The 144,179-nt window shown below is 37.4% G+C and overlaps 2 protein-coding genes and 1 non-coding gene across 5 annotated transcripts; 2 read left to right on the top strand and 1 right to left on the bottom strand.

Annotated features, from left to right (window-relative positions):
• Positions 1–1,618: 1,618 nt before the first annotated feature.
• On the top strand, positions 1,619–14,576 carry NDUFA5 (NADH:ubiquinone oxidoreductase subunit A5). Its single transcript, XM_059074335.2, has 5 exons — positions 1,619–1,742; positions 2,057–2,101; positions 5,969–6,085; positions 11,232–11,297; positions 14,409–14,576. Exons 1-5 carry the CDS (start codon positions 1,722–1,724, stop codon positions 14,508–14,510), a joined length of 351 nt encoding a protein of 116 aa, XP_058930318.1. The 5' UTR covers positions 1,619–1,721; the 3' UTR covers positions 14,511–14,576.
• A 6,264-nt stretch (positions 14,577–20,840) lies between these two features.
• IQUB (IQ motif and ubiquitin domain containing) lies at positions 20,841–84,050 on the top strand. Of its 3 annotated transcripts, none has more exons than XM_067041662.1 (13): positions 20,841–20,868; positions 27,214–27,638; positions 29,934–30,068; positions 32,869–33,030; positions 33,120–33,292; positions 33,727–33,882; positions 49,610–49,820; positions 58,192–58,376; positions 66,832–67,002; positions 69,375–69,551; positions 77,394–77,642; positions 78,345–78,530; positions 83,523–83,705. In XM_067041662.1, exons 2-13 carry the CDS (start codon positions 27,218–27,220, stop codon positions 83,703–83,705), a joined length of 2,409 nt encoding a protein of 802 aa, XP_066897763.1. In that variant the 5' UTR covers positions 20,841–20,868; positions 27,214–27,217. The 3 variants fall into 3 exon arrangements, with proteins under 3 accessions (XP_066897763.1, XP_066897762.1, XP_066897764.1); XM_067041661.1 differs by lacking the exon at positions 20,841–20,868 and adding an exon at positions 22,632–22,712; XM_067041663.1 differs by lacking the exons at positions 20,841–20,868; positions 66,832–67,002 and adding an exon at positions 22,632–22,712 and having other exon boundaries at positions 58,192–58,367; positions 83,523–84,050.
• LOC131763153 (U7 small nuclear RNA) lies at positions 48,417–48,476 on the bottom strand. The gene has a single exon (XR_009337545.1). It is a non-coding gene; the product is annotated as a U7 small nuclear RNA (small nuclear RNA).
• Positions 84,051–144,179: the final 60,129 nt, after the last annotated feature.

A 144,179-nucleotide genomic window follows, 5' to 3' on the forward strand; every position in this document is an offset into this window, starting at 1 on the left:
GGAGCAGAGGGGACAGTCATGTGACACATTGTAGGCAGACGCAAGAACTGTGGTTTTTACACCTTGAGTGAAAAATCATGGAAGAATTTTGAGCGAAGTATTTTCTAAAAGGATTATTCTAGCTACTGGGTTGAGAATGATAACAGCAAAATTAAAAAATAACAAAATCGGGCTTCCCTGGTGGCGCAGTAGTTGAGAGTCCGCCTGCCGATGCAAGGGACACGGGTTCGTGCCCCGGTCCGGGAGGATCCCACATGCCGCGGAGCGCCTGGGCCCGTGAGCCGTGGCCAATGAGCCCGCGCGCCCGGAGCCTGTGCTCCGCAACGGGAGAGGCCACGACAGTGAGAGGCCCGCGTACCGCAAAAAAAAAAAAAAAAATCACTTGTGTGGTTCTGTGTTCCATACACTGAGTCAGGCACTTTACATATATTAACTCCTTTAATATATTCCAGAGAGGTAGGCAAGAATGGAAGCAGGAAGACCTGTTCTGGTTATTAGTTCTTTTTTTTAAAATTAATTTTTATTGGAGTATAGTTGCTTTACAAAGTTGTGTTAGTTTCTGCTCTTCAGCAAAGTGAATCAGTATACACATACGTATATCCCTCTTTTTTAGATTTCCTTCCCATTTAGGTCACCACAGAGTACTGAATGGAGTTCCCTGTGCTATACATTAGGTTCTCATTAGTTATCTATTTTATACGTAGTAGTGTATATATGTCAATCCCAATCTCCCAATTCATAGCTCTTTTCTTACTGATTTATGTTAAGTTCCTTATATGTTCTAGGCACCACTTATCTTTTGGTGATTATGTGGTTGCAAATACCTTCTCCTATTGGGTGGGTTGTTTTACCATTTAAGTTATATATATTCTCAATTTGTTGTGCTCTTCTCCCATTGACTTTTTAAGCAAATGCCCTTTTTAACTCCAGTCATCCCACAATTTTCAATTATTTCTTCTTCCCCGCTACCATTGCACTTGGCACGAACCTCTTTTGGAACACTTAACAAATTACTTATTAAGGCATGTCTTCGTCATTGGTCTGTGAATCTCGCGATGTGAGATGCTGTTTTACAAACTATGTCCCAGCAACTAACACATAACGGGTGTTCAATACATGTTTGTAGAGGTAAGTGAAAAAAAAGGGGTATGGTCCTGTATCACTTCACCGGGGAAAATGAGAAAATGGATGCTGTACTTCAGTGAGTGAAACAAAGGCTTGCGATGGGAAATGTCCTCTGGCTCTGCTTTGCGTCGTAAGACTGAGAATACTGAACTAACCTTTGCACCTAAGAGATCACTTAGACGATAGCTCCATGACCACCCTCATTCTACTGCACACTACGCTGTGGGAGAGAGGAATTCACCAAAGGTTAAGACGAATGCAGGTTCCTAGAGCGACTATGACCTCAATCTCCTAGTGTGTTTTTGTAGCTTGGAGGGTTTCCCTCAACCTTTGGGCAGGACGGACACGAACGGAGACGTAAGACATCTAACTTAACCTTTGCCCCACCCTCCTATTTTAGAGGCTTTGTGCACTCATTGCGCATGCGTCACTTTTTCTTTTAGGAATGGGCTGTGCCGAGCCTTTGCTCTGGTAAAGAGCCTCAGGGGGCGGGGCCAAGCTGTTTCCAAGGTGACGGAGTGGCGGCCTCTGTGGTGGATTGAGCGGGTCTGGGCAAGTTCCCAGAGTGCTGCGCGTCCCGGTTGCTCGGCGCTGTCATGGCGGGCTTGCTGAAGAAGGTGAGGCGGTTGGAGGTCACTGACGGAATTTAGACTGTGGGGATGGTGTCAGCCCGCGGGTGGTGGCCGGAACTGTCACGGGCTTGGCGGTGCTTCTGGGGGACTCATTTTGCTCTGCCCTTAGGGGTGACCAGTTTAGCGGCTCCTACCGGAGAGAGAGAAGAAAACTCCGAACCCCAGGGGCTTTGAGAGACCGTTAGCTGGTTTTAGGCCAGTTTTAGCCAGGACAGTAGTGGTTTTGCTTGTCGTAGCGTGGGTACACGAGGAATTGTAGTAAACAGCATGAATCGTGTTTTTTTTTTTTTTTTGAACAGACCACTGGCCTTGTAGGATTGGCTGTATGTGAGGGTCCACACGAGGTATGTACCTCTTTTCTTCCTTTCTGAATTTCCAAGGAAGCCTAGAACCCTGCGACCTTGTTTCTTCAATGGTTAACGGGATACGGATATTGCAAGCCCCAAATTACAACTCAGCGTGAGCTCTTGAGTCAACAGCGGTATTTAGTACTTGGTTTATCTGGTACCACGTTTTTGTTTGGTTGTTTTGCCATGATCTTTTTCTCAAACCATTTTCTTGTTGAGTTTTTCCGTGGCATTCTAGTGACTCACTTGTACTTTTGCGAGTGTCTTCCCAGATCAGTATCGCCATTTTCTACCTTTTCCCCCGCCTCACCTTTTCTTAGGTGCCTTACAGATTCTGTACACTTTCGATTACCAAAGATAGCGGTCTAGCAGTTGCCGCCTTTTGTCATCAGTTTTCCCTTCTAGTAGGTCTTTCCCGTCAGTATTCAGACATTCTTCCATCAAAAAAAAAAGACCTTCCTTGATCGTTCTCCTCCCTCCTATAATCACGCCATTTCTCTCCTTCCTTCCCCTTTACAGGTAACTCAAAAGTTAGCTGTACCTAACGGTCTCCTATTTCTCTTATTCCATTTTGAAGGCACTCCAGTCAGGCTTGGCCAGAACTGTTCTTTTGAAGGTCACCATGCTGCTAAATCCGATGGTCAGCTCACGTTTCTCATCTTTATTAACCCAATAGCAGCATTTGACTTATTTGGCACTGTCCATCAAACACTTTACTGTGCTTCAAGACACCTCAATCTCCTGGTGTGTTTTTTTTTTTCCCGACTTCTTTTGGCCTCCTTTTCTGCTTATCCCTCATATCCCTACTTCTAAATGGTGGAGTTCTAAGACTTTGTTCTTGGGTCTTTTCTCTATTTGTATTTGCTCTCTGTTGGTGTCTGGACCCATTCCGATGGTTGTAAATACCACCTACACACTGATAACTCTTGGGTTTCCGTGGCAAGCACACTGATCTCTTCCTTTATGGAAGTCTTGTATATTTCATTACTTAGTGGACATCTCCACTTGGATGTCAGGCAGGCAACCTAAACTTAACATGCCCAAAATTGGGTTCCTGATCTTCTCCCTAAAACCTGCTCTTCTCTCAGGTTTGCTCATCTCAGTGAACAGCAGTTCCATTTTTCTGTTCACTCAGTCAAAAGCCTTGAAATCATCTTTCATTCTTTTCTTTCTCTCACACCCCACATTTGGTACTTCAGTAAATCCTCTGGGTTCTACCTTCAAATTATATCCAAATTTTGCTTACTTCTCACTACCTCCTCTACTACCCTATTCTCATCTGCCATCATCATGGCTGTGGATAATTGCATTTGCTGCCTAACTGCCTCTCCCTGCTTTTCACTGCCTCAGTTTGACCTTTTTTTCAGCAAAAGTCTGCATGCTAAAATGTGAGTCAAGTCATGTGGCTCCTTTCCTCAGAATTCACCAGTGCTTTTCCATTTCACTCTAAATACAGAGGTTCTTACAGTGGTTCTCCAGATCACTATTCAACGGACTGTATTCTACTGATTTATCTTGTATGTTGTCTCTCTCTCTACTGGACTGTAGGTTTTCATCAAGACAGGGATTTTTTATTCTTTTGTTCACTGCTAGAACTATGCTAGCACATGGTATGTGCTCAGTAACTAATATTCGTTGAGTTAATGTCTTGTACTCATTACGAGTTCATAATGCCTTTAGACTCATTGTCTAAAACTGAACTCATGGTTTTCCCTTTCTAAATCTGTTTCTTCCACTGTGGAGTATTTTTCTTGATGGTATCAAAGTCTTTCTACTCTGCAGGCTGGGAATTGGACATCATAGTTGATACTTCTCTTACACTCTTTTATGTTCATGTTCACTCCAGCGATGAATTTTGTTGATCCTTTTCTATAACAGCTCTCCATTATGACCTCTCTTTTTTGTCCTACTATTATTACCACAGTTTAGTCCCTTGTTCTTGTGTAGAGAATTGTAGCAACCTTGTTACTGGCCTTCTCTGTTGCTCCTTTATCCTATTCTTTTAACTCACTACTGCCAGATTAATTTTTCTGAAGCACACATCTAATCACAATTTCCCTAAATCTTTTAATTGCCCACATAATCAAGCCCAAATGCTTTAACTTGCCATGCAGAACCACATACAGTCTGATTTGCTTTTTCTCCAACCTTATCTCCAAAGCATGTTCTCTGTGTCCTATATTCTAGCCATGTGCCGTCCAATAAAAATATAATGCAAGTCATAAATATAAACCATGCTTGTAGTAAAAAATTTTCTATGAGTCACTTTTTTTTAATAAGGAAAAAGTTAATATATTTTATTTTACCTAACATATCCAAAATATTACCATTTCAATGTATAATCAACATAAAAAATTAATGATATTTTATAGTCTTTTTTTCATACTAAATGTTCAAAATCCAGTGTGTAGTTACACTTAACAGCACATCTTAGTTCAGATTTGTCACATTTCAAGTGCTCAATGGCCAAATTTGGCTAGTGGCTACTATATTAGACAACACAGTTCAAGGGAAATGGAACTATATAATAATTACTTTACATTCCCTGTATTTTCTGCCATTCAGTCTTCTGTATGTATTCTATGTGTAAGATTGCCTTTTCTCACATCTTCAATGTCTAAGTCCTACCATCCTTCCAGGTCTATCTCAGATGCTGCCTTTTCTATGAAACCTTCTCTGATATCTGCTGATGTGACTCTTCTTTCCCCAATAGGATAATAATGCTCACATTTATTGAAACTTAATGTGTGCCAGGTACTAAGTTATAAAAAATCCTATGAAGCTGATATTATTAACATCCCCAGTTTAGAATCCATGTCTCTTACCGGACCTTCTATTGTCATGCCCTTTGCTAAAATTGAGAAGAAATGAGGCTAAGCCACACCCCCACGCACACACAACTTAGATTACATGTTATCTAACAAGCTCTACATTAGCATAGTAAAATACCCTCTATTACAGAACATCATATTCAAATATAGAAGTAATGTCTAAATATGCAGAGTACTTTTTAAGAAAAATGATTCTTAGAGGCCCTTAAGGTTGGTTTTGTTTATTCATATATATGGTGAATATATATGAATGAAATTAAGTATTAGCATCTACGGTTTCATACAATTAAACTAAAACAAATTTCAAATTAAATTTCAAAGAAATAATGAAAAATCCTCATCACATATGTATATTTATGATTATACTTAATATTTATGAACTGTGAATTAGGGTCTACTATAACAACTTTTTATCATATGACTTTATTGCTGGCTGCTGTATTGAACTTTAAGTTCAGTGTGCTTTAATACGTGCTGCTTTAATATGTGCAGTGACTCAGTTTTCTTGCTGCTTTTTTCTGTTGAGCCTGTGGTGAAATCTTCACATGATACCAACTTGATCATAGTCACTAAGCATAAGCACTGAAGTATCATCACTACATTCCGTTAAATTTGATCATACTGATAATATATTTTTCTGTTTCTATAGAAATCCAAATAAAACATTTTTTAAAAATCAGAATTTGCAGTGCTTAGGATCTCAATTTGAGACATATTGATTTAGTAAGTGATTTAATTTACCAAAATGATTGTTAGCAATAAGTTAGAATGCAGTTTTATTTTTGCTATCATACCTTTAACTTCTGTACAACTTTTGTCATACATACAAATATGAAAAGTTTCCATCTTTATATTCACATTTTTCCTAAGTTGTAAAGGGATCGATAGGCATAGACATGAAGAAGTTGCAGCAAGGAAAAGTTAAATGCTTTTTAAAAAAATAGGTGTGGATTTTTTTTTTTAATAATTGGTGAAACTTTTAAAATCTTTGGTGACATTTTAAACTGGAAATTTGTATTTTTTGTCTTTTCAGAGGCTAAAAATATTGTATACAAAGATTCTTGATGTTCTTGGACAAATCCCTAAAAATGCAGCGTATAGAAAGTATACAGAACAGATTACAAATGAGAAGCTGAGTATGGTTAAAGCGGTAAGTAGCTAACTTGATTTTGTTTTCTTGGATGTATGGTATCCAATGCAACATTTAACAAAAAAATTAAAAATTCAGTTGATTACTTTTTGCATATTCTGCACACTCTCCTTTCTATTCTCCTTCCTTCCGTGCGTTTCTTCCATCCTTTCTCCCTTTCATCATCAAACTCCTGTTTATTGAGTACTTTTTATATGACAGGCACTATAAATACAGGAGTCAAAGAATAAGATCGTCCCTTCCTTAAGTTAACATTATAGCTGTCATTTATCTCTCTTACGTGTCTAGTCCTTTATTGATCTTTTACTTCTTATCTATAGATATATCAATCTTTATTTCATTTTTCTAGTTTTAGAGTAGAGAAGAATGAAAACAAAACCGAAAAAAATATGTATATTGTGTTTAACAATTGTCAGGAATAACTGTTTTAAAAAGTGCTTTGTTATGAACAGAAGACCAAGTTAGTCTCTTAACTACCAAAAATTATATTGAGCTTTATTATGGACAGAATGTTTGTGTCCTCCCAAATTCATATGTTGAAGCCCTAACCCCACAGTGTGGAGTAATTAAGGTTAATGAGATCATAAGAGTGGTACACTGATCCAGTAGGATTAGTGTCCTTCTAAGAAGAAATACCGGAGAGTTCGCGTTCTCTGCCATGTAAGGACACAGCAAGAAGGTTGCTGTCTGCAAGCCAGGAAGAGAGCTCCCACCAGAAACGGACTCTGTCGTACCTTGATCTTGGACTTCCAGTATCCAGAATTGTGAGAAAATAAATTTTTCTTGTTTGAGCCATCCAGTCTACGTATGGTATTTTGTTATGGCAGCCCAGGCAGACTAATACAAGCATTTTACAGCTTCTGAATCAAAGGCCCTAGACAGGCAGGCACACAATAGACTGCTGCTACTCCTTTTATACTAAACTATATTGCACTGTTGTTAAATTTCCACACTAGCAGTTATTTCGTGGACTTTTGTAATTATCCAAAATAGTGTTCATAAACTCCAAAAGTTTAAGACCACTTATACATGTAATAAGTGGCCCTAATATAGTTTTCTTATTATTAGATCACCAAACTCTGTAGTCCAGAGAGAATTCTTACATTTTCTGCAGGTATATGGCAAAACAGTACAATTCGATTTGGAACTTTTATTCTCATCTTGGCAGTTCTGGAAGTAATTCACAGATTACAAGTCTCTAAAGGGGAAATTAACATTTCTTTTGAGTTCATCTTTCTTTAAGGAAAATGGGCTTATGCATTTTTTCCCATCTCATAGTAAGAAATTTCTCTTTTTTCTTTTCATGAGGTCTCTTCAGCTGTCTTTTTGCGGTATGCGGGCCTCTCACTGTTGTGGCCTCTCCCGTTGCGGAGCACAGGCTCCGGACGCGCAGGCCTAGCAGCCATGGCTCACGGCCTAGTTGCTCCGCGGCATGTGGGATCTTCCCAGACCGGGGCACGAACCCGTGTCTCCTGCATCAGCAGGCGGATTCTCAACCACTGCGCCACCAGGGAAGCCCTCTGCAGCTGTCTTATTCTCTGCTTTCCTTCTCTACAGCCGTGTTCCCCTTTAATCATTTCTTCTCTGTTTCTCTTTTAGCCTTCCATTTTATTATCATCTTTCAGTTAGCCTCAAAATGTATTTAGCGTTTTCCTACCTTAAAAGAAAAAGAAAACTTATCCTTATATTTTCCTTTCCTTTTGCCAATGTCACCCAAAGAAGAGTTCACTGTCATTGCTTTCACTTAATAGTTCTAAAATTCTTTTCTCTGACCTAGGCTGTTTCAGTTGCCTTATAACTAAATTGGTCTGTTCAGTTCTATCATATTTCATTATATGCCGTGCACTGCCAATAGAGTTTTTTTTTCAGTATGTAAATATGATCATGAGATCTTCCTGCTTAAAACCTTACTATGGTTTCCTGTTCAGCGTTTCTCAAAGGCTGAGTTTAAGAATTTATGCTGGTCTGGTTATGTGAAACTCATCTAGCTACCTTTATCTGCATGATTTTGACGTATAGCCAGGTTTGGGAGCCACTGGCTTATAGGATGAAGTCTTTAGCATGGTATGGAAGCCCCCTCAAGATCTGGCTCTAAGTTATCTTCTCAATCTTATCTTGTTGTTTCCTGTTTTGTACACTATACTTCAGTAATACCAGACTGCTGACAGTTATGTGAGTTCCATGCAATTTTATTTTTGGTTTCTTTGTATTTTCTCTTCCCTCTTCCTGGAATACCCTTACCTTGTCTGCCAGGCAGTTCTTACTCAGTCCTCAAGATCCATTACTTCCTCTGTGAAGCCTTTTATGTCTTCTCTACTAGTTCATAAGCTACTTGTGAATTGCATTCATCTTTTTATCCCAAGAATCTAGCTTAGTGCCTGACACTTAATAAGGTCCTTAGAAATATTTGTTTATCCAAAAGGCTGTATACAAATAAGTTTTAAAAACACCAAGCGCTATGTAATAGCTATATTGCTGAATCCTGTTTGATAAAATTAACATAGATTTTTAACCCCCACCCATAGAGCCATGGAATCTTCAGGGAATATTGTCATGATTATAAAGTGTCTAAGCCTAAAATGGAAATAAAAGTAAATATTTTTTTCAGATTATAGTAGGGAGATAGTAATAAGAGCATAGTGATAAAAAGCACTGGTTTGTGGTCTTTCCAAAATTTTCATCTCAGCTCTAATAATTATTTGGTGAGTTGGCATATTGCCCATTTTCTCTGTCTCAATTCCCTCATCTATAACTTGGAAATAATAATACCTGCCTTGAACACTTGTTGTTAGGACTGAATGGGTAATATATGTACAGTGCTTAACACAGTTGCAAGCATATAGTGAGCATTCAGTACATGGTACCTTATTAAGCTTGGTGGCATTATGCCATTAGTAAATAAAACTCACATTATTGACCCAACTTAAGTAAGACAAATTTTGAATTGTTTTCCCAACACAGGCTTTTCCTGAGTTGAAAATAATGTTGAATATTCCTTGCCTTCTCTACATTCTCCCTCCTGGGTATCATGACAGTGACCAGCTTCCCTGTTTTGTTATTAATTTTTGGCTTCATAGCTCAGTCATTTTGAGTTAAACAAACATTTCTCAAACATGTTCATCTGCTTTTTTTCCCTCTCTTTTCTAACTACTCTGTATTTATTCAAGAAACACTTAATGCATGTCTATCGTATGCCACATATGGTTCTGGGCATGGAAGCTAGTGCCTACATGGCAATGAACAAAACATAAAAATCCGTGCCTTGGAGATTATACATTAATGATGGGAGGCAAAGAAATAAATAAGAAAAATAAGTGAATGAACAAGTACATTACGTAGTGTGTTAGAACATAGTAAGTGCAGTGAAGGAAATTAAAGAAGGAAGAATGGTGTGTATGAGGCTAATGAGGGGTGTTACAATATGTATTAGTTTTCTATGGTTGCTTTAACAAATTACAACAACCTTGGTGAGTTAAAATAATAGAAATTTATTGTCTTATATTTATGGAAGCTAAAATTAGTATCAGGGGCCAAAATCAAGGTGTCAGCAGGCCTGCACTCCCTTTGGCGGCTTTAGGATAGAATTCATTCCTTGCCTTTTCCAGCTGTGGTGGCTTTTGTTATTCCTTGGCTTGTGGCTGAGTCACTCCAGTCTTTACTTTTTCTTCTTCCATGTGTAATTTCCCTCTGCCTCTCTCTTGTAAGGACACCTATAATTGTATTTAGGGCTCACTCAGATAATCTAGGATAATCTTCCCATTCCAAGATCCTTAATCACATCTGTGAAATATTTGCCATATAAAGTAACATTCATAGATTCCAGGGATTAGTTCATGTATAGTTTGTGGGGCATTATTCCAGCCTACCACAGTATAAATTATCAGAGTGGTTCTCACTAAGAAGAAGATGTATGAGCAAAGACTTTGATGGAAGTGGAGGAACAAGCCATACAGATATCTTGGGTCAGCCAGCAGATGCCCTGAGACAGATGCCAATTCCTGTAGAAAATAACTTTTTTTTTTCTCCCTCATTTCACTCCATTTATAGGCCAAGAAGCTACCCTATTTACACCTTATTTACATATGCATGTGTATATATAGATCATGGTTTCTGGCTCTCAAAAAGCTTGGTCTACTAGAAAATAAATATATGTCATTGAATGTTCTAGTTACTATATTAACTTTTTTTTTTTTTTGGAGTCAAAGTGGGGAAGCACAGTGGCTATTTTATTTTTAATTATTTTTTTTAACTTCTTATTTTATATTGGAGTATAACCAATTAACAATGTTGTGATAGTTTCAGGTAACCGTTTATTGAAGAATAATGTACATAAAGAAACGTGCAGACATTTTAGAACTTGATGTATTTTCACAAAGTAATCACACACATCAACACTAAATCAAAAAAGAGGACATTTCCAGAATGCCAAAACCCTTTCTTGTTCTTCTCAAGGTTACTACCCTACTGAAGATAACTACTCTTCTGACCTCCAACACCACAGATTCATTTTGCCTGGTTTTGAACTTTTTATAAGTGGAATCATCAATATGTATTTGTCTGGTTTCTTTTGCTTAATAATATGTTTGAGAGGATCATCTATGTTTTTGCATATAGTTGTAGTTTGTTCATTCTCATTGCTCTATAATATTCTATTATATTTAAATACTACAGTTTATTCATTAATTCTATTATATATGGTCATTTGGATTGTTTCTGATTTGGGGATGTAATTTATGCTGCTGTGAACATTCTTGAACATGTCATTTGGTTAAGGTATTATGCATTTCTGTTTGGCAGATACCTAGGAGTAGAGTTCTGGGTCATAGGGTAGCATTTATTTTTAATGCTGATGCTTAAGAGGAAATTTAGGAAGTACTAAGAAAATAAAGTATTTTAAAATCCATATTTTATAAAAACTGAATTAAACATCATATTCTTACCCTTGATAAGCACATCAGTAAACGTTTAACACTTTTAATATTAAGACAGAAAAGCAATAAAATAGTAGAGAGATGAAATGGCTCTTAACCAGATATTAGGTAAAAATTAGCAAGGGTACAATGAAAGAAAAATTAATTACATTTGTCATATTAAGTGCTTTTTGTGCTTCTTTAACTATTTTTTTCTTTTTTCCCTTAAATTATAGGAACCAGATGTTAAAAAATTAGAGGAGCATCTTCAGGGAGGCCAAATAGAAGAGGTGATTCTTCAGGTAAAGAAAAGTTGAATATTCAAATGTTTAGCTTCAAATGTTCAAAGGCACAATGTTATAGAGGTACAAAACTGACATTCCAGAAAGAAAGGAAAACTAAACTTTTAAATTTATATCAATTCATCCAATAGAAGACTAACCACATAAGAAAATGCATACTCTGACATGTGTATGTCAGTTAACTATTTATCATTGATTATAATTTGAATTTATGAGGCTTTTGTTGGAAGTTTGGAATTTAATTAGCATGTTCTTGTTAGCCTTTCCTTAGTTCAAATTAGTAACACAATTAGTATTATTGCTATTTGAATAATTTATCTTTTTAGATACATATACTTTTACATTTTAAAGGGTTACTATATTTTTAATATGGAAAAATACCGATCTTTTGAGTCATAAAATGTAGTTTCATTTTTATTTTTGACTCTTGAAGGTTAAATTCTTAAAATATGTTTTTGTATTTCATGTTTTGTAATTTATATTGTTAAAGTTTTTACTCTGTCATTTGTTTTTAGTGTTTTTCTTATATATTTTTTTGAGTTTTTTTTCAAATAAAAGATATTAACCTTAAATTTTTGCTATATTGGTTTTTTTTTCTTTTTTTAGTCTGTTCTTTACCTTTTGACTTTAAGGATTTTCTCCCATATGTAGAGGTTCTTAAATTTTGTACTTGGTCAGAGCACTTGCCCTCTGCCCACTCCCCGTTTAATCTCCCCTCCTTCCCAATATTCTACATAGGGTTAGAATGTCTTCCCCTATAAGGGTCTGATAAGTGTGTAATTCTATTTCATGTAATTTTTACATTTTTCATATTTTTAAAAAATGTAAACATTTTTTCTTAAGTTTTCTTGCCTTTTATCAAAATCTCTTACCAATAGACATAATATATAAATTTGAAAGAATTGTTAGATGGCTCTGTTAAAAGAGAAATGGAGTATTCAGACAGCTTTCTATAAATGTAGACTGTTTCAGTCATTCAGAGGCCTATTTTCTTGGCCTTCCTATTCATTTGCCAGGTTGAATATGGTACTAGATAAAGTGTTATGGGAATTTAATGCAAACTTATTATTGTCTTCCTTCTGTTCCTCTTTCTTTGCTACCTGATTTCACTTTGATCATAACTTTAGTTTAGCTGGTACATTAGTTTATCATGCAGTTATAGTCGTGGGGTACATTAAGTATTTTTACGTTATCTGTGCAGTTCTCAAATTTTCATGGGCTATGCTAAGGTTAAATTTTAATAATGCTTTATTTAACCCAGTAGATCTAAAACAATATCATTGAAACATATCATCAATGTAAAAAATTAAGACGTTTTACTTTTTTTTTATACTAAGTCTTTAAAATCTGGTGTGTATTTTATACTCTCAGCACATCTGAATTTGAACTAGCTACATGTCAAGTGCTCACTCAGTAGTCACAGGTAGGTAGTGGCTACCATACTGGACAGCCCATTTCTAGAGGGACATATGAGAGGAATGAGGAAAGGTTAGTGTGCCAGAGAAGAGGGAGGAAGTGGATATGGGCACCACATGCCAGCTGAGTCCAGCTCCCTGAAGTAGGGCTAACTTCAGTGGTGTTCAGGGGTAGGAACCCTCCTCAGCGTGCAGTGACTTTTTGGGGGCATAGAGAAGGCATGAATGTTCAAGAGACAAAAGTCAAAGGGCATTCAGAGAGAGAGTCATCTTTAGGGATAGTTTTAATCAGTATTTTCTCATTTCAGCATTAGGAAATACCTTACCCCCAGATTTCTGTTTACCTACTCTTTTTAACTCATTGTTTATATACATTTTAGACTGTTGCTGCTAAACATAGATTGGCTGTTTTGCACCACTGGCATAAATGAGGCATTGCCTTTTTTTTTTTCCTTTGTCATGGCTCACGGGCTCCTTAGTTGTGGCTTGCTGGCTCCTTAGTTGTGGCATGCAAACTCTTATTTGCAGCATGCACGTGCGATCTAGTTCCTGGACCAGGGATCGAACCCAGGCCCCCTGCATTAGCAGCTCAGAGTCTTAATCACTGCACCACCAGGGAAGTCCCAAGGCATTGTCTTTTAACTGGATGATTATAGCCTCTGATAGAAACTAAGCATTCATTCTGTGTTTGAATTCTTTCTCTGATGTCCTGACAGGTGTTCAACAGTGTTCTTCTAAGTTGACCAGAGTTGTCATAGGTCTTTTTGCTGTGGAAAAAATGTGAAATAAGAAGATAGCTAAATAGGGAGATCAGTTTGGTGCTTTGTGTCCACCTAGAGGGGTGGGATAGGGAGGGTGGAAGGGAGGCGCAAGAGGGAAGAGATATGGGGATGTATGTATATGTATAGCTGATTCACTTTGTTATACAGCAGAAACTAACACACCATTGTAAAGCAATTATACTCCAATAAAGATGTTAAAAAAAAAAGACCTAAAATATATTTGTTAAATATGTTGTAAATTGTGTTTGAAAGGAAAAATTAAATGTAACATAATCTGATTAAGGAAACTGATTTGATTGATCAATAAAAATACAACTATTGTATTCTCTTACACTTCACAATTTTACAGATTGTGGGTCTGAAGGATCATGGGTCATGAAATCAGTTTAGGTGGATTGTGACTAGTTTTTTTTTTTTTTACATTCAATAGAAAATAGAGTGTATGACAGCTAGTAACGGTGATGATATTTTTAATTTTGTTTTAGTTGTATGTGCATCTTGTGGATCCCTTAGTAAAAAAAAAAAAAATTTTTTTTAAAGGTGGGCCATGGTAAAATAAAGTTTGAAAGCCATTAACATAAATTGAGAGACATACTTCTTCAGAGAATTTGTAGTCTAAATGGTGAAACAGACAATTAAGATAAAAAACTCACCAACTAAACTTTTGAATACTAAAAGCAAATTTTAATCAAATAGAAGAAATCAAAAACCATCCTTTCTTACTCATGATGATTGTGTAGCTGTGAGAATTAAGGTAATTTAATTAATGATGTTCAACTTGTGATGGTGGAACAGCTTATTATGTATTAATATGAAAGAAGTAGCTCTACTAGTTTATATTTCAGTTATTAGCTGTGATAAATATATATTAGACAATATAATCAAATGATCTTTTAAACATTTCTTATTAACAGGCTGAAAATGAACTAAGTCTGGCAAGAAAAATGGTGCAGTGGAAACCATGGGAGCCTTTAGTGGAAGAGCCTCTTGCCAACCAATGGAAATGGCCAATATAAACATCATTAAATGACTTGTGTGTTTATGGGAAACTGATGTAATTAAATACTCTGTTATATTAAAAATATTTCCATATTATTGACATCTTATAATCAAGAAAACTGATACAGAACATACATAGGAGACTTGATAAAATCACTGATTATGTAATAGGGACTTGTGAATCGGTTTTTGATTTGTAGAGCATTCATTCAAATTATTTCAAAAATATTTTTTAAAACAAATGTGGGAAGATTTGAAAGTTAATTGGAAAAATTCCTATAGATCTCCAATGCAGGGGCCATATTCAAAAGGTGAAGTATTTTTAGTAGTATCTTCAACACATCATTTAATTTATTTTATTCTGAAAAAACATAAAAGGTACTTAGTTATTATTATTGTTTAAACAAATTTATAGGTCACTGTTTGAAGTAGTAAGAAAAAACCTATCAAATTAGAATTCATTGTACACTTGAGAAAATTGATTTGGTATTTGAAAGAAAAATTTTTATTTATAATGGTAGTTGGAAAAACTTTTCCTTTTGTCTCATTTTTAAGGAAGTTAGCTTTCTGGCCCTTTGCCTTTAGTTTTCTTGATCAACTGAAGTACAGGAGGATAGAGAGAGAATTTCTGTGAAAGAAGAGACACTAAGAGTTCTTAAAGTTTATCTGACTTACAGATAGGCTTATATTCAAAACATCTTAGTTGTATGGTTATAACTTCAAAGTGGAATCATTAAGTAGTTTTCACTAATTTCCAGTATGAGTGCAGCTGGGTATCAAACAAGATAAATGCTGTTCAAAGAAAGAAGCAGTTTGGTAAGTTTAAGGTTAAACAAAAATAAAATTACTTTTCATATGTCCTCACCTTTTCTACCTAGCCTCCTATCATTTCTAAGTAAATTTGGTAGTTCTTACCTTCAAAGATAAGAACAAAGTACTTTTGTTTTTTTGTGTGTGTATGTGTACATGGACATGTGTTTTGCTATCTCTTGTGGCCAAACAGAACCTTTCAGAATTTTTGGAATGAGGGAAAAAAAATGTATTTTTATTTTTTTCCAATATTTCTCCCCTTATATAGATGTAAATTGAATGCTAAAGGAATATTTAAAGTGGATTGAGTTAATTTTTAGCAATCAGACTGCGAGAGGACGCTTCTGTGTGGGAAGTTGGAAAAGCATTTGGGAGCGAGTCCAGGGGCTCTCATTCCCAGGCTCTAGCACTACCGTGAACTCAGTGACTAAGTCGAGGCACGTGGACAGTTTCTCAAAAGAACCTATTTATTTCCTTCTCTGTAAAAGAAGTAGAATTTATGATTTATATCTTCCTTTTCAGTTCTAACCATTTGCTTTAATATATAATTTTACTGAGGTCAAAATATATGATCTTAAAGCATGTTTGCATAGGTGCTTTCAAGCTATTTTTCTGGCCAACAATTTTTTCAGGTCCTTTGGGTACACGAAAACAGAAAGATGACTTGATACATACTTCCAGCTCCATTTCTCCCATGATCCTTGGCATCTTATATATTTCACCAGCAGAACTCCTGTGGCTGTTAATAAAAGAGGACCTTATATGATGTTTACATTAGAAATTAGAATGCTAGTTGTAGAATAGCAGTAGTAGTCATAGTAATAATAATAATGACTAATGTTTGTTAATGTTTGCCAGGCAATTTTCTAAGTACTTGACTAATGTCACTCATTAAATCTGCTTTACAACTCTTAAGAGTGAGATCCTGCAGATTTTTCCAGATAAAGAAACCAGAATTCAGTTGCAAGTAGTGCTCCCCTGCAATTAGGCAACATGGGGACCCTGGAGAAACTGAGGCAAAGAGACAGTGTAATAACATACCCAACGTTACATAGTAAGATGTGGAGCTAACTTTTGAAACTAGACAGTCTTGCTCCAGAACTCATGCTCCTAAACGTTACATTTTTTTTGTATGAATATGCTTGGGATGCTGTCCCTCCTGCCAGTACTGTTTGGACTGCACCCAAAGAATGTAGATCTAAAAAAAAAAAGAACGTAGATCTGCTTTCTTAACTTTTCTGTCAAAATACCTATAAAAAACAAATATAAAGTAATAAACTGGATTTCATTTTGTACAGAAATCTTCATATGGATCATAGGCAGATAACGTTAACGGGGTAGGTATTTTAAAGACATCACTGTGTGGTCCACTCTTTTACACTTCCTAGCTGCCATTCCAACTGCCCCTGTAATCTTACACCTGATTGTTTTTATGTCTGCAGATGTTTTCCAGGTGCTTTTTATAAACTTCCAGATGAACCTTTCCTGATCTTTTGCAGCTGATTCTTCTATTTAAAGATCTTCAGTTGTTGCTGAGTGGCTTCTAGACTAATTTGAGTAGTTTTCCGAGTGGCCCATTTCAGTCTCCCTGGGCTCCTCACAGGTCTCATTCAAGTAAATCACCGTAATCCAGGCACCTCAAGAAAAAGAAGCTAATCAGTTTGAGCTTTGCAGACAAAGAAGAAAGTAGCAGCAAAGTGATGCCCCCTTTTTCCAGTCTGTGGACTCAGTGCAGAATATTCAAATTTCTGGCATTCTTTCCTTTGGGATGAAAATGGCTTATATCTAGGATAAGCATATAATTTTTCATTCATTGTGTAATGATTGTGAGCGTGAAAGGAAGTATGATAAGAATGATAGGTATAAGCCATGGCTATCCTGGGCACACAGGATATGGCTGAGCCTTGAGGGTTGCCATCCTTTCTGATCAGGAGAAGCTGGGGAAGTTGTCTGCCTTTCTGAATAGAAAGGATATGATGCCAGCAGTGGCAGCCAATCATGTGCCGCCAGACCTCAGGTGTCATTTTGCCTCTTCCCCATTCCACTCCCTGACTGCTCTCCCTCCGAACTGGGGATGGAAGTAAGGAAGCTTATCTCTGTTTTAAGTTCCTTTTCTAATCCTAAAGTATAGTTAGAGAAGTGAAGCTAATTGAGCTTTTTTGTGGTTACAAGGCAAAGCAGATTTATTTTTGAGCACAGCAGTGAAGATTAGGATACTAGATAAAAAGGAAAGCAATCTTCTGTCAAATCGAGAAGCTCAGGATTCTTTTTTTTTTTTTCACTGTAAAAAGGCAGCTTACATTATTCTTGTGATGCTGGTGGGTGCAAGCAACCTGTCGGCCTCCATTTCTGAGCTGGAGGGGCCCCAGAGGCCCTGAGGTCAGCTCTCTAAGTGCAAGGGTCCCTGAGGGCTGCCTGGTCCACATTTGCAAAGTGGAGTTCAGGACAACTTCTCCCCCGGTCAACCCAGCCGGTTTGCCTGCCTCTCACTTCGGTCCAGGTGAGAGCTTCCTCAAATCCACATGACTCTTGTCACCAGATTCTTAAGTAGCTGAATTTAGGACCTACTATGATGGGAAGACTTGTTGTGTTGCCTTCAGAAGTTAAGTCTCTTTACCTGATGCTTCATCAGGCTTTTCAAATTGGCCTTCTCACTGGGCCAGCTCTTCTAATTCCTTCTAACAGCCAAAACAGTTTTCCAGAGTCTGTGTTCTTCTGTTTACCCAGGAACTCTCCCATGAAATTGAAGATCACTTTCATTTTTCTCAAAAAGCCAAGATCTTCAGGTCTTGCAGGACCTTGCCTACCGTGTTCTCCAATTGAAGAGAGGACTGTAGAGCTTGAACCCTTGCCACGTCCCCAGTTATCTACATTAGGCTTCTTAATCACTGGAAGGCAGTTTGCTACCCTCACATTTTTTCTTCAAAGGGAGAAAATCAGTGCTCCATCGAAGAAAATTCCCACATATAGGTTAGTATCAGCCTTTTCTTTTTCCTCCCACTCTCAAGGGCTTTATAGACAAATGGAAGTTAAAGAAACTGCCTGTGCAAGTGTGTTCTGGGGTCTAGGGTAAAGCAGCAAGTCACTGAACATACCGTGAGGGGTATTTTGCATCTTAGGTCAGAATTTCCTTTGAAACTCAGTACTTAGTGGGATGGCAGCCTATACTACAATTACAATGGAGAAAAATAAATGAGAAGATAGGAGTTTGGTTTAGGGGAGAATGAAGAGGTTTATTTTCAATAGAATTCACAAGAAATTGTACGGGAGCAAAACTTGCCACCCCTATATGTCTGTGGCATGCAGATTATTTTGAGCTGAAAACAATCAAGGCCTAAAAGACTCAGGAAGAAATTTTGAAGGAAGCTATCACCATACATAACTATAGTATGAACTAGGTTTATAGACAGGGAGGAACCTAGCAAAGTCTGTTAAAACTTCCGTGTCCCATTGTCTCTTCGTGGCCCAGCAAACATTTATTTACCAAACATTCGCTCTTTTATATCCTTGTGAAATGCCTTCCTCCCCTCTGAAGTCCCAAACCACTACCCACAACATCCTCTTGTCTTTAGCTAAAGATGGTATTTAATGTGAGGGTTTCAGCCATTTTGGTGAGTTACTCAGATTTCCTGGGTCTCTCCCATGTATGTGTTATTAAAATTTGTGTGATTTTCTCTTGTTAATCTGTCTCATGTCAACTTAATTTTCTGACCAGGCAGAAGACCCTAGAAGGGTAGAGGAAAATTTCTTCCTCCCCAACAAAATCAAAGTGGGAATGTGATACAGAAATTGAATTATTTATGGGTAACTGAAGAAATTTATTCGAATGTTTTCATTTAGAGGTAATAAGCCAAAACTCTCCTTAGTGAAGGAAAATATGAGAAAAATAGTGAATTAGAATAGGCTACCCCTAAATCCCAATGTCTTAATACAACAAAAGTTTGTTTCTTATTCATATTACATGTCTAATGAGGGTCGACAGTGCTCAAAAGAGTCACACAATGGATCTGGGCTGAGAATGATGACATTTCAACATGTGGTTTCATAAACACAGAGGCAAGGGAAAGGGAACATGGCAAATCATATATAGAAACAAGAAATAGAAAACCAAAGTTAAAAAAAATTTTGGGGGGAATGTACTATAGAACTCTTAACTTGCCACACATTGCTAATATTGAGTTTTCAAAGTGGTCTTTTGGTCTATATTAGTTGCTAAGTTTTTGTTGTGTGCGTACATGATATGTATGGTCAATTAGCTTCTTTCTATACATGACTGTAAATGAAAAGCATTGCAGAGATTCTTTTTTGGGATTTCTCATGATCTTCAAATATTTTGGTTTCTTTTTCAGGTGAGCATTTTAGGCATTTCTAAAGGTAAACATTACTATTTTATGATAATATTTCATTTAAGTCTCTTTTTCTATGACTGGAGGGTTGGTTCTTTTTCTTAGGGTAAAATAGGTCCACAATTCCATATCTAAATTCTAAACTCCAAAAATGTTTGAAACCGGAAAGTGTTTTAATAACTCATTTGGAAGCAAAACCTGACCTGAATTGAGAAATGGCTGTTTATGGTCTTTATCCCTCTTTAATGTGATTATGAATATATTTTGTTATAGAAGTATTAATGTATTTGCTTCTGGAGTACTTCCCCAGACCCACTGAAGGTGTTACAGAATATACAGTATATGTCCATATTACCTTTCAAAAATCTGAAAAAACCCTGAATTTCAAACACATCTGTCCCTGAAGTTTTCAGAAAAGGGACTGTGGATCTGTAGTTCCAGTCTCTTAACAAGCTCATAAAGGTATTATGATCCAAATTCAGTTCTTACAGATAATTTCTAAAGAATAATTTTCAGGTCCTTGGTCTAAATTATTCTTCTGATTTTTTCTGATTCATTCATTTGCATTTTAGCATGAAGTAACAATGGGAAATACTTTGAAATGCTTGATTTCATAAAGCCACTAGATGGCATCTTTGTAAAAATAAAAATACTTTAAAAGAAATGTTTATAAGTAAAGGCTGAGATAAATAAAGGTGAAGTCTTATTTCATGAGAAATAAAGATAAGTCATTTTGGGCAATAAATCCTGAGAAAAATGCATAGGTTTATGGTGAAAAGTAAAATGGTATTTTAAATTACTTTTCCACCTTCATAATTGAGGGTCTTTTTCTGATTGGTTGTTTTCAGTTTGCATTTACATTTATTTTATATAACCAAACAACCGTATATCTGTGTGTGTGTTTGTGTATATACACATATATATGTATGTGATTTTGATGTGCTTTCCAACTTGTATAGACTACCTGGGAAGCCTACCAATTAAGTTAGGCTTATATTGTAAAACTGAGTTGTATAAAATCGCCTCCACAGCAAACTATAAATAAAATATGAACATATAGTGGGTATCAGGTCACATTTAAGATGGTGAAGTACTTAAGTTATCTACCACCAGGTTTTCATCCCTCCATCTCCTGCCTCTATGACTAAATCTAGCTTTTCATACTGTCCCTAACAGGGAGGGCAGTGAATGAGACATTTTAAACAGGAGACCCAGAAAGGTGAGTGTTTAAAACCAATTAAATTCTCATTACTAGTAAAATTTAAGATACATTATGATTTTGGAGATGGGAGTAGGGGAGCACTGGGAAGAATTTGTCTGCATATCTCCAGCAACATCTGGTTTATTCATGAGAGACTAACCCTAGTGGTTATCAAAATGCCCTTTGCTCTGCTCTTCATGAATATGTGGATTCATGAAATGATTTAAATGCATATGCTCTGGGACTTTTCTGGTGGTCCGGTGGTTAAGACTCCAAGCTCCTAATGAAGACGGCCCGGGGTTCCCTCCCTGGTCAGGGAACTAAATCTGGCATGCCGCAACTAAAAAAAAGATCCCTCATGCTGCAACTAAAGATCCTGCTGAAACTAAGACCGGGCCCAGCCAAAAAAAAAAAAAAAAAAGGAATTTATCTAAAACCATTAGCAAAACCAATTTCATCTGAGAATATAATACATTTTTTTTTTTTTTTTTTTTTTTTTTTGCGGTATGCGGGCCTCTCACTGTCGTGGCCTCTCCCGTTGCGGAGCACAGGCTCCGGACGCGCAGGCCCAGCGGCCATGGCTCACGGGCTTAGTTGCTCCGCGGCATGTGGGATCTTCCCGGACCAGGGCACGAACCCGTGTCTCCTGCATCGGCAGGCGGATTCTCAACCACTGCGCCACCAGGGAAGCCCTATAATACATATTTTATATTCTAGTAAGAAATATCTTTTAAAATGAGATAAAGATGGAAGAAAATTACATTGGACATTAGGAAGGTATTGGGGAGAGGAGTGCAATTTCAACAGAATGGCATAAAGGAATGAAGACATTGAACATTATGAAGGAAGAATAGACCTGTCTATATATAACACAAATTTTAATTTTATTAATCTTACATCCTTTTTAAATATCAAAGGGTTTTAGGTCAAAGGCAGCATAGACTAGTGGTTTAAAATGGAGGTTCTGGAGTCACACTGCTTGGGTTTACCTCTCTGAGCCTTAGTTTCCTCATTAGTAAGAGGAAGCTGATCACAGTTCTTCCTTTAAAAAATCATTGTAAAATTTAAATTAGAAGTATATGTAAGTGCTTAGTAACAAATAATAATAAATGTTAGCTATTATGAAGCCACATGAAGTTTATTACTACATATACAATAGGAACACAATTGACCCTTTCCCGCAATAATACGTGCTTCTTTTAAAACCTCAATTTAAATAATTTATAGTCATAGGAAAAAAAATGTTTATAATTCAGTGATTAACAATAGCTTTGCTTCTCCTGACTTAAAAGGGGAATTATTTAATAGCTCCTATCTCCCTTTTCTGGTTGGCTGCAAGGGCGCTAAGAGTCAAGTTCCAGATTTAAGAAAAGCAAGTAGGCACCTGCTGTTGTACACCTGTGTTCTCCTTTGCTTAGGTCCTCACTCTCACTTCATATTTACATTTTCTCTAACCCTGATTTTTTATATCCATAGCGCAAATTGCTGTCAGTATTTGGTTCGGAGAACTGTGCCATTTCACAAGTGTAAAAGGCAGCTTAGAGAGTGGTTACCATCAGAACCACTTTCGGACCTAGGTAGCGAGTAGGTAACAAATCCCCTCGCTCCCTCACCCCGCCCCAACCTCTGCTTCATTCCTTCTCTCCGCCCCCTCCCCTGGCTCCTCCCCCTCCCCTGGCTCCATCCCTCGCCCCTTTTTTTCTAAGCGCGGGCACCGCCTCTTCTCGCGGGAGTGGTGTCCTGGTGGGAGGGAGTGGTGGGGCCGTTGCTAGGATACAACCGGAAACAGAATTCGGCGAGTGTGGACTCTGCTTTCTAGGAGCCCGGGAAACCGCTACTACCCGACTAACTGCATTTCTTAGGTAGGAGGACAGGTTCTGGCTGCCTTCGACTGGCCCGATCCCTAGGCCGACCTTGAACAGGTGGCTAAGGCGTTGGACTCCGAGGGCTCAGTGTGGGGAGTTGATGCAACCTGGGCTCTGGGGACTGTATGGCCACTCGGGAATGTTTCACCTTTGCCTAAAAAACTGTGCAAAGCATCCCAGCTTTCTTGGTTCCTTTTCTGGCTCCGGATCTCTAATTTGGGATTCGGAAGTAGCGGCATCAAGCTAGGAGGTGTACCTCACCTCCCACCCCGAGTGCTTATCACGGTTAATAATATAGAAGCAAGACGTGTGTGCGACCCAGTCTGGCATTAGAAAATGTTTAGCCATCCATGGTGACCATTTTTAGTCTTTAGTAAATAGAGCGCTTTCAGACATTCCTCTTTCACTCCTCTCCACCCACGGTCTTTGCTGTGCCCTCTTAAAAGCTCAACAAGGCTATTTGGTAGAAGGGAAAACTGGATCCCTGCCTTACTACTTACACTAATATTCTAGATATACCAACGAAATTATGCATTGTAGGTGAAAGGGGGACGTTTTTGTATGCAATCATAGTAGAGTGGTTTTTTTTCTTTTTAAACAACTTTTTAAAGATTATAACATTTACCCTTGAATACATAATACATAATAATACATAAAGATGATTAAAAGTTCAAACAGTGAAAAGAATGAACAGTGAAAATCTGTCTTGCACCCATGTTCCGCAACTCCCTGTCCTCCAGTTCACCTTCCAGAGGTATTCTACACATATACAAAAGTAGTCGTATCTGTAACATTGTACATGCTGGTATGTGCTTTTGTTGGAGGAGAGGTCATTGAAAGGACATGACCTCCGGTTTACCCACTACCCAGGGGTAAACCTCCTCCCCCTCCCCTGTCCTTGGAATGTACCTTCTGCCCATTGTTCCTGAACTAGGAGATGTGCTATTGAGACCATCGGAACTGTATACCTGACTGAACCCAGTTAAGATCTCATAAACTCAGGATTTTGGCAGGTGGATGTTGAGATTTACTGTCTTTAGGCTGCCTAAGACAACCCTCCTTTGTAAGTTTTCTTGCTTATTAAACCTGCCACCTGCAATCTGGAGCGGTCTGCCTCTTTCTTCGATTCTCCTTGCCCTCTGTGTACCCGGCTCAATTTCTGTTTTACCCAGGGAATTCTAGAGGTTGTGAACCAAGAGCTTTGCTTTTTCACTTAATTGAACAATACAGTATGTAGCCTTTAGAATTGGCTTCTTTCATTTATCATAATTTATTTGAGATTCACACGTTTTGTGTATCAATAGTTTATTCCTTTTTATTTATGCGTGGTATTCCATTTTATGAATGCATCATAGTATGTGTATCCATTCCTCAGAAAAGGAACGTTTGTGTTGTTTCCTGTCTTTGGTGATTAAAAATAAAGCCTTTATTAACTTTTGTGTGAAGGTTTTGAGTGAATGTAGTTTTTCATTCCACTTGGGTAAAGGTACAGATTGCTGGGTTATATGATAAATGTGTTAATTTTACAAGAAACCTGACAGTTATCTCAAATGCTATATCAGTTTTCAGTTTTGCATCAAGGTATAAGAGCTCCACTTGTATTCATACTCACTGGCTATTGGGCTAAAATTTGTTTTAAACTATTCTAATAGATGTGTAGTGAAATCTCATTGTGATTTGAAGTTTCATTTCTCTAATGACTAATGATATTGTGCATTTTTCATGTGCTTGTACTCAGGGCCAGGATTAGAGTGAGGTAACTGAGGCAACTAGGTCTAAAATTTTAGGAGGCATTTATTCTCAGGTGCAAGTGCATGTATAGGGCAGTGCAGGTGCCACACTTGCCTCAGTCTTGTCCTGGCTCTGCTTATTTGCTTTCTTGTGTATATTCTTTGGTGATGGATCTGTTTAAATCTTTTACTCATTTTTTTCACTTTAAAAAAAAATTATTATTGAGTTTTGCAAGTTCTCTATATATTCTGGGTACAAGTTCTTTATCAGATAAGAGTTTTGCAAAAAAACTACATCCCAGTGTATGGCATGCCTTTTGATTCTTCTAGTTGTCTTTTTTGAAGAGCAGAAGTTTTTGATTTTGTTGCTGTTGCTGTTTTAGAAGATGCTATCTTGGCCATTTTGGGGGGAGGATGACCGACCAGATAGAAACAAAAGCATTATCTCAGATTCTCTAAAAAGGGTAGATAATTATGTTGCTAGGAGTTAAGGCTTCTTTATGGTGCTCTCTTTCTAATCAGGCCACTAAACTTTGTTATAGGAGAAAATAACCAAAAGGAAGATTTTTGTGTGTGTGGGGGTGAGAGCCTAAAGAAGTTTCTCTAACTTCTTAGAAGTTGAAGTTTTGTTCAGTTTTGTCTCATTTTTTTTCTTTGTTGTTCCGGAATTTTAAAACTTTATTTCAGTTCTTTTATTGGTTGTTCTTGAAGTTTAACCATGCATATTTAATTTAACAATGTCTAGAGTTAAGAATATCATAGCTCTCAATTTTGTAAACAGTATAAGGAATTGATAATAGTTTATTCTCATCTTTCCCTTCCCAGTTACATATTCTTATTGTCTCATATTTTAATTTTCTGCTATTATTTTGTGTTGACAATATTTATTTGGGTTTACCCATATGTTTATGATTTATTTGTTTGCCTTTCCTTCTTGCACTTCAGACTTACATTGGGCCCATTTTACTCCTCTTCAGGTGTATCCTTTAGAAGTTCCTTTAGAGCAGATATCTTGGTGATAACTTGTTTGTAAATGTTTCTGTTTTTCTTCTTGAAAGATATTTTTGCTGGGTGTACAATTCTGGGTTGATAGTTACCTTCTTTTAATTAGTCTATTATTGCCTTGGCTTCTATTTTTCTGATGAGAAATTGCAGTGATTTTACTTTTCTTTCCTTTGCATTAATGCCAGCAAATATGATTCAAAACAGTGAATGATATGTCCTTGATCACTGTTTGCTTTTCGGATTTTCTGTTTGTTATTCTGTAATTTAGTTACAATATAAATGGCTATGAATTATTTCTATTTATCCTGTTAAGTATATTTTTATATTGTGCTTCCTGGACCTGTAGATTCATATTTTTAATCAGTTTTGAAAAACTTTCAGCCATTACCTTTTATGATATTTTCTTCCTTCCATCTTTGTTTTCTTCTAGGACTCCAATTTGACACATGCCAGATCAGGGGCTGGCAGACTTTTTTTGAAAAGGGCTTCACAGGCTACGTGCAGTCTCTGTTGCATACTCTTTGTTGTTTTTTTTAATATATTTTAAAAATATTTTGTTTATTTATTTATGGCTGTGTTGGGCCTTTGTTGCTGCGCACATGTGGGATATTCCCGGACCAGGGCTCAAACCCATGTCCCCTGAGTTGGCAGGGAGATTCTTTTCTCCATGGCCTTAATCTCTCATATTTTTCATATCCTTATCTCTTTGCAACAGTCTATATAAAATCTTTTGATTTATCTTCCAGTTCACTAATTCTCTCTTCAGCTGTAATGCTGTATTCATTGAATTCAACAAGTATACATTTTTATTCAGGATATTATTATTATTAATTATTTTTAATTTGTCATCTGGTAGCCAGAGAACTTCACTAAGGTTAATTTTTTTCTCCATAAGGATCTATGCTTAAGTGAAAGTTCCAAACACAGCTTTTCCATCTCACTACTATTTCAAGTTTTAATCTTCCCTGTGCTTTTGCCTCAGAAATCAGCCTCAGGGTCACTTCCCCTATCCCCTTTTCCTGGCTGCCAACCTCTATAGGTAGGCTCTCCTGGCTATACTGGCTTCTCACTGCTCTGATCCAGCTCCTGCCTCTGATGCCTGGCTCTGGGCTGCTCTGGCCCACCCTGGCCCAAGCTCCTGTTGCTATTGTACTATTTCCCAAGCCAAAACTCTTGGTTGCTGTAGCTTAGGCCCTAGTTAGCTCCAAGATCAACCCACATTTGTTTGTTGATATGTTTGTTTTGGGGGACAGAGGTCATTGGACACCTCTGCTACAATTTGTGAGAGCAAAGCTACTACTGTGTACTTTCCAGCATATAGTTGCTGTGGAGATGTCAGGTTCCTTGGAGCTAATATTCAATTGCAATGTCAGAAGCATAAATAGCCTTTTTTAGAAAAAAGGCTATTGAAAAGAATTCTTCTTTCACAAGGCATTGCTCATTGAGTAAGAGATGACAATATATTTTAGAATTTTAAAAATATATTCTTCATAGAATATTTCTCTCAAATTTATTGTGTTTTGAGGTTCTTTATTTGGTACACATTTTTACTTTCTGTGGTGTTTTTATTAAAAATTCACCAATGTTTTTTATCTAATGCCATTACTAAGAAAATATTAAAAAAATAATGAGCCACAGTGTAGTATACTATGAATACTGCTGTATGCCAGCAATGAATTTGATATTTGGTGTAGATGTTTTAAGTGTAGTAAATATATATATATATATATATATATATATTTTTTTTTTTTTTTTAAATTCAGGACAATGTCTGACCAGGAGGAAGGATCTGATGCTCAGAATGTTGATTCATCAAAAGAAAGAGAGGAAGCTTTGGTGACTATCAATATTCCAGTTCCCTCAGAAGAGGTTCCAGAGTCAGAGCAAACTGAAGACTGTGACTCTGAACTAGAACCATCTAGTGGGGGCCGTGAAAAACGTGTTGAGGAGCCAAGTGACCAGAGCATTTTAAGCCTGGAACTAAATGATGTCGAGCAACTCATGGAAGATGTTACGGCAGATGAACAAGTTTCATACTCTCCAAGAGACGGTGGAGAGTCTGTAGCTAAATCTAATAATGCAGTGCCGTCAGCCGAACAATATTCAAAAGATTCTCTGGCATATCTGGAAAAAATAAAGGCTGTAAAGGAATCTCTGAAAACATCAATGAACGATTCGTCAGCAACAGGTATTACCTAGGGAAGATAGGGTATTTTTCCACCTCATTTTGAAGAATGGTTGTTTTTTCTTGTTTGTTTTTGCTTGAAGATTTATTTTATATTTGATATTACTTTCCCACTCCCTTATCCACCAAACCTTTGTGGCTATGCCACTTGAATCTCTTAATTATGTGTGAAGCCTCTCCTCTATTCTGCAGTACCTACTTCCCTAAATGAAGGAGCATCAATAAATTTGGAAGTGTTGTTTCTCTGTTTTTCCAAAATAAAATAGGTTCTTAAAATGTTTAGGGAGAAATTTTTGAGTATAATTGTAATTCTTTTGCATGCCATTTTGGAATTAATTGTACACAGCTAGCAAGAGGTGGGATGAGAACTTGACACCATATTTTTCTAGTTACATATACAGTACTCATTCCACATATCTCATTGCTTTTACATATTTCCATATTTCTGCTTAGTGTTAACTTTATATTAAGATTCAGAAAAATCATTGTTGTCTTTCATTATGGGTTAATTTTAAAGACATAATGTTGATCACATGGCATGTGGAAGTTATTACTACATTGTTGGTAACAGAGCAGAAGGGGAGCAGCAAGAAGATGGTTACATGGAGAGTTCTACTTGGGTGGTTAACTGACTACTCCTTCTCCCCCTTCTCCATAACTTTTGAGAGAGTTTCCTTCCATAGAGTGGAGAACATGGGTCATCATTTAACAATAACAGCAGCTTAATCTGGCTGGTAAAATGTAGCTTTTGAATCTAGTGGAGTAGTTAGCTCTTGTGTGGTGTGTCTACACAAGTAAGAATAAAAAGGAGAAGGAGCAGTAATCAAGCCCATTTATGCCTAATTGAAGTTGTTATCCCTCAATTACATTATTCATTGTGAATTTGGGCTCCATTTTTTGATAATTCTGTGATTCCCTGTGATTATAGCTTTTACCAAATATATGATGATTAAAAAAAGTAGTCTTGGTCCTGTACTTCCTGAGGCTCACAGATTCCTGAACAAACTTTCCCTTCCCAAAGCTTAGGAAGTGACTGCTATGAAAAATTTTAAATACATTAATCATAGAATTTTGAATACAGGAAACAATTAAAATAGTAACATCTGTGAGAGTGTTCTCTTATTAAGAGAGAACTGTGAAAATAATATTTAACAAGCTTAAAGAACCTTAGCATCAATAATGCCTTGTTACATTTCATGCTGCGATTAGTGATGAATGTCTCATAGAGCTTTATGAAAACTGTCATGTCAGGCATCTAGAAATAAATGAAACTTTTTTGGTCTACATGTGTACTCTCCACTCCATCTTACTTATATTATATCTTCTCCATTAAAATTTAAAGTCTGTAGATACAAAAGTAAAAAGTTTACCCCATCATAATTAGTTTTTAAGTACTATATACCCTCCCTATAATTTCTGAACAGATAATCATTTTATAATAACAGTTTTTCTCTATTTTTAACATGTGTCTTGATTTTTATTTTATAGAGTTGGGAGTGAGCTACATAATGCCCATTTTTTGTGAAAAGTAGATTTGTGCATAGTTATTCCAGATATTTGTAAAAAAATGATGATTTTCTGTTTTGCATTTTGCCAGCTATAGACATAAATCAATTATGGGAAGAAGAACGGACTTAGATAATCTTTTGTCATCGCAAGGTCAAGGAAAATTTTCTTTGAAAATTTCCCTATTGGTTTTTCTTAACTTCATGAATACACAGTGATTTCCTGATGCATGGTATAAATATGTAATCAAAGCATGTATGTTTCTAAGTTCAGGTCTCAGGGTCTCCCTTTGTAATACTACACAAAAACACTTGATGTTCTGAGATGTTTCCTATGTTTATATCTGAACTATATATACCAGATACTGGGAATCTTTAAAAATTTTAAATGATTTTAAAAGAAACTTTAAAAGCACTTTAGTTTCATTTCCTCTTTCTCATGGTATTCTGGGTGAAGAGGTAATCTCGAACATGCACTGATCCTCATAGAAGGCAATGCAAGAGAGATCTGAACTTTGAGTTGGAGTTGGGGGAGCAGGCATTGACCATTGATGCTAATTCTTGAGATTATGCATTGATTTTCAAAGCAAAATGTTGCAACTGAATGTTTGTCACTTCTCTTCTTAGAAAATGAACACTAGCTCTTATTACGGAGGTGTGGTGAGAGAACATGGCAGAGACAACCTGCATTCTATGTGATTACAAATTGTCCCATATTTCTCTGCCTGTGGATTCTATGATGCTGACCCTTGCTTTTAACTATGACTCTTTTTTTCTCTTATTTTTTCTACAGTAAAAGTTGTACTTCTTCCTGTGGGCCAGGAAATTATAATACCCTTTAAAGTTGACACTGTTCTAAAATGCCTCAAGGATCATTTTTCATCTCTATTAGGTGTCCCACCTTATGTCCTGCAGATAAGATGTGCAGGTAAGCTTGGAGGCTAATAAAACTTATCGAGACTTCTCTTTGATTTGTTAAACGAAATATCTTCATGTTTACTGTTTGAACATTATATTATGGTTATATATTCATTCATTCAACACATTATTATTGAGGACATACTTTGTTCCAAATACTTTGCTAAGAGCCAAAGATGTAAAGAAACATGAAACAAAATCCCTGTTTTCAAGTTGTTTACAGACTAGGAAGGAAGATGTATGCAATGGTTACCACACAGTGTGTAAATGTTTTGATGGAGATATGTTCAAAAAACTGTGAGAACAGCGAGGAAGGAAACTGGGAGATTCTAGAAAGCTTCATATGATAAAGGTGATAATACTTTTGCTAAGTCCCAAAGAGATGAGAAACCTGGGACTTTCGGGAAGTGGTAAGGAATTTAGAGGGAATAGAAGTAAATTATATGGGAAGTAGGAGGAAATGAGGTTAAAAAAATAGATGAATGAGCATGTATAGAAAAAGAAGAGGACTGAAAATGGTTTATCAGTCTTGTACATTAAGGTCAGTTCACATTCTGATGATGTTCAACTTTATTTATATTTTGTGGGCAATATTGAGTAGCCCACCTTATATTAGCCTTGTGTCATGAGAGGCTGAGGTCTTAGTAACTGTGATAGAATTAAGCAGACTAGAATAGCTCAGGAAATATTTCTGTAGAATACGCCTGCACAGATCATAATATTTTATTTTTAAAAGTTTGATATTAACTTATAAAGATGCCACAAGTTTCTAGGGCAATAAGAGCATTTTTTTTGTGGGAATATCCGAAGTGCTAAAAAGGAGTAAGCCATACCTATGAAGTTCTTTCCCCTTGCCAAATCAGAGAAAAACAATCAGTTCAATTTCAAAATTATTTTTAGAAAACTATTGTAATGAATGTGCTCCAATAGTAAGATGTTCATGTATTCAAACAACAGGTTACTAAAGCTTGATTGAGGCAACAAAGCTAAAATTTAAATAGTTATTATAACAATAATGATACTGATGATGATAATGATCATGTTGATGATGATGGCTAATTTAATGAGCACTTACTATGTGCTAGTCCTTCTACAGAATATTCTGCCTACATTATCACATTATCATTCAATCTACACAACAATCCTTTGAGGTAGGTATTACTATTAATTTATTTTGAGAGATGGAAGCTAAAGCTTGAGGAACTTCTGCAAATTCCCAAAGCTTATGAGTGTCAGAGTCTGAACTTAAATATAGGTATGACTCCTAAAAGGGAATTTGGAACTGCTTGGCATTAACTATAAGGTGAAGTTCAAAACTGGAGAAGAGAGAGCACTTTGAGACTGAGCACCTGGCCAGTGGTACCTAAGAATCTGGGCTCTGTGTTAGTTGGCAGATGAATCTCTGTTAGTTTCCTATGACTGTTGTAACAATTAACAAATTTAGTGGCTTATTTTGCTTATGGTTCTGGAGGCGAAAAATCCTAAATCAATTTCACTTGGATAACATCAAGGTGTCAGCAGGGCTGTTCTCCCTCCGGAGGTTCTGGGGAGAGTCTGCTTCCTTGCCTTTTCCAGCTTCTAGAGTTGCATTTCTTGCATTCTTGGGCTTCCTCATCTTCAAAGTCGGCAGCATAGCATCTTTAAATCTCTCTCTGCTTCTGTCATATCATCTTCTCTGTAGTCAAATCTCCCTCGTCCTTCCTCTTAAAGGGCACTTATGATTATATTTAAGGCTCATGTGAATAATCCAGGATAATCTACCCATCTCAAAATCCTTAACTTAATAAAATCTGCAGTCACTTTTTCCATATAGGGTAGCATCCATAGACTCTAGGAATGTACATGGATATATTTTAGGGCCATTATTCAACCTATTGCAAAATCCATATAACGTTAATTTTTTTAAATTAAGAATTTAAGGTGAAATTGAAACTCAAAGATTTTTGAATGTGCTTTCTTGAACATAGCTAAAATAGACTAGTGGTATCTGACATATTTCTAAGAATGAGTAAAACAAACCTTTGCTATGTTAAATTCCTAATTGTAATATAGGAAGAACATACATTGGAAAACCGATATAGTTTCTATCATTATACAAAGCAGCAGCCAGTAACATTGTAAGTATTTATGAATGCCTTAAAATATAGAAAGAAATTTATAGTCAGTTTATGAAATAAACCAGTGGGGATGGGGGTATAAGTTGAAGCAATAAAACATAAAAATAAGGTGATGATGTACACTTTTTTCGCAAAAAACTGAGTCTTAGCTCTACCTTGGCATGAATTAATTTATATGAATTTCTGATTATAGAAACAGAAAGGAAGGGATTCTTTAGAACTCTGAGTGTATACATTAGGAGTGTGTATTAAAATAATCAGGCTTTCCCTGATATGGATATGTCCTATGCTTATTTATAAAACATTGTGATATTTTAGAGAATCGATGTTTAGAATATGATTTTGCTCATATTATAGAATGTGTTTTTTATTTTTAGATGTTTATAGTTGCATGGTTATTGTATATTTGTATTTCTTTTTTTTTTGTATATTTATATTTCTGATGAGTTGAGAGTTGTATTTTTACTTTACTTATAATGCTGAATTCTTGCTCAGGAGTACCACCTTAATTTTTTCCATTGTGGAGTTTTTGATACTATTAATACAGCAAGAGGTGGACATCATCAATACCCCATTTGGTAATTAAACAATATGTGTTCATATAAGCACCATTGATGTTTTCCATCCCTTAAAATGAGTACATATAATCATTTCTTTGCCATAACACTTTTTATAATTTTATTTCATTTTTAGGAATGATTATTAAAAATCATGAGACGCTACTACAACATGGAGTTAAGCCCCAGGATATTGTCCAAGTGGAAATCTTTTCTTTACATCCAGATCTATATCCAATCAAAAGAATAGATAGATCAAGTGATGCCTCTCAAGTCATAACTGTCAGAGTACAAACTGGTTAGTTACTTGATATCTTTTAGGTAAAGTATATTTTTAGAGTCCCTTTGTAGTTGAACTTTCATTTAATCTTGGTTTTATCTCCTCAGGCATTGATCAGTACCAGGAAGTAGCTGTTGAGATTATAAAATCTGATTTTCACAAACCATTTCTTGGTGGATTCAGACATAAAGTAACAGGAATGGAATATCACAATGCTGGAACACAAACTGTACCTAAAAAGACTCCTGAAAAACTGAATGCATTTTGTAGGGATACACAGGTAATATTTTTATTTTTCCATGTAGGATTTTTTTTTTTTTTTTTTTGCAGTACGTGGGCCCCTCACTGTTGTGGCCTCTCCCGTTGTGGAGCACAGGCTCTGGACGCGCAGGCTCAGCGGCCATGGCTCACGGGCTTAGCCGCTCTGCGGCATGTGGGATCTTCCCAGACCTGGGCACGAACCCATGTCCCCTGTATTGGCAGGCAGACTCTCAACCACTGCACCACCAGGGAAGCCCTCCATGTAGGATTTTGAAGCTACAGAATTCAACAAATGTTTTACTGTGTAGCTCTCTAAAATTAAAATCTTCCAGGGAATTATATGGTAATTAAAATAATAAAAGATATTAACTTAAATGTGTAGGAAAATATGCTTTTTACTCACTTTATGTGTATATAGTGGATATTTAAATTTTTTAAATGTTTTTATTTTAGACAGTTTTACAGAAAAGAAAGCTCCAGCAAACTACAAATACAACATCCACACAGATGACTAAAATTGGTGTGTATGTATCAAATATGACTGATAAACTGGTAGCACCAGGAAAATATTTTTCAGCAGCAGAATACCATGCTAAAAGATTAAAGGCGGTAAGATAACTTTTATTATAGGTGAACACTAAATGACTTTTTACTATGTAACCAGAGTTATGCAACCATTACCACAGTCAATTTTAGAACATTCTCATCATCCCAGAAAGAAATCCCACATCCAATAGCAGCCAGCCCCTATTTCCTTCCAGTCCTTTCTGCTTTAGGCAACCACTAATCTACTTTCTGCCTCTATTGATTTGCTTATTCTGGGTATTTCACATACATGTAATCATACAATGTGTAGTCTTTTGTGACTGGTTTCTTTTACTTAGCATAATATTTTCAAGGTTCATCCATGTTGCAACATATATCAATATATTGCAATCTATATTGCAAAATAATATTCCATTGTATGTATCCAATTGTATATACCTACTGTAGGTAGGTCAATCTATATACCACAATTTGTTTGCCCATTTATCAGTTGATAGACATTTGATTTGTTTCTACTTGTTGGCTATTAGGAACAAGGCTGCTATAAACATTCACATATAAGTTTTTATGTGGATATGTATTTTCATTTCTCTTGGTATCTGCCTAGGAATGTAATTGCTAGATCATATGGTAATTTATTTATTTATTTACTTATTTATTTATTTATTTTTGGCTGAGTTGGGTCTTTGTTGCTGCACGTGGGCTTCCTCTAGTTGTGGCGAGCAGGGACTACTCTTTGTTACAGTGCGTGGGCTTCTCATCACGGTGGCTTCTCTTGTTGCGGAGCATGGACTCTCGGCGTGTGGGCTTCAGTAATTTTGGCTCGCGGGCTCCAGAGCGCAGGCTCAGCAGTTGTGGCGCATGGGCCCAATTGCTCCGCGGCATGTGGGATCTTCCCAGACCAGGGCTTGAACCCTTGCCCCTGCATTGGCAAGCGGATTCTTAACCCCTGTGTCGCCAGGGAAGCCCTCATATGGTAATTCTGTTTAACCCTTTTGAGGAGCTGTCAGACTGTTTTCCAAAGCAGCTGCACCATTTTATGTCCCACCAGCAGTGTGTGAGGATTCTAATTTCTCCATATCCTTATCAGCACTTTTGGATTATTGCCATCCTAGTGAGTGTGAAGTGGTATCTCATTGTGGTTTTGATTTGCATACCCTGATGGCTAATGATACTGAATATTTCTCATGTGCTTATTAACAATTTATATATATTCTTAGGAGAAATGTACGTTCAGATACTTTGTACAATTTTATGAGGTCATCTTTTTTTTGAGGTCATCTTTTTTATTATTGCTTTATTGTTTAAAAAATATTTTTTAGTTATTTGCTAAGTGGTTGCTCCAAGTGTAATTTAGGAATTAGAATATACATCTCAATTTATAGCAACATACTTTGTATTAATGCTAACTGAAATTTAATAAAGTATTGAAACCTTGCTCCAACAGAACTCCAAGTTTATCCCTTCTTCTTTGTGCTATTATCATACAAACATGTATATTCTGTTTATGTTCTAAGCCCTGTAATTCCTTTTATAATTATTGTTTTTATGCAATTGACTTTTAAATAAGAGTAGAAAAGAGGAAAATATATTTATATAGTCTTATATATTTTACCTACATAATTACTTTTTCTGGTGCTATTTATTTCTTCATTTGAGTTAAAATTAACATCTAATATAATTTTCTTTCAGTTTGGAGAATTCCCTTTAGTACTTGTGTATGCTTGTATACTTGATGGTGTCCTAAAGATCTCTGAGTCTCTGTTCCTTTACCTTTTTTCTCCCTCTTCTTCAGAGTGGATAGTTTCTAATGATCTATCATCAAATTCATTATTCTTCCTTTTGCCGGTTAAGATCTGCTCTTGAGCCTGTTTTTTGTGTTTTCATTTCAGTTATTTTACTATTAAACTCCTAAATTTCCACTTGGTTCTTTTTTTAAAAATTTCTGTCTTTTTGTTGATATTCTGTCACCATACATTTTAAACAAAAATTTATTCAGTATCTACCCCTAAACATAGTCAATATAGTATTTCCTTTTTTTTTTCCAAATGGCATTAATCATAAAAAAAATTTGCAGAAAATTCCTCACTCAGATTTTTCTTTTTCTTACTTTCCATTGGGAGCTAATTATACATGGAACTTTAAAGAAGTTTCTTGTACACCTAACATTATATCACAATCATTTCTCTACCTTTTAGTATTTACTATAAACAATTTAACGGCATTATATTATTCCACAATGTTAACACTATAATTTAATTACTTTCTTTTTCAGGACATATAGACATGTTTTCATCAAAATCTTAATGCTATATAAATTGTAGTGTGCATTTAAAAAATACGTAGAGAAGATGTTAGAAGTTGAATTACTAGGGGAAATATGATGACTTTTTTAAAGTTTTAGATATTACCAAGTGTTTTTCAGAAATATTATACCTAATGATGTACACATAAACCATTTATAAAAGCCCATTCCATGCTGACTTCACCAGTAGCACATATTATTTTAGAAAATTGTTGTCTCCTTATAGATGTTAAATATATTTTCTCTCAACCTATCACTCATACTTAGTTTATGATGTCTTTCATTATAGTCAAACTTATTAATATTCCCTTTTATGGTTTTTGCATTTTATGTATTGTTATAAAAGGCTATATCATCCCACAGTCATAAGTATAACTTTCTTTTATAGTTGGTGTGTGTGTACAACTTTATCTGGATTTTTAAAAATGATATGAAGAACAGTTAAATTTTATTTTTTCCAAATGTAATGCCAACTGCTCAGTACCATGAATATTCAAGTTTATTCTCTCCACAGTAATGTATACTAAATTTTCATATATATATGCATCTGTTTCTGATTTCTGCATTCTTTCATTAATGTATATGTTTTTTTCTATGTCAGTAATGTATTGCTTTAATTACTACTGATTTGTAATATATTTTGAGGCCTGGTCCATTAGGTTCTACCTCATTGTTCTTCCTTTTCAAGACTTGACTATTAATGCAAGTTTTTCTTCCATATGAATTTTAGAGTAAGTTTGCAATTTTCATAAAAAATTGCAGATCTTGCTGAGAAGTACATTGATCAGTTGGGGAAAAATGGACACCTTTACCCTGTTAAACATTTGGGATATCAGTTAAACATGACATACAAAACATATGCATTTTATCTCTGCTACTTCCTAGCATCATTTTGCTTGAATAAAAAGAATTGAAAGCAGTGATTTTGTTTTTTGTGTGATAAGAAACCTGGAACTAGACTGCTGTTCTAGCCCAATTAGCTTAGGACATCTAGAGAGGAGCCTGTAGTCTCAGTCTGTTGACTCATTGCACTGAAGGAGACTGCTCAGCAGGGGAACCATGCGGCTAACTTTGTAGTTGACTTTATCAATGCCTGCAATTATTCCAGCCTGAAAATATTTACGTTTTCAGTCCAAACTAATTTTCACAAAAGGAAAAGGTGGAGTTATTATAGACTTTTGGGGAGGAGTGAAGTTTTGGTGAAATTTAAGTGTTACAGTGTTTTGATTGTCTCTGTAAAACAAGGTTGCGTGTAGATGGGTCAGCATCAAGTCTGGACTGAGACATGGACCAGAGAGAGAGTCCTGTTCCTTTGGTAACAAAGTTAGGAGAGAGATGTGGATGTGTTTCTTCTCTGAAGTTCAGCGCATTGGTTGTAAATCAAGACTGCTTCTCTCTGTCAAAATAACACAGATCTTCCAGGCAAGAGTGGGGTGTTTCATTCCTAGTTATCTAATTTCAGACAGCAAAGTTTTTGATAGATTATGATTTTAGAGAACAAAGTTTCTCAGAGAGAAAGAAAATAGTAGTCACTCAAAGAAGGGGTTGTTATTACATTTTATAGCTGCAGAGTATCCTTGGGAAAAATATTCCTTCCTATTAATTTTGTAGCTGACTTTATTCGTGCCTGGTATTCAAGCCTGATGGATTCTTATTTTCTCAGTCCAAATGAATTTTTAATTTCTTACTGTACAGGGCCTGGCTGGTGGCTCTGTTTTGTCATCAGGAACCTGAATTCCTTTTACCCTTCCACTCTAATAATTAATCTTACTATCATGAGCTTGTTACTATATGATGATAAAATGCTTAATCAACCTTCAGCATAATGTCTGCATTCTGCAAGAAGGGAGAAGTCAAGGGAGCATGTCCCATGGATGCCATTCAAGAATTTTCCCTGAAAGCCCCTGCCAGTGATTCAACTTGCATCTCATTGATCTGAACTGGGTCATGTGACTTCACTGTCCCTGCTGGGACTATGTGATAATTACATTTTTAAAGTTTCATATTGTTGCTCCTCAGTAAGACTGAGATTTTGTTAGTAAGGAAGTTGGACAGAAAGGCTATTAGGTGGGGAAATGAACAACACTACTCTACACTACAACACTTTCCAAGCTCGGATAAAATGATATTAAGGGAATAAGAAAAGCATAAACGTACAGGAACAAAGAATATATGGGAAGAGAGAAGAGTAAATGTCAGTTGATTTTTTAAAGTTGTAAAGCAGATGGGGAAATGTTAACTTGACTTAATTGAGCAGAGGAAGTGAAAATCTAAATGCCTGCCAAGGGGGATGGCATCAAGAACCAAATCATTTTGCCCCACAGAATCTTGGAAAGTGAATTGGAGGTTCTGTGGAAGATGGAAGTGAGATGTGAGCTGTAAACAGAGGGATTGGTTAAAAGCCAGTAAAAGGAGTAAATTTCAGTTTAATACACTCTTCTATCTTGATTGATACCTTTTTATTTGTATCATGTTTATTTTATTCTTGAACTTCTTGAGTTCAATGCTTAGTATTTATATCTTTCTTGTTGTAAGCAAGATTATATTATGTGTGACTACTGATATGTTTGTACTCACTCCTGCCATCTTATTTTGGTTTTGATTTATTATTTATTCTTGCTTGTTTTTGTTTACTAACCTTTCTTTTTTTTGGTTTGACTAAAGTTTTCTTTTCCATTTTTTTGTTCTTTCATAGGTCAGAAGTAGGTACTTTGTTTCTATTTTTCTAGTGGTTACTCATAAAAAAATTTTAATGGACTTAATTTTTTAATAACAAATGCATATTTAATCAGGCTCTATATCTTTTCCATGAACAAGTCAAGGACCCTAGCAGGCTTTTCTTCATTTCTTCCTCCTCCTCACTCACTCCTCCCATTCAGTGATGACTTGATCTGGAATTACAGTTGTATGTATATTACATTATTATAATTTACTATATAATTATAGCTTCAGATTGTTATTATATATTTACATCAATATAATATATATGAATTTTTTCAAATATGTTATATTTAGCTTAAAACCTTTTGTGGAAGTTTTTGCTTACTTCTTTAATTTTTCCTCTTTATTGTTCTTTCGTTATTATTGTTCTTTTTATTATTTTATTTTATTTTTTTGATTTTTTTTTTTTTTTTTGCACGGGCCTCTCACCGTTGTGGCCTCTCCCTTTGCGGAGCACAGGCTCCGGACGTGCAGGCTCAGCGGCTATGGCTCAAGGGCCCAGCCTCTCCGCGGCATGTGGGATCCTCCCAGACCAGGGCACAAACCCGTGTCCTCTGCATCGGCAGGCGGACTCTCAACCACTGCACCACCAGGGAAGCCCCTGTTTTTTTGATTTTTTTTGAACATCTTTATTGGAGTATAATTGCTTTACAATGTTGTGTTAGTTTCTGCTGTATAACAAAGTGCATCAGCTATATGTATACATATATCCCCTTATCCCCTCACTCTTGTGTCTCCCTCCCACCCTCCCTATCCCACCCCGCTAGATGGTCACAAAGCACCGAGCTGATCTCCCTGTGCTATGCAGCTGCTTCCCACTAGCTATCTATTTTACATTTGGTAGTGTATATATGTCCATGCCACTCTCTCACGTCATCCCAGCTTACCCTTCCCCCTCCACATGTCCTCAAGCACATTCTCTATGTCTGCGTCTTTATTCCGGTCCTGACCCTAGGTTCTTCATAACCTTTTTTTTTCTTTTGATTCCATATATATGTGTTAGCATACAGTATTTGTTTTTCTCTTTCTGACTTACTTCACTCTGTATGACAGACTCCAGGTCCATCCACCTCACTACAAATACCTCAATTTCGTTTCTTTTTATGGCTGAGTAATATTCCGTTGTATATATGTGCCACATCTTCCTTATCCATTCATCTGTTGATGGACACTTAGGTTGCTTCCATGTTCTGGCTATTGTAAATAGAGCTGCAATGAACATTGTGGTACATGACTCTTTTTGAATTATGGTTTTCTCAGGGTATATGCCCAGTAGTGGGATTGCTGGGTCATTGCTACCATTGCTGGGTCATATGATGGTTCTATTTTTAGTTTTTTAAGGAACCTCCATACTGTTCTCTATAGTGGCTGTATCAATTTACATTCCCACCAACTGTGCAAGAGGGTTCCCTTTTCTCCACATCCTCTCCAGCATTTATTGTTTGTAGATTTTTTGATGATGCCCATACTGACCGGTGTGAGGTGATACCTCATTGTAGTTTTGATTTGCATTTCTCTAATGATTAGTGATGTTGAGCATCCTTTCATGTGTTTCTTGGCAATCTGTATATCTTCTTTGGAGAAATGTCTACTTAGGTCTTCCACCCATTTTTGGATTGGGTTGTTTGTTTTTTTGATATTGAGCTGCATGAGCTGCTTATATATTTTGGAGATTAATTCTTTGTCAGTTGCTTTGTTTGCAAATATTTTCTCCCACTCTGAGGGTTGTCTTTTTGTCTTGTTTATGGTTTCCTTTGCTGTGCAAAAGCTTTTACATTTCATTAGGTCCCACTTGTTTATTTTTGTTTTTATTTCCATTTATCTGGGAGGTGGGTCAAAAAGGATCTTGCTGTGATTTATGTCATAGAGTGTTCTGCCTGTGTTTTCCTCTAAGAGTTTTATAGTGTCTGGTCTTACATTTAGGTCTTTAATCCATTTTGAGTTTATTTTTGTGTATGGTGTTAGGGAGTGTTCTAATTTCATTCTCTTACATGTAGCTCTCCAATTTTCCAAGCAACACTTATTGAAGAGGCTGTCTTTTCTCCATTGTGTATTCTTGCCTCTTTAATAAGAAATGAAGTGACCATATGTTCATAGGTTTATCTCTGCGTTTTCTATCCTGTTCCATTGATCTATATTTCTGTTTTTGTGCCAGTACCATACTGTCTTGGTTACTGTAGCTTTGTAGTGTAGTCTGAAGTCAGTGAGCCTGATTCCTCCAGCTCCATTTTTCTTTCTCAAGAATGCTTTGGCTATTCAGGGTCTTTTGTGTTTCCATACAACTTGTGAAATTTTTTGTTCCTGTTCTGTGAAAAATGCCATTGGTAGTTTGATAGGGATAGCATTGAATCTGTAGATTGCTTTGGGTAGTATAGTCATTTTCACAGTGTTGATTCTTCCAATCCAAGAACATGGTATATGTCTCCATCTGTTTGTATCATCTTTAATTTCTTTCATCAGTGTCTTATAGTTTTCTGCATACAGGTGTTTTGTCTCCTTAGGTAGGTTTATTCCTTGGTATTTTATTCTTTCTTCTGCAGTGGTAAATGGGAGTGTTTCCTTAATTTCTCTTTCAGATTTTTCATCATTAGTGTATCGGAATGCAAGTGATTTCTGTGCATTAATTTTGTATTCTGCTACTTTACCAGCTTCATTGACTAGCTCTAGTAGTTTTCTGGTAGCATCTTTAGGATTCTCTGTGTATAGTATCATGTCATCTGCAAACAGTGACAGTTTTACTTCTTCTTTTCCAATTTGGATTCCTTTAATTTTTTTTCTTCTCTTATTGCTGTGGCTAGGACTTCTAAAACTATGTTGAATAATAGTGGTGAGAGTGGGCAACCTTGTCTTGTTCCTGATTTTAGAGGAAATGGCTTCAATTTTTCACCACTGGGAACGATGTTGGCTATGGGTTTGTCATATATGGCCTTTATTATGTTGAGGTAAGTTCCCTCTATGCCTACTTTCTGCAGAGTTTATCATAAATGAGTATTGAATTTTGTTGAAAGCTTTTTCTGCATCTATTGAGATTATCATATGGTTTTTATTCTTCAGTTTGTTAATATGGTGTATCACATTGATTGATTTGCATATATTGAAGAATCCTTGCATTCCTGGGATAAACCCCACTTGGTCATGGTGTATGATCCTTTTAATGTCCTGTTGGATTCTTTTTGGTAGTATTTTGTTGAGGATTTTTGAATTTATGTTCATCAGTGATATTGGCCTGTAGTTTTCTTTTTTTGTGACATCTTTGTCTGGTTTTGGTATCGGTGATGGTTGCCTCGTATAATGAGTTTGGGGGTGGTCCTCCCTCTGCTATATTTTGGAAGAGTTTGAGAAGGATAGGTGTTAGCTCTTTAAATGTTTGATAGAATTTGCCTGTGAAGCTCTTGGTCCTGGGCTTTTGTTTGCTGGAAGATTTTTAATCACAGTTTCAATCACAGTGCTTGTGATTGGTCTGTTTATATTTTCTGTTTCTTCCTGGCTCAGTCTCGGAAGGTTGTGCTTTTGTAAGAATTTGTCCATTTCTTCCAGGTTGTCCATTTTATTGGCATGTAGTTGCTTGTAGTAATCTACAATCCGTTGTATTTCTGCAGTGTCAGTTGTTACTTCTCCTTTTTCATTTCTAATTCTGTTGATTTGAGTCTTCTCCGTTTTTTCTTGATGAGTCTGGCTAATGGTTTTTCAATTTTGTTTATCTTCTCAAAGAACCAGCTTTTAGTTTTATTGATCTTTGCTACCATTTCCTTAATTTCTTTTTCAGTCATTTCTGATCTGATCTTTATGATTTCTTTCCTTCTGCTAACTTTGGGGTTTTTTTCTTCTTCTTTCTCTAATTGCTTTAGGTGTAAGTTTAGGTTGTTTATTTGAGATTTTTCTTGTTTCTTGAGGTAAGATTGTATTGCTATAAACTTCCCTCTTAGAACTGCTTTTGCTGCATCCCATAGGTTTTGGGTCATCGTGTTTTCATTGTCATTTGTTTCTAGGTAGTTTTTGATTTCCTCTTTGATTTCTTCAGTGATCTTTTGGTTATTTAGTAGCACACTGTTTAGCCTCCATGTGTTTGTATTTTTTACACTTTTTTTCCCTGTAATTGATATCTAGTCTCATAGTGTTGTGGTTGGAAAAGATACTTGATATGATTTCAATTTTCTTAAATTTACCAAGGCTTGTTTTGTGACCCAAGATATGGTCAATCCTGGAGAATGTTCCATGAGCATGTGAGAAGAAAGTGTATTTTGTTGTTTTGGGATGGAATGTCCTATACATATCAGTTAAGTCCGTCTTGTTTAATGTGTCATTTAAAGCTTTTGTTTCCTTTTTTATTTTCATTTAGGGTGATCTGTCCATTGGTGAAAGTGGGGTGTTAAAGTCCCCTACTGTGATTGTGTTACTGTCGATTTCCCCTTTTATGGCTGTTAGCGTTTGCATTATGTATTGAGGTGTTCCTATGTTGGGTGCATAAATATTTACAATTGTTATATCTTTTTCTTGGATTGATCCTTTGATCATTATGTAGTGTCCTTCTTTGTCTCTTGTAATAGTCTTTGTTTTAAAGTCTGTTTTTTGTCTGATATGAGAATTGCTACTCCAGCTTTCTTTTGATTTCCATTTGCATGGAATATCTTTTTCCATCCCCTCACTTTCAGTCTGTATGTGTTCCTAGGTCTGAAGTGGGTCTCTTGTGGACAGCATATATACGGGTCTTGTTTCTGTATCCATTCAGCCAGTCTAGGTGTTTGGGTGGAGCATTTAATCCACTTACATTTAAGGTAATTATCAATATGTATGTTCCTATTACCATTTTCTTGATTGTTTTGGGTTTGTTATTGTAGGTCTTTTCCTTCTCTTGTGTTTCCTGCCTAGAGAAGTTCCTTTAGCATTTGTTGTAAAGCTGGTTTGGTGGTGGTGAATTCTCTTAGCTTTTGCTTGTCTGTAAAAGTTTTACTTTTTCTGTCGAATCTGAATGAGATCCTTGCTGGGTAGAGCAATCTTGGTTGTAGGTTTTTCCCTTTCATTACTTTAAATATGTTCTGTCACTCCCTTCTAGCTTGCAGAGTTTTTGCTGAAAGATCAGCTGTTAACCTTATGGGGATTCCCTTATATGTTGTTTGTTGCTTTTCCCTTGCTGCTCTCAATATTTTTTCTTTATATCTAAGTTTTGATAGTTTGATTAGTATGTGTCTTAGCGTGTTTCTCCTTGGGTTTATCCTGTTTGGGACTGTGTGTGCTTCCTGGACTTGACTGACTATTTCCTTTCCTATGTTATGGAAGTTTTCAACTATAATCTCTTCAAATATTTTCTCGGACCCTTTCTTTTTCTCTCCTTCTTCTGGGACCCCTATAATTTGAATGTTAGTTCATATAATATTGTCCCAGGTTTCTCTGAGACTGTCCTCAATTCTTTTCATTCTTTTTCTTTATTCTGTTCTGTGATAGTTTTCTACTATTTTATCTTCCAGGTCACTTATCCGTTCTTCTACCTCAATTATTCTGCTATTGATTCCTTCTAGAGAATTTTTAATTTCATTTATTGTGTTGTTCATTAATTTTTGTTTGCTCTTTAGTTCTTCTAGGTCCTTGTTAAACATTTCTTGTATTTTCTCCATTCTATTTCCAAGATTTCAGATCATCTTTACTGTCATTACTCTGAATTCTTTTTGAGGTATACTGCCTATTTCCTCTTCATTTGTTTGGTCTGGTGGATTTTTAACCTTGCTTCTTCACCTGCTGCATATTTGTCTTCTCATTTTGCTTGACTTACCGTGTTTGGGGTCTCCTTTTCGCAGGCTGCAGGTTTGTAGTTCCCATTGTTTTTGGTGTCTGTCCCCAGTGGGTAAAGTTCGTTCAGTGGATTGTGTAGGCTCTGTGGTGGAGGGGACTGATTCCTGTGTTCTCGTGGGTGGGGCTGGATCTTGTCTTTCTGGTGGGTAGGACCACGTCCGGTGATGTATTTTGTGGTGTCTATGAACTTAGTATGATTTTAGGCAGCCTCTCTGCTAATGGGTGGGGTTGTGTTTCTGTCTTTCTAGTTGTTTGGCATGGGGCATCCAGCACTGGAGCTTGCTGGCCGTTGGGTGGAGCTGGGTCTTAGTGTTGACATGGAGATCTCTGGGAGAGCTCTAGCCGATTGATATTATGTGTGGCTAGGAGGTCTCTGGTGATCCAATATCCTGAACTTGGCTCTCCTACCTCAGAGCTCAGGCCTGACACCAGATCGGAGCACCAAGACCCTGTCAGCTACACAGCTCAGAAGGAAAGGGAGAAAAAAAGAAAGAAAGAAAAAATAAATAAATAAAATATTTTTTCAAATTATTAAATAAAAAATAATAATAACAGAAAAAAAAAGAGGAGAGCAACCAAACCAGTAAACAACTCTACCATTGATGAACAAGCACTAAAAACTATACTAAGATAAACATAAAAATCAGAAACAAGTCAGTCGCAGACAGCAAACCCCAAGTCTACAGTTGCTCCCAAAGTCCACTGCCTCAATTTGGGATGATTCGTTATCTTTTAAGGTATTCCACAGATGCAGGGTACATCAAGTTGATTGTGGAGATGGTGCTCCTGAGGCTGCTGGGAGAAATTTCCCTTTCTCTTCTTTGTTCTCACAGCTCCCGGGGTTCAGCTTTGGATTTGGCCCCGCCTCTGTGTGTAGGTCGCCTGAGGACATCTGTTTCCTCCCAGACAGGAGGGGTTTAAAGCAGCAGTTGATTAGGGAGCTCTGGCTCACTCAGGCCGGGGGGAGGGAGGGTTACCTTAGTTATAATTGGAATGCAGGGAGAGCCTGCAGCAGCAGAGGCCAACATGACGTTGCAACAGCCTGAGGTGTGCTGTGTGTTCTCCGGGGGAGGTTGTCGCTGAACCATGGGACCCTGGCAGTGGCGGGCTGCACAGGCTCCCAGGAGGGGAGGTGTGGATAGTGACCTGTGCTTGCACACAGGCTTCTGGGTGGCTGTAGCAGCAGTGTTAGCATTTCATGCCCGTCTCTGGTGTCCAAGCTGATAGCTGTGGCTTCTGCCCGTCTCTGGCACTCATTTAGAAAGTGGTGCTCTGAATCCCTTCTCCTCGTGCACCCGGAAACAATGGTCTTTTGCCTGTTAGGCAAGTCCAGACTTTTTCCCCGAACTCCTCCCGGCTAGCTGTGGGGCACTAGCCCCAGGCTGTGTTCACGCTGCCAACTCCAGACCTCTCCCTGACATCTGACCTCCGAAGCCCGAGCCTCAGCTCCCAGCCCCCGCCGGTCCGGGCGGGTGAGCAGACAAGCCTCTTGGGCTGGTGAGTGCTGGTCGGCACCCATCCTCTGTGCGGGAATCTCTCTGCTTTGCCCTCCGCACCCCTGTGGCTGCGCTCTCCTCCGTAGCTCCGAAGCTTCCCCCCTCTGCCACCGGCAGTCTCCGCCCGTGAAGGGCCTTCCTAGTGTGTGGGAACCTTTCCTCCTTCACAGCTCCCTCCCACCGGTGCAGGTCCCGTCCCTATTCTTATGTCTCTGTTTTTTCTTTTTTCTTTTGCCCTACCCAGGTACGTGGGGAGTTTCTTGCCTTTTGGGAAGTCCAAGGTCTGCCAGTGTTCAGTAGGTGTTCGGTAGAAGTTGTCCCACATGTAGATGCATTTTTGATGTATTTGTGGGAAGGAAGGTGATCTCCACGTCTCTCCTCTGCCATCTTGAAGGTCTCCCCCTCTTTATTGTTCTTGTTGGAACATATTCTCTAGTGATTATTTCAGATATTACGCATGGGAGGTGAACCATCTAAGTCCTATTGAATGAACCTCATTTTGGGTTTTAGTCTGAGTGGGTGTAGAAGGTTAGATTCAAACTTATTTTCAAAATTATTTTATTTTATATCTTTGAAGCTGTTTTTGATTAAAAGTCTGATGTCAATGGGATTCTCAGTTCTTTGTTTCCTCTTTCTGGAAGCTTTTAGGATTTTCACTTAATCCTTAGTAATCTTACTGTGATGTGCTTGAGACTTGGTGATGGATCCTTTCTATTTGAGAGCCCATGTCTTTAGTTTGGGGAAATGCTCTTCTATTATATTTTGAGCAATTTCTCTAATCCAGCTTTCTTCATTCTGTCTGGAACTTGTATCAGACATATTTTGGAACGTCTGCATTTATCTTCCATGGCTCTTAATATTCCTCCATTCTTTCTAATTTTTAGGACCTTTCAACCTGCATTCTAAAAGATTTTCTTGTCTAAGTTTCTTGCTTACTAATTCCCTCTTAGACTCTGGACATTCTGTAGATCAGCAGAATAGATTACTAGTTATTGGCTGATACCTATTCTTCCCATTGTAGTAAAGCTTAAGCTGGGCATGGGGCTGCAACACTGAAACCTGCATTTTATAACCTCTTTTCTATGTTGGTGAGGCCAAGGAACTAAGGCCTGGAAAAAAGAAATGTGAGGGGAAATGATGTGTGCCCCTTCTGGATATTGCTCTTAAAATGACTGTATTGCAATTCTTTTGTCTTTTCCCCCATTCTACTGACTAGAAGATGATGATAAGTGGATCAGCCACTAGGAAACACAAGTAGGAAGCCATTTGTAGTACAGCACAGAGGTTCCTACTAGTCCTAAACTTCTTGCCAATCCCTGGGCCAATCCCTGGAGTATCATGCGAGAAGGGAAAAACTAAGTTGTTTAAACAACTGTGTTTTAATATCCTTAATGAGTTTAACAAGTTTAATAGCCCCAAGATAAACACATTGTACTGATTTTTTTTAATTTCAAAAATAAATATGTTGTCACAGTCTTTTGTTGCTTCTTTTGTATTGATTCAACAGCCTTTCCTTTCTCTCTGAAAATGTTAACTCTATCTAGTCTGGTCTTGTTTTTTTGTTTTGCTTTGTTTTGTTTTACTCTAAAAGAGTGGTTCTAAAACTTTGGCATGCAGCAGAACATATGGAAAATTTGTAAATATACAGAATCCAAGCCCACCCCAGAATTTCCGATTAACTCTGGGGTGGGCCTGAGAATCTGCATTTCTAACAATTTTCCAGATGCTGCTGCTGCTGGTGGTCTGGCCACCATACTTTGAGAACCTCTGTTCTAGTAAGTAATTCTCTTTCACACAAATGTAAATTCTTCTACATTGAATGAGGAACCTTTTATTCTGTTGGCTGTTCTCAAATCTTTGGTTACTCTTGGGTGTGTACTCAAGAGTATTTGAAATTCCTGATGTCCAAAGTGCTACAACATATTTGTTTACTGTAGCCTTACCTCAGTGGTTTTCGGGGATGCACCAGGCTTGATTCTGGGAGGCAGCTAGTTTTCTGGAGAGGGGGCTTCTATTCATTCTGGGCGTCACCAGCTTTCTGGGACACTAACCACTCTTGCCTAGAGGCAAATACCTCTGATGTTCTTTACCTAAATTGTTTTAGAGGAGCCTGTCCCTTTTGCATTTTTCAAGCAGTCACCTTGTTAGTTGCCCTAAGACCCCTTCTGCTCACATGATCCACCAGTTTTGGGGTTGAAACATCTTAGAGACACTTCTGTGTTTTCTAGCTTGCCTCTCCAGTGCATGATTAGGCTGTAGATTCCTTCAAATTCCACCCCTGCTCCATGGGGGATTTTCCGGTGTGGACCGGAAAACCTGAGACAAATTTTAAAAGAGCTGTAACACTAATTCCTTCTTCAATTTATTCCACGTGCCTCATTTCTTGAAGGGAATTCTTTAAAGTTTCTGTTCTGTTGGAGGACTCCTTCAGTATGCTCCAATATCTTTATTGATTTCTGCTTCTATAATTTTTCTGTAGTCATCAGGGGTTAGGATGAGGGGAAGGGACGTGTCAGCATATTCTCTACCCTCACACTTGATCTAGCCTTTCTATATTTTACTTTTTAAAAATGAGTTTACTAAATAAAAACAAAAAATCTCAGTTATATCACAAGCTTTTTGTGACTCTAGTACTGTATTATATGCCTTCAGACATATATATTTTTCTCACAATTTAATAAATACATGTTTGCTTTCGTGGTTTCCACATATAACCTACCCACTGTGTGGTTAGTAAATACCATTTTTTAAAAGATATGAGCCTATGCTAATGACAATTAAGAAAAAGTAGATAACAATACATAGTATTCATAACAATAATAGTATTTATTGAGGACTTGTGGTGTACCAGGCTTGAGGTAAGCACTTTATATGCATAGTATTATTATCCCTGTTTTGCACCTGAGGGTACTAAAGCACAGAGGTGGCAAGTAACTTACCCAAATTAACTAACTAGTGAGTAGCCGAAGGAAGATTTAAACTAAGCTGTACTCCAGACCCTGTGCCCTTAACTTCATACTAACTGCCTCCTGTGAAGGTATACTTGCTACTAGATTTCAAAGTCAGATAGCTGATGTGCATTATCTATGACCTTTCTGTTATAATGTATGTGAGAATACATGGCATAGAGCTGAAACTAGACTCTTAGTATTTTTTAGTCCTTATTGAATTGGAATAGAAATAGTCATTGTTGGGCTTCCCTGGTGGCGCAGTGGTTGAAAATCCGCCTGCCAATGCAGGAGACACGGGTTCGTGCCCTGGTCCGGGAAGATCCCACATGCCGCGGAGCAACTAAGCCCGTGAGCCATGGCCGCTGGGCCTGCGCGTCCGGAGCCTGTGCTCCGCAACGGGAGAGGCCACAACAGTGAGAGGCCCGCATACCGCAAAAAAAACAAAACAAAAAAAAAAAAAACAAGAAATAGTCATTGTTGCCTTTCATTGTGTAATAAGGTTGACCATATTTTATTTCCTTTAAGTATAGGTAATTGTGATACAGACTTACTACCGACGATGGCATGCTAAAGTTGTGGTAGACAATTTAAAAAGACAGAAAATGTTAAGGTTGCAGTGGGAAGCACAGGAAGAACTAAGGAAGATAAGAGAAAAAGAAGAGTGGATGAAATTGGATTATTCCCGGAGGCATAATCCTCAAACAAAAGAAGATTTTGAACTTCTTTACAACGCACTAGAACGTAAGTTTGAAATAAGCTTTGCATAAAATATTAATTTTATAATTTTTCATTAGTAGGAAAAACAGGTTTACTAACGACAGAAGGGGGACCTTATTATTTTAGGAAGATGTCTGGGGTATCTGGACTAGAGAATTTTAAAAGATGAATAATGTCTTACATTTGGGACAGGAATTAAGGCTGGAGTGAAATTGGAAATGCTTTTATATTAACAATAGATGAATAAAATGTGACTACGGCTCTGTGAGTTTTAGTATGTTATCTCATTTGCTCCTCATCCCTATGAGATAAAAAGAGAAAGTATTGTCCAGTCTGTTTCTCTGATGGTCTTGGGAATTTGTGAATTCAGAGTTGAACTGTCTTGAACCCCTCAGTCCAGCATTCTGTCTCTGATTCTGCTCTTTACAGGAGATACCTTTTTATTCCCCTCTACTAGTGATGATAAATAAGTAAATAAATATGTATATGTATATATATTCTCTACACATTTGATTTTATGGTTTATTTCTTCCATAGGATGTGTGCTAGTCATTGACACAGTTAAAAACTTCCATTACTTGAACAAGCCAATCACTCCCTACTTTGGGCAGTATATACACTGTTCTTCTTGAAGCTTTTCTGCAATACCCACCTTCTAATCTCAGCTTAAATATCACCTACTCAAAGGCTTTTGTGACTGACAGTGCAACTTGGACATCCTATTATCATCTTATGGTTCTCACTGCACACCAACTTTTCATTTATAACACCACAATACTTTTTTTTTTAACATTAATTTCACTACTGGACTGTATGATCTCTTTTTCTGTGTTTAGCTCACATGCCCAACAAATACTGGTAGAATGAATGAAGGGAAACCCAAGGATGTAGCCATGCAACTGTCTCTAGCTTCTGCTTTCCCAAGAGTACCTCTAAAGTGGAAGTAACCAGAACAGAAGAGTTATTTGTTAGCTTAGATACCGGAAAGTGAAGTTGGACTCTTGTGATGACATAGAGAATTTTAAAAATTAAAAGTAGCCTCAGTTTTTCTTTTAGTTGAATTCGGTCTTTTTATCCAAAGAAATAATAGTCTTTGACTTCTCTATGATTATTCATAATATTAACTTCAAGTAAATTTTCTTACTGTAATGTTGTTTCTTTATATATTATTTATTTGTGGACGTTACTACATGCTCTGTTACTCAGGTCATCCTTTCCTCTCTAATTGAATACAATTTTAGGTGTCAGCTATCAGGTCTATTTAAATAGCTATATGATAATATTCTATTTACTGAAGATGATACAATTAAACACTACGTCTAACAAGCAATAGTAATACATCTATCTCTCTGATAAATGGAAGAAAGTAAAATTTCTTACATAAAAGAGACATCTCTTAGTTTTCTTCCAAGCCTAAAATTCTAAATTAGAACTCTAAGAATAATTTAAAGTTCTGTTTTGTTGTAGTTAAAATTCTGGTTCACAAGCTCAGTAATTTACATAGCTCTTCTATTTACTATAGTTTTCATTCCATATTCTTTACTCCAGTGTTTGAAACTGTTGCCCTCTTGTGGCTCATAGTGACAGTTGCCTAGTTTGAATTACAACTCCTAATAACAAAGTTTAACTTTTCCTCCAGGTAACCTGTGCCTTAGTAATAAAAGCAAAATGATATCAATTTAGGAAAATGAATTTAACTATATAAGATAATATGCTGTATCAAAGACAAGACTATCTCTGGGCAACAGTGTTTGATTTTTATGTCTTCCTTTTTTTTTTTTTTTTTTTTCTTACAGCAATATGTTGAGGGCAACTTCTTTCATTGATCTGACTGGTCACTCTTATCTCAGACTCGGTATAGGAGTCATTATCTTTAGGAAACCTCTCTTATCAGCATGGATTAGGCTCAGAGCCTCTTTTCCTTGCCCCGTTATTCTCTGTGCGTACCATTCTCTTAACTGTCCATGTCTGTACCTAGGGCAGCAGATAGGACCTAGTTCATTATGTCTAATAAATGTTTGTTGAATTGAATCTTCTACCCTTTGTCTTGTTTTAACTTGTGGAAATGGTGTTTTCTGACTCTTCTCTAATTATTACCTCTTGATCTCAAGGTCCCTTGACTTCTAGCTTCTGGAGACTCCCTGGCCCCAGTCCTTTGACAGATCTGGCCCTGTGCTTTTAGTCTGAATCTTTCTTGTTTTTTTTCCATTCAGGCTTCCAGTCTGTGATAAGAATTTTAAAAAGCAGATGCGTATAAACTGCCAGTGACAGACAAAATATTGTATATTCTGCTGTTTCTTGTTTGGAAATAGCAAGTTTATTAGATCTCAGAAATTTTAGAATGTGTATGGACTTTATATTTTAGTACTGTCCTTTCATTTTATAGTTGAACTTCAGACCCTGGAAATTAGGTAGTTTGTTCAAGAATGTAAGTTAAGGTTATAAGATAAATGTATTCTTTGAAAGGAACCGGTTGCTTTCATATCTTTTTCTTTAAAAATATTGGAGGTTATTGACATCTGTTATGGGCTGAATTATGTTCCCCCCAAATTCAGATGTTGAAGTTCTAATGTCCAGTACCTCAGAATGTGACTGTATTTGGAGATAGGGCCTTTAAAGAACGAATGCTCATATAGGACCCTAGTGCAGTATGACTGGTATCCTTATAAGAAGAGGAGATTAGGACACAGACATGCACAGAGAGAAGGTCATGTGAAGACAGTGGAGGAAGGTGGCCCTTTACAAGCCCAGGAGAGAGGCCCTCAGGAGAAGCTAATCCTGCCATCACCTTGATCTTGAACTTCCATCCTTCAGAACTGTGAGGAAATAAATTTCTGTTATTTAAGCCTCCCAGTCTGTGGTACTTTGCAATGACAGCCCTAGCAAACTAATGCAGGATTCCAATTTTTTTTGTTTGCTTTTATTATCATTCCCAGAGAGCATATATTTTATGAAAGCAAGAAGAATATCTCATTTTTCTCAATGTCTTCTCTGTATAGTTCTGGAAACTGTCAAATCAATTATAAAATCAGTTTTATATAGCTGTTCCTGGTTCCTGTGTTTTTCTATTCCTTATTAGTAGTGGGTCATGGTATTTTTCTGATGCCATGTTCTATCCTTTACTGTAGATTTACAGGGAGTTTGTTCATCTAATGGAGAATATTATTGGAATTAAGGTCCATTATTTTCATATTTCTAATTAGCTTCATTGGGTTGTTTCCTTTTTAAAAGTCATACTAATAATTTAAGCAAAATACAAAATCTGAATATATATGGATATAAATGTATTTGAATACACATATGTATAGCTCCAGATTCACCTAGGACTTAAGGATTAATGTAGCAGATCAGTATATTGCTTTTTGAGGTTGGCAGAATAGCTTAAATATCCTAGTGGCCTAAATTTATTACTGGTCCCAAAGGTTTCTAATGTAAAACTGGGAAGTAAAATACGCTTACTAGTATCATTCAGTTTTTATTTGCTTTCTGGGGACATCCATATAATCCCATGAGGTAAATATTCTCAGTTATTATTTCCACAAGCAAGTAATCGTCCTCTTTATTCATATACTGCCTTTTAGTATATGGATATTGTCAAATTTTTAAAGCTTTTTGGTTGGAAAACTACTCTTAAATGATAAGCTTATCAATCATGGATTTTCTGGACTTTCATAACATAATTTAGCACTTAAATTTACAACCCTTTTGCTGAACACAATTTAGCTTTTAAATTTACAAATCCTCTTTTTGAATAGGCCAAACTGTACAGTATCTGAATAATGTATTCCTGGTAAGAGACAGAATGGGATTCTTATAAAGAACACAAGTGACAAGACCTTGACCTGATCAGGATGATTTCAAATTGAAATTTGAGAGGAGGAAGAAATAATATGATAAAATTATAAAACTAGATATCATGAAAGGCAGTGGTTATAACAGAGGAGGGCCAGAAACAACACTTATGACTTCAGATATTTACCTTTCGATGCAGGGACTAGTATTAAAGTAACCTTGAAATTTTAATAGAAGAAGGAAAATATAATTTCTAATTATATAAATTATATATAAATGTAATATATTCTGAAATATCCCTGCAACGCGATGAGAGAGTAATCATGTCTGGAATATAACAACAGAAGAGTACATTTTACTTGATTGAATCATATCTAATAGAAGATAAGAGGAAGTAATCTTATGTCAAGAGTTGATTTACCCAAAGGAAGTCTTTAAAACTAATGGTGAAAAATGTCAGGCTTTTGGGTAAAGATAAATGTAATGACAAGCAAAAATTCTGTCCCAGTGGAAGGATTTTACAGTCTGTCCAACCAGGGAGAGGCAGAGACACGTTCGCTCCTTCAAGAAGGCATTATGTCTTTCTCACTTTTGTATGTACCATCAAACTTTATTGAGTTCTTTCAGATAATAATTGCTCAAAAATTGCAGTTGAGTATTTTGAATTGGCAAAGAAGTGATAGATTTTTGACAAGTATTGATATAATAACCAGATCAGGGAACTAGGTTTTTTGAAGTTCAGATAAAAAATAGGCTTGATTCTATGGCCAGAGTGTAGTTCATGAGACTCTGAAGCTTCATTATTCTGACAATAAAGTAATAAATCATCTCTACATAAAAGGAAAGAATTATATGGCTAATTAAGTAAATATAGCTTTCCAGTAGTAAAACACCTAATAAGTTCGCATTGAAAAGAATTGTGATGAATGTCAAAGACTAGAGTGACTTTATGGAATATTTGTTCAGAATAAAGAACAGTAGGTCACTGTTTCTACTTTTGTTTTGCTTCTATGTTCTGTGAAGAACAGAAAACAAATATGGTTCAAATGAGTTCAGGTTCACAGTCCAAATGTATGTCCCAGGGGATCAAAGCCATACTGTTATCTTTCAGTAATCATGGAGAATGGGAGGCATGCCCAGAAGACATGACCTTCCAGAGAAGGCTTGTGATTAACTGTCACATACATTACAGCTTTTTATTTATTTATTTATTTTTTTTGTGGTACGCAGGCCTCTCACTGTTGTGGCCTCTCCCGTTGTGGAGCACAGGCTCCAGACGCGCAGGCTCAGTGGCCATGGCTCATGGGCCCAGCTGCTCCGCGGCATGTGGGATCTTCCCGGACCGGGGCATGAACCCGTGTCCCCTGCATCGGCAGGCGGACTCTCAACCACTGCGCCACCAGGGAAGCCCCATTACAGCTTTTTATAACTGCCCGGCTCCCTGCCCCAATACACACTTTTCAGGTGCCTGATTTTAAATTGAGGCTTACTTATGTAAAATTCCCTCAAATTGACCTTACTGCAATTTTTGTTTCATCCTATGCATTTTGATATGTTGTGCTTTTTTCTTTCCTTAATTGTTGACATTCATACCTTTTACTTCTTATTTCATTAAAGTGTTACTTTTTATAATATTTCTTACATTTCCAAGCGGATAGGAATATATATCTTTTTTAAACTTTTGTTATTAATTGTAGTTGAATTGTACTGTGTCAAAAAATGCAGTTTTTGACATTTCCGATTTGGGGGATTTGTGTTTTCTTCCATTCCTACTCCTAGAATTTACATAAATTTATATAAATACTTCATAGAACTTTGAAGATAAGATATATTTTCAGACTTTGGTGTTCAGAGCTTGATGTATATTAATTAATTTAAATTTTGTTAATCATACTGTGTCAGATATTTTTTGTTTTTAATTCTTTTTTACTTGACTGTCATAGATTAACTCATTTGTATTTTATTTATGTTTATGTAATATAAAATATAGTCACCACAGTAGTGTTTATAACTGACAGAAGTTTTGCTTTTTATAGCTTGATGGGATGTGATTTTCAGTATAAATATCCACGAGAGTCATACCTTTCATCATAAAATTATCTTCTATCCCAAGGGATGAATTTTGAGTGTTTCCCCCCCCTATTTTCAATATATTAATATTGCTGTATCTGTCTTTTTTGTTGTTCATATTTACCATCCTTTTATGTTTAACCTTAGTCTTTGGCATCACTTTGTGCCTTCCAAAAACATCATGTCATTGAATTTTTAAAAAACCATAATATTTTATTTTCAGTCAAAAAAATCAAATCATTTCGTGTTTTTCAATATAATGATTATGCCTAATTTTGCTTCTCTCATCTTGCTTTATGCTTTTTATTTCTAATTTTTTTGTCTTTTTCTGCACAAACGCTTATGATTGTTACTGTTTTCTGCAATGATTTGAAATGTAAGCATTCTTTTTTTATTCCTTCTTAAAGTTTTTCAAAGACTTTCTTAAAACAGGTAAACTATCAAATGGATTCATAGCCTACCCTTTTCTCTAGTTCTGAGTCCTGAGTTAAGGTTTAGTACCTTCTGCTAGAGGGTCCACTTTCTGAGATGAGACAACAGCAGTTTGGGGGACGACATTTGTGCCTCCGTGAGTGTCTTCCAGTCGAATCTGCACTGTCTCTTACGGAAATTGCCCTAAGATTTCTACCACATGGATCACACCTCTCTCTGATTTCCAGTACTGCTTCTGGTCTCTCCCTCTCTCCCCCATTTCATGTTTCCTGTATCAATTCTAGAAGAACTTAGGAGAAAGGAGTTGGAGTTAACAGCCTGTATATAAACCTCCATCTTGTCGGAAATTAGGTATGCCATATATTAAAGAGGAACTAGGCCTGGATAGGACTTGAAATTATGTCAAATAATATGCAATTTAAGAAAGGGAAGTGTTTTTGTCTGGAAAAGAGAAAACCTAAGTGGACTGTGACAGCTGTCTTCGATGCCATGTGGTGCAAAGAATAGACTGACTGTTAGCCTCATAGGCTAGGACCAGGACCAGGGTGAGCAAATTAAACCTGCCCAAGCTGCTGGGAGGAGGATGCTGTCTTAGATGGGGAGGGGTGTTGACCTGTTTAATTTCTAAGGTTCTTTCCAACACTATTTTTCTTTTAATGTAAATAACTTTGACATTTTTGAAATATGGGATATAATAGTTTTCTTCCCCAAATTTAACATGTATAAGAATTGAATGGAACACTTGTTAAAATAAAAAATTCTGAGCCCAGACATTTTGATGTATTTAAGTTTGGGTTAGGATCTAGTACTCTGTATTTTCTGAGGTTAATTTTGAGAATATGGTGTAATCTTTAGGTAAAGTGAGTTTATAAAAGTACTATTCTTTGGCATTTTATGGTTTGGTTTTAGGATGTATTTCATGCAACACATTCTATTTCTAATTTTTATTTTATATTGGAGTAGAGTTGATTTACAATGTTGTGTTAGTTTCAGGTGTACAGCAAAGTGATTTAGTTATACATATACATATATCTATTCTTTTTCAGATTCTTTTCCCATATAGGTTATTACAGAGTACTGAGTAGAGTTCCCTGTGCTCTACTGTAGCTCCTTGTTGATTATCTGTTTTATATATAGTAACGTGCAACACGATCTTTGTTGATAGTAACCAACACTTTAAAATATTGTAAATATTATTCTAACGTAATTCATTGGTTTGAGTAAAGTGTAAATGTAATTACTTTATAACATTTGCTGATATAATTAGGGTTTTGTAAAGAAATGGAAAATCGTTCTAAAAGTGCTAATAATGAAGAAAACAATTGAAGTCAACATTTCTACATAAAACTGTCAATTTGGGTACTGGGGGAAGCAGACACCAAGATGGAGTTTGAAGTGAAAGATAAAGGGAAGAGAGAGCAGGGAAAGGCCACGAAAGTCTTCAGATTGAGGTGCAGGTTGACACCTGTGAAAGCTGAGTGAGGGAAGGAATGAGGATGAGGGATGGAGACCTTCAAACAGGTAGAGTTCTGAGGAAGTCTGAGCCGGCCTGACGGTCAGCTCTGACTGACCACAGAAGAGACCACTATTGGGCAGACATGGCCAGGCCCTGATTCTCCCATGGTTCTTACTCATTGACTGGGAGTAAGTGTGGGAAAAGTGTGGCCTCTGCTCCAATATGGTGGCAGATCTGAAGTGCTGTAGCTGGTACTGTCAGCCACCTGTACTTCTAGCTACAGGTACTCTCTTGGAGGGAGATCTGAGCAGGACACGTTCATGGCTGCCACAAATCCAAGCCATATTTGTTCCAGTACTGGGGGGTGTGCATGCTCACTTAGAGGCATAATTTGACATGATCTGTACTGATGTCTTACAGCTTCTGTTAGTTTGACTCTACTTTTATTGCTTTACGTCTCTCAGCTTTCATTTCATCCTATCTTTTTCATATATCAGGTGTACAATATGAATGATTCTATTCATGTATAATTGTATTTAAATTGTTATAAAAATAAAATACACTTGTCTGGAGGTGATAGTAAGAAATGCTCTGTAAAGATGTGGGCTTTTAAAAACTCAAGAGTCTTTTATGTTATTCCTCTAGTCTGGAGGCAAGAAGAACTTGCACGCATTAACCAGTCTTTCACTGGAGCTGAAAGGAAAGCTGCTTTGTGTGAACTCCTGGAAAAAGAGACCCAGATGATTGCTGCCATTGGGAGACATCGATACATCGCTTATACGGCTAACCAGGAAGCATCGATACAAGCTTTTTTGGATAAGGTTATTGAAGTAACAATCATTTAAATATGAATGTATCCTGAATTTAAAAATATAGAATAATGAACTAAAGAAGAGACTTACATTGTCAGAATTTGCGTGAATATTGTTTAGTATTTTGGTGACATATTTAGTTAAATTTTGTATATATTTTTCTTTTTTCTTATACAGCTTTAGATTTTCACTGCAGCCTAGAATAACGATTGACAAGTCACGTGAAATTAATGTGTTCTTAAGAAAAGAGCTATGAAGGAAAAAATGGAGACACCACCTTTGTGACTCTGTTCGTTTAGACTTAGGCTGGCTATAGAAATTAGATGAATTGCACACCCTGGTAACATGTCGAGTACTGAAGTCACAGAATGTCTGGACCTGCAGTGCCCCATAGTAAGCAACCTGGGGAATAGCTATAGACTCTAGTGTTTCTGCTTTTGCTCACCAGGTCATTAAGTGACTAGAAATTTCTGACCCAAAGGATATATGATTATTGAAAACCATGAAAACATACAATTAAGGCAAAAACTAAAGTAATTACCCTTTTGTATTGAAACTGCCTGCTTGATATTGAATAACCTGTTACCATAGTGACCAATTTCCTTTTATAAACTTGATCTTTCCAAACAATTAAAAGCCAATCCAGCCACAAGAAGAAAGGGGATGGAGTTCTTCAAGATATTCTCCTGTAGTGATTCTGGTTGTATGATTCTTGTTATTTGAGAACATTTGTTCTTAAAAACCATATTTTTTGATACTATAAATGCCCCCACTCATCTTACTTATACGCTCTCCTGTTTGATCTCAATTTTTCTTGTGGTTTTAACTACTGCCTGCAGCCTGGAACTCCCTACAGTTCCAGGCCAGACCTCTCCTAGGAGTTTCCAAACCACATCCTGAATTGCCTACTATCATTGCTCTTTGGATGTCCCCAGAGTACACCTCAAGTTGACATGTCAACCCCTGAGTCATATCATCTTACCTTTCCTTGACCCCTCACCTCCAAACTGATCCTCTTCTGTAACACTCACATAATTTATCTTCTGTGAATGTTTCATCACCTACTTAAGTTGCTTCAGACAGAAACCTAGGCAGTATTCTTGACGTCCTGCATAGCCACCAACCTGTCTGTTCTATTACTTTAATAATCTCCTCAGTTCTTTACTTCTTTCTGTCCAAACTCACTACCACTGCCTACAGGGAAGTGGCTCTGCCATGCACCTTGATGACCTTGCGTATATCCAAATACGCCATGTAAACAAAGACTTGGACCACAGCTAATCTGAGTCTTGGTGGAATGCCTTGTGATCCTGCTGGCACTGGAGAGGATGGGAAGCTCCTGAGGTGTTATGGAACAGCTCCCCTCTCCTGCTTCCCTATCTCCTCTGAGAGGCTGTCATGAGACAGGTCTTGCCTTGTGTGTGTGAGCTTCACACTGATTTAATTGGATCTGGATTTCCTTCCCATCTGGATTACTTTATGTCCCCAAATGAGGCTTTCGACCTCAGTCTCACTTCTTAATTCCCTTCTCCATCATCCGTATTCTTGCCGTAGGGACCTCATTCAACACAATTCTGCCCCTGACCCTCCTTGTCGCCCTCAGGGAACAAGGACTTTTATAGTCGATTCTTGGCACGCCTGACCCATCCCACAGTTGTTTATCATCTCTGCTTGCACGCTACAGCCATCCTGTTTCAGCTATGCTCAATTACTTGCACGTTCACAGAAAGACCACATGCTCTCAATACTTTTGCATCTGCTGTGGCCCCTACATGGAACATCCTTTCCTTCCTTCTTCAGTAACCAGGTAGTCACCCTTCAAAACAAGCTCAGACGTCCCTTCTTCCAGAAAGGATCACTGATCCTCCTACTTTAGCCTGTACTATATACCTTCATAAGACTCTGTTTCATTTTTGTCTTAGTACATAGTGGTCAATTTTTATTATATCTGTTTACATGTCTGACTCCTTCCTAGATTCTGAGTTTCTTAAGGCAAGAGCTATCTTTTATCTCCATAGCCTCAAATCCTAGCTCAGTGCTCATCACAGAGTATCAATAAGTGCTTGTGGAGGAAGATAGGGAGGAAAAATAAGGGAAAGAAATAATGGTTTGTAATTTTTTAAAAAATTTTATTTATTTATTTTTGGTTGCATTGGGTCTTTGTTGCTACGTGCAGGTGGCGAGCTGGGGCTACTCTCCATTGTGGTGCACGGGCTTCTCATTGCAGTGGCTTCTCTTGTTGTGGAGCACAGGCTTCAGTAGTGCGATGTGCGGGCTCCAGTAGTTGTGGCTCGTGGGCTCTAGAGCACAGGCTCAGCAGTTGTGGCACACGGCCTTAGCTGCTCCATGGCGTGTGGGATCTTCCTGGACCAGGACTCGAACCCGTATCCCCTGCATTGGCAGGCAGATTCTTAACCACTGCCCCACCAGGGAAGCCCCCATGATTTTTAATTTTATATTTCAGGTACTATGAGAAAATATGCAATGTAGATACTATCATTTCAAATTCTTGAATATCTTCATTCTAGAATAGCTGAGTTCTACTGTATGGAAGCCATAATATTCATACTTCTCCAGAGTCATATTTTGAACTATACTTATTCCTTTAGCAAGTTGCTCTATGTTGAATCCAGCTTCATCACTGGGCACTGTGTTCCTTATGTGTCTGATTGTTAACCTTAAGAGGATAGCATGGACCCAGGGCACAAGAAGGAGCTGGAGGCCTCTCAGGTGCCAATGGACAGGGAAGATGGGTGGTACTTACCTTCCTTATTTAAGGCTGAACCTTGTACAGGATTTCCTGCTTGTGCTTCATCTGCTGCTTTGTTTCCTATAAGTGATTTTAAATTCTTGTTGTAAATACTTATACAATGTCTATTCTTCATTATGCCTGCACACCCCTCACCCCACCCCCCAACCTCCAGCTTCATGTCTAGCATTGTCCCTAAACATGTTTTGAATTATAGAGAGTCCAAAGGTAGATCAAGTCCGAACATATAAATGCACCTCTGGAGCCAGTTGATGACGATTACTCTCTGTCATGAAGTATAACTTTCTAAGAAGTTCTTTAAATTTCACCAAAAAAAGATGAGATGGGGAGATTTTGTTCATGAGAATTCCTGTGAGGAAGGAAGATTTTTTTTTTTTTTTTGGTAAATACTTTGATAAATTTTGGGGTAGAATCCTGCTCTATCCCAGGAAAATGGAGGTTTTCGAGTGTTGCCAGGGGAGAGAGTAGAGGGAGGACACAGTTAGAAGGCAGTGGGGCACAATGTGGCTTCTTGTAACTTCATTAATTATATCACTAATAATTGAAATATTAAGTGCAAGATGGTTTTTTTTTTTCATAAGAGGAAAAGGAGCAAGAGAAATGACTGATTTTTTTGTGTGTGTGTGTGGTACGCGGGCCTCTCACTGTTGCGGCCTCTCCCGTTGCGGAGCACAGGCTCTGGACGTGCAGGCTCAGCGGCCATGGCTCACGGGCCCAGCCGCTCCGCGGCATGTGGGATCCTCCCGGACCGGGGCACGAACCCGTGTCCCCTGCATCGGCAGGCGGACTCTCAACCACTGCGCCACCAAGGAAGCCCTTAATGACTGATTGAGGGCAGCACACCAAGATGCAAGATCAGAAGATGGCAGGAAGGATGGAAAAGTTAGCCACAAGAACTTGTAGAGGTCAAGGGAAAGGCTTTTTTGTGGGTCACAGGTTTTAGAATTGGGGTTCTGAACCTGTGGTCACCCCAGCTGATAAACCAGTTAATCTCACCAATCCCCAGGCTAAGACTTAGAGGAAATGGACATTTTAGCTGATACAAGAGAATTTTACCTCAGTTTTGACCAAAGTGTTATACAGGGCAAGACAAACACAACCAGGGAATGGAACAGTTGCACTTGAGGTCAATCCGCAGTCCATTACGTAGCCTAATTAGTCCATTCTTTAAAAATATTGACCAACGGTGGCTTTTGACCTGCTTTTAACCTGTCATAGTAAATTGTGAAATCTTTGTTATTCTAATACAAAGTCATTTAAATCACCTTTTTGTATATGATGCCATAATAAACATCATAGAAAACAATTAAGGTCGATTTTATAGTCTTTTGTTGTAAATACTTATAGCAGTTCTATTCCATTTTATGCCTGTCTGTCCCACCCTACCCATGCCTAGCATTGTCTCCAATAAATATTCAGGAGGAGTCAGTGTTGATTTCATGAAACTTGAAGTAACTTATTCTACAGTTTTTTTGATTGCTAAGAAAAAACAGCTTATAAGTAATCCCTGAGGCTAGATAAGGTCAGAGTTTTTTCAAATGTTAACTCTAACAACCAGGGCCATGATGCGGATTTTAAGATCCACATTTAGCACCATATCATATAGGTATGTAAAGAGAATGTTTACTTTCCCATAATTTGGAAATAACTCTGGAAAATAAAATTTTATGGTTTGGTTTTAGTTTAACTTCAATGTGTCTAAGTATTGTGTATTGAACTAATATTTTATTTTTTATCTTCTTATTCTGGACACAGAATTTCTCTGAGTAATGAATGATTACTATTTTAAATTAGTCCAATAAAAGCACTGAATGAATCAGTTATTAGGGATTCTATACTAAGCCTTCATTCTCCATAAAAAGTTTAATCTAAAGATTTTTGAAGCATTAGTTAAATAATTTGTAATTTTATCACATCAAACATTGACATCCACAGGTTGTCAAATGTTAAAAACTCATTAATTGACAGAGATGAAGAAACTCAGGTCAAGAAATTTGAATGAAAAATCATCAGCCAGTTTCTAATATATCTTGGGTACTGCTTACCCAAACTGTGTAAAGAGACAATTTGAATTTCTGCAAGAGGTTTTCCCTAGAGTCAAGGCCATTTATTTCTTTGATTCTCTTTGATTTACACACCACTTCTCACAATCACAAGCTCAAAAACTGCAATCTGCTTTAGCTGTGTCATTTAATTTTTTTTCTCCTTACTCAGGTGGCCAACAGGTAATGGGATAGAAAAATGCAAACAGCTCTTGCCTCTCTCTGAGCACCACAGTACACAGGGGTGTCCTCTATGGAGGGACAAAACCACTTTGCTGAGTAAAAGAGAAGTTGATCACTACCCAGTAGCTCTGGGGGGTTAGTGTTATTCTTAATTTGTGCCCTGAGGGTCTAGAGTATTAATTTAGGAGAACGAAAAGACCGCCTCTCACAGTGCAGCCCTTTCTTCTCTTTTGTGGAAGCTTGCTGCTCTCAAGGTTTTTGTTATCTCTCCACCTTACCTTCCTCAAAATGTGTCTTCCTGCTGTTCTTCTGTTCCTCTCCTCCAGAGTCTATGCTGTTTCATTTGTTGGCAGCTAAGTGGAAATTATTATGCTCCTGTTTTCTGAAGCAATTTAAGAACATGATTCTTGTACATCTTTTTTTACAGCCAAAGCATTCAAAGAAAAAGAGACATAGAAAGAGAAATAAGCAAAGTTGACATTTTCCTGCATCAGAATAAAAAGAATACCTTAAGGCCTGCAATCAAAGAAGCTTAGACTTGAAGACCAGGTTATCAGTGTTGGCAGAAATAAATCCAAATATAAAAACAACTTTGCCAAACAGATTTTTTTAACATCATTTCAGTGCTTACACTAGGGAACTCAAACTTCAAATCTAAGAATCTTTGATTGTATCACTCAGTTCCCTTTAATCTGGCTAACTCCTAGTTATTCTTCAGGTTTTATCGTAGATATTATTTTCTTTTCACCAGTTAAGTGCTTCATATCAAACTGTAGTTACCTGTTTACCTGCATCATCAAGCATAATCAACTTTTATTTTAATCTTTTATTTATTTTAATCTTTTATTTTTAATCTTTCTATGCTCTTAGATTTAAGAGTTCATGAAATTAGAATTTATCTACTTGCTACCTAGTACACTGACCAATTTATAGTAAACACAATAAATATTTATTGAATGAATGAATGAATACTGTAGGCCCTGTGAAATATACAAAACTACATAAGAAATTTATTTCTTATAATCTGTAAGGAGAAATAGAGTTATAATTATAGAACAATTTGGATCCAAATTGCATTGCCCCACTGCATACTGTGTGTGTGTGTGTGTTTTTACATGTATAGTAGGACAGATAATAGTGATTTCAGTGGTTTCAAACCATAGTAGTTAGGAATCTTTAAAGAAAAGTTAGGATTTAAGTTAAAAATTGAAGGGTAGAAATGATTTGGATGTTAAATATATTTGGAAAATATCCAAGGTATTACTATATCACAGTATCTTAGATGGGGCTGAAAACTTGGAGGGAAGGTAGAGTTAAATCAATACAACAGCTGGAAAAAACCACAATAAAGTAGACGAACTAAGCATTTCATTAAAAGGTTATTGTACTTGGATTATTATTAATGAAATAACAGCCTAAAGAGCTAAAGGTATTGTTCACATTACTGGAAGAAGGGAAATTACATTTAATAGAGCCACCTTGAAGAAAACTGTGTGCAAAGATTAAGGCTTTAGACTTTAGAATATTGCTGTATGAAACTTAGCCTAAGATTGCTTATTCCTTAAAGGTTTTAAAAAGAGCTTTGCAGCAAACATTAGATTTCAGTAACACTCTGAGGCATACCCCAAACAAGGCTGTATCCATTTAAAACAATATATTTTTAAAATTTCTAAGTGATAATAATTAAATCAAAATATTTTCTTATTGAGCTATTTCCCTTTTGTAATCCTTAATAAATTTTATTAATTTTATCAATCTGCTAATTAACTCTATTTTATTTAATATTAGATTTATGCCTTAAAAATAGAAATTAATCATAGGGCTTCAGCTTCTCATTTGCTAGATTGAAACTAGAACTGAGGACCTAAAGTTTCTGATGGGGCTTCCCTGGTGGCGCAGTGGTTGAGAATCCGCCTGCCGATGCAGGGGACTCGGTCGTGCCCCGGTCCGGGAAGATCCCACATGCCGCGGAGCAGCTGGACCCGTGAGCCATGGCCGCTGAGCCTGCATGTCCGGAGCCTGTGCTCCGCAACGGGAGAGGCCACAACAGTGAGAGGCCCACGTACCGCAAAAAAAAAAAAAAAAAAAAAAAAAAAAAAATCAATACAGTTTCTGATGAAGATTCCTAGCTCTGCACAACATTCATTTTACCTGTGATCAGAAAATGATGCCATTACTTTGAAAACATATCAAATATAGTTGTTAAATGGTAGCTTTGTAGTTTTCAATGTAATTTAGCTAATATGAAATGTAAAAAAATTAAAGGTAAATTGAGGCTGTAACTAAAAATTCATACTACTGTCATACTAAATACAGCCTTAAATGGTTTCTCTATTTGGCTATTCTACATTCCTGATGATTTATTCCGATACATGGGCTTCTATTTAAACTTTAAATTATATCAAATCTAAGATTTAAGTGCTTGCAAGTATGGCATAAATTGGACTACAGGTCTCCAAAGCAATTACCAATCAGTCTACAAAAAATGCAGCATTTGGACAGTTAGAAATTGTGATCAAAATAGCCTCCTTTTTGATAGATTATAATCAGGGAAAGAAACTGAGCAGCTTTATACCTTAAAGTAGAAGAGTCAGTGAATTTTCACTGTTCTCTTTCTAGGTCAATGAATCTTCTCTTAAAGTCTCAATAGTTTGGGTAAGAGGGAACAAAAGCACTGGCAAACATACTCTTTAAATATTTTGTTGTGGTCCTGAGTCAGTGGAGGACTTACTCAATTTCCTGTCTCTGAATTCTTAGCCTGGGACTCCTCACATGAGCTTCAGGGCAAGTTAGCTCCATCTTTGACCCTCAGTTCAGGAGACGGGCTATTTTGGGAGGCACCAAGCCAGATTTGGAAATAGGAAGTGAGAATCTTAGCCATTGTCAGGGAGGGAGGGGCCACAGCACTGCTAAAATATTTAAATACAGCTGTATCCCTATGGACATCTGCTTTCTGAAGAACTGTGAACTTGTTATAGATTTATTTTTATAGGAAACAGAACTGTAACTGAGTCCCATATTGCTATATCTGTAGGTCTAACGCCTTGAGGATTGTAATCTTGTTCCACAAGGGTTGTTCTCAATTGGCAAGGCGTAATCAAGACACATTCATACAACTCAGTATAATTGAACCAAGTAGATAATTTTTTTAGCATTCTAAATAGCATGCTTTTTTCCCCAGGAGTTATTTCATAAATCCTTCAAGCTAACCATCATACTAGTTAGTACAAATTAGTAGCAAATTCTGAATCCTGAGAAAGTGTTTGTACTTCTGCAGACTAAAGCTCTCTCATATTTTTTTTCCTAAATTGTTTTACTTTCCCATGGTCTACAAATTCTTCAAATAATTTTCTTAAGTTTTAGTGATAGTTTTATTCCATAAAGCACATGATAATAAGGTTAACTTATAGTAGAAGGGATAAAATTATTTTTGAACCTTTAATTAACTGATAATTATAAACATAATATTATTTTTAAGTGTTCAGCTCCAAAGCTATGGAGAACATCTGATGGCAAAATAATTGAGATGGATACACAATTCACCATCAGAGCCAGAGAGCTGCAAAACATCTATAACTGCATTACGCTGAAAAATATCTCTCAAGATGAGAGACTAGATGTGCTCTTAACACTTAAACATACGGTAAAGGTACGTTAGTTTCTCTTAGTTTTGGGGTATCACTACCACTATCAATAAAAAAATTGAATACTAAAATAAACAAGATGGTTTGTATTAAGTAATTATAAAGGTAATAAATGTCTATATATATGAATTTTATTTTGTCAACAACTATATTGTTTGGGTATGATTGGGGGAGGATATGGTTTATGCATTAACATTTATCTACAAGTTCTCAAACTATATATTATGACACATACAAAAGTAAATATAACACAATGAATATTCTAAATGTAAATGTATCCTTAACTTTGCAATGAATGCAGATATATATAGTATGAGATTAGTACTCTACTCAGTTCAATAAAACAGCAATTATTGGCTGTATATTTTGACACTTTTTAATGAAAATTTTATTTTTAGCAATTTTAAAGCAGCATTAGTATAAGTATTTTTATCTCCTTTTGCTCATCAGTTATTGATTCAAGGCACTTTAATTAGTTGAGTAAATGGTTCTTCTTGGAAGGTAAGTCCCCATAGGTCTCTCACATTTCTGTCCATCTTGAAAGCAGAGGCATGGACTCAAATATCATTGACTTCCTTTTTTCTGGACAGCCTTTCAGAGATGTTTATCAAGTGACTATGCCTTTGAAGCTAGAGATAGGAAGAGAGGGAGAAGCCATAGGTCCAGAGGTGGGAAATAAGCATGGTATCTGTAGAGGGCAGTAGAAAGACCAAATTGGCAAAAAGAGAGTGCAGGTAGAGAGTACAGTAGAAATATTCTTACCTGACATAATTAGGACCATTAGCTGGTTAATTTAAAAAGCCAAAGGATGGACTCATAAAAGATAAGTTGTGCATGTCTTAATATGTTTAACCTAATATATCCACCTATACATTTATTTAACAATATTTGTTGGAGGATTAAGGCTTTTAAGCATGACTCGATTTCTGGCTGTGTTTATTGTGGCTGCACAACCTTAGATTAGTTATTTAATATTTCTGAAAATCAGTTTCATCATCTGTAAAATTAGTTGCTTTGAAGATACACATATATATGTGTGTATATATTTGTACATATGTATGTATATAGAATATAAATAAAATATATAATTTATGTGTCTCAATGCTTACAAATAGGGAGCCCTCAATAAATAATAAGTATTATTTTGATGACAGTTGCTAATATAGACCAGTGAATTTTGAACCTGGTCTGTTAGAATCATCTGGAGAGCTTGAAAGAGAGAAAGAGATACACAGAGAAAGGGAGAGAGAGTATGAGAATAAATGAATAGGAATGATATCTAGGCCCCATTTCAGAGCAGTTAAATCAGATTCTCAAGTGTGAGGACACTGTTAAAATCTTTTAAAATCTTCCCCAGGTCATTCTAATGTGCCCTCAGGGTCAAAGACCACTGATGCAGACTCTTGTATTAGCCATACCAAGTACATATTAAAAAGAGAAGAGCATTATTTTACAGTTACTGACGTTACCCTCTGACTCCTTCATTCAAACTATGGTTTTTGTAGTCCCTCTTGGGCAGTCAGAGCAACTTACTATTTTATTACTTCTAAATTGTATTACTTCTAAATCCTACTTTAATCACTTCACTCTTACTTGGGCTTTCTTATTCAATCACCATCATTTCTATTGCTTTGTTAAAGATTATTGTGAATTATATAAACATGCAGAAAAAAATGTATAAAAAATACATGTATAGTTTAGCGAATATAAAACCACCAATTTTGTTACTGCCCTCTGGCCCCAAAACGGGACATTGCCAACGTCCCCCTTTCTCTTCATATTTGCAATTCACCCTCTCAGTCCTCTAAAAGTAATTACCGTACAGACTTTCATGGTAGTCATTTCCTTGATATTTCTTCATAGTTACCACCTCTGTATACATCTCTAAATAATACGGTGTAGTGTTGTTTATTTTTGGATTTTATTTAAATGGAATGAGACTGTATGTATTATTTTGTGCCTTGCTTCATTTGCTCAACATTAATTTGTAAGATTTAAACTTGTTACTGTATATAGCTCTAGTTAATTCATGTCCATATATCAGATAATACTCTATTGTATGAATAAGCTATCATTATTTATGTAATCTATTTATTTATGGATATTTAGTTTCTAATTTTGAGCTGGTGTGAACGATGACTCCGTGCACATTTTTTAAAGCACTTAAGAGTAGAATTGCTGGTTGTAGATTATGCATATCTTAAGTTCTACTAGATAATGTCAAAATTTTTTCTAAATTAGTGGCACCAATTTATACTTATGTCAGCAATGTTTCATTACTTTTGGAATCTAGTTTTCAGTTTGTTTGGGTGATAATTTAAAAAACTAATTAGTGATTTTAAAAATTCTATACTGAATATGGTTGTGTTTTACACAGGAACATGAATGTAAACTGACTCAGGAAATTCTAGAATTGATTGACAGGGAGGTTGACCTTATGATGAGAGGAGTCAAACATGAGAACCTTGAAGGACTCAGAAAAAGGATTGCAACACTCTTTTTTCATTACATCAAAACACCTCTGTTTAATCCAGAAGTTGCAAGACACCTTAAGGTACTCTACCTTTTCTTCCCTGTATTCCCTTATCAAAATTCTAAGACGTGCTATAGTAAGTCGAAGTATATGCAGATTTTGCTTGAATACTTTACTAGGGGTCCATGTGGAAGACCATCTTATTGGTGAAATCTTCTTTGAATGTTTTTGTGTGTGTGTGTGTGTGTGTGTGCCGTACGCGGGCCTCTCACTGCTGTGGCCTCTCCCGTTGCGGAGCACAGGCTCCGGACGCGCAGGCTCAGCGGCCATGGCTCACGGGCCCAGCCGCTCCGTGGCATGTGGGATCTTCCCGGACCGGGGCACAAACCCGTGTCCCCTGCATCGGCAGGCGGACTCTCAACCACTGTGCCACCAGAGAAGCCCTAAATGATATTTTTTATGTTGATAAATGAATCATTTAACTTTTTCTGTTTGTATTTCCAAGCTTGAATTCTCTCCTATTCTCTGGATTAAATATCCAGTTGAATATTACAGTGTGTGGAACACATCATGATCTCTCACACCATCATGCTTTTCCATGTACCGTTGCTTCCACTTGGAATGCTGTCCCCTACTTTACCCAGCCAACTCCTCTTCATTTTCTAAGACTCAACGCACATGTACCCTCCTTCATTAGGCCTCAGAGAGAGTTAAACTCTTCAAATCTGAGATTCTACATGCACCTGTTTGTGTTCCTTTATAATACTTATCACGGAGTTATAATTATTACTGAACAGATCCACATAGATATCCTGCAAGAACTTCAAATGTAACATGTATTTGAATTAAACTACCTTTTCCAACTCTAACATGTTTAGCCTTCTTGGGGATTTTTCTCTCTAAAGCCAAGATAAGTGCCTTACTGCCCTCTTACTTTGCAAAACTATTTAAAACACCTTTAGTAAAGTTTTGCGGGGGGGGGGGGGGTTTACTAAAGAATTTGAAACAGCGTTTTGTTCCAGTGATTATGTTTAGACTAATAATCTATTTAAGAAGCTGACTAAACATGTATTTTGCTTTTTTAACATAAACAAAATCTCAATATTTAGTCAAAATTTTTAGAAAAATTAAAATTGTTTATTTTTTATATTCTTTCTTTTTAATGAAGTTTTGAAACTTAACTGTATTGCAAGATAATTTCAAAATATAACAAAAGTTCAAGAGAAAAGTTGACCATTGAATTATTTCTTATTCACATCAGTGTTTCACTTTTCCAAGTTACCTTTTAGTCTTCTATAGACTTACTCAGTTTTTATATGCTTGCAGTAGTATAATAGAATTTAATATTCTACACATTCATATAACATTGTATCATTGTATTCACTTTTTAAATTTACCTTTGGTAAAATTCAATCTTTTTGGTGAGTTTTGACAAATTCAGAGTCATATAATCAACAGCCAACAGCACAATCAAGATAAAAAAATAGTCTTATCACCTCCCCCAAATTCCCTCATGCTGCTACTTTGTAATCAGCCCTTCCCCTGGCTACCTAACCCTTGGCAAACACTGATCAGAATTTTATTTCTATAGTTATACCTAACCTAGTGTGTCACATAAATGGAATGATATGCTATGTGCAAGTATACCATGTCTTATTGCACTTCAGTTTACTGAGCTTTGCACATACTGTGTGTGTGTGTTTTTTTTTTCTTTTTTTACAAATTGAAGGTTGTGACAACCCTGCATTGAGCAAGTCTGTTGGCACAATTTTTCCAACAGTATTTGCTCACTTTATGTCTCTGTGTCACATTTTGGTAATTCTCGGAATTACCAAATTTCAGGCTTTTTCATTATTGTTATATTTGTTACAGTGATCTGTGGTCACTGATTTTGATGTTACTATTGTAATTGTTTTGGGGCACCATGGACCTCACCCACATAAAACAGCGCACTTAACTGATGTGTGTGTGTCCTGACTGCTCCACCAACTGGTGGTACTTCCAACTCTCTCCCTCTCCTCAGGTTTCCCTATCCCCTGAGACACAAAATTATTGAAATTAGGCCAATTAATAACCCTACAACAGCCTCTAAGAGTTCAAGTGAAAGGAAGAGTTGCACACCTCTCCCTTTAAATCAGAAGCTAGAAATGATTAAACTTAGTGAGGAAGGCTTGTCGAAAGCTGAGATAGGCCAAAAGTTAAGCCTCTTGCACTAAATAGTTAGTCAACTTGTAAATACAAAGGAAAAGTTCTTGAAGGAAATTTAAAGTGCTACTTCTGTGAACACATGAGTGCTAAGAAAGTGAAACAGCCCTATTGCTGATATGGAGAGAATTTGAGTGGTCTAGATAGAAGATCAAACCAGCCATAACATTTCCATGAGCCAAAGCCTCTTCCAGAGCAAGGCCCTAACTCTCTTTATTTTTATGAAGGTTGAGAAAGCTACAGAAGAAAAGTTTCAATCCAGCAGAGGTTGGTTCATGAGGTTTAGGGAAAGAAGCTATCTCCATAACATAAAAGTGCAAGGTGAGGGCTTCCCTGTTGGCGCAGTGGTTGAGAGTCCGCCTGCCGATGCAGCGGACATGGGTTCGTGCCCCTGTCCCGGGGGATCCCACATGCCGTGGAGCAGCTGGGCCCGTGGGCCATGGCCACTGGGCCTGCATGTCCGGAGCCTGTGCTCCACAGAGGGAGAGGCTACAGCAGTGCAAGGTGAAATAGAAAGTCCTAATGTAGAAGCAGCAAGTTATCCAGAAGTTCTAGCTGAAATAAAGAAGGTGGCTACACTACGCAGCAGATTTTCAGTATAGATGAAACGGCCTTATATTGCAAGAAGATGCTATCTAGGACTTTCCTAGCTATAGAGAAGTGAATTCCTGGCTTCAAAGCTTCAAAGGACAGGCTGACTCTCATGTTAGGGGCTATTGCAGCTGGTGACTTTAAGTTGAAGCCAGTGCTCATTCACTATTCTGAAAAGTCTAGGGTCCTTAAGAATTATGCCCAAGCTACTCTGCCTGTGCTCTATAAATGCAACAACAGAGTTTGTATGGCAGCACATCTCTTTCCTACCATGGTTTAGTTAATATTTTAAGCCCACTGTTGAGACCTACTGCTCAGAAAAGATTCCATTCAAAATATTACTGCTTATTGACAATGAACCTGGTCATGCAGGAGCTCTAATGGAGATGTACAATGAAATTAATTTTGTTTTCATGCCTGCTAACATAGCATTCATTCTGCAGCCTGTGGATTAAGGAGTAATTTTGACTTTCAAGTCTTATTATTTAAGAAATATATTTCATGAAGAGATGTGGCCAAAATGGCAGAGTAGAAAGACCTGAGCTCACCTCCTCCCTGCAAAATTACAACTATTTACAGAACAACTATCTATGAGAACAACCTAAAGATGATCAGAAAGGATTTCCCACAACTAAAGATGTAAAGAAGGAACCTCAAGGAGAAGGGTAGGAGGGACAGAGATGTGGTATATAGTCAAGACCCACACCCCTGGGTAAGTGACCCATAAAATGGGAGGATAATCACAAGTGCAGAGGTTCTTTCCAAGGAGTGAAGGGTCCAAACCCACCACTGGGCTCCCCAGCCCAGGGCTTCTCACCAGGAAGACAAGCCCCCAGAACATCTGGCTTTGAAGGCAAGTAGAGCTTGCATATGGGAAAGCTAGAGGGCTGTAGAAAACAGAGACTCTGCTCTTAAAGGACATGCACAAAATCTCACATGCTCTGAATCCCAGTGCAGAGGCAGTAATTTGAGAGGAACCTGAGTCAGACCCACTTGCTGATCTTGGAGAGCCTCCTGGCGATGCAGGAGGCAGCTGGGACTCCCTCTGGGGACATAGACATAGGAGGCAGCCACTTTGGAAGCTCATTCTACCACAGAAGACACTGGTGCTGTCAAGTGCCATTTTGGAGTCCTCCCTCTAGTCTATCAGTACCAGGGGCTTACCAGCCAACCAGTGGGCTGGTAGCCACCACACGAGGCAGGGCCTGGCAGCCAACAGGGCCAGAAGCCAGCCCTGCATAACAGCATGACCACAGTAGTTGGCCCTGCCACACAGAAGAGCCCACGCAGCCCACACAGGGGCCACTTTTAGAGTATATAGCTCTGGTGACCAGAGGGGAATGTGTTTCTTGGCTCCACACGACATCTCCTATGTAAGTTCATGTTTCCAAGATTGGGAAACATAACCAAACTACCTAATACATAGAAATAAATACAGAGAATTAGGCAAAATGAGGAGACAGAGGAATATGTTCCAAATGAAGACAAAACCTCAAGAAAAATAAGTGAAGATAAGAAACCTACCCAATAAACAGTTCAAGGTAATGATCATAGAGATGCTCAGTGAACTCAGAGGAAGAATGGATGAATGCAGTAAGAAGTTTAACAAAGAGTTAGAAAATATAAGGATGAACCAAACAGAGCTTAAGAATACAAGGGGACAGGTGGTTACTAGACTTATCCAGATGATCATTTCATGTTGTATGCAAATGTTAAATCAGTATGTAGAACATTTGAAACTAACAATATTGTACATCAACTATATTTAAGTAATTTTTTAAAATAAATAAAATAAAATAAATACATTTCATAAGGCTATAGCTGCCATAGATAATGACTCCTCTATGGATGTGGGCAAAGTAAATTGAAAACCTTATGGAAAGGATTCATCATTCTAGATGCCATTAAGAGCATTTGTGACGCATGGGAAGAGGTCAAAATATCAACATTAACGGGAGTTTGGAAGAAGTTTATTCCATCCCTCATGGATAACTTTGATGGATTCAAGACTTTAGTGGAGGAAGTAACTGCAAATGTGGTGAGAATAGCAAGAGAACGAGAATTAGAAGTGGAGCCTGAAGATGTAATTGAATTGCGCCGACTCATGATAAAACTTTAATAAATGAGGAATTTCTTCTTATTGCTGAGCAAAGAAAGTGGTTTATTGGAATGGAATATACTTTTGGTGAAGATGCCGTGAAGATTGTTGGAATCACAACAAATGATTTAGAATATTAATATTACATAAACTTAGTTGATGAAGCAGTGGCAAGGTTAGAGAGGAGCCATCCAATTTTGAAAGAAGTTCTACTGTGGGTAAAATGCTGTCAAACAGTATTGTGTGCTACTGAGAAACTGTTAGCATAATGAAATGAAGAGTCAATCAGTACAGCAAACTTGATTGTTGTCTTATTTTAAGAAGCTACCACAGCTACCCCAAACTTCAGCAATCATCACCCTGACCAGTCAGTAGCCCTTAAGGCGGGCAAGACCCTTCACCAGAAAAAAGAAGACTCAGATGATAGCATCTTTAAGTAATAAAGTATTTTTAATTATGTACATTGTTTTTTTAGACTTAATGCTATTGCACATTTAACAGACTACAGTATAGTGTAAACATAACTTTATATGCACTGGGAAACAAAAAAATTCGTGTGACTTGCTTTATTGCAATTATTCGTTTTATTTCAGTGGTCTGAAACTGAACCTGCAATATCTCCAAGGTATGCCTATAGTCTTTCAAGACTGGCTTCCTTCATTTAGCGTATTGTATTTGATAGTCACCCATATTTTTTCAGTGTATCATTAGTTTTTTGTTATAACTGAATAATATTTGTATGGTCTGGGTGTACCAGAGTTTATCTATTTACAATTGTAGGACATTAAATTGTTTAGAGTTTTGGGCTTTTATGAGTAAAGTCACTACGAACGCTCAATTGTGAGTTTTTGTGTAAATTGGTTGTTTGGGGTTAAATACCTAGGAAGTGGGATAGTTGAGTCATATGGTAAATGCATATTTACCTTTATAAAGACTGCCAATCATTTTTCCAACCTGATTATACCATGTTGCACTCCATCTGCAATGTATGAGAGTTCCAGTTGCTTTGCATCCTTGTCAGCACTTGGTATTGTCAGTTTTTATTTCATTTTTGGAATTCTAATAGGTGTGTAGTATTTTAATCTGCATTTTCCTAATGAGTAATAATATTAAGCATCTTTTCATGCATGTTTTTGCCATCCATATTTTTTTTTGTGAAGTGTCTCCACATATCTTTTGTCACTCCCATTTTTTCAGTTGAGTTGTTTATTTTCTCTTTATTGAAATTTTTAATATGTTTTGCATATAAGTCCCTTGTAAGATACATGATTTGCAAATATTTTCTCAGTCTGTGGCTTATCTTTTTATTCTCTTAACTGTATCTCTAACAGAGCAGAAGTTTTTGTTTTGATGACATTCAATTTGTTCATCTTTAAAATGGATCATGCTTTTATTGTTTGTTTTGTATTTAAGAAATTCTTGGAAGAATTAATATTGTTAAAATATCCATACTACCCAAAGTGATCTACAGCTTCAGTGCAATCCCTATCAAAATTCCAATGGCATTTTTCACAGAGATAGAAAAAAAAAAAATCTTAAAATTTGTATGGAAACACAAAAGACCCAGACTCAATCTTGAGAAGGAAGAGCAAAACTGGAGGCATCACGCTTCCTAATTTCAAACTATATTACAATGCTATAGTAATCAAAACAGTATATTATTTGCATAAAAACAGACACATAGATCAATGAAACAAAATCAAGAGCCCAGAAATTAACCCATACTTATATGGTCAATTAATTTACAACAAAGGAGCCAAGAATACACAACAGGGAAAGGACAGTCTCTTCAATAAATGGTGTTGGGAAAACTGGGAGAAAATTTTTTTTTTTTTTTTTTTTTGCGGTACTTGGGCCTTTCACTGTCGTGGCCTCTCCCATTGCGGAGTACAGGCTCCGGACGCGCAGGCTCAGCGGCCATGGTTCATGGGCCCAGCCGCTCCGCAGCATGTGGGATCTTCCCGGACCGGGGCATGAACCCGTGTCCCCTGCATCAGCAGGTGGACTCTCAACCACTGCACCACCAGGGAAGCCCTGGGAGAAAATATTTGCAAACCATTTATCTGATGAATTAGTATCAAAAACAACATGTACAACTCAATAACAAAATAATTTTAATCCAAATTAAGAATGGGCAAAGGACCTGAATAAACGTTTTCCCAAAGAAGACATACAAATGGCCAACATGTACATGAAAAAGTGCTCATTATCACTAATCAAAGAAATGTAAATCAAAAGCTCAGTGAAATATCATCTCACCAAAGTTAAAATGTCTACTCAAAAAGACAAAGTGTAACAAGTGTTGGCAAGGATGTGGAAAAAAGGGAATACTTGTGCACTGTTAGTGGAAATGTAACATTATGGAGGGTCGTCAAAAAATTAAAAATAGAACTACCATATAATGCAGAGTTTCAAATTTTGAATATTGATAATTGAGCCAATCTAAATTTAGTGTTAATATAAATGAAATGAGAACACTGGTTTAGTGGGCTTTTATTTCTGTGTGAATCTAGCTATTGCCTGTAAAAATAATTAACACAGCATAGCACCAAAAATCTAAAATTCTTAAAAATAAGTGCCAAAGCACTTTCTTTTCTTTTCTTCTTGGAAAGTTTTCTTACTATTGCAACTCAAAGCCTCTACCTACTCATTTTTTTCAGTCAGTTAATTTTCTAGGTGATTTTACCATGTATATCTAAAAGTTTATGAATAATAGAGATTTTTAATATTTTGGCAGGGTAAATGAATACTACTTGAAATTTAAATTTTGCATAGAGTAGGAAGTTAAGGAAAAAATATGACTTTAAAATTAATCAACTTTTTATCTCATTCTAAGATAAATTAGCCCTTAGCATTTGGCCTGGCTGTTATCGTTTTTCTTTCTTTCTTTCTTTCTTTCTTTCTTTCTTTCTTTCTTTCTTTCTTTCTTTCTTTCTTTCTTTCTTTCTTTCTTTCTTCCTTCCTTCCTTCCTTCCTTCCTTCCTTCCTTCCTTCCTTCCTTCCTTCCTTCCTTCCTTCCTTTCATTTAGGTCCCTCAAGACCCACTGAAGTTTTATAAGAAGATTTACTTTTGCCACAGTTGCCAGCTGTATTTGCCTTCTACAGAGTTTGCTGTATCATGCACCTCACACCACATTTACCGCTGTCGTCACTGCACTAACCTTGACAATGAGACTCAAAAACGAGAATCATGTTTGAAGTACAAATGTTTACTTCAACGACTTTACTATTCAGAAGCTGATTATGAAGATGATTCTAAAATTGCTTTTCTGATGCAGGTATGATCAGTAAATGTTGCCAATCATGGATGAAATTTGTCCATTGATTTTACAGAAAAGATTTCTGCTTTCCCATCCAAACCAATTAAAATAATGGTTCTTCTTCCTATGTTTATTCTTTGTGAAGCTTGCCTCTCTGGCAATTCTGAGTTTATATATGCAGACCTTGTGACAAAAAGTCATTTCAAGAGCTTTAGCTAATATGGTTTAAAATTTTTTTTTAAGTTTTAAAAGTTATTTCATTTCTTCCCTTTTCCCTCTTTTTTCATTAAAACAATGAAGTTTTTAATAACACTAAGCAAATTGCTTATTCTTTATTAAATCTTAATTTCCTCATTTGTAAAATGGGAATAAAATGATCTGCAGTAACCCTGAGGATAAGATGATAGTTACTAATGAATTTTGAAAAGTACTTAATACCATATAAATGTAAGGTAAAATTAGCATATTGGAAGAAATATATACAGCTTACTCTGGGTTAAAGATGCAGTCATGACTGTGAGATTGGTAACATATTATGGTTTGGGCAGAATGAGCAGAGATTTGATGAGAAATAAGAAGCTATGTGGGCAGAAAACCTCATGAATAATGTTTTCCTTTAAAAAATATACTGAGTATAATTTGTTTTCTCAAGTAATAGAATAATTTAAAATTTTATGTTTAGAAGAAAACATTGATTTTCACAAATGTTTTGACATGCAGCTACAGGATATTCAGTACCTGACTGAGAACATCTGGGCATCCCAGTCAGTGCTCAGTGCCTGGAATGATCTCAATGATCTGGTCATGGTCAGGTGGGATAAGTCCTTGGAGTGGTCGCCCTGGAACTGCATTCTTCTTACCAAAGATGAAGGCACTACTCATCTCAAGCTAAAGAGTGTTGAAGAGGTAAGGAGGTCAAACTTTATTTGGGACCTTAATTTGGTCATTGGAATTATTAGAGGTAACTTGACTGCCTTTTACTACATTCCATGCATAAGTTAAATACTTCCATTGGATTAAGAAACAGAGAACCCATGGATAACAGTAACAAAATACATGGATGGTATGTATGGCAGAGATGAAAATTGAAAGGAAGCTAAGACACGTAAAAGGTAAAGATAAGACATCTGAAAGTCTTTCAAGTACCTAACATGAAACCAGACCCTCCTAATAATAGCAAGTTCAAGCACATTAGTTCCACAGTAAATTCCATAAGAACAGGGATATTGTTTAGTTTATTTGTGTCTATATCTCTAATACCTACAACAGTGTCACAGACTAGGGAATTAGTAAGTATTTGTTGAATGAATAAATGAATATTATCACCAGATAGGTATTTTGAAACCTAGAGTCTGTCCTTTGATTAATCATCACAAGTCTGCCTAAAAGCACAGTAGATTCTCTAATAAATTCTGTTCATAATTTTGTGCCCTAAATGACAATCATACTGATCAGGTATAGTTCTGAGGCTTCATTTTTCATTTGCTTCCAACTAACTAGGAGTGGGGAAAGCACTGTAAAAATTAAATACCATTTAATTCCAGTAATTTACAAGATGCAATCTGTAAAACATTTTGATGAACAGAATTGAGGGGTCCCTGATGAGTTCCCAGAAAGCTCCAATTATACTAAGCAAGCCTATGATCCCAACAGCTGATATTGATTCTCTGCCTTCTACTGATTAAATTGCTGTACATTAATTCCATGCAAGATGTCAGCTAAGGGAAAATAAAGAAATGACTTCAAATATCATAGTCATTTTGAATCATGCTATTTCCTGCCTGTGTTTTATTAGGGAGGGGGAAGGAGTAAAGAGGAGAAACTAGTTAAATTTTAAACTTTTTTGAATAATTTTCCATTAGAAGTCAGGCTAAGAAAAATTTTACTCTAGGGACTGAAGGAAAGGGTAACAAGAAACTGAAGCTATGTTAAATATTATATTTAGTAAACTAAGCTGCCTCATAAATATTCAATCCCTGAAAGCCTAGCCAATACTAGCAATAGTGTTTCATATAGGACCCATAGTGGGATTGAAGTTCATTCCCAAAGCTGATATTCCACTGCTTCTTCAATTAATGCACACAACTCCCTTTGTGTATTTAATCAAATTACTGCAGTATCAAATTAAATGTTCTATTCACATGCATTTCTAATTTCAGGATCTTCTGAAATTCTGTAAATAGAGCTCCATTTATGCCAAGCAACCCTAGTGTAAATAAAGAAATGACTTCGAATATAATTGTCATTTGAGACAAACTAAAAAATTTGCCTTTTTATGCTTTTGGGCTGGTGTAATCTTTTAAGTGTTAATATTCAGGCTAGTTAAAGAATAGTTTATGTCTTGTGGTAATTTCCAGAATTTCCTAAATGCACAGAGGTATTTGCTATCTCATTGAGTAAAAAAAATACTCAAAAATTAAAATAACCTTGACTCCTGAAATCATGATACAAATTGTAGGAAAAGCATGAAAAAAGACTTCTGTTCTTTGAACTGTATATGAGGCAGATCAGTTTCTCCTGGTATGTGCAATGGCCAGAGTAGGACAATAGTGGATTTAAAGTCAAGACACCTGACCCAGTATTTCCCCATTTCTGTCACTAACGATCTGCAGGACATTAAGACCTGCCTTCTTTGCTTCGCAAAATTTTATAAAGGTTAGCGAAAAACATAAAATTGGTACAAAGGATTAGAGTAGAGTAGAGCTTTGAATTCTGGCTCTACCACTTATGAGCTGGGAGAAATTGGGCAAGTTTGTTAATGTCTCAATGCCCTAGTTTTCTCATCTATAAAATGGAGATAATGGATATTGGATATTTTTCCATATTATATTGTTCTTTAAGAGTTACTTATTGTTCCTTTTCTTGTATGTACCATAATGTGCTATTCTCATCTTTAGTGATTACTTTTTGCCTTTATGCACTTTGAAAACCTATAAAGTTCTCTACATGTTTTGTTTAATGTTGTATAACAGAAATGTGTTAGTATTTCTTGAATGAAATATGGGCTAAGAAGTGTTGGAATAAGGCTAAGTGAGTATTTTGACCTGGTGAATTTGTCTGTAGAGAGGAAACTTTTTTTAAAAAATTGAAGTATAGCTGATTTATAATATTATATTAGTTTCAGGCATACAGCACAGTGATTCAATATTTGTATAGATTATACTCTATTTAAAGTTATTATAAAACAATGGCCATATTTGCCTATGCTGTACAATATATTCTTGTTGCTTATTTATTTATACATAGCAGTTTGTGCCTCTTAGTCCATACTTCTATCTTGCCCCACCACCTTCCTTTTCCCCACTGGCAGCCACTAGTTTTTTTCTCTGTATCTGTGACTCTGTTTCTAGTTTGTTATATACATTTGTTTTATTTTTTAGATTGTACATGTAAGTGATAATATAGAGTTTTCGTCTTTCTCTCTCTGACTTATTTCCCTAAGTATAATACTCTCTAGGTCATCTGTGTTGTTGCTAATGGTGGAATTTCATTCTTTTTTATGGCTGAATAATATTCCATTGTGTATATATACATATATACCATAGAGAGGAAACTTTAAAATAAGCCCAGGATATTTCTACATAATGCTTTCTTTAAGAATGCCACATCCTTTGGCTCCTTTTCTCCAGGGCTTTCTTTATCTTGACTTGACACTATGGAAGGATCTTTCATAAGGAGATATCTTAGTAAAAAGATATCTAACCTTTCAGAAAACAAATTTTAGGAGGAGGTACAGGTAGTATTTGTGATTTGGTTGAAAAGAAGAGTCAATTAAGATTAATAAAGAGGGGCTTCCCTGGTGGCTCAGTGGTTAAGAATCCGCCTGCCAATGTAGGGGACACAGGTTCAAGCCCTGGTCTGGGAAGATCCCACATGCCACAGAGCAGCTAAGCCTGTGTGCCACAACTACTGAGCCTGTGCTCTAGAGCCTGCAGGCCACAACTACTGAGCCCACGTGCCACAACTACTGAAGCCTGCACACCTAGAACCCACGCTCCACAACAGGAGAAGGCACCGCAATGAGAAGCCCACGCACTGCAATGAAGAGCAACCCCCACTCGCCACAACTAGAGAAAGCCCGCACGCAGCAACAAAGACCCAACACAGCCCAAAAAACCAAAAAGCAAAAAAGATTAATAAAGAGAATAGACGGTATTTATTAATTCAACCAGAATTTGCTTTTCAGTATGCCAGATATTGTGATAAGTGCTTGAGGAAAAGCAAGGAAATGTAATGGATACAATACTTCATTGTTTCAGTTGCATTTGAGTTTAGCTGCAAATAACAGACTAAACCATATAATGACTTAATCAAATATGGGGTTAGTTGTCTTATATAATAGGAATCTAGAGTTTGGCATCTGGGGACTTGTATGGTAGCTCCACAGTGCTCTCAGAAACCCAGGCCTTCTAACTTCTTCCTCAGCCATATTTAACCTTTGGCTTTAATCCTAATGATTATGTACTCTTAGAGACAGATAGCTACTTCATCTTCTGCATTATATCCACCTCCTAGATATGGCAAAAGCCTAAAGGTACTTGACAGGTGAGTCTTCCCACTACTAAAAAGCTTCCCTGTAAGCTTTATCCAATGACTTCTTTTTAAAAAATGTACATATATGCATGTATGTATATATAAATATATATATTTCTGCCAAATATATGTGTGTATATATATACACATATGTGTATATATATATATATATATACACACATGTGTATATATATACACATATGTGTATATATATATATATATATATATATATATACACACACACACACACACACATATATATGTCAGAAACTTGTCATATGGCCACCCCTAGCTATAATAACCTAAGAATGCTGAGCACATCACAAAATACAAAATAAGACCCCTATATAGAGTCGGGCCTCTAAATATGAATGCAAGAGAGAATGAATATTGGGTTGGCAACTAGCAGTGTGCCCCTCTCATTAGAAAACAGTTCGTCTTATAATGTGGCAAAGCTACATAACAGAGAAAGTTCAAAGTGCTGCTATAGCTGTGGAGAGACAAGAAGCCTAAAAATTAATTATGAACAAATAAAAATGGAAAGGCACAAAGAGTTGATAAAGGCAGGAAAGTTATTTTCTATTTAGAAGACAGAGAAGAGAAACAGAAGAGAAACAGTGCAGGGATTCATATCTAAGGTAGTAAAAAGGGTGACTAAAGAGAAGCTTACATTGTCACAGCACCATTGTGATCTTTATTTTGAGCTCTGGAGATATGGAGGGAAGGATTAATTTTAGAAAAAAAAAATCACGTGGGTAATTGTATCAGTATTGAAATAGATTTAAAGAGAACTAAGGTGACAAGAGCATTCACACAAAAATATTGATTGACTCTTTACCTTATGGTTGCAAGACACACATGTATGAAAAAGACCCAGTTTGAGGGGCTTCCCTAGTGGTCCAGTGGGTCAGACTCCACGCTCCCAATGGAGGGGGCCCGGGTTCGATCCCTGCTCAGGGAACTAGTGCTGCAACTAAGACCCAGCGCAGCCAAAATAAATAAATAAATATATTTTTTTAAAAGACCCAGTAAGGAGTCTTCCTTATTATCATGGAAGAGACTCACAAGTAGTGAAATTCAAGGCAGAATGAACTAAATATTACAATTAAAATACATGAAAGTGCTTGCAAGTGTGGAAGAAGGAGGGGTTAGTTTAGACTTAGAGAGGTCAGAGGGAGAATCAAGAAAGGCTTCCAGGTTAAAGCGTCATAAAAGCTGAGCTCTGAAAGATGATGGACAAAGTGAGAATAAATGTTTTCAGGGCTGAAAGAACTGAGAAGTAAAGGCACTGAAGCATAAAAGTGTTTTTACTTGGCAAAATATATTTGTGACATTTAATAGAATTTGATTTTCTTTTCTTTTCAGGGATATGAACCCTTGTTTATTCACAAGATCAAACACAAACATTTCCTGGCTAAGAACTATTTTTCACGAATTCCAGTGCTGGCTTCAGTTTTACTTGGTGATGGTGAAGTAGATGAGATCAGAAAGAAACATCAATCAGAACCAACATCTAAGATTATAGATATCCACAGGCCTAGTCCTTAAAAGATCCAGGACTATTTGTTTGATGATCAGCATTTTTGTCCACTGCTAATAGAGTAATACAGAGGTCACACAATACGGAAGCAGAATTTTATCTTTTATTGATTTTAATTGTTTTTCATAGTGTCGTAAGTTGTATGAAGAGAAAACATCCCTATACAAATGCTTTATTGTGAGTGTTAAATTTAAATATAATTTTGTTACTGAAATTAATATTTTAAAGAGAACATTTTATTTTTACTTATTTTCACATTAAAATTTTTAAAAATTTCAACTACATTATATTATAGTTAAAATAAACAGCCAAACAAAAGCTAGGCTTAACTTTCAACTCAAAAAATTTATTTTAGAAAAAAATGTAGTTACAGGAGAATAGTCAGTATACGGATGAGAGGAAACATTATAGAATTCTCTTTCATGAAAATCTTTACATATAGGATAAAAGATGCTATGTTTTAATATAGGGATTTGAATTTCACATTTTATCTTCTACTTTCATCTTCCATTCTTCTCAAAATTTCAATGAAAAAACAAACTATAAACAAACAAAAAAGTTCATTCCATACTGGAAAACAGGGTGAACAGTGGAACTGTATTTTATTCTATGGTAGGAAAACTCCCTGTGGAGCAATGACGAAACTCTGTAAGAACAATAAAAAAAGGTCAAGTAAACTATAACAATTCCTTTCCCTAATACACCAAAGGAATAACCTTGACCACATGCATGTCAGGGACATACAATGATGAACAACGGTATATGAGTCAGTCTTAACAGGAAATAGGTTCAAAATAAGATAACCCAAGGAGAGTTTATTTACAAAGGGACTTCTTATAAAGTGTGAGCAGTGTGTAGGGAAACTAAGGGAATGGTGTAGGAATGTCGGGTCGCTATCAGATAAGCTGTGTCTACCCTAATCTCAAATGGATCTGGGGAGGGAACGGTCTGGGAACCCAGAAAGAGAGTGTAAAGGAGATAACTGAGAAGATCAGTGAGCAACTCTCAGGGCCCTAGGTGATCTCATGAGCTAGAGAAATAAATATTCTGACCTCACACTTCTCTCTTCCTCCAGTCTCTTGCTTGGGTTTCCCATTGGAAGAACCCAAAAGGAAAACAGAACAAATAGAAGTCTGTGGACACGATTCATATAGCTTCAGGGCAAAGATCAGAGGAGACAAGTGGGAGAGTGGATTTGGCTGGCTAAAGAGAAGACATCCAGCTAGAGAGAAGAATTAAAAATGAAAGTGAAGAGCTATAATTCAAGTAGCAATATTTCATACACACACAACATAATTATATATATTTGTATATATTATACTTATATATATAAGTATATATATGTGTGTTTTTAAGGAACTAAACATTGAAAATGGAGGCACTATAAAGCTGTTGTTATTTTCAAGTTTTCATAGACAATTCAGATGTTCTGGGAACTTTCTAAACAGTAAATTACAGATAGGATTAGATTGGGGACCATTCTGATCACTAATAAACAGGTAAAAATTTAACACAGACAAAAGTGGGTTTACACTGGAATGGAAATGACCGGGTTTTCACAAGACAGTTCAGGAGAAACCCCCAGGTCAGAGTAGGAAGAGCCGAGGAGGCAGCAGGAAGGGCTGGGGCAGCGGGGGTGGGGGGGTGGGGGCAACAGTCAGATAGGGGCCAATAGAGGACTTTGAGAGTTCCTCTATTGCCCTAGTAGTAAAGCACTTGCTTATAGTAATGGAAGACTTGTGGGGTACAACTGGTGGGGGGCAGAGTGAGGGCAGGCAACTAGAGCTATTGAATCATACATGAAAAGGGGCAGCACCTTAATTTAGGGCTGGTAAAATAACCACAAAGACCAAAAAAAAAAAAAAAAAAAAAACAGGCTCAACAACAGAGAGACTTTGCTTAATAAGGTCAACTCTTCTGGGAAACTCTTTTCCGTCCCATTGGAACTACAGCTCTCATTTTACACAGGTCTCCAAAAATCCATAGCAGAAGGAGCTAGAGATGGTGTCAGGCTAGAGAGCAGCCAGCAGGGAAAAAGTCTGGTTGCTGCCTACTAGAATCCTGGCACCAGGGTACTGGACAACAACCAGTTAAGAAGTTAAATTCCCCTGCCTTAGAAGGACCTGCATTTCTCTAGTTTATGACCTGATGAGCACACCTCCCCTGGCCCACTAACAAATGAAACTGTAGAAGGTGTTTCCTTCTTTCTCCTTTAGGAGGACTATATTATATGGATAGAGGCCTGAACAGTAGAACAGAACAAAGTTTTATATCCCAATATTGCAAAAACAAGCTGACAAAAGATTGTCACCATATACGTAAAGGTTCAAAAATCAAAAAAGGGATCCTTTTGAAGAATGAGAACAAATATTCATTTAACAGATCTCTTAACTATATTAAGGACATTTGATAGCATTTTTCATCTTTTGGAAAAAAATACTGGGAAAAATTGCTATTACATAAATCATTACAATAAATAAATAAATACAACAAAATAAACAATTGCTGAATTAGAACAAACAACACACTAATGCAATGAAGAGCAGGTTTGGTACTTGAAAGCTAAAGCTAATACAGGGATTGGATGGATTAGCTCAAGATAGTCCCCTAGAGATTTCCCTGGCAGTCCAGTCAGTGGTTAAGACTCTGCATTCCCGATGCAGGGGGCATGAGTTTGATCCCTGGTCGAGGAACTAAGATCCTGCGTGCCACAGTGTGGTTAAAAAAAAAAAAAAAAAAAAAGATAGTCCCGTTGAATTCAGAGGAAAAGTCAAAGAAATGAGGAAGATGAGCAAAAATGATAAGTCTAACAGCTTTGCTTTGTCTACACTAGAAATAACATAAGCCTAAAATGGAGTAGAGAAGGAGAAACAATTAGCAGAGAGAGATTTAAAGCTAATTTCCCTAAGCTAGAAAGGCATATATCCATAGCTGTATAAAGGATCTACCAAGTACTGGGAAAATTAATATAGAGATACACCTAGACACAACCTCATGACATTTCTGGATTTCAGAAATATTGGACAGGGCTTCCCTGGTGGCGCAGTGGTTGAGAGTCCGCCTGCCAATGCAGCGGACACGGGTTCGTGCCCCGGTCCGGGAAGATCCCACATGCCGCGGAGCGGCTGGGCCCGTGAGCCACGGCCGCTGAGCCTGCGCGTCCGGAGCCTGTGCTCCGCAGCGGGAGAGGCCACAACAGTGAGAGGCCCGCGTACCGCAAAAAAAAAAAAAGAAATATTGGACAAATTCTATAAGCATTCAAGTTGAAGAGGAAAAGCCACAAGGAAAAAAGTCAATAACAACAGCATAGATTTCTCTTCTGCAACACTAAGTGCCAGAAGGTGAAGGAGGAACATTTCTATTGAAGACTTTTGAATTTTGAGGGTGAAAAAATGACCTAAGAATTTTACTTTCAGGCAAATTTCTTTCGGTGAAGACAACAGGAAGACATTGTTAGGCAGGAAGCATGTCATCAATCTATGTGTACTCATTCTGTCCTCCAGCTGACCTCGAAACTATGGAGGTAGGGTCTGGGCATGATATTGTATATGAGAGATGGCAGTGAGCACTCTACAACTTCAAGATCCTTTCTAAATGCTCATCATTTGTGTGGTTATGAAACAATGCAATGAACAAAAATAAATTTTCAAATAAAAATCTATACTGCAAAAAACAAAAATATGAATCAACAACAACAAAATACCCTGAGTATTGTCACTAAATGTCTGCTGTAGGAGGGTTCAGAGGGATAAAAGTGTTCCAAATCTTTTCGAGGGGAGACGAGTAAATAGATATATAGGTAGGAAAGTTGGTATTCAAATATTTAGTTAAAAAATTTAAAGGCAACTGCTAGCAGAATGAAAATGGGATTATAAACTCCACATTTCTAGAGAGAAAAAGGGAACAGCAACAAACTTGAGAACTATTGTGAAATAAAGGGGTTTTGTTTGTTTGTTTGTTTAGGTTAATAGGAAGTATATATAAGAGAAAAACAAGATTAAAAATATCACAGTGCATAAATTTGAATGGGTTAAAATTCTAGTAAAGGATAGTTATTCTTATATGGTATCAAAGGAGTGAACTATAAGCTGTGTACCAGATATGTACCCCCAATAAAATGACATTTAAAGATACATAGTAAAACTATATCAGTCATATACAAATAGACAACAAAATAATTGGTGGCAATATCAATATCGAGGATGAAATTGAGAAGAAAAAGAGAGCAAAACAAGTTACTTTATTTTGATAAATTATTATTCACAATATAAATGAATAATTAATCTCTACATTGGGTATGAAAGTAGGCTTAAAACAAAAAGTCAATTGGGGAACAATTCTCCATAGGTTTTTAACATTTCTGCACATCTTTTGAGCAGAGGTACTTAGTTCTCCTTTTTTCAAGGATGTTTGTAAAGCAAGCAGTCTTGGAAGATAGAGATAGTGTTTACTGTTCCCTGTAAAAGATTCAGAGTCTCTAAGTAAAGCATTCCCAGTCTATAAAGCAGTTCACTGTGTGCATGTGTCATCTGGACTTTGTGTCATCCTGAGGGATTTAGGGCAAAATGCTGATATTCTGGCTGCTGCTGTTTCTGTGAACAATAAATTGTGCTTTATCTCTGACCCAGGAGTCTCATGTCTTTTACTATCATTTATGAACTTGTGGCACCAAACTTGTTACCTTGCAATTAGGACAGCATTTCAGATACTTCACAGTTCTTGATACAGATAACCCTAGAAATGGAAAAAAAAAAAGAGAGAGAGAGAAATGAGTCAAGAGGTACAAAATGCTGTTTCTCTTCTCTTTCCAGGAACACTGGGTGATTGATTGCAATTCTCCATCCTCTTGAAGTGAGGCAGGATTATGTAGCATGCTTTGTCCAATGTAATGCAAATAAAATTATCTTGTGTCACTTTTGAGCATTGAAGGAATGAAAGATTCTAACTACTAACTAGATATTCTTCTTCTAATAAATAGAAAAAGAATGAATACTCCCCAATTCATGAGGCCAGCATATCCTTGATATCAAAATTTGACAAGGATAGTACAAGAAAGAAAATGATAGGCCAATTTCACTGTGAATGTAGATGCAAAAATCCTAAACAAAATATTAGCAAATAGGGGGTATAGCTCAGTGGTAGAGCATTTGACTGCAAAATATTAGCAAACCAAATCCAAAAAGTGTATTAAAAGATAAAAGCATATGGTTTTTCCTGGATATTCTTCATGTGCTTCTTCAGTTCTACCTCCCCCCCTTCTCTTCTCTTCGTTGTGCCCTTGGAGGCTGATATTTATGCAGTGCATCAATGAGTGCGTAATATTCCTCGGTTGGGTTTGGTCAATAGGAAGCATCAGCAGGAAATTTGAGGTCTGAGAGAAAGAGGTTGGGATATTTATTACCCTGGCTTCTCTCTTCTGCCTTTTGGTCTGTTGTTGTCAAGTGATGGCTTTTATCTGCCTAAGACCACAGCTGTGGTTGGATGGTCATCCCTTCTTCTCTTCAACTCTCTTTGAGTTCTGGGGCTCATTCCTTCTTTTTACTTCTTCAGCTTATGGGTGATAATGGCTTTCTTTTGTAGCTGGGTTAAGGTGCTTCACTTTTTCTTTTTGATTTCCTTAAACAATGTCACCTCCTTTGTAAACAGTCCTTTTACTAAATACTTCTCAAATTAGCCAGTTTGAATCTGCCAACAGGTTCTGTTGGACCATGAACAAAGCAGTAATTGGTACCAGGAGTGGTCCCAGCAAACGGACTTTAAGATGTAATCCTAGGCTCGGGCTGCTTACATGTTTGAAGAGCATGTGGGTACCCTCCATATAGGAAATGGGACACTGGTAATATGCAGTGTGTGGTAGCATCATGATTACTCAAAACTTTGCCAGTGGAGGCATGGAACGGGGTGCAGGATGGCCGATAAGCTTTGGGAGATGAAATGGCTAAGGCAGTTAGTCAGTTTGATGACAAAGATTGTGGCATAAGATGGGTATTCGTACACTAGAGGGGGTCCATAAAGAAATTGATATATTGAAAGCCTTAAATGTCCAATACAGACCCAGACAGAAATTCAGAAAGCCCTTAAGACAGCTCTAAAGAAATTATCTCCTGCATATACAGGGAATACGTGGCTAAGGATTAAGTCTGAAGCCTGATTTTAATGTGTGTAGAGCTGTTTTGTCAATTAGATGTGCACCCAGGTTAGATCTCATGCTAAGGTAAGGATACTGGTGAGGAAGAACAAGGTCTGGTATGAGTTAGCCTATATACTGAAAGTTTCAGGAGTGTGTCAATTTTTACTTAGATTCAGGGGAGTATATTATAAGAATTTATTGTAAGGGTGTTAGACTAAAAAGGATAAAACAAAAGATTATATAAAGCCAAATTGATGTTCTTGCCTAGAATTCAAGATTTAATGTGTTGGCTTGAGGCCCTGAGAATTGCTATATGTGTTAACTGGAGCCTAAACTCAAAAGTGACCTATATCAGTGAGCTTGAAATGCCAGAACTCCCCCGGAAAAATATTAGGAAGATGGGTTGTTGGAGTGGATCTGTTATGTGCAACTTTCTCAGATGCCTCTTAAAGGTGTCTATACTCCACAAGAGGGTCTTCACCAAGATATTAAAAAATGCGATCATAAGTGGATTACCAGCATCCTTGAAAAACTCTATGGTGACTGTACCCCGTAAGCTGGAGATGACAGTGGTGGCTGCAGTGGAATTTGACAGCCTGGTTTAATGGGAATAATGCAATCCCCAATGCTAGAAGTCAGGCTGAAACGTAAGCATCAGAAAAAAGTGGGCAGTTATAATAAGAACCCTAGGGGCAGAGTGGTTTGTTTCTGCAGGGATTTATAACAATGGTTAATTGATAATCAGATCCACAGGCACGAAATGGACTGCTGTATTAGTTTTTTAGAGGCTGTAACAAATTACCACAGATTGCGTGGTTTAAAACAACAGGGATCTCTTCATCCACAGTTCTGAAGGCCAGAAGTCTAAAATCAAGGTTCAGCAGAGCCTCATTCCCTCCGCATGTCCTATGGGAGAATTCCTCATTGCTCTTCTAGCTTCTTCTGGCTCCAGGCATTCTTCGGCTGCTTTGGCTGCATCACTCCAATTTCTGCCTCTGTGGTCACTTGGCCTCCTCCTCTATGTGTGTCTGTGTCTTTTCTTCTGTCTCTATGAAGACACTCGTCATTGGGTTAAGGGCACACCTGGGTAATCCAGGATGATTTCATCTAGAGATCCTTCATGTAATCACATCTGGAAATAGCCTTTGTTCACATAAGGTCACATTTACCAGGTCCAGGTACTGGGACATGGATATATCTTTTTAGGAGCCACCTATCAATCCACTATAGCAGTATGGTTCTATATGACATATATGAGCAGAAAAATTCCAGTTCTGAAGGGCAGAAAAAAAATTAGTTAAGGTATGGTAGTGAGGAATCTTGGTCTTTTACCAGAGTTCTCAAAATTAAGCTATTTCACAGATGTTAAAATATAGAGGCATATTAAAAATTTTAAGAGTTTATTTGAGTACAATCTCTTTGAATTGGGCCGTGTCAAACCTTAAGTGGTTAGGGGCAATCTGCCAAAAGGAACCAGGGGAAAGACTTATATTGAGAAAGTGTGGAAACAAAGAACAGAAATTATTATTATTATTTTAACATCTTTATTGGAGTATAATTGCTTTACAATGGTGTGTTAGTTTCTGCTTTATAACAAAGTGAATCAGCTATACATATACATATGTTCCCAAATCTCTTCCCTCTTGTGTCTCCCTCCCTCCCACCCTCCCTATCCCACCCCTCTAGGTGGTCACAAAGCACCGAGCAGATCTCCCTGTGCTATGCGGCTGCTTCCCACTAGCTATCTATTTTACATTTCATAGTGTATATATGTCCATGCCACTCTCTCACGTCATCCCAGCTTACTCTTCCCCCTCCCTGTGTCCTCAAGTCCATTCTCTACATCTGCGTCTTTATTCCTGTCCTGCCCCTAGGTTCTTCAGAACCACTTTTTTTTTAGAGTCCATATATATGTGTTAGCATACGGTATTTATTTTTCTCTTTCTGACTTACTTCACTCTGTATGATGGTCTCTAGGTCCATCCACCTCACTACAAATAACTCAATTTTGTTTCTTTTTATGGCTCAGTAATATTCCATTGTATATATGTGCCTCATCTGCTTTATCCATTCATCTGTCAATGGACACTTAGGTTGCTTCCATGTATTGTAAATAGAGCTGCAATGAACATAATGGTACATGACTTTTTTTGAATTATGGTTTTCTCAAGGTATATGCCCAGTAGTGGGATTGCTGGGTCATATGGTAGTTCTATTTTTAGATTTTTAAGGAACCTCCATACTGTTGCCCATAGTGGCTGTATCAATTTACATTCCCACCAACAGTGCAAGAGGGTTCCCTTTTCTCCACACCCTCTCCAGCATTTGCTGTTTGTAGATTTTTTGATGATGGCCATTCTGACCAGTGTGAGGTGATACCTCATTGTAGTTTTGATTTGCATTTCTCTAATGACTAGTGATGTTGAGCAACTTTTCATGTGTTTGTTGGCAATCTGTATATCTTCTTTGGAGAAATGTCTACTTAGGTCTTCTGCCCATTTTTGGATTGGGTTGTTTGTTCTTTTGATATTGAGCTGCACGAACTGCTTCTATATTTTAGAGATTAATCCTTTGTCAGTTGCTTCATTTGCAAATATTATCTCCCATTCTGAGGGTTGTCTTTTCGTCTTGTTTACGGTTTCCTTTGCTGTGCAAAACCTTTTAAGTTTCATTAGATCCCATTTGTTTAGTTTTATTTCCATTTCTCTAGGAGGTGGGTCAAAAAGGATCTTGCTGTGATTTATGTCATGGCATGTTCTGCCTGTGTTTTCCTCTGAGAGTTTTATAGTGTCTGGCCTTACATTTAGGTCTTTAATTCATTTTGAGTTTATTTCTGTGTATGGTGTTAGGGAGTGTTCTAATTTTGTTCTTTTACATGTAGCTGTCCAGTTTTCCCAGCACCACTTATTGAAGAGGCTGTCTTTTCTCCATTGTGTATTCTTGCCTCCTTTATCAAAGATAAGGTGACCATATGTACATGGGTTTATCTCTGGGCTTTCTATCCTGTTCCATTGATCTATATTTCTGTTTTTGTGCCAGTACCATAGTGTATTGATTACTGTAGCTTTGTAGTATAGTCTGAAGTCAGGGAGCCTGATTCCTCCAGCTCCATTTTTCTTTCTCAAGATTGCTTTGGCTATTTGGGCTCTTTTGTGTTTCCATACAAATTATGAAATTTTTTGTTCTAGTTCTGTGAAAAATGCCATTGGTAGTTTGATAGGGATTGCATTGAATCTGTAGATTGCTTTGGGTAGTATAGTCATTTTCACAATGTTGATTCTTCCGATCCAAAAACATGGTATATCTCTCCATCTGTTGGTATCATCTTTAATTTCTTTCATCAGTGTCTTATAGTTTTCTGTATACAGGTCTTTTGTCTCCTTAGGTAGGTTTATTCCTAGGTATTTTATTCTTTTTGTTACAATGGTAAATGGGAGTGTTCCCTTAATTTCTCTTTTAGATTTTTCATCATTAGTGTATAGGAATGCAAGATATTTTTGTGCATTAATTTTGTATCCTGCTACTTTACCAAATTCATTGATTAGCTCTAGTAGTTTTCTGGCAGCATCTTTAGGATTCTCTATGTATAGTATCATGTCATCTGCAGTGACAGTTTTACTTCTTTTCCAGTTGGAGAACAGAAATTATTTGATTGGCTATACCTTAAAGCCTAGTTGGGTCTTTGTGATTGGTTGTCCTTAGCATTTTGATTTCATAACCTTGAGACACTTAAAGGCTTAGATTTTTGGTTTCCTTATGTACGCTGCCATGGCATTAGAGCTCCCTCAGTCTAATGGCTTTCTTGTTTAATTAATTTAACACTGACCTATACACTCTTTATGCAGGGACAGACTGGCTCTCTTTAAAGAATGACTCCTCCACAAACGTGTGTTTACTGTGTATGTTCCTCCAAGCCTTCTCCAGTGGGACCTAGCTCATTGACAGCGGCCAGGAGGAAACAAATACCCAGACCTTCTAAGTGCTCTTAGATACTGGCTCTGAGATGACTCTGATCTCCAGAGATTCAAAACATCACTGTGGCTTACTGGGAGTCTGTGATAGCTAGGCAGTAAGTTGGTTCCTGCCCCAAATCAATTCAGCAACGAGTGCCTGGCAACCACAGAACCATCCTGTGCTCATTTCCCCAAGGTTAGACTATAAAGTGGAATTGCATATACTTAGTAACTAGCAGGATTCTCCCATATGTTTGTTTCCTCATTTATGCAGTGAGGATTATTATAATAGAAAGGGCCAAGTGAAAGTCCCTGAAACTGTCCTCCAGATCTCTCCTTTCCCCCCAGAAAGAGTAAACCAAAAGCAATACTGCATCGATGGGGGAATTGATGCCACCAAATACCGGGAAGGTTAGGATTCCTACCACAGTCCCATTTAATTATGCTTTGGGCTGGTGCAAATCCTATCCAGATCTTAAAGAAAAGCTGTGGATTATCATAAAGATAATCAGATGATGGGGCTTCCCTGATGCCGCAGTGGTTGAGAATCCTCCTGGCAATGCAGGGGACACAGGTTTGATTCCTAGTCTGGGAAGATCCCACATGCCGTGGAACAACTAAGCCCGTGAGCCACAACTACTGATCCTGTGCTCTAGAGCCCGTGAGCCACAACTACTGAGCCTGCATGCGGCAAAGCCCACGCACCTAGAGCCTGTGCTCTGTGATGAGAAGCCACTGCAATGAGAAGCCCATGCACTGCATCAAAGAGTAGACCCCGCTCACCACAACTAGAGAAGGCCTACGTGCAGCAGCAAAGTCCCAACACAGCCAAAAATAAATAAATTTAAAAAAAATGATAATCAGATTATGATGCCAATTGCAGCTCTGGTTACAGTTGTGACATCTGTGGTATCATGTATTATATTACCTTCAATCAAGGAACTCGCTTTACAGAGGCAGAAGTGAGACAATGGGTCATACTCACAGAATTCACCAATCTTACCATGTCTCTATTACCCAGAAATACCTGACTTGATAAAACTCTGGCATGGCCTATTAAAGGGTCAAGGCAACCTTTATGGTACCACCTGGGTGACAACACACTGAGAGGTTGGAGTGCTGTCCTACAGGACACAGCACATGCTTTAAATCCTTGGCCAAGGGCTTCCCTGGTGGCGCAGTGGTTGAGAGTCCGCCTGCCGATGCAGGGGACGCGGGTTCGTGCCCTGGTCCGGGAGGATCCCACATGCCGCGGAGCGGCTGAGCCCGTGAGCCATGGCCGCTGGGCCTGCGCGTCCGGAGCCTGTGCTCCGCAACGGGAGAGGCCGCAGCAGTGAGAGGCCCGCATACCGCAAAAAAATAAATAAATAAAATAAATCCTTGGCCAATAAGTGATGTCTCCCTCACAGCCAGAATGCATAGACTGGGAAAAAATGGGTAGAGCTGGTTAATGGATGCTGCTGTCTTATCTTAAGAATGCACAGGACTAGGAACAAAAGGATAAGGCTGAGTGTGTCCTGTTTCACTATCATACTATATAACCTATGCACATCCCTTCAACCTTGGACTCAATGAGTGTGTAGACTTTTATGCACAGGAAGGAATCTCTCCAGGGAACACAGTAATATTCATAGTAATATTCACAGTGAATTGGATTTTGAGACTCACAAAGCAATTCTTTAGAGAGCCCAAATGGTTAAGTTAGTGTGTCGTCCTAAGTGAACAGGTCATAATTTCTCTTTTCCACAGGTTGAGAGCTACCAAAAGCTGGTTGAGAAGAAACATTTTCCACATTTTTTTGGATATAAGATTATTTTATTCTCGTTAGGTCTCACAATAAGATTCCCTTGCCACTCCAAATTATACTCCAGGTAGTATGCTATGGTACCCTTATAGATGCAATACACCATGTTGCTTTATAGGAATAATGTATCATTCCATAACGGGCATTATGAAATTTCATTTTGGACTCTAAAAACTATCACACATTATATTTTATAGAATCATAATATATATTTAAAAGAAAGACTTTCTGAGGGAGAACCAAAAAAGTTTAGTCAAAAATAAAGTACTGGATGCTCTTGGCTTGAGAAAAATGTGTTTATCATGTTGGAGTATATAGTCTGTAGATATCCACTATATTCGGTTAATTGAAAGTGTTGAATTCAACTATGTGCTTACTGATTTTCTGCCTACTGGATCTATTTCTAATAGAGGGGTGTTGAAGTCTCCAACTATAAAAGTGGATTCATCTATTTCTCCTTGCAGTTCTATCAGTTTTTGCCTCATGCAGTTTGAGGCTCTGTTGTTAGGTGCATAATACATTAAGGATTGCTATGTCCTCTTGGAGCATTGACCCCTTTATCATTATGTAATGCCACTCTTTTTTTTTTTTTTTTTTTTTGTGGTACGCGGGCCTCTCACCGCTGCGGCCTCTCCCGCCGCGGAGCACAGGCTCGGGACGCACAGGCCCAGCGGCCATGGCCCACGGGCCCAGCCGCTCCGCGGCATGTGGGATTCTCCCGGACCGGGGCACGAACCCGCGTCCCCCGCATCGGCAGGCGGACTCTCAACCACTGCGCCACCAGGGAAGCCCATGTAATGCCACTCTTTATCCCTGGTAACTTTTCTTGTTCTGATGTCTGCTTGATTTAAAATTAATATAGCTACTCATGCTTTCTTTTGATTAGTATTAGCATAGAATATCTCTTTCCACTCATTTACTTTTAATCTGTATAAAAATTGTCTTTATATTTAAAGTGAGTTTTACGTAGGCAACATATAGGTGCCTATTGTTTTATGATACACTTTGACAATCTCTGTTTTTTAATTGGTGCATTTAAACCAGTGACTTTCAAAGTGTTGATATAGTTGTAGTAATATCTCTTATATTTGTTACCCATGTTCTTTGTTTCTACTCTTGTCTTCCATTCTTTTTCTTTTTTGGTCTTAACTGAGTATTTTATATGAATCTATTGTCTCTCCTCTCTTTATTATATTTACTCTAATTTTCTCATGGTCTCATCAGTTATACCTTTTTTTTTTTTAAGTGTTACTTAATGGTTACCCTAGAGTTTGCAATATACCTTTACAACTAATCTGAGTCCACTTTCAAATACCACTATCACTTCCCAGGTAGTAACAGTACCTTATAACAACAAAATAATCCTAATTCCTCTCTCCCATCCCTTGTATCATTGCTGTCATTTGTTTCACTTATATATAAGTATACATGAGTATATATATAGTCGAATACATTTTTGCTATGATTTTGAATGAATTTATCTGCTAGTTTAATTAAGAATAAGAAAAACAAAAGTTTTAATTTTATCTGCACTTATTACAGTGTTTTTTTTTTTTTTTTTTTTGCGGTATGCGGGCCTCTCACTGTTGTGGCCTCTCCCGTTGCAGAGCACAGGCTCCGGACGCGCAGGCCTAGCGGCCATGGCTCACGGGCTTAGTTGCTCCGCGGCATGTGGGATCTTCCCGGACCAGGGCACGAACCCGTGTCTCCTGCATCGGCAGGCGGATTCTCAACCACTGCGCCACCAGGGAAGCCCCTATTACAGTGTTTTTGATCTCTAGCATTTCTTTTTGGTTCTCTCTTAGGATTTCCATCTCTCTGCTTACATTGCCCATCTGTTCATGTATGCTTGCCTACTTTATCCATTAGAACCATTAGCATATTAATTATAGCTGTTTTAAGTTTCTGGTCTGATAATTCCAATATCTCTGCCATATCTGGATCTGGCTTTGATGCTTGCTCTGTCTCTTCAAACTGTGTTGTTTGTCTTTTAGTATATATTGTAATTTTTTAAAAAATAATGGGTCATTAACTAGGTAAAAGGAACTGCTGTAATATAGGACTTTAGTAGTGGTGATAAGGTATAGGGGGAGGGGAAGGGTTCTATAGTCCTGTGATTGAGGGTGGGTCTTTTAGTGAGTCTGGACTGTGAACTTCACACGTACTTCTTGGTTTTTGTTTTCATTTTTCTTTCCCACTTAGTGGGACAGGATGGGCTAGAGGGAGCTGGAGTTGGGTATTTCCCTGCTCCCGGGTCCCTTAGGCGCTCATAAAGTCCCAGTAGGTTTGTCTCTGATTAAATAGTTTCTGCTGAGGGCAGAGCTTATTCGGAAGAACTGAATAATCTGGCATATTTTGAAATGATTTATTTACCCATTCCCCCTACACAGGAGGGGATTTTTCTCTAATCTTCACTGTGAGAATCTTATAGAGCTCCAGGAAATAAAACTTACAAAATGTGGAGATCTCTGATGACTGGATTCCCCTGGATTTTCTATCTCTCAGACTTGTCCACACTGAGCCTCTATCAATTCATCAATTACAGTTCAGGGTCCCTACCCTGGCACTGGTTCCCATGGAGGTTTCTGCTCCAATAGGTTGTGATTCTCTGTATTTGCCTGTCTTTCTCTCCAATATTGGGAGTAGGGGTTCGTCCTGTGACCTCACTTCTCTTACAGATCTAAGAAGAGTTGTTGCTTTTTCAGTTTGTTTAGCTTTTTACTTGTTAGGGCGAAGTGGTGACGTCTAAGCTTTTACTTGATGGATTGGAAACTAGAAGTCCCCTGGATGCTCTTGACTTGGAGAGAATTCTGATAATCCTTTTACCAACTTAAATTTAATGCACTGCAGATTTTAAAGAACATTACTTATAGTAAACAAAATCTAATACACATAAAAATAGATTAAAATGTTATCAATGAATGTTAAAAAACATATACCTATACTGAATTTTCAACCTTAATGAGTCAGGAGGAAATATTTCCATTAAGTTCCCATAAATGTGCATATTTATGTAATCAGGAAAGGAAAATACGTACTAAAGTACGAATCTTTCAAATATGAACAGTTTGTGATAATGACCGAGAGTCAAAGTCTGCTTTTCATAGGATCTTGTGGACAGCTGTTGCAAGATGTTTGTGAAATGTAAACTGAATTTGAATTTCTTCGCTCCCATACACAATGCAGAATTGAATTATAATCTTAACAAATGCAAAGAGTGATTGTTCTCAGATTCTAGAGAGTTGACGTTTTTACATTGTGTCGAAAGTGAAATTAAGAGTGTATCAAGGGCTTCCCTGGTGGCGCAGTGTTTGAGAGTCCTCCTGCCGATGCAGGGGACACGGGTTCGTGCCCCGGTCCGGGAAGATCCCACATGCCGCAGAGCGGCTGGGCCCGTGAGCCGTGGCCGCTGAGACTGCGCGTCCGGAGCCTGTGTTCCGCAACGGGAGAGGCCACAACAGTGAGAGACGCCCGCGTACCGGAAAAAAAAAAAAAGGGGGTGTATCAAAACAGAATTCAGCAATGTTTAATCATTGCTGATTCAAGTGACTTGATGTGAAGACGAATATAGGGGATGCACACACAAATGGATTTGAACAGAGTATAAAGTTTTATACAAGTCAGAAGTCTGAGTTTTCTCTGACTCTCCAACAGAATGATACACTGAAGTTTGGTGTTTTACATCAGTATTGGATTTGTGAATTGACTTAGGTACAAGAACAAGTAATTGAAAGCAGGAAATTCCGTTATTCTTTCCTAATAGCTCTTCAAATTGTTATCATCTAACTTATAAGCCTCTCCCCCTTTGATAACATGCATTTTCACATGCTGGATATTCCTCCTGGTTTTCTTTCCTACCTTCACTCCCCTGCTTCTGTTTATTCCAATAGTATGTATTTTTCAAGGTCAGCCCAACTGCACCTCATTCAGTCATTTACTCATTTATTCAACACATATTTCTTGAGTTTAATATGGACTAGTTATTATGCCTTGGGGCCATATGTCAAGTAAAATACTATTCATGCCCTCAAGGAACCCATGTAGACAGACAGACAAATAATTGGCAGTCTTTCTGTGTCTCCTCATCTGTAAAGTGAAGTTGGCATTATTTCAGCTGCAGGATTGTTAAAAATTAAAATGTGTATATAAAATATACGGGACACAGGAAGTGTTAAATGTTTGTTTAATGAAGGATTAGTGTTTCTTTGCTTTAAGCGTTTTATAAAACAGTATAATCTTTCTTTTATTATTTAATATGCAGTATGTTGATAGGAGACACACAGAATTAGGTTCACCCTTCAATGACTGGTCATTTTCTTGGTGCCTTGCGTGGCACGTACTGTGGGGATTCGTCCAAAGCCGTTGTATCCTAATTTGGTCCAAGTGTGATCCCTTATTCTCACTGTTTCCTTTTAATGTACATGAAAACGATTCAAAAGAGACAGAACTCTACTTTCTGGAGGTGAAGGTTTCAGGTGTATAAAGTGTGAACAGCTACTGCTGATACCTTGCTGCTACACATTTTACAAGTGTTCAAGAAATTATTAGGAACTTCCGTGGCACTTCCTCAGAAAAAAATTTCCCCAACTTCACAAGAGCTTTATCTGCAGATGGATTGCTGTCTCTCTCCTCCCACTCAGCTTGGCTTCCTGCTAATGCTTGTGTTTGGCAGCTTCCAATGGTCTTCCTAACCTGCATTTATCTTTCCCAAATTAGAGGCAGCTGGGCAATTTTAGGAAGACAGCAACTCACTAATTCTCTCTTTTCTAATTTGTAAAGCCAGTAATTCTCTGAAACTCCAGGAGGCTTTGAAACAAAGAACTGTATGTGATCTTAAACTTTTTAGGCTTTATGAGTTTACAAATATTCTCTAACAATGTGAAAGTTTTAAAAATATCAATTATTCGGATAACAAATTATATATTTTGATAGCTCTATTCTCCTTACCTGTTTTTAAATCAATATGAATAAAACCAGCTGGAGTTGGTCTCCCAGTGTGAGCAAGAAACTAATTTCTATTATGCACAGCAAGTAGCCAGGAAAAGACCCTTGAGTTGAAAAAAATTTTTAAGTTGCTTTCTAATAAAGAATAAAAAATTCTTATTTGCTAAACAAAATCTCCAGCTGTTTTATATTAACAATATATTTTTGTAATTGTTTTCTTTGGACAAAATTCCAGTGATATTAACTATATTTAGCACAAATTTAGTCTGCTATTTATTTTCCAGCTTTTTAATTACGTTATTATTTGACCTAACTCATCTTGATCTGCCTTTTAAACCATCTTTTCCCTGTGAATAACTCTTAAGGATAAACTTTATTGTGTAAGCCAAAATGCCATGTACTGTTCAGGCTCCCTCCATGAGTTATGGAAATGTGGAGAAGGAAAGTGGCCTTAGGTATCTGACACATCATAACGATGCTTTGTTTTAAAAACATTAATACAAAATGCTATGAATAAGAACTAGCAAAAATAGTCGAGTTATTCTTTTAATAAAAACTGTATTTTATAAGACATAAATCTGGCAATGTCTGGCTCATAAAAAGGATGCCAAATCCCCCAGTATACCTATAATTATTTACAGTTTTTATTTGCAGTGACTGAAGTGTACATAAAGAATTAATTTTTATTGCATCATTTTATTGTTGAGGTAAAATTTGTAAATAGTGAAATGTGTAGATCCTAAATTTATAATTCAATGGATTTCAAAAATGTATACACCTGTATAACCAACATGACAATCAAGTTATAAATCATTTACATTACCTTAGAAAGTACTTTTGTGACCCATTATAGTCAGTTCCTACCCACCATAGATAATCACAAGCCTGATTTCAATGATCAAACAATTAGCATTGCCAGTTCTTGAGTTTTATAAAGGACTCTTGTGGTTAGGTTCTTTTGCTCAATGTAACATTTTCAAGATTCACTGATGTTGTTGGATGTCTCAGCAGTTTGTTGATATTTACTGTTGAGTGATATTTTATTTGGATTGTTTCCAGTTTTTTTGACTATTATAAATAAGCTCCTATAAACTTTCTTTTATCAAGCCTTTTAACAGACATGCTTTTATTGCTATTGAGTAAATATCTAGAACTGAAATTGTTGGGTTGTAGGCTAAGTATATCTCTGACTTTAGCAGAAAATGCTAAACGGTTTTCCAGAATTGGTTGTATTATTTTATACGCCCCAACCCCCCACGCCCGCCAACAGTGTACAAGAATTTTCGTTGCTCTGCATTCTCACCAGCAATTGGTGGTGTAGGCCTTTTTGTCATTTTGGTGGATATAAGTGGCATCTCATTGTAATTTTAATTTGTACTTCCCTGATGACTAATGATGTTGAGCAGTTATCATGTTCATATTGATCATTCTTATGCATTCTGTTGGAATATGTTTTTTCAAGTGTTTTGCCCATTCTTTAATTGGATTGTTTTTCTTATTATTTAGGTGTAAATGTTTTTTATAAATTCTGGATACAAGTCCTTTGTTAGATACATGTATTGTGGATATTTTCTCTTAGTCCCTGGCTCTCTGTTTAATTTTATTAATGGTGTCTTTTCATGAGTAACAGTTTTTAACTTGTTAAAGTCCAATTAATCAATTGTCTCTCTGGTGGTCTATGCTTTTTGTTTCCTCTCTAAGAAGAGTTTACCTTCCCCAAAGTTGAGCAGATATTATTTCCTTCTACTTTGTACTTTAAGCTTTACATTTAAGTCCTTGATCCATCTTGAATTAATTTCTGTACATTATGTGAGATAAGGATTGATGAAAGTTTCTTTTTTTAATTAAAAAATTGTTTTTACATCTTTATTGGAGACTAATTGCTGTAGGTTAAGCTTTACATTTAAGTCCTTGATCCATCTTGAATTAATTTCTGTACATTATGTGAGATAAGGATTTATTAAAGTTTCTTTTTTATTAAAAAAATTTTTTACATCTTTATTGGAGAATAATTGCTTTACAACCTTGTGTTTCTGCTGTATAACAAAGTGAATCAGCTTTTTGATTTTTTTGGTTTTCAATTTTTTTTGAAATTACAAAGAAATTTTATTTTATATAAAATTAACTCATGCCTGTGATGAAAAATATTCAAATAGTAATACAACTTAAATATTTGTAACAATTTCTATTCAATACTAAATCTACATATGCAATACTTTTCTCTCTTCCTGATCCTCCCTCAGGCCCCCCTCCTCAGAACATTAACACTCCTGAATAACACATGGTAAAACTCTTAATGAACTGGTGTTTTTCTCCATAATTTCTTTTTTAAACTCTATTTAAAACACTTGCAAACTATATATAAAGATCAATGATCCTGTGCATAATGTCAAAAGTTTGAACGATGTAACTCAAATGCAATAGGCTAGTAGCGGGAAATTACTCTGGTTCTAAAGTTTCTTTTATTTTAATATGGAGGATATCTAGTTGTTCTTATACCATTTGTTGAAAATAACATCTTTTCTGCCTTCTTTTATTGGTACTTTAATTGATTTTCTCTATTGATTGCATATATTTCATGAATACCTGCTCTTTTATTAAGTCATAGTTTCTATTTTTTGGGGGGGTAATACTTATCTTTTCCTAACCTTCACGTGAAACTTAGTGAATTGATTTGAAACCTCTTTACTATCCTCGTAGAAACATTTCATCCTATAAATTTCCCTCTAGGCAGTGCTTTAGCTATATTCAACAAATGTAATATGTTATAATTGCAATATAATTTTATTTTATAGAAATGCAAAATAGTCAAGTGCTATTCTTTGAATAAAATCTATATTTTTCTCTCTCTTTTTTTTTTTTTTTTTTTTTTTTTTGCGTTACGCAGGCCTCTCACTGTTGCGGCCTCTCGCGTTGCGGAGCACAGGCTCCGGACGCGCAGGCTCCGGACGCGCAGGCTCAGCGGCCATGACTCACGGGCCCAGCCGCTGCGCGGCACGTGGGATCTTCCCAGACCGGGGCAGTAACCCGCGTCCCCTGCACCGGCAGGCGGACTCTCAACCACTGTGCCACCAGGGAAGCCCTTAAGGGTGTTCTCTTTTCTTTCTTTTTTTTTTTTTTGCGGTACGCGGGCCTCTCACTGTTGTGGCCTGGCTCCGGACGCGCAAGCTCAGCGGCCATGGCTCACGGGCCCAGCCGCTCCGCGGCATGTAGGATCTTCCCGGACCGGGACAGGAAGCCGTGTCCCCTGCATCGGCAGGCGGACTCTCAACCACTGCGCCACCAGGGAAGCCCAAAATCTATATTTTTCAAGGTAAATATTCAGTCACATGTCTTTTATATATTTGACTGTGCATATAATATTACTCAGATTCATATAACCTAAAGGCACATTTCTGAGAAGAAAAATTTGAGGCAGGTTTTTATTCATATGCAATTATATGTGTAGTCCATAATTTGACTTTGGGCATAAAAATTACTTCCTCTAAAATAATATATGAGTATATCAGATCGACTGAATTTATTAGTTTTTTAAAACTACCCAATCTAAGAAATGAGTGTTCATTGAGACTAAATTTTAGTAGTTTACTCATGTATGAAATCCAGATGTTGAATGTTTTCAACTGTTAATATCAAATCAATCTGAGTTTTCTCTTTCCTCGTTCGCTTTCTTTTTCTGTTCTCTGAATTGTTCTGATGATGCATTATAAGTGAGTTCATATTTAATGAAAGAGATTGACCATATCCCTGGGAAGGGGTGCCAGTCAGGAAACTCAATAATACACTCTGTGCAACGGTCTGTATTTTCATTTGCCAACGTTACTCAGGTAGAGCAATGCAGCCCCACTTCACCTGTCCAAAGCAGAGACGCCAATTAGCGTTTCTGACTTTAGTATTATCCACAGTATGTTTGTCTCATTTACACACACATTAGCTAGAGTAATGCGGCTAATTCCGAAGGTTGAACAGGAAATCTAACTTAAGATTTTATAGTGTTCCCATATGTGTCGTTTAGGCTGGAATGTATATGCATACCACAGCTAAAGAATGAGAAAGTGTTCTTGAAACGTACTGTGGGACATTTGAGGAGACTTGGGCTTGAGTTCTGTTGCTGCATTTTTACTATGTATTTAACTTTGGATAAGTAACTTAATTTCTTCATCTTTACAGTGAACTATTTGGCCCAGATAATCTCTGTGGTGCTTGCATTTCCAGAATTTTAGGTCTACAATAAACACAAACCAGACCAGAATTTGGATAGGCTCAGGAGAAGGGTAACATCTGAACTGTATTGTCAGAGTTCTTCAGAGGTGGTTGTTGATTCCTCTCCCAAACTGCACCACGAGGGAACTTTCTCTAGATTCTCCCCAGTCATTTCAGTGAGTGCCTTGTGAGGCTTTTGGAGGAAAAGCGTGCAAGAAATACGAACACCTTTTATCTCTGGATACCTGGTCTTCAGGAGCTTCACACTGTCTTACTAGCCTACACTCATCCCTTTGTAATTCATTAACTTTATTCAGCTGACTCTTTACTGCTATCTGTGGTATCTGACAGCATCCACCCTAGATAAGCAACTGCTTCTCCCTGCAAGCCCCGTCCGCAGATTTCTGGTCATTTGTTTGCCTTGTGCCCTCAGTTGTCTGATTGGTTAAAGGAAACTTGTTAATTTGACATATTTTTCCAGCTTTTTCTTTGTTGCAAGAGTGGGAATGATGCTCTTTCCAGTTTCCCAGGTGAAACTGATACAGTAGCAATTGGATACTCTTCATCATCCACTTAACCACCTTTTCGGGCATGATATGTATATTATGTTTTCACAATTCTACCTCCCTCACAGAACTTTATCTTGATGAAATTACTATATATTAATACCTGAAAGTCTTTCATTGATCAGTACAGTCATACTTCTCTGCAACAAAACATTCATACAAACTGGAATTTCAGTTTTTTGGCGATGTCATTTAATTCCTTAAATTTGTGAATTGCATGCTAAAAAGCATGTAGAGTTCTATCTTCAAAAATAATTAAAAATAATATTTAATAATATTTATTTATATAAATATTTGAATACAAAATTTACAAATAACTGTTACTGATCAGTTGGTTAATTAATCAGTTGGTGATTCTTCTTTAATTTTGTGCAAGGCAGAGAGAACTGAAAACCACCTGGCTTACACTAGAATTTGTTACTCAGTGATTATAGTCATTTACTTTCCTAATTCTGAGAATTAATAAGACTTACCAAATGACTTATTAATCATATCTATTATTTTATTGTTTTTCACTTAGGGACTTTTTAAGTCTTTTTTTCACTTTTTAACCCAATATGCCAAGAGAAGTCTATGAAAATTAAAATATTGTTAATTTTAAAAGACTTTTGCCAATACACTATTTTGGTTAAGAATGCTTTTTATTGTATTAGATTTTTTTTTTTGTATTAGATATTTTCAAAATATTCTTTTCAAAACTTAAGACTGAAGATTATTGATTTAATTCATGGAATTTGCGATGGCTATGGAACACGCCACTTAGATCTCTTGCTGTGGGGAGAATAACTGGCTGACAGCCCCGGTTGCTGCTTCTTGGAGCCACTACTGTGTTAGCACTTGAAGCTGGACTTTCCTTGGCTGCTCCCAACCAATGGTGGGTCAAGCAGTGCTAGCCCATTCCTGTGAATATGATGTTCCTTTAACAGTCAGCTTTGGCTCAGGACTATCCACATCCATCGTTAAAACTTTCTCAGAGCTGCATGGCAGTCTCAGGCTTTTCCTGCTCTGTTCTTTCTTGCTTTTCTCTTTTCGTAGGTGTCAGAGCTGCATTGCAATCTAAAGGCTATCCTGCCAACCCCAGCTCCTTTCTCATTTTTCTCCATAGGATTTTTTTCCTAATAAGTCTCTCGCCTGTCTAATTCTGTCTTGGCACGTGCTTCTTGGAGGACCTGAAGTAACATAAATTTCTGTATATCTGCCATTTAATGTAATTAACAAAGCCAATCCTCACAATCAACACAATCAGTCAAATTAGACTTCCTTTCTGTCAGAAAATCTGGCTCCCTTTTTCAGTTTACATAAACAAATACAAAATAATGAATTTTCAGGATATAATAAAAATGTCTAAGATAAATTATGGAATAAATCTCATAAAATATAAAAAGCAGTCAATTCAAGATTAAAATTATATAAGAGCTAATGTAATGAATACTACTGTAGCTAATATAACTACTGTAATTAAGTTTTTGGAAGGTTTTAAAGAAAAAAACTTATGTAATTATTCATTACTAATTTTACTAATGCATTATATGAATAACTAATATAATTTATTTAAGAGGCAAAGAGGATGCTAAAAGGGATAGTATTCTTTGAATAAATGGGTATACATTCATATATTAGACTCTGATGTTCAGCTTTGGGGAATAATTTAAAAAGAATTATGTATGAAAAGTCAGAAATAACTCCATTAATTTCTTTAGGTGTTAAGATTAAGCTTTTCCTATGTATTAACAAAAGAAAGAAGTATATACTACTGAAAACTAGTTGACCCAGTAGCTACTCTGTATTTTTATGTATTCTTAATATGTAGAATATGGTAAATATGAAATTTTTTATAAGGTGAATTAAAAGGATGAAATGAAGATTTTATTATATATACTACATATAATATACATATATACATGAGACATATGTGTGTATATCTACATACATTTTATAATAAAATTTGACAAAATAGGTTCTTTTTAAAAATTTTTTTAAATTTTATTTTTTTATACAGCAGGTTCTTATTACTTATCTATTTTATACACATTAGTGTACATATGTCAATCCCAATCTCCCAATTCATCCCACCACCACCACCCTGCACCACTTTCCCCCTTGGTGTCCATCCATTTGTTCTCTACATCTGCATCTCTATTTCCCCCTTGCAAATTGGTTCATCGGTGCAATTATTCTAGATTCCACATATATGTGTTAATATATGATATTTGTTTTTCTCTTTATGACTTACTTCACTCTGTATAACAGTCTCTAGGTTCATCCACATCTCTACAAATGACCCAATTTTGTTCCTTTTTATGGCTGAGTAATATTCCATTGTACATATGTACCACATCTTCTTTATCCATTTGTCTGTCGATGGGCATTTAGGTTGCTGCCATGACCTGGCTATTGTACATAGTGCTGCAATGAACACTGGGGTGCATATGTCTTTTTGAATTATGGTTTTCTCAAGGTGTATGCCCAGTAGTGGGATTGCTGGATCATATGGTAATTCTATTTTTAGTTTTTTGAGGAACCACCATACTGTTCTCCATAGTGGTTGTATCAATTTACATTCCCACCAACAGTGCAAGAGGGTTCCCTTTTCTCCACACCCTCTCCAGCATTTGTTGTTTGTAGATTTTCTGATGATACCCATTCTAACCAGTGTGAGGTGTTACCTCATTGCAGTTTTGATTTGCATTTCTCTAATAATTAGTGATGTTGAGCAGCTTTTCATGTGCTCCTTGGCCATCTGTATGTCTTCTTTGAAGAAATGTCTATTTAGGTCTTCTGCCCATTTTTTGATTAGGATTTTTGTTTTTTTTAATATTGAGCTGCATGAGCTGTTTATATATTTTGGGTATTAATCCTTTGTCTCTTGATTCGCTTGCAAATATTTTCTCCCATTCTGAGAGTTGTCTTTTTGTCTTGTTTATAGTTTCCTTTGCTGTGCAAAAGCTTTTAAGTTTCATTAGGTCCCACTTGTTTATTTATTTTTTTATTTCCATTATTCTAGGAGGTGGGTCAAAAAAGATCTTGCTGTGACTTTTGTCAAAGAGTGTTCTTCCTATGTTTTCCTCTAAGAGTTTTATGGTGTCCGGGCTTACATTTAGGTTTCTAATCCATTTTGAGTTTATTTTTGTATATGGTGTTAGGGAGTGTTCTAATTTCATTCTTTTATATGTAGCTGTCCAGTTTTCCCAGCACCACTTACTGAAGAGACTGTCTTTTCTCTATTGTACATCCTTGCCTCCTTTGTCATAGATTAATTGACCGTAGGTGCGTGGCTTTATCTCTGGGCTTTCTGTCCTGTTCCGTTGATCTATACTTCTGTTTTTGTGCCAGTGCCATATTGTCTTGATTACTGTAGCTTTGTAGTATAGTCTGAAGACAGGGAGTCTGACTCCTCCAGCTCTGCTTTTTTCCCTCAAGATTGTTCTGGCTATTTGGGGTCTTCTGTGTCTCCATACAAATTTTAAGATTTTTTGTTCTAGTTCTGTAAAAAATGCCATTGGTAATTTGATAGGGATTGCATTGAATCTGTAGATTGTTTTGGGTAGTATAGTCATTTTCACAATATTGATTCTTCCAGTCCAAGAACATGGTATATCACTCCAGCTGTTTGTGTCATCCTTGATTTCTTTCATCAGTGTCTTATAGTTTTCTGAGTAAAGGTCTTTTACCTCCTTAGTTAGGTTTATTCCTAGGTATTTTATTCTTTTTGTTGCAGTGGAGAATGGGATTGTTTCCTTAATTTCTTTTTCTGATCTTTTGTTATTAGTGTGTAGGAATGAAAGAGACTTCTGAGCATTAATTTTGCATCCTGCAACTACCAAATTCATTGATTAGCTCAAGTAGTTTTCTGCTGGCATCTTTAGGATTATCTATGTATAGTTTCATGTCACCTGCAAACAGTGATGGTTTTACTTCTTCTTTTCCAATTTGTATTCCTTTTATTTCTTTTTCTTCTCTGATTGCCGTGGCTAGGACTTACAAAGCTATGTTGAATAATAATGGTAAGAGTGGACATCCTTGTCTTGTTCCTGATCTTAGAGAAAATGCTTTCAGTTTTTCACCATTGAGAATGATGTTTGCTGTGGGCTTGTCGTATATGGCCTTTATTATGTTGAGGTAAATTCTCTCTATGCCCACTTTCTGGAGAGTTTTTACACAGAGTTATAAAGAATTTTTATAAATGGGTGTTGAATTTTTTCAAAAGCTTTTTCTGCATCTACTGAGATGATCATATGGTTTTTATTTTTCAGTTTGTTAATATGGTGTATCACATTGATTGATTTACATATATTGAAGAATCCTTGCATCCCTGGGATAAATTCCACTTGATTATGGTGTATGATCCTTTTAATGTGCTGTTAGACTCTGTTTGCTAGTATTTTGTTGAGGATTTTTACAACTATATTCATCAGTGATATTGGTCTGTAATTTTCTTTTTCTGTGGTATCTTTTTCTGGTTTTGATATCAGGGTGAGGTTGGCCTCCTAGAATGAGTTTGGGAGTATTCCTTCCTCTGCAATTTTTTGGAAGAGTTTGAGAAGGATGGGTGTTAGCTCTTCTCTAAATGTTTGATAGAATTCACCTGTGAAGCCACCTGGTCCTGAACTTTTGTTTGTTGTAAGATTTTAAAACACAGTTTCAATTTCATTACTTGTGATTAGTCTTTTTGTATTTTTTATTTCTTTCTGGTTCAGTCTTGGAAGGTTATACCTCTCTAAGAATTTGTCCATTTCTTCCAGGTTGTCCATTTTATTGGCATGGATTTGCTTGTAGTAGTCTTTTATGATGCTTTGTATTTCTGTGGTGTCCATTGTCACTTCTTTTTCATTTCTAATTTTATTGATTTGATCCTCTCCCTCTTTTTCTTGATGAGTCTGGCTAAAGGTTTGTCAAATTTGTTTATCTTCTCAAAGAAGCAGCTTTTAGTTTTATTGATCTTTGCTATTGTTTTCTTTGTTTCTATTTCATTTATTTCTGCTCTGATCTTAATGATTTCTTTCCTTCTACTAACTTTGAGTTTTGTTTGTTCTTCTTTCTCTAGTTCCTTTAGGTGTAAGTTTAGATTGTTTATTTGTGATTTTTCTTATTTCTTGAGGTAGGATTGTATTGCTATAAAATTCCCTCTTAGAACTGCTTTTGCTGCATCCCTTAGGTTTTTCATCATCATGTTTTCATTGTCATTTGTCCATAGGTATTTTTTGATTTCCTCATTGATTTCTTCAGTGATCTCTTGGGTATTTAGTAACGTACTATTTAGCCTCCGTGTGTTTGTGTTTTTTATGGTTTTTTTCCCTGTAATTTATTTCTAATCCCATAGTGTTGTGGTTGGAAAACATGCTTGATATGGTTTCAATTTTCTAAAATTTACTGAGGCTTGATTTGTGACCCAAGATGTGGTCTATCCTGGAGAATGTTCTGTGTGCACTTGAGAAGAAAGTGTAATCTGATGTGGTCAGTTGTAATGTCATATAAATATCAATTAAATCTATCTGATCTATTGTGTCATTTAAAGCTTGTTTTTCCTTATTAATTTTCTGTCTGGATAATCTGGTATAAGTGATATGTTAAAGTCCCCCAGTATTATTGTGTTACTCTTGATCTCCTCTTTCATAGCTGTTAGCATTTGCCTTATGTACTGAGGTGCTCCTATGTTGGGTACATATATATTTATAATTGTTATGTCTTCTTCTTGGATTGAACCCTTGATCATTATGTAGTGTCCCTCCTTGTCTCTTGTAACATTCTGTATTTTAAAGTCTATTTTATCTGTTATGAGTATTGCTACTCCGGCTTTCTTTTGATTTCCATTTGCATGGAATATCTTTTTCCAACCCCTCATTTTCAGTCTGTATGTGTCCCTAGGTCTGAAGTGGGTCTCTTGTAGATAGCATATATATGGGTCTTGTTTTTGTATCCATTCAGCAAGCCTGTGTCTTTTGGTTGGAGCATTTAATCCATTCACATTTAAGGTAATTATCAATATGTATATTCCTATTACCATTTTCTTAATTGTTTTGGGTTTGTTTTTGTAGGTCCTTTTCTTCTCTTGTATTTCCCACTTAGAGAATTTCCTTTACCATTTTTTGTAGAGCTGGTTTGGGGGTGCTGAATTCTCTTAGCTTTTGCTTGTCTGTAAAGCTTTTGATTTCTCTGTCATATCTGAATGAGATCCTTGCTGGGTAGAGTAATCTTGGTTGTAGGTTCTTCCCTTTCATCACTTTAAATATGTCATGCCACTCCTTTCTGGCTTGTAGAATTTCCTGCTGAGAAATCAGCTGTTAACCTTACGGGAGTTCCCTTGTATGTTATTTGTTGTTCTTCCATTGTTGCTTTTAACAAGTTTTCTTTGTCTTTAATTCTTGTCAATTTGATTACTATGTGTCTTGGCATGTTTCTCCTTGGGTTTATCCTGTCTGGGACTCTCTGCACTTCCTGGACTTGGGTGGCTATTTTCTTTCCCATGTTAGGGAAGTTTTCGACAAAATCTCTTCAAATATTTTCTTGGGTCCTTTCTGTCACTCTTCTCCTTCTCGTACTCCTTCCTATAATGCAAATGTTGGTGCATTTAATGTTGTTCCACAGGTCTCTTAGGCTGTCTTCATTTTTTTCATTCTTTTCTCTTTATTCTGTTCCATGGCAGTGATTTCCACCATTCTGTCTTCCAGGTCACTTGTCTGTTCTCTGCCTCAGTTATTCTGCTATTGATTCCTTCTAGTATATTTTTCACTTCAGTATTGTATTGTTCATCTCTGTTTGTTCTTTAATTTTTCTAGGTCTTTGTTAAACGTTTCTTGCATCTTCTTGATCTTTGCCTCCATTCTTTTTCCGAGGTCCTGGATCATCTTCACTATCATTATTCTGAATTCTTTTTCTGGAAGGTTGCCTATCTCCACTTCATTTAGTTGTTTTTATGGAGTTTTATCTTGTTCCTTCATCTGGTACATAGCCCCCTGCCTTTTCATTTCGTCTTTCTTTCTGTGAATGTGGTTTTCTTTCCACAGGCTGCAGGATTGTAGTTCTTCTTGCTTCTGTTGTCTGCCCTCTGGTGGATGAGGCTAGCTAAGAGGCTTGTGCAAGCTTCCTGATTGGAGGGACGGGTGGTGGGTAGAACTGGTGTTGTTCTGGTGGGCAGAGCTCAGTAAAGGTTTAATCCTCTTGTCAGCTGATGGGTGAGGCTGAGTTACCTCCCTGTTGGTTGTTTGGCCTGAGGTGACCCAGCACTGGAGATTACAGGCTCTTTGGTGGGGCTAATGGTGGACTATGGGAGGGCTCATGCCAAGGAGTACTTCCCAGAACTTCTGCTGCCAGGGTCCCCATCCCCGCCGTGAGCCACAGCTACCTCACGCCTCTGCTGGAGACCCTCCCAACACCAGTAGGTAGGTCTGGTTCAGTCTCCTTTGGGGTCACTGCTCCTTCCCCCTGGGTCCTGATACACACACTACTTTGTGTGTGCCCTCCAAGAGTGGAGTCTCTGTTTCCCGCAGTCCTGTCGAAATCCTGCAATCAAATCCTGGTGGCCTTCAAAGTCTGATTCTCTGGGAATTCCTCCTCCTATTGCCAGACCCCCAGGTTGGGAAGCCTGATGTGGGGCTCAGAACTTTCACTCCAGTGGGTGGACTTCTGTGGTATAAGTGTTCTCCAGTCTGTGAGTCACCCACCCAGCAGTTATGGGATTTGATTTTATTGTGATTGCGCCCCTCCTACCATCTCATTGTGGCTTCTCCTTTGTCTTTGGATGTGGGGTATTTTTGGTGAGTTCCAGTGTCTTCCTGTCAATGTTTGTTCAGCATTTAGTTGTGATTCCGGTGCTCTCGCAGGAGGGAGTGAGCACACGTCCTTCTACTCTGCCATCTTGAACTAATCTCTGAAAATAGGTTCTTAATTGTATTACTTTATTGTATGCTTTAATTGGCTACTTATTGGTACCCAATGGGATATTGTGAAAAGGGATATGGAAAATAGAATTTACCTGATGTTAAGAAAGAGTGCAAATGAATGTTGAGAAATTAATTCCTTTAAAACTATGGGTGCCTTTACATCCCTTAAAAGTCTTCCTGTGCCCTCCTTGCCCCAGGGCCACTCATTCTTTAGGTTGAAAATTGCTAACTTTGCCTTCCTTTCTCACACTATTGCTGGCTTTTAGTTCCCCTGGTGCAAAAGTTCTGGGGGCATCCCTAGCCTAACTTCTATAGACATTCGAGCGTGTAAATCTATAGTACGGTCAGAGGAAGTAGGAGAAAAAGAAAAAAGGAGAGAAAGGGATTAAAGAAGAGGAAGCTAGAAAGAGGAAAGATGCAAATATCAGTCTGTCTATCTACAGAGAGAAGATTATACACACACATACGCACACACACACACTCACAAGGATGAAGAAGATGCTTCAACTAAAAGAAAACAGATATAATGCTTAGTACTTTGCAAAGTATTTGGTCAAGATAACTGTTTTGCATTTTGATGTGAATGTTAGGGTGAGTTATACCTTCTCTTTGACATATCTATTAATCCAGTTGTTCCTAAGTAGAGAGTCCATTGAAATCACCAAGGGAGCTTGAAAAAAATTTGGAGCCCAATTCTTTTTTAGACTTAGTGAGTCAGAATTTCTGGGGTAGAATCCTGGAGTATCTGGAGGCACTTGAACAACCTATTGTTTACCTGTATTATTGCATCCTCACAAGACACCTTCAAGATCTAGGAAACTTGAAACACGATGCAAGGACATTGAGGGAGGATGACAGAGAAGGGAAGAAATAAAATCCTCAGGAGTTAGAAAATGAGAAAATAATGATAGAGCTTGCTTTTGTGGACATATTTATGGAAAAGAACAAGAAGAGATCCATATGAATGCAGACCTCCCTCAATTTCTGAGTTTTAGAGGATAGAGAAGAGAAAGGATTAAATGGGCATGCTCGGGTGCTAGAGGGACTGGATGACCAGGGACAGGGCACAAGGGTCTGGAAATGTTAGAATGAGAGAGGGACTGGGAGGTGAACTGTGCTAGCAAAACTTTATCCATTTCATAAACATGTCTGGACCTAGATGGCCCTAAAAATTCTTCCTCTCATCTTTCTAAGTCTCATCCTGGAGAGAAGTAGAGTGGTCATCTGGCTCCACCCCTCCATCTGCCCTCCCAAGTCCCTGCTTCTAGTGTCTCTCTCTCTTCTGCCCACTGCTCGCTCCCAGGCACTACTTCTCATCTCACAATTTTCCCCTTTCATTTCAGATTTCTTTCCAATAACATTCACCATCTATGTCTGCTTAGCCTTCTCTTTCCATGGTGAGTCTTGTTCTTTCCATAATCAATGGGGGTGAACTCTTGTTACCTGTCCCTTAACTGGGGAATGAGTTAGTTACTGGGAAGAGCACTGGAAATCGGCTAGTGATCAAGTGCATTTTCCTTTCACCCTCCCCTCCCCAAAAAGGAAGTAACAAATGTAAGAGTGAATATGGATTCCAAAATGCTTTCGCTAATGAAACCCAGCACTTTCACTTGTTAACCATTCCACAGTCTGAAAGTCCTCCCTGCTGGGAAATTCCTATTACCTGACCAATCTTTTTCATGTCACAGACCAGGCCTATGTCCTCTGTTCCATTGCAAACAAAGATGGAGAACCATTTTTATCATTTTTAAAGTAACAATCTCTCATTTGATACCTAGAAATATCCCAGTTAACTTCTTTACCCAATATTTCTTCATGTCCAGAGATATTATCATAAATTTTGAAATTCTTTATTTAGGGACACACTACGGAAATCTTCTTTAACCTCATTTCCTTTAACTCCAGCTTTACAGTCTGGGAGGTGCCACAAGGCAGTTTTCCTCAAGGCCATTCCTGATTTCAAGGGACAAAACACAGGCTACCCTCTGTAGGTGTATTGACTCATGCCTCCTATTTCTTCTTGAGTCCAAGTCTGTAATCGGCTCCTCTGTAAGTCTCCTTCTTTGAAACTAAATGTTCAGAAAGGATATCTAAACTGACGTGCGGCTGAGTTTTTTCAGCACAAGTAATCTCTCAGACCTCTATTTTACTATTCTTCATTCTAGCTATTAAAATTCATAGCAGCAAACTCTGTGAAGACTGGATCTATGTGGGCTGGAGATAAATTTAGGCCTTCATGGAGCATGTCACTCACAAGGCAAGAAAATTTCAGGATGGTCTCTTTGCATTTGAATTTTAAAGCACTACAGCAGGAAGAAAGGACTGTTGCCAGTGTAAATTTATGTATGGATATGGCTTTTGAAAAGTATCTTTAGAATCAGCATATGGATCATGAGATTCTATAATAAGCTTGGATAATGAAAGATCGCTTATTTTTACTTCACTTTATTTTTAAAGATGAATTTATACATTTTAATATCCACAAGAGCCAAAACTATATTTCTGCAAGAGAAAGAAATGGATGATAATACAAAAGCTTGAAGCCAATTATTTCCTACCAAACAAAGTTATATGATGATCTCGTTTGATCCTTGGGAAGACAACATGAAGTAGATGAAGTCTAAACAGTGGCCATGATCTGTAAAACTAGTCTTTTTATTCTAATGGCGTACTCTTTCCCAGATGGAAGTAATACTATAATGTTAATTTTGACACACATAGGCATAGAAAAAACATTATTAAACAGCAAAGTGTTAAGGTCATTTATCATGGTATTATAGGACTATGTAAAAACTCACAGAAGTGTCTACCACGAAGAGAGAATTTTACTGTATGTAAATAAAAAGAAAAGATTGACTATGATGTGGAAGGAACTAAAGATGGAAGATAGACTGTGACAAATGATTTTAACTGTAGTTCAAAGGAACAGCATAACTGCACTGAAGGGGGTGGGAATGAAAGGAACTGGCTTAAGTAACTTTGAAAAGCAGAGTTTTGACTGGATAATGTAAGACTAAAGACAAACTTACTAAACATAGTCGCTGAACACTGGTTGGTAAATGTGTTTCCTGCAGCAGTATGGGCTAACAATACTGAAACTATATATAAGCCAGAATGGAACAAACAAGTTAATGTGTTGTACATAATGTCAGAAAGGGTTTCTCACTGTTGGAAAAAGACATTACAAATAAGGGAAGGGGGAAGGCTAGAACTGAACCCTGTGGCACTAAATTAGATTCAGAGGTATCAGTGTAAACTCATGTTTTAAAATATGCAAAGAGATAGATACAGAAATAAATATATATTTGTGCATATGTGTAGGTAAGTGTACATACATACATTTCTTAGCTCTGTCCACTGAGAGGTCCTACCAGCTTTGATACCCCAGTAGCAGTGAGCACACTCAATGCCTAGATCTTTGTTTCTAAATATCTTTCTCCATAAAAAGAACAGCGTTCCTTGGAGAAGTGGTTGGTTCCAGGGCTGGGACAGGTAAAATACAAGATGAGCCTGAAATATGTCATAGTTCCAGAAAGTATAAAAGTACAAAAGGGTAGAAGCTTGTCAAGAGAACATAGGAGTAAACCTGAAGAAACTCCTAATGGGTAAAGTTGGAAAAATTTGAGAAAGAAAATAAATAATGGTCATTTGGATTATAACCTGAGATGGTTAATTTTATGTGTCAACTTGACTCCACCATGGTGCCCAGATATTTGGTCAAACATTATTCTGGACGTTTCTGTTAAGGTGTTTTTTAGATGAGATTAAGCAGATTACTTTCCATAATGTGGATGGACTTCACCCAATCAGTTGAAATCCTGAATATAGAACAAAAACTGACTTCCCCTGAGCAAGAAGGAATTATGCAAGCTGACTGTCTTTGGATTCAGACTACAACTCTTCCCTGGGTCTCCAGCCTGTTGGCCTCCCCTGTATATTTTAGAGTTGCACTTCCACATTAGTGTGAGTTCATTCTTAAAACCCCTCTCTCACTTTCTCTTCATGTACACACACACACACACACACACACACACACACACACACACACACAACCTGTACATATGTATATACATGTCCTATTCATTCTGTCTCTCTGGAGAACTCTTGACTAATAACCTAAAGAATAAGATAAATATCCATGAGTCCATGCTAATATAAGTAACTAAATAAATAAATGGGGGAGAAGGGGTAAGTATTCATTACAAACGAATTCCAATTAATAAATGAAGAAGGGATAAGGGAAATAGAAAATCACTTTAGAACACCAGAGTAATTGTGGGCAAGACCTGTCCATGGATACTCAACAAGTGAAACAGGCTATTTAAATAGTCTCAAAGTGTCTACTTCAAAGTATATATTTATTAATTACAATTTAAGTCTAGTAACTTTAAGCTGACAGCCGACAAATACCACCTTAACCAAATGATGAAGGGTAGCATCACCAATAATAAAGACACATTGATATCATGTAGCCCCTCGTGTGATGCAATGAGAAGGGCACATCATCTCCGTGGAATTCTCCCACAAATCCATGACCTCTGTCTTACCGTGAGAAAACATCAGACCAACCCAAATTGAGGGACATTTTATTTTATTATTATTTTTTTAAGATTTAATTTTATCTATTTTTGGCTGCGTTGGGTCTTTGTTGCTGTGTGCCGGCTTTCTCTAGTTGCAGTGAGCGAGGGCTACTCTTCATCGCGGTGAGCGGGCTTTTCATTGTGGTGGCTTCTCTTCTTGCGGAGCACGGGCTCTAGGCGCACGGGCTGCAGTAGTTGTGGCTCGTGGGCTCAGTGGTTGTGGCTCGCAGGCTCTAGAGAGCAGGCTCAGTAGTTGTGGCAGACGAGCTTAGTTGCTCCGCGGCATGTGGGATCTTCCTGGACCAGGGCTCGAACCTGTGTCCCTTGCATTGGCAGGCAGATTCTTAACCACTGCACCACCAGGGAAGTCCCATGAAGGACATTTTATAAAATACCTGACCAGTAGTCCCCAAAAGTGTCAAAATGCTGAAAGATAAGGAAAGACCAAGGAACTGTCACAGATTGGAGGAGCTAAGGGGACATGACAATTAAATACAATGTGGTACCCTGGATAGAACCCTAGAATAGAAAAGGGATATTAGTGGGAAAACTGGGGCAGTCCAAATAAGTTTGTCATTATTAGTATTGGTTAATAGTTTTTTAGCAATGTTAATTTTTTAGTTTTGATAATTATATCACACTTATGTAAGATATGAACATTAGGAGAAGTTGGGGGAAGGGCAAAGAGAGCTCTCTGTACTATCTTTGAGTCTTTTCTTAAAGTCTAAAATTTCAGTATAAAATGCTGAATATATACAATCATATTTAGAGTCCATCAGGTGCCTTTAAAGGAATGATATGAGTTTTATTTAAAACTTAGTACTTACGTTATGCTAGAAATTATATCATTTCAACTGTTAAACCATATGACAGAATTTTTTAGATTTCAACATAAAAATGTACAAGAGGTACAAAGTTCCTTTAGGAGGTATTTGAGCAAAGACATTCGAAGTCTGTGGATCTAGGTGATTTGTCTTAAGTCATTTTAGCTCACCAAGCTCACCAGTTCTTTACTTAGATGTTTTATTTATTTGGGTAGCTTGGGGTTGCTGTTAGAGATTATTTTGGAGGTTTAGTGCAGCCACGCCTGGACCCCCCTGCTGTGCCAGGCAGGTGACATGAATGAGTGAAGCTGACCAGGTCTAAGAATGAAAATAGTGCAAGTACATTGAATCATGGTGACCGACACTAAGCCTCAAAGTCTGGTAGATGGTAGGGGCTGAACTGGAAGGCGTATGCCCCATCTAGCAAGGGCAACTGCTACTCAAGGCTTGGAGGGCCTGAAGTTCGAATTTGTGCAGAGGAGCCAGAACTGTGTATATTTATATGAACTCTCCCAGTCTTTTAAGTGTTGGAAAATAACTTAAAACATTTTAAGGTACCATGCAGTCCAAACCAAGCATATTGACCTGTCTTTGTCTTTCTTTCTTCCATCTTCCCCTATTCCTTTTCCTTTCCCATACCTCCCAGTTAGCCAATATAGAACTGAAATGTAGTTCTATAATATTTTTAAAATATTTATGTAATAATTTTATATACCCTTTGTTCTTACTTTCAAGAGCAATTCCTAAAGTTAAAAACACAATAAAACAAAATCAAAATATGGAAGCTTGCTTGAATTTTTCTTGTAAATAATCCTCTGTAAATTAATTGCATTAACTGATCAAAAATTCACCATCCTTTAATAATAATAATAATAATAAAAGTTAATTGAGTATCTTCTATGTGTGAAACACCATTCTGTGTGGTATGACATGGACTGAATTATTTAATTCTCAAAACAATTCTATGAGGTATGTTCTATTATTAACTCATTCTGCATTTGAAGAAGCAAAGACTTAATGAGGTTAAACTGTTTACTAAGATAACAGAGTTGTAGGTCTCCAAGCCATGCTCTTAATCGTGACACAGAATAAGACAAAAGCTTTACAGGGCAGAGTTGCCAGGTAAAACCCAGAATGTCCAGTTCAATTTGAATGTTTATTTGCTATATTTTTGTTGTGTTAAATCTGGCAAGTCTGCTACAGCAGTAGTCCTCTGGCTTTCTATTCCCCTATTCATTTGGCAAAAGGCAGAGAATTGAAGAGAACTTTCACTAAAACCAGAAAAATTGTTAATTACGCATCTATTCTAGTAAACTTTCTTCCTCCTCATCAACATGCTTTTTCCTTCTCAAAAGCTTTATAGTGCAGCAAAACAAAACAGAACAGAACATGGTGAAATTCATTAATGGTGTTTTAATTTCACTTTTATCTGTGCTCATCTATATAAATAATTTACGTCATTATAATGATTATAGCAAGGTAAGCTGTTTGTATTGTTTCAACTGACTTACAAAGCCCTACTGGGGCAGCAGGAGGTATTCTGCTTCCCAATCTAGATCCCCTGATGTCCTCCGGTGTCTTACATTTTGAATAAATTTAGAAAATCTCTGTGCTAGTGCTCCAGTTAACTAAGCTGCGAGGAAAACCAACTTTTTAGGTCAAGGAGGGGCTTCAGGGTCTTGCTTGACATTTATGTGGAATTTACATCTTTTCCTTGGCAAGGCACCAAGGAAAACAAGCCCAGTTGGGAGGTCAGGGAGACAATGGAAGAGAATGAGAGAGTGTCTGGCGAGGGCTTCGGAGGAGCAATACATAAGGTATCAACTGGGAGAGGTTCTTTGGGAAAGAGAAAGGCAGAGCCCTCTCCAACCCTCTCAGTATAGCTAGGGAGCAGCTGTTTGAGTGGAGCTGTTTGTCAGGCTGACTTGGATTTCAAGCTCTTTTCCCTTTCTGGTGTTAATTTTACTTGCCATGTCATCATTCTAATTTTAATCTCCTGCCACCACCCACCCCTCACTCCCCACTCCATTTTTTTCTTTGGAACTGATCACTTTTCACTACATGTATCTCCAAGAGATTTCCCTGCAATTATTGTGGGAGACAGTGATTGGGAAGGGAGGCTGGGCAGGGGATTTATTACAAGTTAGTCATTCAACCAGAGTTCTGTGATATTTTTATCTTTCCATAATTTATTCTGGCTACAGTGCTTAGAAGCAAATAACTCCCCCGTTTTGTTTTTTTTTTTTTTTTTAGGTTAAACTTTGAAGTGAGACTATGCAGAGTTTCCCCCTTGAAAGTCTCCTAAGTATAGCAAAAGCATTTCCTATTGAATCGAAAAGCCACAATGATTTGCCAAAGGGCCAATGCTAGGCAAAATTCGGAACCTGAAAAAACTGATTGGGGCTCCCTTTCCCATGTATTCACCCATCTTGGTGGCACTTCTTTGACCTCAATCAAATACAAGGCCTGATTCCCTCATACTACGTTCTGTTTTCCCACCAGGGTGATCTGTCCAGGTCTTCAGCCTTTTTCCTACTCGTCGATTCATTTGTTCATTCAGTTATGTATTAGTTCATTTTGCAAGTGATTATTGATTATCTACCATGTATGTACTTGGCTGTTCTAGGTGCTGACGTACAGCACAGCAGTGAATAAAGCAATGTCCTTGTCCCCATGTGTGTGTGGGGGGAGGAGACAAATAATGTATAAGCGATATATAATGCCAATCTATATGTAGTACATAATGTACAAGTACATAAGTATGTATAAGTACAGCCGTCCTTTAGCATCCATCAGGGAATTGTTCTAGGACCCCCATGGATACCAAAATCTGCAGATGCTTAAGTCTCTTACATAAAATAACTAGTATAGTTGGCCCTGACTGTATTTAATATAAAAGTATGAATATATAACGTCAGCTAGAGATAAATGCCATTAAGAAAAGTTAATCAAGGTTAGAAGAGAGAAGCTCTATTAGTAACAGAGGTCAGGAAAGGCTCTTTGATGAGGTGTGTTCGAACAGCAAGCCAACTGAGGCAAAGGGGTAAGCCAGGCAGATACCTGGAGGTGGAGAATTCTGGGCAGAGGAAACAGCAAGAGCCAAGACCTTGAGGTTGGAACAGCAAGAAAGCCAGTGTGGGAGGAGCTGAAATCCAAGTGGTAGCCAGGGGAAGGATCACACAGGGCCTTGTAAAGACTTTGGGATTCTTTTGGGTGTGAAGGAGGCCACTGGAGGGTTCGAGATATAGTAAAGTAATAAGGTGAAATTGATATTGTGAAACTGTTCAATAGCACTTGCCAAACGCATCAAAATTTTTTCATGCATCTGTAGCTTTGCATATACTATTTCTTCTGTTCTCTAATGTTCTCTCTCGCTCCATCACTATGCCTCCATTGTATTTTGTACATACATCTGTTACAGTATGCTGTGATTATTTATTGGCAAACTATCTCAGTTGTGCAGGTGCAGATAAAGCCACGGGTGTTCTCGTGCACTATCCATAGAAGTTAGAACAATGCATGCGGTCCAGCTCAGACTCTTGAGTGGATGAATGAATGATGTTGTGTGTCAGCTTCTTGTTTCACTGCGAAGTGAAATTTCACATGAGAAAATCTCTTTAACTTTGAAGATTGGCTTAATGGTATGCCACATGAACTTGGCTTTTATTTATTTTTCTAGTAAGCAGAGTTTAAAAGCTAGCTAGAGTTAATAGCCTGTTTTATTATGTATTCTTCTCTAAGAAAAATGTTTTTCTTGAAACTATGTACAGTTCTTTTAATGGGCATTTAAAAAACCTGGTATTAACCCAGAACTGTAAAGATACAAGCCTGTTTTAATGGTATCATTTCTACCTCGTTATTTTCTTCTTAAAATCTCTAAGTGTACCAGGTACTGTCTGCCAGCACTCAATCACAGCCCCTCTTTTCCATGCGTTCTTCTGTTTCCAGAAAGACTGGAAGCCATTTTCTTAGACTCCTTTGGGGGTTGGGTTTCAGATAGGTGTTGCCAATAGGAGGAATGGAAGCAAAATGCGAAGGCAGTAGGAAGGCAGGCACTCTTCTCCTCGGGTCTCTGGGAGTGGCAGGCAACTTCACATTCCTCAGTGGTGGCCTTGGGTCCAGCAGCCTCAGTGACAGCTGGTCCGCAGAGTTAGCATGGGGGACCCAGGTAAAGGTAGCAGGGACATGTCCTTCTCCACTGCAGTGGCCGAATCTCCAGCAGGGTCAGTGATGAGTCTAGGGTCCTGGCTCTGGCCCCTCAGCGGTAGCTGCTTCCTGGTCTTTGGGTAACACCCTATCTGTTTTGCTCAGCCAGACCTTCTAAAACACCAGTTCCCTGAATTAAAGCGCTTTTTGTTGGAAATACCTAAAACAGTTTCTGTTTTCTTCACTGGATACTGACTGATAAGAAAAGGAGTAGAACACATTTCTGCATTCTCAGATAGTTACCAAAACCTAGCCTGGAAGTCACATTTTTCTCCTTAGTCTAGTTTCTAGGTATATACTTCTATGCAGTATTATTCAAAATGATGCATTTTCAAGGTAAACAACGTTCCTGCTTTCTTCAGGTTTTTTTTTTTTTTTTAACTTATAAAGGGACACTATCTTCCATTACCCCACAGAACCCAGCATGGTTCTGAGTTAGAATCACGTGTCCAAAAATATACTTGTTGAATTGAAGCTAAATTAAAATACAAAAAAAGCTATGAGCCACAAAGCTAATAAAATATGGATAAATACTCTGAAGTGTGTCGTCATGTTCAATACAGAAAGTCGGGGCCTAAGAAAGAGTAGTGGTAACTTTGACTTTTCCTGCTTTACTGTTATCTGTTGCCTATTAGAAGGGCACAAAATGTCATGCAGACTTTCCCTATATAAATGTTCTACTTCTGTGTGAGTGACTACTCAGCCAGCTCCATGTCCACGGAGTCTGAAGTGACCCACCACTTCTTTTTTTAAAAAAATTTATTTATCTGGCTGCGTTGGGTCTACGTTGCTGCGTGTGGGCTTTCTCTAGTTGCGGAGAGCTGGGGCTACTCTTCGTTGTGGTGCACGGGCTTCTCATTGCGGTGGCTTCTCTTCTTGTGGAGCACGGGCTGTAGGCGTGTGGGCTTCAGTAGTTGTGGCACACGGGCTCAACAGTTGTGGCTCAAGGGCTCTAGAGTGCAGGCTCAGTAGTTGTGGTGCACGGGCTTAGCTGCTCCGCAGCATGTGGAATCTTCCCGGACCAGGGCTTGAACCCGTGTCTCCTGCATTGGCAGGCGGATTCTTAACCACTGCCACCAGGGAAGTCCCACCACCTCTTTAATGAGTGCAATTCTGATGATAAAACCACTGGCTGGGAGTGAGCGGGTTGGTATAGAACTCAAGGAGTATTGGGGTTTTGGGGAAATACTCAATTACTTTGGCAACGTGCAAAAGCTAATTCCCTTATTGCTGTGGAAATAATAAAGCAGGACTTAGTGAAGCAGGCATACTTCCAGGCCAAGTGATTTTATATGTAATGCGATACAGGATTAAGAGAGAGAGAAGCGGTAAAAGCCTTGAGTGTAATGAAAAGGACTTTGGACTTGAACATAATGAAAGCAGTATTTAATGTGTGGCCTGAGTTGAGGGGGCTTTAAATGTGACCCGCTGACTCTGGGTTCTACCCGCTTGGGTTTTTTCTTTTCACTTTTTTATTCTTTTCTCTCTTCCTTTCTTTTAAAAGTAAATAATCCAAATAGGTAACATGTACCCACTGGGAGGACATAACCAGTAAGTAATTTGAGGAATTCGATGTAAATATGAAAAGGTTGAATTTAGTGCCAAAAACAGGGACACTTTCCAAAAAGCCGGGGAGCCAGGATTGCCAACGTCAACCAAGATTTTCAGATTGAAAGAAAAAGCTGGCGTGCCCAGTTTCCTTTACGTCATTCTCTGGGGGGTTTGTACTGTGAACTTTGCAGATGAGTCAACATCTGATTTGATGGAAAAGGTGATCATCATTGTAACTTTTCTTCTTATCTTCAACCAGCTATAATTTCTGGGATATTTGGGAGAAGAAGGAGAGTATCGGCTCAGGATGGGATTAGAGCAGTGCTAAACAGAAAAGGAGGGATGGGTTTAGGAGACAGCGTGAGCCAGTAAAACCAGTTGATCTACCTGTTGTGGAGAGACCAAGAGGAGGAGTCAAAGATGAGCTTAAAGATTCAAACCTAAGAACCTGGATTTATTATTATTATTATTATTTTGCAAATTCATCACCTTTATTCACAAACTTACTCCTTTTCCTGTATCCTTTCATCCCGGAGAAGGTCGCTATTCATTTAATCTGTCACTGAATCTTGAAAAAACTTGATGACATACTTGCTTCCTTCCTTTTTCCTTTTTTTTGAATTTTATCTTATTTATTTTTTTATGCAGCAGGTTCTTATTAGTTAGAACCTGGATTTATTAATGGAGTGGAATTTATAGACTTGTAAGGGTGCAGGAAGGAAGACTGGGACTAAGGGCCTGAGATGCCTTGCTATTTTCAAGTCTCTGTGAATTCGAACGATTCTCTGTCTTGTAAGAGAGCAATCTGCTATTGGATTGGTTAGTCATGATCTCCCATGCTTATTCAAGCTCACTGCACTTACTGTCAGGAGCCTACTGCACACAGTTGCAGGGAGGTTTCCCACCTGCCAAAGCTCAAAGCAAGGATGATAGATTTTATGAAATTCAGAAAGAGGTAATAAGGAGGATTTACTTCAAAAGAGTAGAAAAGTCTGCTGAAATGCTGAGAGATTTTCTCCTAGTGTCTGAATTGTCTATAACCTCTAAATTCAAGGTTAAGCAATTCTAATGTTAAGAAACTACAGTTCTAAGTAGGAAGACAACAGCAGGTTTGTATTAGGCTGGAAAATTTATAAGTTCAAGGAGTTCAGCATGATGGCTTGATTTACATATATTGTGAAATGATTACCACAATAGATTCAACTAACATCCATCTTCTCTTATAGAAACAGTAAGTAGAAAAGAAAGAAGAAAAGAATAAAGGAAAAATATTCTCCTTGTGATGAGGACCCTTAGGATTTCTCTTAACAACTTTCCTATGTATCATACAGCAGTGTTAACTATAGTCAGCATGTTGTACATTACATTCCTAGTATTTATTTATCTTATAACTGGAAGTTTGTACCTTTTGACCCCTGTCACCCATTTCTCCCACGTTTTACCCTATGCCTCCGGTAACCAGCAATCTCTTCTCTCTATGATTTCAAGGTTTGGGTTGTTGTTTTTAGATTCCACATATAAGTGAAATCATATGGTATTTGTTTTCTCCAACTTATTTCACATAGCGTAGTGCCCTCAGGGTCTATCCCTGTCATAAATGGCGAAGGTCTCTTCTTTTTTATGGATGAATAATATTCCATTCTATAGATATATACCACATCTTTATCCATTCATCTATCGATGGACATTGAGGTTGCTTCCATGTCTTGGCTGTTATAAAATAATGCGGCAATGAACACGGGGGTGCATATATCTTTTTGAAATAGCGTTTTTGTTTCTTTCAGATAAATATCCCAAAGTGGAACTTCTGGGTCATATGGTAGTTCTATTTTTAGTTTTTTGAGGAACCTGCATAATGTTTTCTATAGTGATTGCACCAATTAACAGTCCCACCAACACTGCATGAGAATTCCTTTTTCTCCACATTCTCGCCGACACTAGTTATTTCTTGTCTTTTTTTTTTTAAAGGGCGTATGAGTTTTTTTTGTTGTTGTTTGTTTTTTTAAAGAAGATGTTGGGGGTAGGAGTTTATTAATTAATTTATTTATTTTTGCTGTGTTGGGTCTTCGTTTCTGTGTGAGGGCTTTCTCTAGTTGTGGCAAGCTGGGGCCACTCTTCATCGCGGTGTGTGGGCCTCTCACTATGGAGGCCTCTCTTGTTGCAGAGCACAGGCTCCAGATGTGCAGGCTCAGTAGTAGTGACTCATGGGCCTAGCTGCTCTGTGGCATGTGGGATCCTCCCAGACCAGGGCTCAAACCCGTGTCCCCTGCATTAGCAGGCAGATTCTCAACCACTGTGCCACCATGGAAGCCCTTCTTGTCTTTTTGATAATAGCTATTCTAACAGGTGTGAGGTGAGATCTCATTGTGGTTTTAATTTGCATTTCTCTGATGATGAGTGATGTTGAGCATCTTTTCATGTACCTGTTGGCCATCTGTATGTCTTTTTTGGAAAAATGTCTATTCATATTCTCTATTTCTTTAATCAAATTGTTTGGGTTTTTTTGCTATTGAGTTTATATATTTTTGATATTAACCCCTTATCAGATATATGATTTGCAAATATATTCTGCCATTCAGTAATTGTCTATTTAATTGGGTTTTTTAAATGGAGTTTGAATTTTGTCAAAATTTCATTAAAAATCACGATTTTTCTCCTTACTTATTTTAATGTGATGAATATATTACTGGATTCCCAACACTGAATCACCTTAGATTTCTGTAATAAACTCTAGTTGGTCATGATGCATTGTTTTTTAATGTGTTTTGCAAGTGTCCTCACTAATCATTTAAGATTTTTATGCCAAATTTTTAAAAGGAGATGTCTACAATTTTTGTGCAATTTTTAATATATTTTGACATAAATGTTAATCTGCTTACAAAAATAATTTATAAGTTCTTCTTTTTTTTTTTTTAAATTTTATTTTATTTTTATTTTTTTATTTTTTTTTAACATCTTTATTGGAGTATAATTGTTTTACAATAGTGTGTTAGTTTTCCCTGTACAACAAACCAAATCAGTTATACATACACACATGCTCCCACATCTCCTCCCTCTTGCATCACCCTCTCTCCCACCCTCCCTATCCCACCCCCCCAGGCGGTCACACAGCACAGAGGTGATCTCCCTGTGCTATGCAGCAGCTTCCCACCAGCTATCTAATTTACATTTGATAGTGTATATATGTCCCTGCCACTCCCCCACTTTGTCACAGCCCACCCCTCCCCCTCCCCATATCCTCAAGTCCATGCTCGAGTAAGTCTGTGTTTTATTCCCGTCCTACCACTAACCTCTTCATGACATTTTTTTCCCTTAGAGTCCATATATATGTGTTAGCATACGGTATTTGTTTTTCTCCTTCTGACTTACTTCACTCTGTATGACAGACTCCAGGTCCATCCACCTCATTATAAATAACTCAGTTTCATTTCTTTTTATGGCTGAGTAATATTCCATTGTATATATGTGCCACATCTTCTTTATCCATTCATCTGTTGATGGACACTTAGGTTGCTTCCATGTCCTGGCTATTGTAAATAGAGCTGCAATGAACATTTTGGTGCATGAGTCTTTCTGAATTATAGTTTTCTCAGGGTATATTCCCAGTAGTGGGATTGCTGGGTCGTATGGTAGTTCTATTTGTAGTTTTTTAAGGAACCTCCATACTGTTCTCCATAGCGGCTGTATCAATTTACATTCCCACCAGCAGTGCAAGAGGGTTCCCTTTTCTCCACACCCTCTCCAGCATTTATTGTTTCTAGAGTTTTTGATGATGGCCAATCTGACCGGTGTGAGATGATATCTCATTGTAGTTTTGATTTGCATTTCTCTAATGATTAATGAGGTTGAGCATTCTTTCATGTGTTTGTTAGCTATAAGTTCTTCTTTTATTCTACGGTTTAGAATAGTTTAAGTAGCTTTAGGATTACTTGATCTTGAAAAATCCAATAAATTCCCTTGTGAAACCAGTTGGACCTGGTACATTTTAGCCTGAAAGTTATTTTACAATTTTCTTAATCCTTTTATGGTAAATGGTCTATTTGGATTTTTTAATCTCAATTGGGCCAATTCTGCTAAATTAATTGTCCTAGAAGATCAACAGTTTCTACTAGAATTTCAAATTTTGTTCCATAGAATTATATGAAGTTACCCAGTCAATCTGATAGCCTTTTGTTTCTTAATCATACTTTCAATATATCTTTACCTTAAAAATTCATTTTAAGCTAACATTTTATAGTCAGTATTCAAGTCTTGTGTGGTGTCTAAATGTTTTATTATTTTTTTCTGATTCTCTCTCACACTGGCTTATTTGCTTACATGTTTGATACTTTATTATTTTGAACTTATACTTTGATGAACTTAATCTAAGAGGCATGAATCAGGAAAAATTCTTCCCAGGAAGTATTTTCTACTGCTAGGACCCAGAGGGCACCATCAATTTGAAACTATATGGCAGACACAGAAATGCAGCATCTAGATCCCTCTTCAAGAAAGAACTTGCTGGGCTTCCCTGGTGGCGCAGTGGTTGAGAATCCACCTGCCAATGCAGGGGACATGGGTTCAAGCCCTGGTCTGGGAAGATCCCACATGCCGCAGAGCATCTAAGCCCGTGCACCACAACTACTGAGCCTGCGCTCTAGAGCCCGCAAGCTACAACTACTGAGCCCGCATGCTGCAACTACTGAAGCCCCTGCGCCTAGAGCCCATGCTCCGCAACAAGGGAAGCCACTGCAGTGAGAAGTCCGTACACCACAATGAAGAGTAGCCCCCACTTGTCGCAACTAGAGGAAGCCCGCACGCAGCAACAAAGACCCAATGCAGCCAGAAAAATATAAATAAAATAAATAAATTTATTTTTTTAAAAAAAGAAAGAACTTGCTGACCCACTGCAGAGAGTGCGCTAAACAGACAGTCTCTAATTTTTAGCCACTTGGGTTCTGCTCAGCTGTAGGGAAGCCACAGCACCTGAGATCATGAAGCAGGTTTAACGACCTGGCTATACCTGCCCCATTCGGGATATTCTGAATGAAAACACTCACGCCATATAACCTGACTGGGTTGGCTGAGGCTTTGTCATGCATCACTCTTCATTTTCTCCCTCTGCTCCATCCTGCTGCCACTCCTTCCCTTCCCAGGCATTCATCTCTAATAAACAACTCCCTCAGTCTCTTACCTCAGCCCTGATCCTGGAGAACCCAACCTGCAGTAGACCAGCTGAATTCAATTTATTGACATAGGCTTCTCATGACCTTGCAAATAACTTACACATGAATCTCGGGTCCAAAAGTCAGCAGGTCTATAGTTAGAAACTCCAAGAAGAGACTTTCAGATGACAGATTTATACCTCAGAGAGGCTAGATGGTTGGTATACGATGACAAAGGATTGTGGTGCTGTCTTGTGGCTGCTTTGCTATAATAAGCAAACCTAGGAACAATACAGGTTCAATCAAAGCAGATTGCTTTTTTTTTCCAGTGCGTTTTTTAAGAGACAATAGGCCCAGCTGATTTCAGATAGAAATTATTAACATGTAAGATTTAATGGTAACCAAAGACATACAGATCATGCATGGTGCTTGGAGTGGAGCTGCCAGTGTGTGCAAACACCAGCACCTTATTTTGTATATGTTGTACTGATTTATATGAACTTCAGACACAGGTATGACAGCTTTTGGATAGAGTTTATTTCAAGAGATTTATGTTATAAAAACAACTAACATGTCTTCTGTTTTGCAAACATTCTTGCTTCTAGGATTCCATTCTGGGTAAACTCTGGGTTAACAATGAGAACCAATCTTGGCCCTGCTCTTTTCTCACTTTTCCAGTGCTAGCCTGCTCCGCACTCTTCTTCCCATATGTCTCAGCAAATGCTGTAATGGGGTCGATGGCGATGTGCGTGTGATATCTTGCCTAAAATGAAAGCCTAAAATATATTCTGAAAAAAGCTACAGTAACAACACTTTGGGCCCAGCAAAGGTGACAGATGTTGCTAGGAGGAGGGCCATACTTTTCATGGCTATGGAGCACCTATCTCTGGGGCCAACATTATGTTCCTTCCCAACACACCATGTGTCAATGACTCCAAATGCTCCTTCTGTGACAGAATAACAGAAGCACTGATCCTTGAGGCTATAATCTCTCTCGCTGTAATTGCTCTTGTTATGGTACACTCAGTACCATCTACAGTGTTTTCCTTCCTGATGGGAAGGAGCCTTCATGGGCATGTAGAGGTTTTGCTCTGTGCTGCTTCCAGAGTCTCGTGTTTACATGGCAAGTCCCTAATCTCCCACTCCAAGATGCTAGGCTGAACAGTGAAGGGACTGGGTGATGCAGGTCCTGACTTGTCCCTGACACAAAACCTTTGAATTGGATCAATGTCCATTGTTGCTGCCTTTCTCTAAGGAGGAGAGAGCATTTCTGATTAATTCAGAATCATTTTTCCAATGTCACTGATTTTCTTGGAAGGACTTAAGTTCCCTTCTATTTTTTTCTGCTTATTTCCCACATATTTTTATTTTTTAAAGGAAACTTGATCTGTGAATTCAGACTCTGTCCATTTGGCCACACTCAACAGGGGTCCCTTTAAAATGCACTCTGGAGAGATCCACCCTACAGGACAAGGCTTGCTGCCCTCAGGGTTTGTTCCTTGAGGCTGAGACCAGTAGCTAGTCCACCAAGTAAGGAGAGTCCTCTGAGAATTCCAAAAAACAGTCCACTAGGAGTTTGAGGACTTATATAATAGACCCATTCTAGCAAGCCCACTCCTCTGAGCCTTTGATCCTTTTTCATACTCTGCCAGGACAGTTCTGGTATTGCTACCCATTTAATGGGAGCTAACACTTTCCCAAGTGTCTAAGAGCCTTCCTCGCAGTGCTTGAGGACTGGGGCTCTTACCAGGACATTAAAATCTGTCTAATGTGGAGAGGCCTCCATATTGATAAACTCTGCTTTATCTAGTCTTACGTTTTGCCAGCCTTGGTCCAGCACCCTTAGCATCCTTCCCAGGCATACTTTGCTGGTTCCAGCTGATAAAGCTCAGGGTTTGTAGCTGCTTCAGGGTAAAATCTGAGGGGTGGAAACAATATAGAGGAGAAGAAGCTGTGGAAGAATCCAATCCCTGGTAGTTTTAGGAATAGTCATCATCATGATACAGTGGGGAATTCTGGAATGTAAATTGCACCACAAGGACTCCCACCTTGAGACAGGAAGAGAGGCTTTTAGACTCCTGTCTAGTCAATAATTAGCCATTGGCAATGGGGCAAATGGTGTCAAGATAGTTTCAGTCGAGACTGTGATTAAGAATCTTCCAACAAACAAAAACCCAGGACCAGATGGCTTCAGAGGTGAATTCTACCAAACATTTAGAGAAGAGCTAACACCTATCCTTTTCAAACTCTTCTAAAATATAGCAGAGGGAGGAACACTCCCAAACTCATTCTACGAGGCCACCATCACCCTGATACCAAAACAAGACAAAGATGTCACAAAGAAAGAAAACTGCAGGCCAATATCACTGATGAACATAGATGCAAAAATCCTCAACAAAATACTAGCAAACAGAATCCAACAGCACATTAAAAGGATCATACACCATGATCAAGTGGGGTTTATCCCAGGAATGCAAGGATTCTTCAATATACGCAAATCAATCAATGTGATAAAACATATTAACAAATTGATGGAGAAAAAAACCATATGATCATCTCAATAGATGCAGAGAAAGCTTTTGACAAAATTCAACACCTCTTTATGATAAAAACCCTCCAGAAAGTAGGCATAGAGAGAACTTACCTCAAAATAATAAAGGCCATATATGATAAACCCACAGCCAACATCATTCTCAATGGTGAAAAACTGAAACCATTTCCTCTAAGATCAGGAACAAGACAAGATTGTCCACTCTCACCACTATTATTCAACATAATTTTGAAATTTTTAGCTACAGCAATCAGAGAAGAAAAAGAAATAAAAGGACTCCGAATCGGAAAAGAAGAAATAAAGCTGTCACTGTTTGCAGATGACATGATACTATACACAGAGAATCCTAAAGATCCTACCAGAAAACTACTAGAGCTAATCAATGAATCTGGTAAAGTAGCGGAATACAAAATTAATGCACAGAAATCTCTTGCATTCCTGTACACTAATGATGAAAAATCTGAAAGAGAAATTAAGGAAACACTCCCATTTACCATTGCAACAAAAAGAATAAAATACCTAGGAATTAACCTACCTAAGGAGACAAAAGACCTGTATGCAGAAAACTGTAAGACACTGATGAAAGAAATTAAAGATGTTACAAACAGATGGAGAGATATACCATATTCTTGGATCAGAAGAATCAACATTGTGAAAATGACTATACTATCCAAAGCAATCTACAGATTCAATGCAATCCCTATCAAACTACCAATGGCATTTTTCACAGAACTAGAACAAAAAAATTCACAATGTGTATGGAAACACAAAAGAGCCCAAATAGCCAAAGCAATCTTGAGAAAGAAAAACAGAGCTGGAGGAATCAGGCTCCTAGACTTCAGACTATACTACAGAGCTACAGTAATCAAGACAGTATGGTACTAGCACAAAAACAGAAATATTGATCAACGGAACAGGATAGAAAGCCCAGACATAAACCCACACACATATGGTCACCTTATTTTTGATAAAAGAGGCAAGAATATACAATGGAGAAAAGACAGCTTCTTCAATAAATGGTGCTGGGAAAACTGGACAGCTACATGTAAAAGAATGAAATTAGGACACTCCCTAACACCATACACAAAAATAAACTCAAAATGGATTAAAGACCTAAACATAAGGCCAGACACTATAATACTCTTAGAGGAAAACATAGGCAGAACTCTCTATGACATAAATCACAGCAAGATCCTTTTTGACCCACCTCCTAGAGAAATGGAAATAAAACTAAACAAATGGGATCTAATGAAATTTAAAAGGTTTTGCACAGCAAAGGAAACCGTAAACAAGACGAAAAGACAACCCTCAGAACGGGAGATAATATTTGCAAATGAAGCAACTGACAAAGGATTAATCTCTAAAATATAGAAGCAGTTCGTGCAGCTCAATAGCAAAAGAACAAACAACCCAATCCAAAAATGGGCAGAAGACCTAAGTAGACATTTCTCCAAAGAAGATATACAGATTGCCAACAAACACATGAAAAGTTGCTCAACATCACTAGTCATTAGAGAAATGCAAATCAAAACTACAATGAGGTATCACCTCACACCAGTCAGAATGGCCATCATCAAAAAATCTACAAACAGCAAATGCTGGAGAGGGTGTGGAGAAAAGGGAACCCTCTTGCACTGTTGGTGGGAATGTAAATTGATACAGCCACTATGGACAACAGTATGGAGGTTCCTTAAAAAACTAAAAATAGAACTACCATATGACCCAGCAATCCCACTACTGGGCATATACCTTGAGAAAACCATAATTCAAAAAAAGTCATGTACCATTATGTTCATTGCAGCTCTATTTACAATACATGGAAGCAACCTAAGTGTCCATTGACAGATGAATGGATAAAGCAGATGAGGCACATATATACAATGGAATATTACTGAGCCATAAAAAGAAACAAAATTGAGTTATTTGTAGTGAGATGGATGGACCTAGAGACTGTCATACAGAGTGAAGTAAGTCAGAAGGAGAAAAATAAATACCATATGCTAACACATATATATGGACTCTTAAAAAAAAAAAGTGGTTCTGAAGAACCTAGGGGCAGGACAGGAATAATGATGCAGATGTAGAGAATGGACTTGAGGACACGGGGAGGAGGAAGGGTAAGCTGGGATGAAGTGAGAGAGTGGCATGGACATATATACACTATGAAATGTAAAATAGATAGCTAGTGGGAAGCAACCACATAGCACAGGGTGATCAGCTCGGTGCTTTGTGACCATCTAGAGGGGTGGAATAGGGAGGGTGGGAGGGAGACGCAAGAGGGAGGAGATATGTGTATATGTATATGTATAGTTGATCCACTTTGTTATAAAGCAGAAACTAACACAGCATTGTAAAGCAATTATACGCCAATAAAGATGATAAAATAAAATAAAACAAACTAAAAAAGGTAGCTTTAGTCATCCACAGGCACGCCTCCATGGAGGATTGGCGGTGTGAACTGTTAGCTGAAGCACCCTATAGCGACTAGGGTTTGGGTACATCAACCAAACCAGTAAAAGGGATGGTAGGAGATATGAGCAGGCCACCAAGACAGTCTGTTGCACGAATTTATCAAAATGTTTCTGATATGTTAATGCTTATGATATGATAATTACTAAATCTTCACTAATATTTCAATCAGAATGTATTATTCTTTCTTCCACATTTACAATATGTTGGTTGAACCCCTATTTCTAATTGATTTAAAGTTTTTGAGATACAGTTAGTTTTCTTTGTAGCTCTACCCCGCTCTAATTGTAAATTCCTTGGGGGCAGTCAGTCATTCTCCACTGCACCTAACAGAGTGGACTTACAGGTAGCATTTAATAATTTTTTAAAAATGTGTTTGATGATATGCATCAGCGTAGGCAAAATAAAGCCTATAGCAATTCCTTTCGTAAAGAAAAATATTCTCTATTTATCTTTTGGGTCAATCTGAATTTCCATACGTTGTGTTTGCTTAGTGGTGTGTATGCCAGCAAAGGTCTCAGCGATCCTTGGAATGAAATGGTTATATAAGTGTGCAACCTGAGTAAACTCGAAAGGGTTTGCTTTGTAACTGACAGTCAATGATGGTATCCTTGGGAAAAGCTGTGGTTGTGTTCTCAGAGAAAATCCTTGAATAGGGATTAATTAAAATAAATGTGGAGATAAATTTACTTTAGTAACTTTTAGAGATACCTAGAGAAAAACTAAATGAATCTAGTGAATTTTTCTCTCTAGTTTGGTAGAAAAGAAATGTCTGCCATCCAGATAATAGCAGTAGGGTTGAAAAAAAAAACATGCTTTGGCAAGAAAACATCAAAAGTAGGAAGAAGCCTTTTGAACTGTTAAAAGGCAGATGCGGGGCTTCCCTGGTGGCGCATTGGTTGAGAATCCGCCTGCCTATGCAGGGGACATGGGTTCGTGTCCCGGTCCGGGAAGATCCTACATGCCGCGGAGCGGCTGGGCCCGCGAGCCATGGTTACTGAGCCTGCGCGTCCGGAGCCTGTGCTCCGCAACGGGAGAGGCCACAACAGTGAGAGGCCCGCGTACCACAAAAAAAAAAAAAAGAAAAAAAGGTAGATGCAGATGATGTGAATTAAATCAATTCTCTTCATAGCGTTAAGTCTTTAAGGCATGAGAGGAACACATTCACTAGTTAAAGTTTTCATAATTGGTTGCTTTTGCAATCTAGTTAAAATTATTTTTCGTACAAATTTTCTCTGATGCTTATTCTGTCCATCTTTCAGACCAAGACTGAGGTACAGAGTCACTACGTAACTTACCAAAAAACCTAAAAAGTAGAACTGTTAGTTAGGGTCCAAGTCTCTAAAGGAGAATCCATTTTTGTTTGTTACACCAGACTGTCTCCTTGATGGGACTCCAAAACCTGCCACAATTCTCCAATCACCCTTTGATTGATTTACCATTTTTGAATTACAGTTGAACAAATTGGTTTGCAATTGAATCTTTTTAGCATCAAGGAGAAACCAAAAGAAGGACCTGCATGCTGTATTTTTTGGTGCCAAGATCGGTACACTTATTTGGCATGCAGTCAATATTTAGTGAATGAATAAATATTTTTAATTTTACGACAAAATTCATTTTATACACGGTTACCATATTGATTAACATTTTATCTCAGTATGTTAGTGAAATTTCTTCTTTAAATTATTTAAAATAGAGAAATATTAGTATATGGGGATTACTAAAGGTTGGAATAGATTTGCTTAAACATATTTTGATTTAGCTGAGTACATTTCAAAAGATGTTTATAGGCTCATGAATATTTTTTCAGTGGAGTCTAAGTTAGGGGTATCTGTTAATAAGGATTTAGAAAACAAAAATGAAATGTTTAGGCAGAGTTCGCATTTTGTCATATTTAGATTTTAAACTGATGCTAGGTATATTCTCAGATCTGCTATAACCTGAGGACTCAGGTTAACTCCTTGAGACATGTATTGAGGTCCACAGACACCAGCTTCCTCTCTTTCAGGAGGCCCACTTTCCCCACATTGCCCATGCGAGGCTGGCTCGTGTCTCTAGGATAGAACTAAACCTCCTTATGTTGTGAATAATTGGAGAAAGCAGACTATATCCAACTGAGGCAAGTTTCCTGTACTTCCTTTTCTTGGCATAGGTTTAAATCATGGCATGGTCATTTTCAGTCTGTCTCTATCACTTTTCTCATTTTATAATGAGACATCTTCTTCTAGCTTCCATTTATTACGTGATTACCTTGTAAACACAAGGTGCTGTGATACATTTACACACACATTTCTAATCATAATATCCTGGCAAGTTTGGTGTTAGTGCCCCATTTTATAGATGAGAAAATGAGGTTTAAAGAAGCTTACATGCAAATGGCAAAAGTAGAATTGGGATCTTTGTTTTACTCCAAAACCATGTTCTTTTTAGTATTCCCTGCAAGCATACTAGATCCTAAATGATGAGTTTATGATTGTTTTGATAGCACACGCTCTTCCACTCTTGGTTTCAAAACAGTCCTGTTTATCCCTTTAGATTAGCCTCTGTAAGAAGAAGGCTCTTTCCTATATGGGTTCTAGGTTCACTCACACTTGACTCTTAGGCTTGTTCTTCTTAATAAAAAAAAAAAAAAAAATTTTTTTTTAAGCTGAAGATTCTGCCACTTCGAAGAGGCATATATCCTAAAATACAATCAGCTTGGGGTTTCAAATTCTCAGCAGTAATTCCCTTTCCCATCTTCCATGGGAATTTTAGGTTCGTAAGCCAAGTGGACTTCCAATTTTGAACCCAAGAATTAGGAAGCATGTTGTCCCTAGCAGCACTGGGCAGGAGCAGGCCTTTCTTCTTCCCCTCCCTCCCATGACAGAGGTAGCCCTGCATCCTTACAGTAGAGCTGGTACTCTCTGGAAGGAGGTACTTCCAAAAGGAAAATGGGTGGAGCTGAGTGAAGCATGGGTTTGTTCCTCCAAATTTACATTCATATAAACCATTAACCTGCTTCAGGGGTAGAGTGAGTTAAGGCACAGAGAGGGGCAATAGTTACTCTGAGCTTCTTTTTCTCACCAGGAGAGAAGAAGCTCTCCTACAATAAGGGAGCTAACAGAAGAACTACAGTGAAACTGTGATCTCAATATCAAGCACTGCTTTTGAGGCCACCACCTCCTCTCTGCCCATCTCATTCCCTTTGATAATCTGACTTCACAGGAGAACTTACTCTCCCCAACTCCCCATCTCCCCATCTCGGCACTCTCATGCCGAGTGCCATTTTCATGGTATTCTCATAGCATCCGCGTTGCTTCTATCAGAGCTGTCCTCACACTATATTGCATTATATTGTAACTGCTCCTTAACTGATCATCTTCCCAACCTTTTTAATGGCTGGGACTGCAGCTTATTTATTTTAAAAGTTTTTCTTAATGTTTTATGTGCCTAAGTAAAACGCTTGGTGTTGAGAAAGTGTCTAATTAATGTCCTTTGAATAGGTGAATTAATTAATAAATGAAAACATGAATTCCTTCTTTGGCTAAAAGTGTACTGCGTCTGTTTAGGAATCAAGAAAGTAGAATTAAGCTAAATGGGTGTATCCTCTTCACTATATTTCTGTTGGACATTTTAGTCTTTATCCTCTCCCTTTCGTAAACTGATGTGGAAGGATAAGTTAGTATTTTAAAGGACTTGAGGCTTCTAAGATAAAGGTCCAGCTTAAGTCTTTACTATTTATTAAAAACGAATCTGTTAAACCTGAGTTAGGGATGAAGGCAGACAGTTAAGAATGATTTTTAGCCCTGAGGAACGGTTAACCAAGTTAGAGATCATAATCGTGGTATTTCTCAGAGTCTAAGAAGTTTAAAAGAAAGTGTTCACTCAACTGTGACTTTCAGGCACTGAGGCATGATCAAAAGAATACCAAGCAGTTGTGAAACCTTAATGGTTCTATAGGGAGACTGTTGAGAAGAATTGCAATTTCTAGATTCAAAGACACTGTCCATCAGACCACTCTGAGGTGGTCATTCCAAATGTATCTGTAAACCTTAAAGACTTTGAGCCACCATGGTGACAGTCTAAAGTCACCAACACTAATTCTATCTTTTGCTTGCTATGCTGCTGATAATGGTGCCATTTTGGCAACAAGAAAATCTGATGTCTTTGTTAAAGATTTTTATAGACATTTTAGCTAGATGTGGACGCATTGATTTCACTGCTAAATCTGTTCTCTTGTTTCTATTCTACTATCATTTTGAAAAACTTGAAGGATATATGTCTGCAGATAGCCTTAATAAGTCTAATAATATGTCCCCAACTCACAAAAACAGTCAATGCAAACTAAATTAAACAGTGAGCCAGATATAAAGAGGAACATTTTTACTCTCACTTATTTTGATTTTGATAGCGTTTGGTTAACAGAAATATTTTAAAAACCTGTTGATCTAGAGATATCAACTTTTAAAAAACATACTTGAGACTTAGATAACTATCAAATGCAACTATTTATTCACTTTGCAGAAATTAAGATGAAATTAAGGAAGAAATCTTCCTTTTAAAAAATTAGTTTGGGGCTTGCCTGGTGGCTCAGTGGTTGAGAGTCCGCCTGCCGATGCAGGGGACGCGGGTTCGTGCCCCGGTCCGGGAAGATCCCACATGCCGTGGAGCGGCTGGGCCCGTGAGCCATGGCCGCTGAGCCTGCGCATCCGGAGCCTGTGCTCTGCAACGGGAGAGGCCACAACAGTGAGAGCCCCACGTACCGCAAAAAAAAAAAAAAAAAAAAAAAAAAAATTAGTTTGGGGCTTCCCTGGTGGCGCAGTGGTAAGCAGACATAGTGAATACAAGAAACACCTTAGAAGCAGAATGTGTTAGATTTAAATGATCAATTGTTGAATTGAAAATATTTGGGTAGAGAAAAGATGACCCTGATGTTTTAAATGTGAGAGAGCTGATGGGTAAAGATGGCACTGATCAAGAGGAATTGATGATGGAGGAAGGAAGCAGGCTTGAAGAGAGATGGTAGATTTGGTTTAGACTTGCTTAGGATGTGGCACCTGTGATACGTCAATGGAGATGTACAGGAAGCAACTGGGGGTTGGAGAGTGGAACTCAGGAGAGGGGTGGATGCAGCCTGAGTTATAAATTTAGGAATCATCAAAAATAGATGGAAGGAAATAGGGACTGCAAGTAAGAAAAGAGGACTAAGAACGGAACCCTGAGAAATATAATGGAGACTTGAAGGCAGGATAGAATTGGGAATAAAGAGGAAATCAACTCAGTTTTGATCTCTTTATGAATAAGGGCACAAATATCAAATATTCCTCTCTTCCTGGTGACAGCTTTTGCATTTTCATTACCAACTGGGAAAACATTAATTTTTCAGATCATGCTACATATCTGGAAATTTTATTCTTGACCTCAGCTGTTTTCACATCTATGCATAGAATCCGCGTATCAAAGTGCGTAGTTTTAGAGGTTATGGTGCAGTGGATGAGGGCACTGGTTCCTAGTCAGAACTCTTGTTTCAAATCCCAGTTTTGCTACTTATCTAACTGGGTGCCAGGGAAAGTTACTTCAGTTTATTACATGGAATTTTTTGCAACCTCAAAATGAAGATACAAAGTGCTGCATGAAACACCAGGCGTTATGTCTGGTGCTTTGTAAGCATTAAATGTAATTCTTGATGTTATCCTTACTACAGGGAAACATAAAATTCAGAATAAACCTTTAATTCTTTCCCCTTCTTAAATAGAATTTCCATGGAGTTAAGTGAGTTTTAAATCTGGTCTCTATCATTTAGAGAATGATGGCCAATACAGTGTGAATTTCAATTCATTTAATGACATTTAAAAATTATTCTGTCCATGAATACATTTCTACAAAAATTTTAAAGGAAATGTTTTGTCTAAAATTTCTCTCTAAAAGTTCATAGCGTATTATAGAAAAAGGATGCATTAGGTATAAATTGAAATATATTGTGAGATAATAAACACTTCAATATAGTGCTTTTTTTTTACTGGACATTTTCCAAAAAGTGGTTTTGGCTAATTATTATGTATCTATAGATAAATGCTTTTCTGAGAGCCATAGTCACAGCATTAACTATAAGTGTTTTATTATCTGTCACAGTAAATCTTCAATTTTAGGAATAACTAAATGAGCATAATTGCTAGTTTATTTGCAGTTCATTTAGGAAACATTAGCCTTCATTTCACAAAGGCCATACAATAAAACATGAGTGGAACATGTCTCTCTGACCAGCTTTCACACAGGCTTCCAACAATAAATTCTTATTTTATTAACACACAGTAGGTTATTTTTGCTTGTTTGTTTTGTTTTTACAATTTTGTAGGTTGGGGAGACCATTCTCTTTAATAACCAGAGCTGTCCTTCTAAACTGGATGATGGTTTTGTCTTTTTAAAAAGATAATGACAGCTCATGCAGCAAAGGCAAGAAATTTCATAAGACATTTTAACATTTTAATTAATTATTTATCTTTAGTATGCTATATTTCAGTAGGTTTTAAAAATAATCATTTTGGGTTGAATTGTAGAAATTATACTTAACTGACAAATGAAATCTCACTTAGTACACGCTTGTGATTGATGGAAAATAACGAGATTTGCATTTCATTTCAAAATAATTTTTCTTTGCAATTTTTATCCAAACTCATCTTCCAGCACTTTTCTCAGGATACATAACACAAACTGTGAAAATGACCCACTCTTCCTAAGACACGTAATTCCAAATATAAGCTCACTAAAATTTTTACTTGTTTCATTTCTATCAAAGCTTGGACTTAATCTTAAGGCTTGCCAAAATAATACCAGTCTTACTACTGGGTGAATGAAGACAAACACATTAATTCTGAACGTTAAAAAATGTACTGTGACTTAATATAAGAAACTCTTTCATAGTTGATGCCTTCACATAGATCTAATGGAGCACATATTCAAAGGACTATTTGTTGAGGAAAACTGATACTTGGCTCAACAGCTCCATTCCAAGATTGTTGACACACCAGCTGGCATTTAAGGGAGGTACCCAGAATCAGCTTGCTTCTTCCGTGTTGGTTCATGGGTAAAGAGATACATTTAATGTAGCTGCGATTCAGCGCACATCTTTAGGCTTAGTGGTTGAGGGACCAGCAGACTGCCTGAGACTTTTGGCTCTTTGGTCAAAAATCACCGCTGTCTTGGCAGACAGGACACTCAAATGGTTACTAACTCCCCAAATGTTTATCTATTGGTGAGCATACATGAAGGCTCCAGCTTACGTGTGTCTTTAACTCACTCTCTCCTCACTCATGTTGGTCGCTTCTCCAGGCCACTGATAGAACATCAATGCAGAGGCTTGAATGCCTCTCAAGGCTTGTTGGAAATTGGAAGCTGAATCTCTATCAGCATAAGTAGCTGAGGCAACAGCTGTCTTCTATCAAGGGCATATATCACTTTCATAACTGGAGCTTTAGCTGTGTTTTTTTTTCTTTCTTAAGTTGTTTAATTAAGTGTTGTGAGGACAAAATAGATGAGAACGTCAGGAAGTGGGGTGGGAACAAATATATGAACATACTTGTAGAGGAGGGACCCAGAAGGGAGGTTTAACCTTTTCTCACTTTCCATCTCCTAAGCTTATATATATTAACAATACATAAGTGATTTGTTGCGTTCCTTCTCATAATGCCAGGTATTTGCATTATTTTATGCCCTTTGACAATCCTATGGAATAGGGAATATTATTATCTTGTTCAACAGATGAGGAATTTGAGGCTTAGGAGGTTAACTGTTATAACTTGCCAAGGTACGTGGTTAATAAGTAATGAAGCCACACCGGCTCCCGCCTATTCCCTGGAGAGGTTCGCTCTGAACCGTTCTGCTGAGACACTGCAAACGTATATGTGATGGGAAGGGCACCCCTGGGGCTGTGCAAATGGCAGCCCTTCCACTCTGCTCTATCTCCCTGGGCAAAGGGAAGGGTGGACTTAAACTTAAGGCTCATTCTGTTCTCTATTGCATGACCTTGGACTGTAAGGGGTCTCTGTTATTGATGCGCTAAGGCCCTTGAAGGAAAGGCCACACCGGGAAAGGGAAGATCATTTCACACTTTTGTTGCTTCTGTTTTGTATAAGTCTGAGTTTTATAGGGCAGTGCCAGATTGATTTATATTCTTTCCTGCAATAAGAAAAAGGAAGAAAATTTTTATTTAAAAAGGAAAGATTCTTAAAGTCTGTGGGAAATGAATGGGATTTTAAAAAGGTTAAATTTTTCCTCTTTTGACATTTTCTGTTATGCTGACATTTTCTGTGGTGTTTGGTTGGGGGCACTACCTTTTCTGTTTTGCTTTGTTTATGTTTGTCTTAAACAAATCAAGTTCTTTGTTTTAAAACTGTTTCTATTTTTCCTTTTCTGCTTCGTGGGAGCATGTCTCTCCAAGAAAATACCAAATCACTTTTATTTGGTTCAAGTTTAAATTATAGTTGTTGAAAGGATTTATGCTATTTTTCTTTGTTTAAAAAATTTACACTGGAAATATATGTATCCCAGAAGAGAAATGAAGGTTTCCCTGGTTTAAAGGATTTTAAGTATTTAAACTCTGAAAAAACACAATTATATGAACACTAAAGTCAGGTTTATGCAACACGTGTGGTTTTGTTGATTTTGATAGGCAGGATGTTAATTTAGGCCAAAACTCACCTTTGGTATAAAGAAACATCAATATAATATTTCACCAAGGAGCACAAGTAAAGCCATCCCAACTCAGACTGTGAGGCTAGCATGCCCCATTTCAGTGGGTTCCTGTGTGAGTAAGTTGATCTCGTGAGGACTAATTGAGTGGATAATTGCTCGACTACACAATTTTTCTGGTTTAAGAGTCAGAGAATTTCAAGAACTGAAGGGACTCTTAGCTGGTTTTGGTCTTCCCAATATAAATCAATCTTTCCTTTTTGTTGATTTTTTGCTCTCTCTTTAAAAAATGATATTCTGCATAGTACAATCGAGAGAACATCCTATGTGGTCATCCCCTTGTATAAAGCCATTGGCACCTATTTTGGTTTCCTGGTACTTAATAAAGCCATAATAAAGTACTACAAGCAGGATGGCTTCAAACAAAATGTATTCGATCGTAGTTGAGGAAGCCAGAAGTCTAAAGTCAAAGTGTCACCTTGGTTGGTTTCTCCTGGAGGCTCTTAGAGAGAGTATGTTCCACACTCCTCTCTGCTTCTGGTGGTTGCCAGCAATCCTTGGTGTTCCTTGCCTTGTGGGTACATAACTCCAATCTCTGCCTCCATTTTGACATGACTTTCTTCTCTGTGTGTGTTTTTGTCCAATTTTACCTTTTCTAATAAGAATACTCATCGTTGGATTAGGACCCATGTTAGTCCATTATTTCCACTTTTTAACTTGATCACATCTGCAAAGACACCATTTCCAAATAAAGTCACATTCACAGATACTGAGATTGGGACATCAACATACCAGTTTTGGGGAGGGGGCACAATTCACCCTACACTAGCACCACGATGACACATTGGAAGTGCAAGTCCACCTTCACTTGTACTCCTTGGTGAAATGTTATGTTGATGTTTCTTTATACCAGAGGAGAGTTTTGGCCTAAATTATCCATCTTGCTCAGCTTTCCATTTATTTCCTCTAAAACACTTATCAAAATATGTACATAATTTATTCTTAATCTA

This window comes from Kogia breviceps, chromosome 9, assembly GCF_026419965.1.
Source record: "Kogia breviceps isolate mKogBre1 chromosome 9, mKogBre1 haplotype 1, whole genome shotgun sequence".
NCBI classification, from domain to species: Eukaryota; Metazoa; Chordata; class Mammalia; order Artiodactyla; family Physeteridae; genus Kogia; species Kogia breviceps.

Bases quoted from the DNA above. Each gene is read 5' to 3' on its own strand.
- NDUFA5 (XM_059074335.2), top strand. From the start codon at position 1,722: ATGGCGGGCTTGCTGAAGAAG. The intron at 1,743-2,056 runs GTGAGGCGGTTG...TTTTTTGAACAG, and splicing joins TGGCGGGCTTGCTGAAGAAG to ACCACTGGCCTTGTAGGATT. The intron at 6,086-11,231 runs GTAAGTAGCTAA...CTTAAATTATAG, and splicing joins AGCTGAGTATGGTTAAAGCG to GAACCAGATGTTAAAAAATT.
- IQUB (XM_067041662.1), top strand. From the start codon at position 27,218: ATGTCTGACCAGGAGGAAGGATCTGATGCTCAGAATGTTGATTCATCA. The intron at 27,639-29,933 runs GTATTACCTAGG...TTTTTTCTACAG, and splicing joins GAACGATTCGTCAGCAACAG to TAAAAGTTGTACTTCTTCCT. The intron at 33,031-33,119 runs GTTAGTTACTTG...TTATCTCCTCAG, and splicing joins AACTGTCAGAGTACAAACTG to GCATTGATCAGTACCAGGAA.